Below are 122,017 nucleotides of genomic sequence, written 5' to 3'. Positions count from 1 at the left end.
ATGGATAACAAATCTCATGTTCCTGACTTGGTACAGACATCTTCTTATGTAGAAAATGGCGGATTAGACATGGTTTTAAAGCTAGATAAACCTTTCACTTGTATGACAGTCTCATCAAATTCCATTATGTTGAAAACGATATGTGAACAAAAAAAAAAACAGACATAAAAGGTAAAAATGTGGATGTTGATTCATCCGGCTTGTTTGACATTTGGTTAAAAAGGATCATGATTCATGTAATTAAACTGTGTTAAAAACTGAATTATAACAATAAATGAACTGAACCCTAACCTCGACAATTACGGATATATGAATATATACATGTAGGAATCTTTCAATAGACTTTCATTTACGAAGAGAAACAAGCCTTACTCAAATATTAAGGTACGATAGATTAGGGCGATGTACCAAATGCTGTTTATAAGCATTTTTTAAAAAGGATTATGCAAACAATTGTCCTTTATTATATCCAAAAATACAATTTATTGAGTGTGTTATACAAACAAAACAAGGTCCTTAATAACAAAAAATCCAGTACATTAAAAGGCTTTACTGTTTGATCATGGTATGTACCACGTAGTAGTGGTCACATCAACTTTAAACTTAGAACATTTGTTCATTATCCATTTATTATTTTTATCAATTTTTTTCCTTAAATCAGAAAGTCTTAGAACATTTTTCGTGTATATAATGTATATAATATAATTAAACCGTATACTGTATACACATTTGACTTTTTTGGGTGGCGCCAGGAAGATTAATTTTGATGATACTTCATTGATTTGTTGTGTTAATGGTCTTTTCACGTTTACTTGGGGGTTCGTTTTTACTGGTGGAGAAACCTTCGGCACTATTTTAATTATAGTCAATTAAGATTGGAATCGAACGCACCTACCACAGTGATGACAGGCATGTAATAGGGTAGTTCGACTACTTATGCTTATTGTCCAAATAGAGTAATATTTTAATGATTTTATGATTTTAGCTTTGACAAAAGAAGCTAATACCTTAATATATACAGATTATTAATTGATACAACGTTTTCCCTTATTTCACAGAATAGAGACATGTGATATGGTCTCAAGAGGATATGGTGTTTTAAATTTATATTATAGAATAAAGTATTACTCATACAACCTTGATTAAATTCATCTGTTCCATGGCTAGTGATTATAACCTCCTTCCCAAATTAAATGTCGAAACGTTGACACTGACAACCAAATGTAGCATACATTCCTTTGAATACAAAATATATAAATATATCTTTTGATTTAAATAATATCTGAATCTATAAACACTAAACAAACATATAATTGATACAGCACATTACGCGTGAATGCACAACAATGAATTCCTTGATTTGTATTATATAATATTCAATATAAAACACACCAGGGATTTATAAAATTACATCATAATCGTTACATTTATTCATAAATTATTGATTTTAGTAAATAAAAAATCAGAGGAAGATACAATACACTACTTGCTTCAACAGGTGTCAGGAAAAACTATTATATTGCACATTTTAATGATATTTCATTTATAGTTGGTTTTTCATGAAGGTAAATGGGATGACTATCAAATCTCGAATAAAAGACAGAAAAGACGATGAAAAGAGGTGGTATTTGTTGCAAAAGTTTTCGTCAACTTTGTGATTGATTGATTGCGGCTGGCTTAACATATTAACGTGGAAGATGTGTGGCAAATATACTATAACATTGAGAATGGAAATGGGGAATGTGTCAACGAGACAACAACCCGACCATAGAAAAAACAACAGCAGAAGGTCACCAACAGGTCTTCAATGTAGCGAGAAATTCCCGCACCCGGAGGAGTCCTTATGCATATTAATAATGAATTAAGCCCATTGTCAGGTTCATAGCACAAATTAAATCTTTCCACAGTGTGCGAAATAGGGTTTACTTTTTATAGTGAAAGAAAATTACACGTTCTTGCTTAGATTATCGTACGATAAACAATTTAACGTTGACATGTGTACACCCTTTACCTCGCATCGAAGCTGCATTTAAACAACTGTCCGAAAAGAAAATAATTCTCGAACCTTTTTCGAGGTACAGACATATCTAAGTTACCGACGAAGATCATCCGAAAACAGTTATTGTCACCGACGAGGACTTTTTCAATGCCAACTGTTACCATTTGTTCAAGCATTTTACACACAAGTAGAGTATATCCTTAGTTTATCTGGATGATGTAGTTGAAGTTAAAAATATTCTCATTTTAGAATTTCTGTTCGCTATTTGCTCGACTGAAGAGGGCTGCCGAAAGGTGGAAGTTTTTACAGTGCATACTTTTTGCAAAAAACAATTAAATTCCTTGAAGGCATGGTCACTTTAAAATGCACACTACATTGAATTTTGAAAGATTGTTGACTTGTATGAGTGTTTTTTCACTGTGGAATAGATAGCACCGATCCAGAACAGATTAAGAGAATACACGAATGGCCAATTCCAGCAATAAAATTAACGGTACCAATTTTCTTGCACCAGATGCGCATTTCGATAGTACATGTCTCTTCAGTGATGATCGTGGCCAACATTTTTGAAATCCAAAGCTTATATAAAAGATGAAGAGCTATAATCCAAAAGGTCAAAAAAGTATAGCCAAATCCGTGAAAGGAATCAGAGCTTTGCATGAGGGAGATACATTCCTTAATTTATAATAATTTCCAATATTTTGTAACAGCAAACTTTAATAACACAAAATCCGTATTTTCCGTATTTGGCTAGTGATACCCTCGGAAACTTTTAGTCCACGTAGAGGCATCGACCCAGTGGTAGTAATAAAATTAACTGTACCAATTTTCTTGCACCAGATGCGCATTTCGACAATACATGTCTCTTCAGTGATACTCGTGGCAAAAATTTTTGAATTCAAAGCTTATATAATGGATGAAGGTCCAAAAAGTATAGCCAAATCCGTGAAAGGAATCAGAGCTTTGCATGAGGGAGATACATTCCTTAATTTATAATAATTTCCTATATTTTGTAACAGCAAACTTTAATAACACAAAAAATCCGTATTTTCGTACTGGCTACTGGGCTGGTGATACCCTAGGCGACTATTAGTCCACCAGCAGAGGCATCGACCCAGTGGTGGTAATAAAATTAACGGTACCAATTTCCCAGCACCAGATGCGCATTTCGACAATACATGTATCTTCAGTGCTGCTCGTGGCCAATTTCTTTGAAATCCAAAGCTTATATAAAAGATGAAGAGCTATAATCCAAAAGGTCCAAAAAGTATAGCCATTCCGTGAAAGGAATCAGAGCTTTTACATGAGAGAGATACATTCCTTCATTTATAATAATTTCCTATATTTTGTAACAGCAAACTTCAATATCACAAAAAAATCCCTATTTTTAAGTCATTGCCGAAGTACTGGCTTCTGGGCTGGTGATACCCTCGGGGACTAATAGTCCACCAGCAGAGGCATGTGTATGTCTTGGTCTTAGCGTACCATAATATGTTGCGAATTATCTATAACAGGGTTTTGCTTTCAATCTTTTAACTTGCAATCGTGATTTTATATTTGTACTCTGGCTAATGTCTTAAAAATTTGGTTGATGAACGTTCTCTTTTAATTTGTGTTCTACATGTATATCAAAAGAACATCTACGTGTGAATTTCGCAATTGGATCATCCATACGAGTACATTGTTTTATCGTTGTAATGTATGTTTATTCATTTATTGTTGGTTTGAACGAACTTTCTACTAGTTGAGTTTGTAAGTTGGCAATTGATTCTATAAGTAGGTTCCAGTAGAAATATCTTTAATAAAGCCGTAAATCTAGTTATTCTCAGAGTAAAACAACTATATTTGTTTGCTTTTTATTGTTGGTGTAATTTAAGCATCTTTTAGCTCATCAGCTAGATTGAACAAAATGAGGGGATGCATTTCTTGGAAGTTTAGGTTATGTATTCCTATATTGTCTCTAATTTGATTATTCCTTCAAACGAAAGTGGATAGTGGGGAGGGGATGGCTTAAGTCAAACTAATTAAGTTTCAGATTTTAAAAAGTTCGCAAAGGAGAAACATCAAATAATAAAAGAAAATGCTTTCAAAATTCAATACTTTAAATTTTACCTTATTATAAATGCAACGCACAACAGCCTAGTGTGTGTACGCCTATATTTCTACAATATCATAAACGCCTAAAAATAGCCGATAAATGCAGTTTAGCAATTTGTTGTAGCATATTTTCAGTAATTATCAATAAAATGTGTTTCAAATTATTATCCACAATTATGTTGATTGCAAACCTATGTATTGTCTTTTGGATACAAAAGATTCCATTTGATTTAGGAATGTATTACAAATGTCGATACAAATAAAAATAAAATTCCTTAGCAATTTTGTATCAGAACTGCTATACAACAATCGCGTTACAATATTGGTAAAAATATACAAAATTAAAAAGCAAAAGTATATGCATTTGATATACACTCGTTTATATTCGATATCCAGTAGGATTTGACAATATTTAGATGCTGTTCCTGTGAGTACAACACCTGAAGAAAACTTATTTCAAACGGGATTGCACATCCTAATTTGTACGGAGATGTTGGTAACCGAGGCTTGGAATTTCGATACGACCCGGGCAAGCTTATCGATCATTTAGATATGTTTTTACTGAAAGATAACCAACTTAACACTTTATTTATTTCTTTGCATCTTGTTTTTATTGATATTAATAACGATTCTAGCTATTATCAGTAAATTAAAATCAACACTATATCGCGTTTAGCCCTTTTTATCCCACGAAAATGAATCCCTCGCAAAAATTAGTTGGTTTACAGTATGCAAATGTATTGCTCAATATTATATTGATACCTGCATCTTGGAATTGCCCAAGGTCGTGTTTTCTCTGACTTATTTTGGTGTCTTCACACTAAAATTTATTACTAAGTACCTGATATGTACTGATTGCTGTTTTAATCTTATACATGCAACATTTTTATTAGCTGTTATAGGCGTTGAACTACCTGTCAGTAACTGCGAGTACTCTCAGATCTACAACGTTGTTGGGATGTACAAGTACCCGTCCACGTCCACTTTATGTTTTTGCTAGATGTATTTCTATTATTATTCATCTAATTATGGAGTTAAATCTTTTCAATTTTTTATAGTTTTTTTTTCTTATGTTGTACTGTGATACAACTATCCACGTAGGGGGAGAATGAACGCCCACAATTAGTTTTAGCCCTACAACATTCAGAAATTCGAAGTTTGTTGTTGGTTCATGTCATTCATATTTGTTTTTCGTAATTTGTTTTAAATGTACAAGGCCGATAGATTGCCTAAAATTGCTTACATCCACTTCATTAAAAATTTTGTGGATAGTTGTCTCATTGGCAATGATATTACATCTCCGTATTCTCATATTAATATTTTTATTATGTTAACATATGCTCGTCCTTAATATGCATTTAATTTGCCGCTATGTGCCTTTTTTTCTGTGGAATTTATAAGTACCCTGCAACGTCCATGGACTCTATGTTTAGTAAGATATATTTCTGCCGTGTGCCTATCTGATGAGTAAAGTCCTTATCAACTAATTTGTATAGTCTGTTTTTTTTGTACCGTTACACCACTGTCTGAAATAAAAAAATAAATAAGAAGTAAGGTCTAAGAAAATCTAAGCTGGCTCCAATGAAATTTAGAACTATTAACCTCGGGCAGTAGCTCGAGTCTACAATGTCCTTACCAATGGTAGGAGAAATATGAAAATATCGTCAAACAGGTTTTTTAGTTTTAATAGAGGGCCGAATATAAGTAAAACATGACCGCATCATCATATAGGTTTAGTTGTATTTTATTTTCGTATTATTAAATTATATCCTTGTTTTTTTATTTTTTTTGTTAGACGTGTTCTTTTCCTTTTAATTATTTATCTTCTTCTTTTGTGCCACTTATTGGTTTGGGCTCTCTAATATACCGTATAGCGGGTTATTTTCGCGGGGTGTACATTTTCGCTTATTTTCGCGGATAGAACAAAATCGCCAAAATAAATTCCGCCAATTTAAAAGTGGACATGCAAAGGTATTGATGAAAGTTTTAAATCCGCCAAAAAAAATAACCGCCAAAATATTTCGTATACCTTATTCAATGTAAATCGCGAAATTTTACACCCGCGAAAATAACCCGCTATACGGTATTGTATTGTTAAATATGTTAAATTGAGAAGTCTTCATAAGTCCGTTTGACTTGTGTCTCATCCAATTTGTGTTATATAATGCAAAATAATATGCCTTAACTAAACCACTATCCCAGGTTAGAAGAGGGTTGGTGCTTTAAAACTAGTTTTACACCGGCACGTTTTGTATGTACCTGTTCCAAGGTAGGATCCTGTAACTGAATGGTTCCTTATGTTTGATGTTACTCATATTTGTTTTTCGCTTATTGTTTTGCATAGTTTGTTATTATATTGTGCCGTCAAACAGTGTCACATGTTCGATAGAGGTTTGGCGCCAACAACCAGCCACATTTTGTATTATAATTACCTGTCCCAAGTCAGGAACCTTTAATTCATTGGATGCAGTTTGTTTAGTGTTACATAATTGTTTTTTGATTATTTGGAATATAAATCATGCCGTTATAGTTTATCATTGGAGTTGTGTTACATTTCTCATTTCGGTGCAATTTATATATGACTATGTTGTATGAGTTTTGCTCATTGTTGAAGGCTGAACTGTAACGTGTAGCTGTAAATATCTGAGTCATATAATCTCTCGTGGAAAATTGTTACCACATCTTCTTTATTTAAATAAATACTGTGCACATATGCGGATTAAATGGGGAGGGGACGACCGCCCCTCCCCCTTTTGTGGGAAAAATTAAGTTGATTATAATTACTGAATCATGACTGAAGCAGTCCCTCTCTTAGGCTGTCAGTGGGTCCAATCTTATAAAAATTCTGAATCCGCCATGGTGGAAATTAGCCTGTGTCCTAGCTTCTCAAGTGTTTGCTTGAACAGGCCAGTGCTCGAAACTAAAAACTAGCAAAATTTAACATTTATACCGAGTTCGCTACAAATAAACCACTGAGGAAGTTGATTGAAACAATTTTGTCTGCATTTCACATTTTTGTTTTGGCAAGATTATAATATTTCTAATATAAACTGGTGTTTACTGATGAAAGGGGAGTAATACTTTGTAATAATTTGTTATGTGTCATAATTTTGTTATTGTTATTATTTATAGCAGATGTTAAACGCATTCACATTTTCTCAAAAGGTGCATGACCAATTGATTGTTTAATGTTTAGTGGCAAATAGTTCAGATATGGAGGTCTTACAGAAGTATGAATAATATTCCTCTTTTGTATATGCTTACATGCCTTAGAATAATTAATAAGGAAATTGATATAGTAGTTTGGAAGACATTAAATATATATATATATATATAAATTTTAGGCTTAAATTGGATACTCACACCATTAATTCTTGACTGTGTTTGTGAGCTTGGCCGATTAAAATGTACGTTAATTATACGAGTTTAGAGACTTCTTTCATTTGCGTTGGTATTTTCATAAAGATTAACCTAAAATTTCATTCAACTTTTTTTTAAGTCACGTGTCAAAGATATTGCTTGTATGGCTAAAATTAGAAACAAAAGTACTGGGAATTCCCATTTTGTATTCACAAAGTTGAAATGTATTTACACAGTCAACACACAACATAACAGGTACTTAATAATCGTTTTATTAATGTTTTAGTTACATATGGATGTGAGTTGGGCTTTGTTTTGATATATTTTGTATTAAAAAATGTGTCTTATCATATGTAAAGTCATACAAGTTAACCAGAACAGTCATCATCAATTTTTAAAGAGAAAAACGGATTAAATCGTGATCAGTTCCACTTTCGTTTTCATGTCCGGGATTCCCTGAAAAGCGTTTTTCTATTTATTCTTTTGTTGTGTATATTGTGTAGGCAAGTCATTGAAAAAATATTTCTACGTCATTTTGTAACAGAAAATAATTTCCCCTAAGTAATGTTCAGGACAATATTTCATTATTGTAGTCAGTATTCATTTGCAACCTATGAAGTTCAAACACTAATTGTAAGTTAAACTTTGTAACAGTAGATTTATTTTCATGATCCAGCTAAGCGTTCTAAAATATATTTATTATCGTGCTGAATTATAATATTGTTCAAAATATTAACTTTTCTTTTCAAATGGTCTGTACTATTATAAAAATAAGGGGATGTATTATAATTGCCAATGAGCGAAGTATCAACAGTTATTCAAAATAAGTGGATGTATTAGCAATAATAGGCAATCGTGCAACCTTTGACAATGAGAAAAAAAAACCGTAAGGTAAGTTAGCTCAAGATGGGAGACAACTCTGGACCTAAGTTTTTCTTTTACAATTTTCGTGCAGTTTAATATGGCACAGTAGTATGTCATGGCCCTTAGGGGATAATGATAGCCTTTTTAGAATTTTCACCCATTTCTAACACTGCGAAAAATTCTACATTCACAGTTAACTGAAGTACTTTCATTTTACTATTCAGAAATGAATTTGAATGTGTATCATAACCGATTACTTTTTTTGCTATTTTTAGAAACCTAAGGCCACTAGTGCTTGTAGGTCTTTTATCGTGCAGTAAATACAAAATACAAAAAAAAATCCCAAAAATTCATTTTCATCTGTTTGTAAAACTATTTCATATTTTTCTACACCTAATTCATCCCTCAGTTTGGGAAAGTATTTCAGTTGATACTGTAGTTTTGTCCAATCACAGTGTTCAGATACATTGACTTAGGCATGTAGGTACACAAAAGAGCAATATAAATTCTGGAATGCAAATACTACCGTGCCACCATAAGGTTTACTTCCTCCTAAACGTTTATATCAATAATACGTTGATATTGATGTTAAATGATACATATCTTAATTCAACCATTTTATAATCTGCTTTCGTGAGAACTTAAACAATTTATTTGAAAGAAGGTTTCTGTTAACAACATGTTTCTAGATATTCTAAAAATTATGTTTTTTTTTTGCAGAGTGATTTAGTTGGTAGCATTGGAACAAGTAAAACACGACTGCAAAACTGTTATATTTCTTTTTGTGACGTACATATCAACATTATAAATGGCTTTAACCAAAGATGTATTAGTGGATATATGTTCTGACTTAGACAGTGATGATATGGACAATCTAAAGTTCCTAATGAAAGATGTTGCGGGTCTACATAAGTTAATGTCAGCAACCATTGCATTAGACTTGTTTAGTGCTATTGAAAACAATAAAAATGTAGCCTTACATAATGGACGATTTCTAGCAGAATGTTTTGAGTTAATGGGACGAACAGATCTCGTAAGACGAATTGGATTGAACCCAACTCAAGTTGAACAACAAATGGGCCAAACTAGCTATAGTGTCAGACCTTTCAGGTAATCAACCCAGGTCTCATCTTAACTGATATATATATATACATGTGATTTATCGTTCCAAATATTTCAGCAGAATATATGGTAATTCCTCCAATTTCCGAGGCTCTCGTGTCAGCAATAAGGAGGCAATTTCTAGCTCCGCCATTTTGTTCATTTTCCTTTGCTTGCGTGCACGAACCATTTTACTCGGAATCCTTCTTGGTTTTACTAAAATGTAAGAATGCTTTTTACTTATGAAAGGAGACATAAAAGTGAACCCCCTTATGTCCTGGGTTTGTAACATCCTGATAAGAAATGGCTGCCCAGGATCCGCCCCTGTGTATTTATTAAGACAGTAAAAATATCGGCAAATGTTAGTTTTTTTGGATTTTTTTTTACGACAAAACCATACGGAATTTTATATTCTATATTAATAAGAGTTTCATGTATCGCCATATGGACAAGTATTGCAAGACTAAATGAACTCACTAACGAAATTCTAAATCTGAAATTGAAATTAATTGATACGAATCAGTGTTTCGCTTAAGTGCAGAGCAACGGTGGTCAGTAGAAAGAAATTTCGAAACTACATCTTACATTCAGATTTACAATTTTTTCCAGCTTTATTATTGAGTTCTATTATAAGGATTGGGAAGGGAAAACCTAACAATTAAAAGTTTCTAAATTCTTATCCATATGTGTATATGATCTTTGCTCGGAGTTGATGTCAGTTTGGTGACCTTTACACTATAGTGTAACTTGGCAATCATAACACATCTTTTCTTCATATTTATAAAGCCAACCAGTATTTTTAAATAATCAGAGATAAATTTATACTGTTCAGTAGTTCAGCGTAAACTCGTCATTTATCCGCGACGCAGTACTACTGCCAGACAAGGAAAAAGTAAAATAAAAAAAAATACTGAACTCCGAGGAAAATTCAATCGTAAAGTCCATAATCAAGTCCCTAATCAAATGGCAAAATCAAATGACAAAACACATCAAACGAATGGACAACTGTCATATTCCTGCGTTGGTACAGCCGTTTTAAAAGTATAAATTGGTGGATTGAACATGGTTTTATAGCGCTAAACATATGACAGTCGCATCACATCCGTTATATTTACAACCGTGAACAAAACAGACATAATAAATAAAAGTCAAAATATGGGTACAGCAGTCATCACTATGTTACAATCTCAAAACAAATAATATTTACAAAAAAAAGCCTGCTCCAAATCTCAAATTCAAGATTTCGGAATGACGCGTCAAACTTGATATGATTCAGACTGAAGTTTTTTAAAGTTTTAATTTTTTTTACAGGATTTTACTTTACAAAATATCTGAAGATTTGGCGTCTGATGACGTAGAACTTTTAGCCTCATTTTGTCTTCGTGTTTTTGATTTAACTCGAAATGATAAAGAATCTATCAAGTCAGCATTCGACCTATTTGTACTTCTAGAAAAGAGAGGGATAATAGAAGTAGTTCATACAAATCCATTGAAGGAAATGGTGAAATCTCTCGAGAACAGAGGAGATTTGGTAGATCTCATTGATGAATACCAAGGTAAGTTCAACTGAGTTAAGGGAAATGGTGAAATCTCACGAGAACAGAGCAGATTTGGTAGATCTCGTTGATGAGTACCAAGGTAAGTTCAACTGAGTTAAGGGCAATGGTGAAATCTCACGAGAACAGAGCAGATTTGGTAGATCTCGTTGATGAGTACCAAGGTAAGTTCAACTGAGTTAAGGGAAATGGTGAAATCTCACGAGAACATACTAGACTTGATAGATCTCGTTGATGAGTATCATGGTATGTAAAACTGAGTTAAGTGAAATGGTGAAATCTCTCGAAAACAGTGGAGACTTGGTAGATCTCGTTGAATAGTATCAAGGTAAGAAGAACTGATTTAAGGGAAATTGTGAAATCTGTCGAGAACATAGGAGATCTTGATAGATCTCGTTGATGAGTATCAAGGTAAGTTCAACTGAGTTAAGGGAAATTGTGAAATCTCGCGAGTACAAAGGATATTTGGTAGATCACGTTGATGAGTACCAAAGTATGTAGAACTAAGTTAAGGAAATGATGAAATCCCACGAAAACAGAGGAGAACTTATTTAAGTTGAATGGTGAAATTACTCGAGAATAGAGGAGATTTGATAGATCTCGTTGATGAGTACCAAGGTAAGTACAACTGAGTTCAGGGAAATGATGAAAACTTTCGAGAACAGAGGAGACTTGGTGGATGTTGTTGATGGTAATCAAGTTAGGGGGAACGGTAAACATAATATAGTACTAGTACTTATCAAACCTCACAGTAGTAAACAAAGTAGGAGATGTGATATATTTGCCAATTAGACAACCATCCAACACATTCAAATGAAGTGGATATTAAGCAATTATAGGTCTTTTATAAAGAATTGGTTATGATTATGTTTACGTCCATTTGAAATTTTACAAGCAATCTATGTCACCATAACAAAGATAAGTGTCATACAATTCAATTGTGAATAAGACATAAGTGTAGTTCGATATTTATAACATAAAGAATAGAGAAAATGAACAATAAAGTTAAAGACTAGAACATATTAATTAGTTGCCAATATATACATATAGCATAGTGGGGTAATAAAAGAAGGAAAAGAGAAAAATGTCAACTTAATTTTATAATGCAGAAATTAAGAAACCCTCTTTCAGACCCCCTACACGTGTTCTTTGTGTATTGTTACTTTGTATAGACTAGTGTTGAGAATGAGGAAGACATTGTGCTGATAGATGCAGTACAAGATAATGTATAATATAAACTCATCATAGATACCAGGATTGAAATTTAGTATTTGTGCCATTAGCCAAAGTACTTTATTACAATTTCTTGATAGTTGGAAGAACAGATATTAATACATATTTTTGGGGTCGCAGTTAGATGTTTGTGTGGTTGTTAAGCAAACATTATTCAATTTAATATATAAAAAAAGTTTGCTGTACAGGATTTATTTTTAATTTTGAAGTTGTTTCATCCGAAAAAGAAAAAAAAATCACATACAAGGGACAGAAAGGAACAACAATAGCAAATACTTTAAGATATTATGAATGCAAGGCCAACATTATAAATAAAATGTACCATGTAAATATGTGGGAAGAAAATCACACGTTAAAATATTTCCTGGTGTAAAGTTGTTTTCTAAGAATGTTTATCGCTTACACAGTATTTTTGTTTATACTAAATTACATTTATATATATCATTTTATATAAAACAGATTGAAGAAAAAAATATTATGATAATTTTTAGCATTCTTGAAGCACAGTAGTAAGGAAGTAAAAAAATGTTTATGAATAAATGATTTTCATAAACTTTAAAAAGAAACCTTCTGAAAATGTATGTCTTTTAAACAAAATGCCCAAGTCATGCAATATTTCCTGCAACAGGTATGTATTGAACATAAATGTGTTATTGATAGGATGTAAATTGCCGCGTATGTCGGGTTTCAGAAATATTAAAAATTTTGTTTTGGCTTTTTTTTTCAATCAACACAGACAATATTTTCCCGAGTCCATGTGATCTTTCAATAGTCCACTGCACTTGTTTTAGATACTATTTCTTATTTTTAATTTATTTCAGTTATAGTCCCAGACATATCAGGTCATACATGTAGCAGAACAATACCAGATTATCCAGGTAAAATCACATCGCTACATGGAGCTGTGTTTTTCTTATAAGATATATGATGTAAAGGAAATGATAAGAATGATATATTATATGCGGGGTTTTGTGTTCAGGGTCGTCATTTTTTTCATGAAACATTTGGCATGAACACTATATAAAAATCAACGAGAAAAAATTAGTCCAATAGACCAAAGGAAATTGTCGCCAAATAAGCACATTGCGTAAGTCATGACGGCACTGGCGATTTGTTATGTAATCTATCGAAGTCTCCAATGATACTGCATATAGAAAAAATAAGAACGTGTGGTATGATTACAACCGAGGTAACTATCCAGTTCAAATGAAGAAGGTATAAACAAGAATAGATCACCGTGAGATCTTCAATAATAAGACAAAACTTTATTGTTTAGTCCACTATAATAGGTCCTAATATGAGAAACGTGAAACAATCAACATTACAAAATTAACGGCACAATTTTTGAGAATGCTATTTACGTTTTATTGAGTACAAATGAAACATCTCTTTATCCATCCAAGTCATAACTAATAAAATGTAAACATAATAGGACAAAGTATTGCCTTATTTGTTTGTTTTAATGCATTATGTATATTAGTAGTTCTTCTAAAGTCATTATCCTGGCAATGAAAATCAATCTAACACATAAATGATCATCATAGCTGTGTGATATCAAGACAATTTTTATTTAGATTCGTATGAACTTTGGAGTTATCGTCCGTCGCCAGACAACATGTATATTTTATAGTATTTTATTTCAGGTTGCTACCCGAGTGTACTGTCGACCAGCCATCTGCCACAACCACGCCCTTATATTGGTCCGTCTGTTCCATTTTATGAAATGACGTCAACACCTAGAGGTATAATATAGATATAAGTTATTAACATGCAGAGGCGGATCAAGAAAATTTTCATAAGTGGGGGCCCACTTAATGCCTTAGAAGGGGCCCGCTCCGGCCATGCTTCAGTTATTCCCAATATAATCAACCAAATTTTTCCAAGGAAAGGGGGGGGGGGGGCTCTCTCTAAATCCGCCTCTGACATATATGGTACAGTTTTTACATACTTTCAAACTTAAAAAAAAACCACATACACTTATTTACCACAATATAAAATAAAATGTGTAAAAACGTGTAGATAATTAAATCTGCCATATGTGTATCTGACTTACATGTATGAAATAATTCGATACAAGCCATATTTTATTGCAGTTTTACATGGGTAGGCATTATATTCGTGATTATTTTTTTGATTCTGATTAAGACAATTAAGGTTATTTCTATGTCCGAATGTATAAGTGTAGGCTTATTCTCCTGTGAACCTCCCTAATTTTTTTGATAAACAAGCAGACGACTGGCAATGTGTTTTTTTTCCAGAGGGAGAGGTTTTGAACAGCCAAGATAAACGTTGTCGTCTAGGTAAACAATGTCATTTGCGAATTGCCTTGTAAGACATTGTAGTCATATAATATATGTATTAGTAACAACGCTTTTATCATTTAAGAGTGCGAAAGTGTTTAAGGTTAATAAAATAAATTAACTGCATGCCAATTAAATGAAATTCATTTTTTCTGCAATAGTCAATATAAGCATGTGAAAACAAATTTTATTGGATTTCGAGCCCTCGAAAACAAAGGCCCGATCCCGATGTCTTGTAAGTGGTCTTTCTGCTCTTCTTGCATTTACCAAAAACATATTTTTGTTTTCATAGACATCCGGAAAATAGAGAGGCAAAAGGTATACAAAAAGGGAAATTCAAATTTATACATCTGACAACGCCATGGCTAAAGAAACACAACGTAAAAACAACAGTAGTCAAAACACAACACAAACACAACAGTTGTCAAAATACAACATGAACCCAACAGTAGTCAAAACACAACATAAACACAACTGTAGTCAAAATACAACATAAACACAACTGTAGTCAAAACACAACAGTAGTCAAAACACAACATAAAAACAACAATAGTCAAAACACAACATTAGTCAAAACACAACAGTAGTCAAAACACAACAGTAGACAAAACACAACATAAAATCCTTAAGATACACGAAACCAACCTAAAACTGGGGTTGATATCATGTTCTGCGGAAGGGCAAGCAGATCTTGCTCCAAATACATGTGGCACCCGTCGTGTTGCAAATGATAAATAAAGCTTCAAATTGATAATTACTAATGTGAAACCATAGATTCATACAACATGCTAATTAGAGTAGCCAAATGCTCTTGTCTTTCAAAAAATAAATAATACTTTGATTTCCAGTGTTATAAAGTATTTCGTATCTGTTGTTTTTTTCAGGAATATGTGTAATAATAAATAATAACAAGTTTATCAAAATGAAGTCCAGAGAAGGGACAGACGTCGATCAAGGTATATATAAATATACATTTATTACAAATACAGCTTATTTCCTTATGCATGTAGAACAAAACTTTGGTTCGCTTGCTTGTTTTGTTTGTATATTGTACAATCATTAGGATAACACCAAATTAAATTCAAAAATGATATATACAGGTTAAACTATGCCTATATAAATTCTTTAAAGATGTCAATCGTATTTACATTTGCTTGTATAAACAATTATAAAAGCAAGCCAACCAAAGTTTTACTTAGCAAGCATTAGGAAATCAGCTGTAATTCAGTTTCTTAAATAACCAATATGATTGCATTATATTCTTAGAAATGTAGTATGATATTGTTTCCATTGTGAACAAAGTTTTACATTTATAAGTAAGATTGCAGTAAATATCTACATAAAATGTATACAAACAAGGACGACATAAGAATTCCGGTTTTATCTTGAGAGTCCGACAACTGTTTTTACAAACAACATATATACACAGAAAAATCTTTGATTTATTTGTATTTAAATACATGTATTAAAAAGATGTCAGAGACCAAAATCAATGCAAACTTAACGATATATAACAAAGATGTGGTATGATTGCCAATGAGACAACTATTCACAAAAGACCAAAATGACACAGACATTAACAACTATAGGTCACCGTACGGCCTTCAACAATGAGCAATGCACATACCGCATAGTCAGCTAATAAAGGCCCCGATAAGACAATGTAAAACAATAACGAGAAAACTAACGGCCTTATTTATGTAAAAAAAATTAGCATTTGCAACCAAATCGGACCAAAATATTAGCCAAACACTGGACAAGTAATCAGCGCTACATGTATGCACGGTTGATATATACTAATTTTTTAAGATATCTTTTGTTTTGTGGTACATTTCAGTTATATTATTTGATGATTGTTCTTATATTGAACATTCATTAGTAATACTAATTTTATTTATGCATTTTTATTCAAATGTTTATAGCCAGACTAGAAGCAACTTTTAAAAAACTTGGATTTATGATTAAAATTTACCGAGATTTGACAGTTAAAGATATGGCAGGCGTTATGAAAGACATTTCTATAATGGACCATTCAAAATTCAATGCACTTGTTGTGTGTGTACTGTCACATGGTGGAGAAAACTTTATATATAGAATGGACGATAAAGGAGGGAAAAGGGCTAACGGCCGGAGTCGACTGGTTCACGGAGATGGTGATCGCCCTATACAAGGAAATTTTGTGTACGGCGTAGATGATAAACCTATTCCGATAAGATATCTAACAATGTATTTCCAATCATCAAAATGTAAAACGTTAGCAAATAAACCAAAATTATTCTTCATTCAGGCCTGCCAAGGAGAAGACATGGAAACGGGTAAGACTTGTGTACTTTAATACTGTTATGAACCATTAGCGGAGCCAGCCATTTTGAAAAGGACTCCAATCCAAGATAAAGGGGGGGGGGGGGTTCCAACCATGTGCCAAAAGTATTGACCATGAAAATAGTGGTTCAAATCCAAAGACCCCCCCTTTTATCTTGGATTGGAGTCCTTTTTAAAATGGCTGGCTCCGCTAATGGTTCATAACAGTATTAAAGTACACAAGTATCCCCCCCTCCCCCCCATGGACCCGTCACTGTTAACCATAACTGTAAATTGTCTGAGCCAACCCTGCGAGACTTTCATATTTGGTCAAGGTCGTTATTTTATTTTAAATTGAAATATTTTATGAAAAAAGTCTCTACCAGGTAAGTGGAGAATGATTATGAAAATGTTCTATAACTATTTGTATGGTTTTCCCACTTGTCAGTCTCTCTGTCGTGCCACTGAATATTGTTTACTTTGTTCTCTAACAAAACTGTGATTAAAAAAAGATAATAAAACAACATTTGCCTATTTTATCCTTCCAAATTGACCTCAACAGTATTTTTTTTATCATACTATTCATTGAAATGATAAATCTGTGTTATCCCTTAATTCAGAAAAAACTATATCGAATTCAAATTCTGTAATTATATTTTAGGAGTGCTTTTGTCATCAGATCTTCAAATGGATGGTCCATCCGTTGATGAGTCCATTGACATGGTTGTTGCCCCCGTGTTCGAAAATGCTGAAGAGACGGATGCAGCTCCGCATGCGTCAGATAACCAGAAAGTTATTCCTGATGAATCAGACTTTCTTCTTGGTTACGCTACAGTATTTGGTTATGTATCCTACAGAAGTAGGTCACTGGGATCATTTTATGTAACAAGTCTTACAGAAAATCTGGATAAACATGCTGACACGTAAGTGTAACATACGAACCTCGTCCGATAGAAATCGAACTTATGCCAGTGTACGTATATTTGTAGTCTAAATAATAATGATGTCTGTTTAGGCTTTTTTTTTTCTTTCTGGGACGCCTTCCTACGAAGAAAAAATAAAATAGCCTTGCCAGACATCATAATTATTTGGAATAGTATATTAATACATGTTTAAGACTTAGATTGGATTTGGTAATTTCAAAAACAAAATGAAAAGGCTTTTCTCGTTTTATTTTCCTCTTTTTCTTCTTTCAATACTTAAGAGTCGGCCGGACTCTTCTTGAGTGTATAATGACTCTTACTCGTATAATCATGAGGCCTTTCATCCTCCATTATCAAAACCAGCAGTAACTATTTACAGTTAATTTAATTTACAAATTAAAACTATATACGTTATAAATCTAATAAGTTCTATTTATGAGAAGCTCCTGTCAAGGCCTCGTGCAGGATTGTAAAGCTGACCCTGAACTCTTCTAGTATTACTGATGTTGTGGTTTTTTCCAGTTGTTTGCTCCATTCCCCAGTTGATATTGGGAAGAATGAGTACATGTAATGGTCTTTTAGACTGAAGGACGTACCCGGGTGTGGATTGTTTTCGCTGCATCGACATATTGATGACCTTTTGCGGTTGACTGTTCTATGGTCGGCTTGTTGTCTCTTTGACACATTCCCCAATTCTATTCTCAATTTATTTTAGAGAACGTTGTTGGTGTATAAGGTGACCTCCTCTGGTCCGTGAATCTCCAGGTTTGTAATAGTTTGATGGGTCAATATCTATCAATCTATTGTGTAACTTGTAGGCCATGGTGAGGCGGTCTTTGCAACAGCGATATTTAAGAGGATCCCATCTTAGTCTCACTATTAAAGACTTAACAAAACCTGGGGATACGTCTCGGTATTCATTGAACACGAACCCAGCTGCCCTCCTCTGCACTGGTTCTACATCTTTTTCAAGCCCGTTTTTGTTGGAAGAGGTCCAATACAGAGGACGCATATTCACTAGTTGGTCTTACCATGGTGTTTACTTTGACTTCTGGTTTACACTGTTCTGGGTTCCCTCTCAGGAAGCCTAGTATCCTTGATGCTTTGTCTACCGGCTGGGGAATATGTGTCTTCCATTGTGGTGACTCAAAAATATATTCTCTATTATGTAATACAAAAATAAAAGGAAAGTGTGGTGATATCTCTCCACTGGTCTCGGCAATGACATAAAAATTAACAACTAAAGGTTACCGTACGGCCTTCAACAATGACAAAAACACACCGCATAGTAAATTTTGAAAATGTTAATCCATTCAAACGGCCTGATTTATGTGCAAAATAATCCATGAATAAAAATAAAAGCGTGATATACATTATCAAACGAAAACCACATAATTACAGGCTCATGTTTCTCTTTCATGCATTGATATTTGAAAATGTAATTTTTTTTTACTGAAAATTGTATTTTATTTCAACTCCAACATGCCAAAATCGTAATTATTACCATTTAAGTATCATTTAACTTATGAATATACACTACCGAAAGCTAACTATAAAATATAAAAAAAAAGAAGATGTGGTATGATTGCCAACGAGACAACAGTCTACAAAAGACCAAAATGACACAGACATTAACAAAGGTCACCGTACGACCTTCAACAACGAGCAAAGCCCATATCGCATAGTCAGCTATAAAAGGTCCCGATATGACAACGTAAAAGAATTCAAACAAGAAAACTAACGGCCTTATTTATTTAAAAATATGAACGAAAAACAAATATGTAACGAAAACAAACTACCACCACTTAATAACAGGCTCCTGACTTGGGACAGGCACATACATAAAAAATGTGCCGGGTTTAACATTTTAGCGGGATCCCAATCCTCCCTCTAACCTGGAACAGTGGTATGACAGTACAACATAAGAACGAACTATATTAAAAATCAGTTGAAAAAGGCTTAACTCATCAGATGGACAAAAATAAAGACTGTATTTGTGTAAATATATCTTTTTTTTTTGGCAGGTTAGATTTACAAGCGTTAATGGTTAAAGTTAATCACGATGTCTCCGAGGAAAATATAAATATAAGGAAAGGAGAACAAGCGAGGAAACAAGTTCCAATGACACAAATTACACTGAGAAAATTACTCTTTTTCTCGCCAGATAACTTGAAATAATCATCATTGTGACAACTGTATCTTATCTTGCTGAACTGTGATAATTTATGAACATTACGGAGCTGCAGCTGACATTATTACTGTGGATTCATTGTTATTCGTTGGATACTAATTTTCGTGGTTTTCGTGGATACAGATAAACCACGAATTCAAATGTTCAACGAATAACATATTTTCAATAGGCTTTGTATACATAGATTGGCAAAACCACGAAATCAAATATCCACGAATATGAAAGTTTTCAGCAATCCACGAAAATTGATACCCACGGAAATAAATCCACAGTATAACATATAGTGTGCTGGAATCGTTACATAATGCGCTAATGACTTATTACGGTATACATGGGGTCAGTAAATTCCATTCGGGATGAGAACGATTTTTTCTGACCCCATATATATCTTATAAAACGACTAGCACACTATGTAGCACATTTATCTTACCGACTCTTTTAAAATGTGATATTTAGACTAGCGACTTACATGTATCAAAGTGAGCAATTCTTCAATACTGTAAGCATTAAGATTAAAAAAAAGAGAATGGAAATGGGGAATGTACTTTCATTGGTCTAAACAAGAACAAATGTTTAACACCAACAACTTGTTAGTTTTAAACTTGTTTTATGAAATCATTTCAATCTTTCATCATCGATTTCTTTGTTTTTTTTTAAATCTTTCAGATCTTTTCAAAGTATCGTTTTGTTTTATTACAGAAACGTAACACCACGTCTAACCGTGTATTGAAATATACACGGTCTCCATGCGGTTGCTTTTAGTCAATCGCATTCCAAGAAATGTATAGGACGTAAGATAAATTAATTCACCCCTTTAATGACGAACCGTGTATAAATAAAGCTTGTCATATGGTACGATTTTTTTGTATTTTTCCCGCTTCTAACTTTTTCTGCATACATCCCAAATCCCGTATTTTGATCAATGTTATCCCACATTTAAAAGTGTATCATCCCTTTACAAAGACACTGGGATGGATTATTTACTTCATCTTATCTGATTTGTTTCATACCTCATATGTACCGATTTAGATTCATTTTGTAAACATTTTAAAATAATACATGTTTGTATCTTCAAATGTTATTTAAACAAATTATTGCATTAAATTTTTGTTCAAAATCAAATATTTATCCAAATTATTTGAATGCCTTTGTGTGCACGTCTGTGTGTGTTTTATAAAAAAACACATATTCGAATTAAAAATAATAGGGTTTTCTGCACATAGATACAAAAATTTTCCTTGGATTTTGTTTATTCCTTTGTTGTTCTGTTACACCATTGTCCAAGGTTAGATAGAGGAGTTAAGGTCAGCACAATTTCATACTCTCTTTTGCATGAACAACACAGCTTCGATTGCTCCTAGAGACGCCACTGGATTTTGATTTAGTAAATGTAGCTTAATATACATTGTAGATTATCGTTAGTTGTTTCGTATTGTCGTCGACTGATGGGTTTTAATGTCTCTCTGGTTTCTAAGTCCTGGCCTCACGGTCATAAAACTTTCGAGCATGATTTTTGTACTCAGACTCGAAAATCAACCAATCGAACTGCTGGATTTCATGTTTCGAGCATGATTTTTGTGCTCCGAGCACTGAGCAAAGTTTTATGCCTTCAACCCCTGGTCTCACACCCACATGAGTCAAAGATTGTAAGAAATTTGATCTAAACTCTGGAAGAAGGGTCGTGGAAAAAGTCGAAAAAACGAGTCAACAATGCGTTTCCTCGCTAGTGAGTTCTCTTTCTTATGTCCTGTGTTTAGCTTAAGATAATTTAACAAGAAGATGCCAGTTACATATAACACCAGAGACAGACTTAGGAGGACTATATGTGTCTGCAGAGAAGTGATATTAATTTAAGAATTCATCTCTTAATTCCCGAATAACCGGCATGTCAGTCTCACTATTGCAAAAAGAGAAACAGAATTTACCAAAGGCACATTCAAACTTAAAAGACCAAACGACGAACTACAGTACACAGGTTACAACATGGTAAATTTAAAAAAAACTATGCAACCAAAACGCCACCAAAAACAGTATACAAGGTGCCTTGGGAGTGTCAGAATATCATACTCATTCTTGTTACTCATATAAATACGATCCCGATGATAAGTTTTTTTCGGCATGTTATGTTCGGGGAAAAGGAGTGTGTGATTGTGGTTACGACGGTTGGAACATAGCCATCATCATCTGTGATTCAGAAATCCATAACGTTCAACCAACCAGTAATATTCTAAGGGATCTCAACTTCACTACTTTGTTAGATGCTATTATCTTATGGTACACACCAATCCAGTATTCTGGTTCAATAACATTCTATTTCTATCTAAAGATAATAATTTGGTTTCAAACATTGTTAGTATATAATTTTAATACATAGTATATAATATAGGTAGGCATAGTCAATAGTACCCGATGGGCATGTAAACACTTGTTAAATGTTGATACACTAAGATATCACGTTATCTTAAAACAACATAAAATTTGTGTATTTGTTCGGATTTTTTATCTGTTCAGAAATAATACAAAAAAAATAAAAAGTAAAATCCAATAAGAACTGAACTCCAAGGAAAATGCAATCGGAAAGTCCCGAATCAAATGACAAAATCAAATGACAAAACAATGTTTTGTTTCAATATTATAAAGATACGAACTTGTAATATGTGTCAATGTAACTATTTTCCAGTGATCGAATGACATAAAAATTACCAACTGTAGGTCACCATACAGTCTTTAACAATGATCAAAACTTACCGCATAGCAAACTATAAAAGGGCCAGAAAGTTGTACACAAAACAAACGAGATAACTGATTACATTATTTATGCACGAAACAATCAACGAAAAACAAATACAATATACAGCAACAAGCACACATTTTTTGTTGAAGTTATTTTTTTGTACATGGATCAATGTTATAGTCTTGTTTCATATCGATCCAACGTGTTCGTATTGTTCATTAATCTTCAAGTCACATCATATAAAAATATGTTTCCATCAACGTTGCCTACCATTAGAATGTTTCTGTTTTTATCAATATGAATACATGTAGGATCATTTACCCCATTACCTTTACCAAGTAAGCGTCTTGCATGTTTTCCGTCCCGCGATATCACGATTACACTGTTATTTCCGTTTGAAACGACGTATACATTTAAATTGCTGTCAACTGTGATACCATATGGAGTTTTGACAATCGAGTCATCCTTGTATTCCCATAATGGCTCGCCAGATGCAGTCCTGCATGTAACGACATTAGCTTCAGGATTGGTTTCGTATATGCGATTTTCATATGCTGTTACATAGTTAAAAGTGTGAACTTCATCTTCTTTCTGAATTAGTTTACCATGAGTGCCGTCATCGAGTTCAACTACTTGAATACCTTTTCCAAGTTCAGAGTATAGTAATCGCCCTTCGGAGAAGGATATACCATAACTTCCGCCAGTGGTTTTGATAACTTTTAGTCTTAGCTTTGATGATATATTTATAACTTCTATCTGGGTTGCATATGCATTGGAAACAGCAATCGTGTTTTCATCAATGCATGTGACATCGAACGGTCGACCGGAGGATAGGGGAATTTCACATTCTAAAGACCCAGATTCGTCTAAAATAACAAGACGTCCATTATTGTGATCTGCAAATACCAATTTCCCTTTCGGTGTAAATGTGCAACCTTTGATATCATTCTTCCTGCTACTACCTGGAATGTGGATCTTTTTGTACCGTATAAGACTCATGTCGGTAATACATCGTAATGGTTCTTCCTTTGGAAGAACCAGCTGGGCATGCCGTGCGTTCACTGTTATTAATTCGACGCGTGACGGAGTTTTCGAGTATGAAATCTCTCCGTATACTTCTATCGAACATACGTCTAATATTTTCTCATGCGGTTTACATTCTAGATTTAACCATTGTAAATTACTATCTTCTAGCAATGATTGAACATATTTATCTTCGATTCGTATATCAGCATTAATCTGTCTATATCCTAAAAACGACTGAACATTTAGCGAATATTTTTTGAGTGCAGAAACATGCACCTCTAATTCCTCTGCCGATTGTCTGTGTTTTGAAAGTTCTGACAATATATTATTGATCTGTAATGTTATTTTTTTTTCAGCTTCTTGTAAGTCTCTCAATATTTTATTTTCAAGAGTATCCAAATGTTGGACAATTTTCGTACGTTTCTCATTAAATTCAGCTTGAATAATTTGCTTTTGTTCTAGGAAATTCGTAAGATTTTGCTTTCTGTCATTACAAACTCTTTCTATATTTTCTTTTATTCTTTTAATATTTTGATCCATATTCTCAAAGACACCGGATGTATCAAATGTTTTAATGACGTCATCGATTGCAATCAAATCACATGACTTGTGCTCAGTTGTAACACACCTAGGACAGCAGAGGCTTTCATGTGTGGAACAGTAGTGTTGATATTTGCCTTCATGTTCAGTGCAATATGCCTTTATATCTACTAGTACAGATGGAAATTGGTTCAATTCATTTATTGAGATGACATCATGACTTCGCGTACTTTTGGATGCCGCGTGAAATTTAAGGCAGGATGCGCATAGTCCCTCGTCACACTCAGGGCACCAATGAGCGGCATCTGACGTCAAGTGCTGCGTATCACAAACGCCACAAATTCTATCGGTCATATCAATCTGAAAATACAATTCTCATATTTCAATTATTTATTAAGGATGCTTCCTCTTGAATTGCAGTTTTCATAAAATATTCGGAATTCTCTAGTTTTATCCATGTAATGCCAAAACATATCAAGTATGCCCGTATACTTCTACTTTTTTTATATATACTAGTTATATCTATGTAATGCCAAAACATATCAATTATGCCCGTATACTTCTACTTTTTTTATATATACTAGTTATATCCATGTAATGCCAAAACATATCAATTATGCCCGTATACTTCTACTTTTTTATATATATACTAGTTATATCCATGTAATGCCAAAACACATCAATTATACCCGTATACTTCTACTTTTTTATATATATACTAGTTATATCGATGTAATGCCAAAACATATCAATTATGCATGTATACTTCTACTTTTTTATAATAATTTGTTACATATAGTAAAAAAAACATAATTGAAAATCTCAGTTTTAAAAGGAAAAAAAGGTGACAATGTTTAATGTATGAAATAGCTGGAGAGAATCACTGCCCGCAAAAATTTAAATGGCTTATATTTCGAAACAAGGACATATCCCTTTATATTTTTCCACCTTTAAAAATCATTAATTCGTTTACTTTCAATTTATAATAGTATTTAAAAGTGGTCGTTACATAAAGCAGATTAACAAACATCTTTGAGTTTGTTTTCCTTACTATTAAATATTGGCATGTATATGACTATTTTTGGTCCATATTGTGAAATGTCTTTTAAAACGCATGGCAAACAAACTTTGTTTTACAAATCATAATATGCATTAAAATGGATAATTCACCACCAAAAATGATTATGTTAAGCTAAAGATAGTAAAAATACATAAATAAATATACATAGTATGGCGAACTTCGTTCTTTTGAGTGTCTTTTATCTTATCAGATACAAAACAAGTTAATGTAGTTTAACAAGGAAAGATACAGGTTCTAAATTTTCTCGACGATTGATATTTGCGTTAATTAGTTGGAATACAGTATCACATTACATACAACAAAGTATACACTGAGTTTGTGGGTTTCATGTTATGTGTCTCTTACTGGTTGCTATAATTGATAGTTTATAATCATGACTTCAATAAAATTAACAGTTTGAAATCTAACATATAACCCTGATCTAAATAACATTATATCTTTACAGAAAAATAAAGATCATACCAGCATGCACAAAGATATGTGAATAAATATTTGTAAGTGCTTATACCTAGTGTGGTAGGACTTCCGAACAAAGATTCTTATAGATTAAAAATCCTATCATTTATTAATAAAAATGACATGTTTATATGATTGACTTTTTAAATCCGTCATCGGCTTATAGTTTTGTCAAAATCTTAAATGGATGTCGTGTCACGCATTATCAACAGCGATACAAGATGCCAAAGGAACATTCAAACAATCATTTAAAAAAAATGAATACCAACACCGTGGAAAACAACGAAAAAGTCAAAACGACAAACAACAGTAAACTATACACAACAATAAATATGAAGATTGCGCATCATGAACCCAATCAAAATCTTAAGGTGATCGCAGATGTAACAGAATGGCAAGATGATCCTGTACTGTATCTGGATCCTGTCATGTTACTCATATAAGTACAAATTCTAAACTTAATATAAACCATCCATATCTATTTTGTCTTCTTTAAACTAGTTCAAAGCATGTCCGTCATAAGAACAGATTACCGTGTCCTGGTTTAGTTTGTAATTTGTACATTTTATAAAATATCTGCCCACTTTTTGGTGGGGTCCGTGTTGCTTATTCTTTAGTTTTCTATGTTGTGTCATATGTACTATTGTTTGTTTGTTTGTATTTTTCATTTTTAGCCATGGCACTATCATATTATTTTCGATTTATAAGTTTGATTGTCCCTCTGGTATTTTTCGCCTCTCTTTTATTATCTTTTCAAACATGTCGCCCTCGAATATTACTGACTCGACATTTGTTGTCAACCCACGCATATGATCCAGTAGACGTGTATTATTAATAAATCGATTTGGCTATACTTGTTGTGTCTTATGAATATTATGACATTAATGATCGAAATGTGTTGCTAATGTAATACAGTAAAATGCATATAATGTTATACTTGATTAAAAAAAATATTGAAAACAACACGTTATTAATTTCTTGCGTCCGAAGCGCTTTTCTGGATTTACCTTCATCAGGAACGCTCAAAGCCAAACATTTGAAATCCAAAGATGTATAAGTACCGAAACCGTTGAAGAGCTGTATGTCAAAAATACCTAAAATAAATAGCCAAATTCATCTAAAGCCAACTTTGCCTGAGGGAGTTGAAACTTTAGTTTCTTAATAATTTATAAATTTATAAACGGACAATTTTAGAAAAGTTTGTTAAATCATGTCAGTACCGAAATACTGACTACTGAGCTGATGATACCCTCGGGGACTGATAGTCCACCAGCAGAGGTATCGACCCAGTGATGTAAAAAAATATTGAAAACAACACGTTATTAATTTCTTGCGTCCGAAGCGCTTTTCTGGATTTACCTTCATCAGGAACGCTCAAAGCCAAACATTTGAAATCCAAAGATGTATAAGTACCGAAACCGTTGAAGAGCTGTATGTCAAAAATACCTAAAATAAATAGCCAAATTCATCTAAAGCCAACTTTGCCTGAGGGAGTTGAAACTTTAGTTTCTTAATAATTTATAAATTTATAAACGGACAATTTTAGAAAAGTTTGTTAAATCATGTCAGTACCGAAATACTGACTACTGAGCTGATGATACCCTCGGGGACTGATAGTCCACCAGCAGAGGTATCGACCCAGTGATGTAAAAAAATATTGAAAACAACACGTTATTAATTTCTTGCGTCCGAAGCGCTTTTCTGGATTTACCTTCATCAGGAACGCTCAAAGCCAAACATTTGAAATCCAAAGATGTAGAATTAGTAACATCAATAATATCACAGATAGGTGTGCATGTGGTACAATGAACATGCGAAATAATACTGAACGATTAACTTTACCATTCATAAACTAAAAGGCATTATAAAAACCCTATAATGAAGATGTTCAAATGTGGAAAACTATAATCAAACTACTAATGGATGAATTTATTTCCAAAGTATAATAAAATCAGTTATCATGATGTTAAAACTTACCTTATATCTGAGACATGTTATGATACAAATACTGATCAAATTAGTGATTAAAGTGTTACTTTGATACTTTGTATGACGATGATATCTTATCGTATGGTTGGTTGTTTATTATCTTTAGGTAATAAAACTATCTTCTTATATGTATCAAATTAGCTGATGTGCATTATTTGTCATGTTGGCACATAATTTGTTGGGAGGAAAGGAAGGTGGTTTGGTGTAATGTGTCGTAATATTTTATGCTTCAAATAATAAATGGTATATACGAGCAACAACAGATCACACACTTTGTGAAATTCTAGATTTTTAGATTTCAACTGTGTTCGGGTCATATAAATTTTCGATTTTCAAATACTCGGCTTTCAGCATTCCTAATGAATAGAAATTCAGAAAAGCACAATGAACGTTTGTAATCTTTTGCATCTCAAATACTAATCATGTGTGAATTTAATAATGCTTTGCTACAGTTTAACAAAAGTTACGACGAAACAAAAGCAAAAAGAAAATTGCGGCGAAATCAACTAAACGATATTCAAACTTTTAAATCGAAACAGACCTTTTTTAGGTCAATCATTTTCTAACTTTTTAAAAGTATTTATAAGTTTTTTAATGATAGTCGATACTTGAAGAACAAGGAGTTTTCACGTATTTGTGATAACAAGAGGGATATGATTAAAGATATGTTGTTTGGTAAACTTTATATTTCTATATGTCACCACTTGTTTTCTCTCGTTTAAATCAGCACATAGAACGAAATAAATTCTTAAATAAAATAAAAACAAAATATAACCAAAAAAAACCCAGTAGGCTTATGTTTAACAAGTAGCTTAACTTTGTAAAGATGAATACTTTTATTGAAAGCAAGTTCATAAGTTATCAAAGGAGCGATTTTATTGTTACATTGACTATTTGTACTTGATTATTTGACCAGTTGTTGGGCTTGTAGTATTACAAATATTGAAAGTAGAAACATATCACATTCATGTTTAAGTTGCAATTCATGAAATTAGACTGACAACAATATGTCCTCATGCAATATCAACCTTGCATTTATTATCAAAGCAAAGATGGAAACATGTCATTTATTTGAAATGAAAATCTGCTGTATAGTTTTTACATAAATTGTGTTAAATTACCGGAAATAAAATATAATTTTGGTAATTATTTAATCAGACTCGACACGTTTTGCTTTCATATACATATTAAAGATTGCTCGTCCATGCACACACCCACTCGAAATAAACATGATAAATATAAAGTAAAACAAACATATTGTTTTAATTTTTTTTTAATTTAGAAATTATGCAAAATTAAAGCAATTTTACACATTGATGCACATAACAAATATAACATTGTGTTGAAATACCATATGACTTACTCTTTCAAAAATTAGAAAAAAAATGTCACAACTAATGTAATGTTTTCATAAAAAAAGGCTCACAGAAGCTATACGTAGCTAGCTTTTGTTTTTTTTACGGAATACATCATAATCTAAAAAAAACCAAATATAATTTACCAGTAAATAAAAAATTGTATCGAGGGTTACATCCTCATAATCAGATATACACATTGAAAAAAAAAGAAGAAAAAACATCATTACAAAAGACAAACATTCATTTGAAACTTCATTTATAATTTGAAAAAAAAACCCTGAAGAAGTCAAATGCTTTGACATTGAAGCGAGGGGGTCATATTTGTCTTGCTAAATATTATTAACTACATGGTCTTGATGAAAATGTTCAAAGAATAGTTCTAATACTGATTTTTTTCTAAAATGCTTGGTAAATTAAAGACTAACACATTTTGAAATTAAGTACTATAAATAATACACCAATCTGCATTTTAACGTTACATCATTGTATATGATCAAAACATCTTCTATTTGAAAAAAAACTGGCAGTTCGTAGCCTATTACCATGTTTAAATCATATAGCGCAAATGTCTTGGAATATATCGTATATGTTGATAAGATATGTGAACGATATCAAAGCGATATTTCAAATCATTGGTCAAAAACCATGATTAAACAAGTTCACAAAACAATCACATATAAAAGTAAAGACTGAAAAAAGCGGTGTTGATCTGAAGTGTTCGAAAAGGTAAAGCAGATCTTGCTGCGTATGTTGTTCATCTGGCACTCATCTTGTGATACGTCTGATTTGGTACATCTAATGAGATGAATAAACGGCAATTTTGTTACAACAGTTATAACCCATATCTGTCGACACCTATTACACAGAAAGTTTATAACGGTCATTTAGAAAGCAGCAGTGTTGAGTTGTCAATGACCTTTTATCGACCTTTATTAATCAAACTTAATTCGAGACATATTTAAGTATATTTATGTAAATGGCCGCTTATATGAAATTATCTCAAATTGTTGTGATTAAAATATTTAGAAGGGCAATCTATGTATCTGAATTTTAAACACTTAAGAGTTCATATTCGCATTATATATCTCTGATAGTTGAACAGTTAACAGCCAATATGAACAACAAACACATGTTTTCATTGTTTGTGGTCATCGTGAATTGTTGGGTAAGACACTTTTGGAATACATTTATATTTCTATTTTTTTTTTTAATTTTTGATTTTACCCTTAATGAAATTGTGAGGACAATTAATTATGTTGACGTTAAATCTTTTTGTTTCTAAACATGCACATTTATTCGAATTTTTTGTACAGGTTCTTGTATTGGTACAAGGAAACAATGAGCCTCGCAATGACCAATATGATCGATCAGCTGATTCCAGTAAGTTTATGATAATTGAAATCGAGCTATAAATGCTGGATTTTGTTAGTTTAATGGATGACAATTTGTAGTAATGTAAATAACAGACATACGTCTTTGGTTAACAACACTTTGAGCTAGCCCACCTAGCACACAAAAAACATGCAAATAAACGCGCTTTGAAAGTAATAACCACAACGCTAGTCTTTGTTGAAAGGACATTACAAACTAGGTGTCGAGATTAAAATCTAAAACTGCTGAATATACATAGAGAAGTACTCAAAATCCATATTTCTGTTATTATAGGATTAGTTTACATGCCACCCTAAATTTAATAATAGAAAAACAAAAGCTGAGAATGGCGATACGTATGTTAATCATGATAATTAAACGTATTTGAATACCCTTGTAGGTATAACATATGCGAAAGGTTTACATTAATAATCATTCAATTTTAATGGTTTATCATGAGTACCGCAAACATAAAAACTAAAATTATAACATCTAATATATATATATGTAATCGTTGACTTATTTTCCGTAGGTAACACTCGCAGTTATGAAGCAGGCTATCAACTGATTAATTCTTTTATTTCATATTAAAGCTTCATCAAACGTATATGGATTGGCTATTGATAAAGAGCATGATTATGTTCATGTCGGTGATAAACCTGTTTGCAGCTGTACAGTGGAAATGACCATACAAGATCTGATAAGACATTCATTGAGGTGGGAGAAGGTTGGTCGTGATGGATCACGCATAGAAATCTCAAATTTGGTTAATGTTAAAGAAAATCTACAATCAGAATATGCCATTGAGATGGATTCCTCTTCAACTAGTTTGACAATCAAATTGCGCTTTCTTGAAGGTATGAATGTACATTAATGACGTTTAAACAAATAAGAATCGTGTAAAAATATATTTGTACATTACAAAATTACAAAACAATGATTCATATATTGTATTATAAAAACTAATTCTTCACAATTACCACAAAATGCTTTTTCTGATTAACCTGTGTGATACATGTAGATGCTTAAAAATATGTCAATGTACTATTACTAGCCTCACACTGATTCTAACTTATTATTGTTTGTAAGAAAGCTTATGAAAACAATGGTTATAATCATTGGCAAGTCATTGACCGTTTATTGCGAATGGTTTCGTTTGCTTGCTGCTTTGATAACTGTTTGTTATCTATAAGGAGTTATCTAATGCTATATTTTTAATTTATCTGTACTTTCCAAATATGTTTCTGTTAAATAATTTAACTTCATTTCCTCAATTTGTAGTGCAGGATTCTTTCCTTTTCTTACGATAATTTTTTAGTTCGAAAGGGTTAACTAATTACAGGTATAACTCAAAACAATGATGGATTCTTGTACTGTTCTCTATACAACAGAGCTGAACAATTACTAGCAGAAAGAAAGATTGAAGTTGCTGTTACACGTAAGTCCAATGTAACAGAAACATACGTAGACTAGCATCATGTTTTGCTGTATTTGGTTTAAATTTCTGAAAGGGTCAGTCTTGCACACAGAGAACATGCATGACTTTTAAGAATTGTAAATTAAGACTTAAATACAAGTATAATTTTTGCGACAATGAGAAAAATCATGTGGAATTTATATAATAAAATGGACAATGCCAGTTTGAATTATTGCAATTATAACCCTGTCGCGCAAAGATAAAACAATCGCTTATTGCTGCAATCAAATTACTAATTCTTTATTTAATTATTTAAGCGTCTTCAAACGAATACGGATTAGCTATTGATAAAGAACAGGATTATGTTCATGTTGGTGACAAACCTGTTTACAGCTGTACAGTGGAAATGACCGTACAGGATCTGATAAGACATTCATTGAAGTGGGAGAAGGTTGGTCGAGACGGTGCCCGTGTTGTTATTTCAAATTTGGTGAATGTTAAAGAAAGTCTACAATCAGAATATACCATTGAACTCGATTCCTCTTCTACTAGTATTACAATCAAATTGCGCTTTCTCCAAGGTACACATGGCTTTATTGGACTTTACTTACGTTTTAACAAATGGGAATCGTAAAAAGAAATTTTGGTACTGGAAACTAAATGATTGAATCATACATTGTATTTTGAAAAAACTATGTATTTACAGTAATCCCAATTGCATTTTCTAAAAAACACCTGTGTCATAGAAACTAAAGCATGTGCTTAACATTTACATTCAATGTAAATTCTTCTTCAGGTGCGCTCGACCCAACTTTTAATTGACTAGCTGTATAACTGTCAATTCTTCCTATGTGGTTATCTCCTGACATTCCATTTTCCCCAACCGAAACAATGTAACAAATTACCTCCACAATATCGATTACAAGTGCGAAGTGGTATTTGATTGCTCCTTTGATAAAATTTTGATTATTGCAGTATTTTTTATTTATCTTTTTTAATATGTTTGTGTAAATTAATTTGAATGCATTTCTTCAATTTCTTTTCTGATCTAACGATGTTTGTTCATATAAAAATAGATAAAGGAAAATGTGGTATGAATGTCAACGAGATAACTCTCAATCCAAATAACAATTTATAAAAGTAAACCATTATAGGGGAATGTACGGCCTGCAACACTGAGCATTGGCTCACACCGAAAAAAAGCTATAAAGGGCCCAAAAATAACTAGTTTAAAACCATTTGTACGGGAAAACCAACGCTCTTATTTATATAAAAAACGAGAAGCATAAATTTAATTACAGGTATAACTGAAAACGATGATGGATTCTTGTACTGTTCTCTATACAACAGAACTGAACAATTACTAGCGGAACGAAAAATTGAAGTTGATGTGACACGTAAGTCAACTGTAACATAAATATCCATAGATAAACGTACTATTTGGCTACATTGGATTACATTTCTGATGTTCGCAGTAAATCTAAAATGTCAAGTGATTTGTCAGTAAAGATAACGAAGACAACTACATAATTTCCAGATCACTCCTAAGGGGAATATCGGTCAGGGGTTGATACGGTGTGTAGTTTTAGTGAAGAAAATCACATATAATTTACCTTTGAAAATGCATGTACCAAGTCAGGAATATGACAGTTCTTGTCCATTCGATTTTGATGTGTTTTTTTTGTATGATTTTGCAATGTGATTAGGGACATTACGATTCCATTTTCCTCTGAGTTCAGTATTTTTGTGATTTTATTTTTACGTAAATCTAACTTAGAACTTATTACAAGACAATATATAATAGATTTTAGGGTTTTAAGTAGTAACTTTTTTTTAAATGTGATGATCACGGAGATACATGTATACTATTATTACAAATGAGCCAATTATCAAGCAGAGTAATAAGTAATTATAAACCAGAGTACGGTCTTCTACAACACAACACCCATTGGCTATATACTTATATATAATAACACAAGGCCTATATCATATATATAACATTTTTTGTTTGAATGCACGCAATCATTCTACTGCTAACAAGAATATTTGACAACAAAATTTAACTTGAGTTTTTTTTATTCTTAACTCTTTTTTTTTGGAGAGGTTAAACTCGATCTATCCAAACCAACACATCTGCTTATGTTTGTAAATTATTTATGATCAGGTAACACATTAAAAATATACAGTTATCTAATTCAAAAACACTTCTGTCTTTAAAATGATCATTTGTGCAATTTTCAGTTTGAATAGAAAAATCGAACCATTTAGGTAAAATCACCTTTTTCATACTTTCAGCATAACGGAAGATTGTTCTATTTAAAGATTACCCATCTCGCGTGCATAGTGTATGTGTAACGAAATGCATTAATAATTTAAAACATTGTTTATCATTGTACTTTCAGAATACAAAAAAAGGAATGTCATGACAACTTTAAGCAACAGCAATAGGTATATGGTGATACGTAAAGAACCTTCTCTGATGTAGACGTATACTATGTTCACATAGTGACATTAACGAATATCCTTTTTTTTCAAACATGAAACGTGTTTACTGATACTGATACATAATACTGTATTCGCTTCTTCCGACAACGTAGTAACAAACTCATTTGCTTTAAAGAATTATCATGTTCTTTCTGTTTATAAGATACTTAGCGTTATGCAATAAAACTCCTCACGTAAAAACGATTTTTTGGTTATCTTCTTAATTCATCCTTACCAAATTCTGCAACATGCAGGAATATATACTACAACATGTACAACTCGCGTCTTTCGTATTAAATTATAATCCTGGTACCTTCATAACGATTTTCACCAGTGGATCGATGCCACTGATAGTGGTCGTATCGTCACCGAGGGTATCATCAGCCCAGTAGTCAGCACCTCAGTGTCAAAATGAATATCAATTATAATTATGGTCATTTTTATAAATTTCCTGTTAACAAACTTTGAATATTTCGAAAACTAAGGATTTTCTTATCCCAGTAGTAGATTACCTTAGCCGTATTTGGTACATTTTTTATTTGATTTTAGGTTCTCAATGCTCTTCAGATTTGTACTTGTTTGGCTTTTAACTATTTCGATTTGAGCGTAACTGATGAGTCTTATTGTGGACGAAACGCGCGTCTGGCGTATTAGGTACAGCTCTTTGTAAGAACCAGGCAGAGTGCGATACATGAAGGTTTCAGATTTTTTCTATAATTGGTCTAGTAGAAGCAATAAATGAAAAATGCTCAAAAAAAGATTTTGAGTGGGAAAATGTGAGTGCTTGCCATGGTAACGGACACTCTATTTTTTGGTTGTTAAGCATGGTAAAATCTTTCAAAAATCAGCTAAATCACCACAATTCAGAGCCTGATTATGAATCAAATCGTGCATTTTTCATTAATTTTCATATGTAACATTGATAGAACTTGGTTTAAGCTTCATTTTAGTGAAGATTGCATGTCAACCAAATTTGTAAATTTTTTTGTAAAATTTTGTGAAAAAATGCATATTTTCAACTTTTCTGAAAATGAGATTTTTGCTAAATAACCATATTTTCTCTGGTGTTTTTCAGAAAAGTGCAAATGTGTACAGAATAGTTAGCACTGCAGTTATGAAGTTTGGATATTTCTTTACCAAATTTAATAGAAAAATGTGTGGGATTTTTTTTTGTTTTATCACCATAGCAACCGATTTTCCTTGGAAACGGAGTTTTCATTTGCAGAATATTGCAGTTTAAGAGCTTAAATGTCCTGAATATTTCATAACCGATAGGAAAAATACATAAAAGCTAACGCAAACTTTAAATTACAATCGTCAAGTGTTGTTGTCTTCAATTATAACCACTGACACACATATTATCCTTAGCAACATCCACTCTAAAATTGCATAAATAGAAACTTATGTAAAACAATACATAGATAGATTTTCAAATTGGATTATGACTGCTTTGCTTCACTTACAGTCTATTCGGTGTATTTCATAAGGTTCAACAAATGTAATATATAATGTAATATTATGGTTGGAAGGTTAGAAAAGGGGGGGGGGGGGGGGTGTTAGGTTTATTTTTTAAAGATATCATTCATGTAGATTCTTGAAAAGATTATGTTTGGTCCGAGAGCCTGATTATAAATAGAACAATTTCTTTTTCAGAAATTTTATATATATAAGATCGATAATCTATAACTTGGGTTTGGCTTCAAGGGTTAGTTAATGTACATTGCAGTTCTCTTGCCATGTTTTTGATATTTTGTCAGATTTTCGGAAACCTCAGTTTTTATGCATTTGTATGCCTTAAAAAAAGGCATTGACCCCCATTTTTCTTTTTATAAATCTTTTACATGTATAATGATAAGCAATCTGTAAAAGTTTTATAAAATTCAAAATTATTTTTTGATAGTTTTGAGAATGTAAACTTGTCAATGAAATAGCTATGAAAAGTCAAGAGAGACTATTTTTTCGCCAAAATTACAATGGCTAATATCTCGGAATCAAGCACATTGATCTGTATATTTTTTTACTCTTTTGATTCCTTTATTAATCCCCAATCGATATCCACTTATATTTAAATTGAAAGATCCACAATAATGTCATACAATTGTGAAACTTCAAGTCAAATGGACAAATTTATCTTTCTGCTTTAAAATGAATTTTTAATAAGGAAACATTTTTTTTAAATCTCAGAATATGATCAAGATTCTTTGATAGAAAGTCATTGAATTTTCATTTCGATATAATGAAGTATTTTTAAGATGCTTGGATAGCAATTAAAATAGAGAGAACATAATTTTATTAATAAAACATCTTCTTTCTATATAGATTTCTTGCCAACCTACTTTACACAAACGAGAGCTTACTTTGGTAGTATATTTATATTCGGTTATAGCTATATAAGCATGGTTGATTTTTGTTTTTCTGTATAACCGCAATTTACTCAATTTTCTTTGTAATATATATACTAGCAGTAACAAGGATATTGTTTCTGGGGGGCCTTTATAATTTGTTGTTCATGCAGTGTAAGCTAATGCTCCGTGTTGAAAACCGTACTTTGGCCTATGATGGTTTACTTTTAGGAATAGTGACTTAGATCTAGAGTTTTCTTATTGGCATTCATACCACATTTTCTTCTAATATTCTAATCATTATTGCAGTCAGTGATATGATCTAATTATTCAAGGATTTTACTTTGCAATGACTACAATAGTATTACATTTTAATATATACAGCCTCCTCTATTAATAACAACTGTTTCCTTTGAATCTTAAATAAGAAATAAGATAAATCAAAATGAAATGACACCGTTTGAAAACCTTTGCATCCGAAGCGCTTTAAATAGTCTGGTTTACATGATCAGCTCTTATATTGGATAAAAAGTTACCTTTCAGAAGGTAGTTTCAGAAGGCTTTTTGTCAACTCTAAGGAGTAAACATGCAGGTGTTCACCAGGGATCAGTTTTGGGACCCTTTCTTTTGCCTATCTATATCAATGATATAGTAAATGGCATTGCTAATGATATTATACGTTTTGAAGATGAAACCTCTTTATTTGTTATAGTAGATGATGATCTGCGGCTGAAGCAGCTGCTTCTTTGACTGATGACTTGGGTGTTATCTCAAACTGGGCAAAATCATGGGAAGTTCAATTTAACCCTAAGAAAACTAAAAATATTGTATTTACTAGAAGGGAAAGGGAGCACCAACCTATATTGTACTATTATAATAATATGTGTATAGACTCAGTAATATTCAGAGGTATATTTATATGGTAAACTGTCTTATATTGAAACTGCAAAACTTAACAGTAACTAAACATGAAACTATGGGCTAAGTTTTAATGTTGTTGTGTTGCGGTTTTAATACTGCACACCACTAATTTCTATCACATTTCAGATATCTACCCATAATTAACATTCAACAAGTCATTAACATGTAGATATTCACATTCATATATTCGTTCTGATTCTGTTAAAGTTTAAATATGTAATTCGTTTCAAATTATTTTTGACGATCATTTTAACTTAGTTTAATTATATTCAGAACATGACAAAAATCATCCGTTGTTTTTCTGCTGTTTTTTTTATTATTTTTAATGCTAAGATAATTACAATCATATAATTGACAAGAACACAAAAAGTGCTTATTATAAATTATTTTAGATCGATAAATATTATATTAAATAGAGAAACGTGTCTGCCATGGTTGTCCGGATGCTTATAACCAATCCAATCATGGGTTTATCTCAACTAAGTTTAAAATGTACAAAAAGTTGGTAAATTTTAGAATTCATAAACAAACCCTGGCAATTTGGAGCTTATAACATTTAAAGTAAGATAATGTGCTGTATACGTACATTTGGTGTAAAAAAAAATGTCTCTAAGTTGAAAAAAAACATTTAGTCAACAGATCTTTTTTAGAGTCAAATCAAAATTCCCAATATAAAAATTTGCAGAAATTACATCTATTTCTTTCTAATAATTGGAAATTCAGTCATGTATCTTTCAAGTTTAAAGTATTGGTTTTTGTCAGCATGGGTTGTTTGTATAAGGCTTGAATGTCATGTTTAAGTATTATTTTTGACTATACATCACAGAAGAAACATTTATGTCGAAATGTACATCTTTGTAAGTTTAAAAGGTATTGTTTGTATTCCCAATTTTAGTAAGTTTAGATTAAAATGGGGAATATGTCGAAGAGACAACAACCCGCGAGTTGTTTTTCATTCGTTTGATAGGTTCGAGCTTTTGATTTTGCCATATGATAGGAGACAAAGTTTTGTACAATATTGTCTTTACAGGTCTTTACGAACTTAATACCTTTAAAAAGTTTCAAAAATAAACTATTTTACAGTTTTAACTATATATGTCGCCTGTTTTTGGGTGCATATTTGTTATTTTCTGCGGACAAAAATATGGTTTATACGTTTCGTAGATCAAACGGTCTCCATGTACATATATAAGAATATGGGTCTTTATCTATTAACTTGATTTCGACCTGCTATTTAACTAGGACGGTGGTTTACACGTACAACATAAAAAAAAACTATTAAAACTAATTGAAAATGCTGAGCTCATTAGATAGATACAAATAGAACTACATCTAACAAAAACACAAAGTGGGCATGGCTAGATACTTGTAGATCTCAATAACAAAAGGACACTTAGTACATATCTCAGAATACTTGCAGCCAGTAACAGCTAGTTCAAAATCAATAACAACTAATACACAATATGGTGCATCTAAGACTAAGTATCAATCAGTACACATTCAACATGAAATTGTTTTTAGTGTAAAGACATAAAAAATGTACGCTCATCAAAATATCTCGCTGACGAGTCGTGTGACCAATTGCGTTAGAAAAGCTAAATATGTACTGAGCTTAAATTTTAGCTATCTTATTTTTTTTATGAGGAAATACATAATATTTCATACATGAATAAGACATAAAAAGTGTGCTTTTCTGTAAGAACTTGTTGCTTTTATGCTTTACACATTTATTAATAAAATCTTCTGGTTTATTGAAATAAGGAACAGTTGTGACCCGAAGACATGCTCGTGCGTTTACTCATTAATATTTGGTCTTTAATAACAGTAGTAACTCTCTGCTAATCTATGTTAAATGACGTATTAACCATACGATTGTTTCTTACTCTGATTTCGCAAAGCTAGTGACAAACAGTATAAAAGTTGAATTGATATGTGTTTTACCTCTGATTAGATAAAAAAAAATGAAATTCATTGACAACCTTCGACGCGATATAGAGATTTTGGATTTTTACGCAACAATCAATTAATCATTACAAAATATTTGGCTGTGTGGGACTCAGAAGATAAATATAGAAAAGTGTTTCGGACGCAAAACATTTACACCTGAGATCACCCCTAGTTTTTGGTGGGGTTCGTGTTGTTTATTCTTTAGTTTTCTATCTTGTGTTATGTGTAATATTGTTTTTCTGTTTGTCTTTTTTCATTTTTAGCCATGGCGTTGTCAGTTTTTGTTAGATTTATGAGTTTGACTGTCCTTCTGGTATATTTCGTGCCTCTTTTACAACGTGCTGGTTTTTTTTTCTTTTTATTACAAGCTCACTTTTGATCTATTGTACGTGTTTGAACGTACAGTATAATTTGACCTTTTTACTTCCGCTATTGTAATTTGGGAATTAGTTATAATTCGAGACACTTAAATATATTAGTATAAATTGTTTCAAAAAATTAGAAGTGAATGAGTGATAAAATATCTGTCATCTGATTATTGGAAGAGTTAGACAAGCTATGTTCATACAATATACAGCTTTGTTGTTTTCTGTATTTTTGCACATTGTGGTAAGAAACTTTCTTACATTTTGAATTTTCTTATTATAACTTGTAATTATTTTTCAAACTCGATTATAAACATCGAAATCAGCGATAGGGATATTAATTGTTCAATTTTTTTAATTACCATTCGTTTTATTAATTGAAACAAGTTTTGTATAATGATACAAACACTGAAATTTCAATAAAACAGACAACACCAAATATTACTCAATTTATTTCACTTGACTGGGCGGAGTTTAACCGTTTCGCTCATAATAAATCATTCCATCTATAGCTAGGTGTTTTAGGATAAACTCATCAATGATGTATCCAGTTATTCTTTTGTTAATTCCTTAGATGGCATTGATAGGTGATTAGAAATCAGTAATAATTATAACGGCAATCATCCTAATCACACACATCTTCAAATAGACTGTCCTTATGCAAATTAAAACGTAAGCTCCGCCCGATCAGTTGAAATGACATTGGTAATACATTACAAATATTTCAATTTTTTTTTTCTAGAAACTTTTGGCAACCAGAAATACTTTTTTGCTTTAACCTTTAAAAGACATTCGTGGGATGATCTCATTTCTGAAGAACGCTTGAACGTATATATTTTAAAGTCAGGGGTTAATATATACATGATACATTAGAATGACATGTGTTTAACGCCACCTTCAAAACTATTATGTATTTGGATTGGAATCTAGTGTTTCTGCTATAAACGCCTACTGAGTAAGTATTTTTACGTACATGTTATTGGTTTATATTTCATTTATATTTCAAAGATGTTTTCACTTATAATACGTATTTCAATATGACCTCATTTACAGCTGCTCGTGTTCGGACAAGAAAGCAATAACCTGCCCGAGAGTGCAGCAAGCTCAAGTAAGTATTGTCGCACTTTTTGAAACCGCAAATCTTTTATACTTTCTGGACACTATTTGAGCAAATTCCCAAAAGTGTGTCTTAAGTAGAATAAGTTATTTTGTACAAAGAACGTCAACTGTTTTTTTTTATTATCAAAGAAAGTCAAATAGGTTTGATCAAACTAGATTTTGTTTACATTCACTAATAAATAAATTTGGTGTTTTTATTGTCTTCTGATTGGTTAAAATTATTAGTTTTATTTTCAATGTTGTCAATTTTGATGGCGACACGCCCACTCTGATGTTGAGTATTCATACGCCAACATGTGTGTACGCTTGTTATTGTTAATATAAATAATATAAAAAGTTCTTTGAGCCTCACAAATGTATTTTTGATAGAAATTTATTTATAATGAATGGCAATGATATATTTTGATTTTATTGAACCATAAAACTAATTTTTGACTCTTCACATTTTACATAATCCGCTTCGCGGATCATTCAATGTGAAGAGTCAAAAATTAGTTTTATGGTTCAATAAAATCAAAATAAATAATAGCCATTCATTAAATGATATGATTGTCAATAACATAAAATGCACATCTCTACAACAGAAACTACATGATTTTGAAGATAAGCAACGTTAGGTCACCATACAACCATCAACAATGAGTAAAATATATATCGCATATTAAGCCTAACAGTCATTATATCGTAAATATTATTTCATAATGAGTGCAACATTTTACTTGAAACAACATTATTGTTATGCATTGTGATCAATAACTATAAAGATTTTATAACTCATTCCGTAAGCGAATTATTTTCGTAACATACGCTAATAGAAAAATAACATCGTTTACGTATGCTTAACCAATTAAACTTTGCAACAAGTGAAACAAAACTTCAAAAACGAATCTGAGTGTAAATCTGTATTTACTAGGGATGTCAAAATGTCTGAAATCTAATACTCGGATACTCGGTCAAGATACTCGAGTACTCGCGAGTACTCGGATGAATCTTAAATGTCTACTGAAAAGTATAAATTTTAGGTGTGATGCAGAATTTTGTTTGTTTGTTATTACCTTCCATAAACATATTAACGAAAGACAACAAAAATAGCTTGATCCTCTGTTTTTGTGTCAATTAAACAATGAATTACCGACCGTCGTTTCTTCAAATAATAGTAACCTATCACTGTGACAATAGCAATTTTTTTTATGTACGTGTTCATGAACCAAAGTCCAATAAAATCATGAATATTTGCATATCAAGTCCGCAAAAGTAGACAATATATTAACTATAGATTAAAGATTATAAAGTTTTAAATAAACATTTATTACATCAAATGTACATCTCATACCAATCATGTTTACAAATAACTATTGATTAACAATTAAAGGTGAGAAAATTCGAGGATCAAAGGTAAGTTTACGGCTTGTAGTATAAGTTATTGAACCGTGTTTTTACACCGTTAAATGTCACTAATCAGATGTGTGGGGTTCAATGCAGGTGACTTTTATCTTGTTCTTGTTTAAAAAAATTATCTGATCTACAAATTCAGCTGAAAGTCTGTTTCTGAGTTTAGTAACCACAAGTCCGGCACATGAAAATATCCTCTCAGAAGGAACGGACGTTGCTGGTACTGCTAACACACGTTTTGCAATTATAAATAAACGTGTTTTAGCCTTATATGATTAATCATATTTGGTGTACCACCACAATACTTTAATTCCGTGTCACAAAGAGTGCATTTTACAGTATTTCCATTTAACAATCGTTTAAAATAACTCCATACGGCTGACTTTGGTGGAGGCATTTTAATGTAATGAATTTAAATTAGCTAATTTAAATGATATTTTTGATCTGAGTTGTTTTTACGATGTTAATAGATTTTAAATTAAAACTACGAAGGGTATATTTCAAAAGGTACGTAAGTGGATGAAATTTGAGGGGAAAGTTTCATAATTATAAAAAAGGCTAACGAGTATCCGAGTAGTAAAATGGTACTCGAGTACTCGGCCTTCCGACCGAGTACCCGAGTACTCGAGTACTCGTTGCCATCCCTAGTATTTACATTTAACAATTAACTAATATATTCTGAACTGTTGTGTTGTCATTTGCTCCACTGACCGGCTTTTTATTTCTATTCTACATATTCTAGTTTTGATAATATATTGATAGTTATATGAGTGTAAAGGAGACAACTCTGCATCCAAGTCAAAATTTGTCAAGATAAATCATAATAGGCAAAAGTACGACAACAAGCACAAAGCATTGGCTCACACCGAACAGTAATTTCAAACAGGAAAACCAACGGTCTAAATTTATTTAAAACAAACAAGAAACGATGATCACTTTTGAACCCCACAACAAAGACAATCACTGACCATAATGTTCTGACTTACAATGTAGGACACATGAAAACAAATGCAGCATGTGTAAACGTTTTGATAAGGGCCTTTCATGAATACTTACCGGTTTTTGTTATCTTATAAGCAACACACATGACGGGTGTCATATGTGGCGCAGGATCTGCCTACCCTTCTGGAGCACGTGAAATTACCCCTAGATTTTGGTGAAGTTCGAGTTGCTTATTCCTTAGTTTTTTTATCTTGTGTCATGTGTACTATTGCTTGTCTGCTTATCATTTTTAAAGCCATTGCGTTGTCAGTTTTTTTTTTCGATTTATGAGTTTGACTGTCCCTCTGGTATATTTTGTTCCTCTTTTACCTGAAACAATAGTATACACCACAACATAATAGAAAGACATCTTAACCTGTTTTGATTCCAACATTAATATTTATGAAAAAGTCTTTAATTACTTATATCCACTCTATTTGAACTTTTGTGGTTGACAGTTGTCATTGTCAATTATATCTCATTTCCTTTTTTTTATAGTCACCCTGCTTGCCATTAGCAACACAATTGATACACATAATAAATAGCTTAAACTGCTAAACCCAATACAGTTGAGACCCCAGTCTTGCTTTTTCAGTAAAATTTTGATATAAATCAGCCTTTTTAATCAAGTTAAAACTAATGAATAAAGTTTTCTATTTCTTTTATAAGGTAATTTTTCAAAGGCTTCGGTTGTGCTTATTGTTAATCAAGGCAACAATAGTATACCACTGTTTAATAGTACTAAATTGATAAAGGGAAAATAAATCCAGGTTATATACCAAATTAATTGAAACACACCAACTAGAATGAGAACTTAACAAATTATCAGAAACACTGGACTGGCAAAAATCAAACGCCAATTTCAATTTACTCGAACTTTTTTTTATGTCATAATAACAGTACTGCAATTTTCCAGATTTGCTACAGGAAATTTTCAAAAATAAAACGGTGGGTCTATGCTGGTGTAGTGTACTATTTGTTCTATTTCTTTCAGGAGTATGTCAAGGATTAAACAGTGGTTTGGGTATGAGTGGGAGCTCTCAGGATCAGTATGACTTGTACAGACAAAGATACACTAATTGTAAATATGTAGATGGAAATCTAGAAATCACATATTTAGATGATACCGGAAATTGGGATTTGTCTTTTCTTGAATCGATCGTGGAGGTCAGTGGATATGTATTGATATCCTCTGTTTTGTCTCAAAAATTGCATTTACAGAATTTGCGTCTGATAAGAGGACGCCAACTTTTTCTAGACAAGTTTAGCTTACTTGTATACAGTAATAGTAAACCTGGGTCTAGAACACAAGGATTGATGGAACTCGAATTTAGAAGTTTGCAAGGTATAATTTAAAAATAAAAATATTTTCATTATATTTTCTCTCAAAAGCAACATAACAATAGATCTTTAAAAATAATTAGCTACATGTCTCTCTTGTCTATAATCTTTTTTTATTGTCGTTTTTGGATTTTCACTTATACATTTTTGTGTTTACAACTAAATAACATTCATGATAAAGGGACACATTTATTCGGAAGCATACAATACGATAGGACTTTTTGGCTGATTTTTTTTTATAAAATTCAAGACTCTTCTTTTATAGATCTTAACATGTTAACGTTATCTTGCTATATTTTATCTATATTATATAACTGAGGGCAGAAGTCTGAACATTTTCCACGTTTTTATAGTTAAAGCATTTTTATCTTTTTTCTACATGAACATGTTTATGTATGTTCACTGTCGAAAATATGAAAATAAAGATAGTTTATATAAAAAAAAATCGTAACCAAAATAAATGTCTACGTGTACAAGAAAGTATATTAAAAATGTAGATAATTGTATTAGAATTCCACGCCGTTCTGTAGTCAACATCAAAGCCTTCAAACACAAACCAAAAAACAACACATAAAGCCTATGGTACAATAAATGTTTACTAGTACTTTTCGAAATGTTTTACTTTTTAAACATCTGATGTAAAATGATATTCATATTATTTTTGTCTTTGTAGAAATTATGAATGGAACTGTTTTTATTTCGGAGAACAACCTTTTGTGTCATGCTTCAACAATAAGATGGGAAGACATCAATCCCACTGTGACACAACATTTTCGCACGAGCATGGACATTCCAGGTTATAAAAGATCGTGTAAGTGTGAATTGGAAAAAAATATTTTGTTATCGTTCATTGACAAAATAAAATGCAAGTTTACTAAACTCTTTTCTTAATTTTCCTTAAAAAGGAACACTCTAAACCGACCATCAAAAATTTAAAAATGAAACAATAAAATACAAAAAGACCAAAGATCACATAAAGAAGTACCGACTTCTGAGCTGAGTATACCCTCAAGGACTGATAATCTATCAGCAGAGGTGTTTAGCAAATGCTGTGAAAAATGAAAACATCGAAAACAAGCATTATATATTTAATTAAAAGGTTAATCATCAGGGCTTTACTAAATTTTATAGGAATTTTTATAAATAATAAATGACTTAAACGTTCGATATTTGTCTAAGTTTTCTACACTTATATGGTAAGAAGTGAATTGTTGTATGTTTATTTAAAGAATCAAGTTTTGTGTACACTCAAACCTGTGTTATATACCTGCATGGCGGTTGCATATGGATAGAGAAGATGGAATTACCTAACATTCAAGATAAGCTGCTAACACATTTTGTCTTACTAGGTTTTTGTTTACTTATCTTTTGTTGTTACCTTCAATTGACATAAGATACTAAAACCACCACCACTCAAAAAGCTTGATTCTATAGTATACTGGAATTGTGCTGACAAGTGTTTCTCTTTTCATTTCTTTTTGCAGAGTCTTGTGTTTCTCGTCGACTATATTTTATTGTTTCTTTTTTGTTTTTTTTAAAACGTTTTTAACTTCTTTTTATAACGACTAGAACACACCCGCGAAATCGCGGGCATATATATCTTGTGGACTGTTGTAGGATGATTTTTTTGTAAAATATAGTATGTATGAGATTTAAAAGAAATACATATTCCGAAATCATGAAATCGAAAAATATATTTCCGGATCCAGTAAGGATCATTTCCAAATCCCGAGCTTAAAAACACACTATCCCTACGCCCCGAAAAATGCTCGCCTACTTTTAATCTCTACCTTACTTTCATTTTTGCCAAATCACTATTTTCCCTTTCAACAATAAATGTTATGCCTCATTTATTGGCATTATGTTTTCACGCAAGTCTGTCGTCCGTTCGCTCGTTCGTGTTTCTGTCCGGGTCTGTCCCGCTTCAGGTTAAAGTTTTTGGTCGAGGTAGTTTTAGATGAAATTAATTCTGTTTTACTTATTTTAATATATATGCAAGTGGTAAATAATCAGACGTAAACCGTATGATCCCTTAAGTAGTAAACATTTCAAAGGAAACAGTAGAGAGAATAAGGGCCGACTTTCTATACTAACATAGAAAGTCCCTGACAGAATACAGATAGTCTGTATATATTAAAGAAGTATAATCGTAAATTACATGTAGATAAACGCGAAAAATAACTGTCTTCTCTCAGGAGGTATACTAGTTTTGATTCTTGCGATCTAAACACCATGATATGGAGAACGCTCTGGATGGCTTATTTTTTTTCTCCATTTTTGTTATCCATCATATACGATTGGTTCTACTTGTGTCAAATATTTTACTTATTTTAATATATATATATATATATATATTCAACTGGTATGACCCCTTAAATAGTAAACATTTCAAAGAAAACAGTAGACAGAATACAGGGAGTCTGTATATATTAAAGTATCATAATCGTAGTTTACATATAAATAAACGCGAAAAATAATTAGTGTATCTCTATAAGGAGGTATAATAGTTCATGTGATCTCAACCCAATGCTATTGAGAACGCTCTGATTGGCTTATTCATTTTTCATATTTAGTTATCTATCATACGATTGGTTGTATTTGTGCATCTTTCAAACCGGAAATCTAATATATGACTAAAAGTTAGTCCGATGAGGGAATCATATCCGGACTCCTTTTTTGTCGTTTTTCTCCCAAAATAACTCAATCTGAATAATCATAAGAATGGATGACAAATGCGACTATGCATGTTACCTGTAAGACACAGAGGCATGATGATTGATTTATTGTGGAAGGAAGAGAAGCGACACCAAAAATGAGGTCTTCTCGTTTAATAGTATAGATTAAAGTAAGGTTCACACCACTGTCATAAAACAAGTCAAATAACACAAAACACGTCATGGAACTCTCAATAAATGCCACAAAAGTGTTCTAAACAAATTTAAAAAAGTACCATTTTAAAAAACAATAACGGATGATCTATTTATTTCCGTGTAGACCAATATTTGTTGATTGAGATAAATTCACATTTTTGTGGATATTTGATTTCATGATTTTGGCAGAGTCTGCATAATTTTTTACTGAAAAGTTTAGTAAAAATTTATAACTCGTTCAACATTTAAATTTTTGGACCACAGTTAAACACAAAATCCACTGAAATTGATATCCAACTTACCAGATTATACCATGTTTTACAGGTGGCGAGTGTGATGCAGCATGTTATAATGAGAATACAGGTTCTAGACATTGCTGGGGAGAAGGACCAGATATGTGTCAAATAAGTAAGTTATTCATAATTCATGCATAAGCATATTCCTATTTCCCAAAAAAATAATTCAGGAAATAAGACATACAGTTACGATACAGTTATAAATTAAGGCAGGTTGACGTGATGAACACACATTGTTATACACCCCGTTTTAGTAAAAAAAAAAAAAAGTATATAGGTTTCCTTCCATGACCAAAATCAGAACACGCACAACTACAAAACAACACAAATCAAAAGCACAGCGCTTTAATTGCTGTTCTTTATGTCAAAGTTACAGTGAGGCCTGCAACATGAAACAAAACAACTGTTTTCAAAACTTTCTTCATATGTACTTTTAATAGATTTTCTTGAGTTCCCGTGTTTTTATATACAAGTTGCCATCCCTCTTCTTCCCTTTCGTAGTCGTTTGTTATGAAATTATTTGTATACACGAAGTCGGTCACTGGAATGTAAGCGTTGCATATTGGAAATGAATTCCTTAAATATAATTTTCTGTATTTCGTAAAGAAAATATAGCATAAATTTATTGAAACAAATTGCGTTTCATTTTTTAAACCAAAGTTTTAATTTATTTGATATTTTTAGTCAACCATGGGCCTGCTTGCAGCCCAACGTGTACAGATAGGTGTTTTGGTGAAGATCCAAGTCAGTGTTGTCATTCTGAATGCGCTGCTGGATGTAGTGGACCAAAGGCAACAGATTGTTATGTAAATAAATTCTCATTATCAAATGCCCTACAGAAATCATAAAAGAAAACAATTTTATGACATTTGTACACTGTATATGGTATGAGTGCCAATTAGACAACTCTCACATCCAAGTCACAATTTAGTCTGTATGTTGTTTTTGGTCTCACTCAATTGATCAACTTGTCTAGGAGTCTAGGTCTAATGTCTTCCTCATATAGATAAGAACACAATTAAATTAAAACGTTTGAATCGTTAGCTTAAACATAACGCATGTAGGGTTTGGTTTATGATAGCTTTATTCCAAACTTTATAAAAAAAATCATTTATTTTATTGCATTTTGAATTGATTTCAATTCAATATTTGGATGTCTTTATCAGACATGTACTTCACCCAAATAGTTTGGCAATACTTTAACAATATTTTGCCTGTACTTGGCAAACATTCGCTTACATTGAATGCAATGTTTAATTGGTGTACGAACGAATTTCAAGTATCATAACTGTTAATCATGCATCACTCATGTTGTGAAAAATGAATTAGTATTTAGTATTAACAACACCAAATACATTACAAATATTTCAATTTTTTTTTCTAAAAACTTTTGGCAAGCAGAAATACTTTTTTGCTTTTACCTTTAAAAGACATTCGTGGGATGATCTCATTTCTGAAGAACGCTTGAAGGTACATATTTTAAAGTCAGGGGTAAATATATACATGAAACATTAGAATGACATGTTCTAACGCCACCTTGAATACTATTATGTATTTGGATTGGAATCTAGTGTTTCTGCTATAAACGCCTACTGAGTAAGTATTTTTACGTACATGTTATTGTATTATAGTTCATTTATATTTCAAAGATGTTTTCACTTATAATACGTATTTCAATATGACCTCATTTACAGCTGCTCGTGTTCGGACAAGAAAGCAATAACCTGCCCGAGAGTGCAGCTAGCTCAAGTTAGTATTGTCGCACTTTTTGAAACCGCAAATCTTTTATACTTTCTGGACACTATGTGAGCAAATTCCCAAAAGTGTGTCTGAAATAGAATAAGTTATTTTGTACAAAGAACGTCAACTGTTTTTTTTTTATTATCAAAGAAAGTCAAATAGGTTTGATCAAACTAGATTTTGTTTACATTCACTAATGATATGAATGTCAATACATAAAATGCACATCTCTACAACAGAAACTACATGATTTTGAAGATAAGCAACGTTAGGTCACCATACAACCATCAACAATGAGTAAAATATATATCGCATATAAAGCTTAACAGTCATTATATCGTAAATATTATTTCATAATGAGTGCAACATTTTACTTGAAACAACATTATTGTTATGCATTTTGATGGCTGTTTTTGTCAATAACTATAAAGATTTTATAACTCATTCCGTAAGCGAATTATTTTCGTAACATACGCTCATATATAAATAACATCGTTTACATATGCTTAACCAATTAAACTTTGCAACAAGTGAAACAAAACTTCAAAAAAGAATCTGAGTGTAAATCTGTATTTACATTTAACAATTAACTAATATATTCTGAACTGTTGTGTTGTCATTTGCTCCACTGACCGGCTTGTTATTTCTATTCTACATATTCTAGTTCTGATAATATATTGATAGTTATATGAGTGTAAAGGAGACAACTCTGCATCCAAGTCAAAATTTGTCAAGATAAATCATAATAGGCAAAAGTACGACAACAAGCACAAAGCATTGGCTCACACCGAACAGTAATTTTAAACAGGAAAACCAACGGTCTAAATTTATTTAAAACAAACAAGAAACGATGATCACTTTTGAATCCCGCAACAAACGACAATCACTGACCATAATGTTCTGACTTACAATGCTCTTCAACTTTGTATTTATTTGGCTTTTTAACTATTTCGATCTGAGCGTCACTGATGAGTCTTATGTAGACGAAACGCGCGTCTGGCGTATAAAATTATAATCCTGGTACTTTTGATAACTATTTACACCACTGGGTCGATGCCACTGCTGGTGGACGTTTCGTCCCCGAGGGTATCACCAGCCCAGTAGTCACCACTTCGGTGTTGTCATGAATATCAATTATATGGTCATTTTTATAAATTTTCTGTTTACAAAACTTTGATTTTTTCGAAAAACTAAGGATTTTCTTACCCCAGGAGTAGATTACCTTAGCCGTATTTGGCACAACTTTTTGGAATTTTGGATCCTCAATGCTCTTCAACTTTGTATTTATTTGGCTTTTTAACTATTTCGATCTGAGCGTCACTGATGAGTCTTATGTAGACGAAACGCGCGTCTGGCGTATAAAATTATAATCCTGGTACTTTTGATAACTATTTACAATGTAGGACACATGAAAACAAATTCAGCATGTGTAAACGTTTTAATAAGGGCCTTTCATGAATACTTACCGAATTTTTTTTATCTTATAAGCAACACACATGACGGGTGTCATATGTTGCGCAGGATCTGCCTACCCTTCTGGAGCACGTGACATTACCCCTAGATTTTGGTGAGGTTCGAGTTGTTATTCTTTAGTTTTTTATCTTGTGTCATATGTAGTATTGCTTGTCTGCTTGTCTTTTTTTAAGCCATTGCGTTGTCAGTTTTTTTTCGATTTATGAGTTTGACTGTCCCTCTGGTATATTTTGTTCCATTTTTACCTGAAACAATAGTATACACCACAACATCATAGACTGACATCTTAACCTGTTTTGATTCCAACATTTATATTTACGAAAAAGTCTTTAATTACTTATATCCACTCTATTTGAACTTTTGTGGTTGACAGTTGTCATTGTCAATTATATCTCATTCCTTTTTTAAAAAGTCACCCTGCTTGACATTAGCAACCCAATTGATACACATAATATATAGCTTAAACTGCTAAACCCAATACAGTTGAGACCCCAGTCTTGCTTTTTCAGTAAAATTTTGATATAAATCAGCCTTTTTAATCAAGTTAAAACTAATGAATAAAGTTTTCTATTTTCTATTTCTTTTATAATGTAATTTTTCAAAGGCTTCGGTTGTGCTTATTGTTAATCAAGGCAACAATAGTACACCGTTGTTTAGAAGTACTAAATTGATAAAGAGAAAACAAATCCGGGTTATATACCAAATTGATTGAAACACACCAACTAGAATAAGAACTTAACAAATTATCAGAAACACTGGACTGGCAAAAAATCAAACGCCAATTTCAATTTACTCGAACTTTTTTTATTGCATAATAACAGTACTGCAATTTTCCAGATTTGCTACAGGACATTTTCAAAAATAAAACGAAGGGTCTATGCTGGTGTAGTGTACTATTTGTTCTATTTCTTTCAGGAGTATGTCAAGGATTAAACAGTGGTTTGGGTATGAGTGGGAGCTCTCAGGATCAGTATGACTTGTACAGACAAAGATACACTAATTGTAAATATGTAGATGGAAATCTAGAAATCACATATTTAGATGATACCGGAAATTGGGATTTGTCTTTTCTTGAATCGATCGAGGAGGTCAGTGGATATGTATTAATATCCTCTGTTTTGTCTCAAAAATTGCATTTACAGAATTTGCGTCTGATAAGAGGACGCCAACTTTTTCTAGACAAGTTTAGCTTACTTGTAGCCAGTAATAGTAAACCTGGGTCTAGAACACAAGGATTGATGGAACTCGAATTTAGAAGTTTGCAAGGTATAATTTAAAAATAAAAATATTTTCATTATATTTTCTCTCAAAAGCAACATAACAATAGAACTGTAAAAATTAATTAGCTACATGTCTCTCTTGTCTATAATCTTTTTTTTTTTGTCGTTTTTGGATTCTCTCTTATACATTTTTGTGTTTACAACTAAATAACATGCTGAAGGGACACATTTATTCGGAAGCATACAATACGATAGGACATTTTTGGCTGATTTTTTTTATAAAATTCAAGACTCTTCTTTTATAGATCTTAACATGTTAACGTTATCTTGCTATATTTAATCTTGATACACATACTATATAGCTCAAACTGCTAAACCCAATACAGTTGAGACCCCAGTCTTGCTTTTTCAGTAAAATTTTGATATAAATCAGCCTTTTAAATCAAGTTAAAACTAATGAATAAAGTTTTCTATTTCTTTTATAGGGTAATTTTTCAAAGGCTTTGATTGTGCTTATTGTTAATCAAGGCAACTATATAACTGAGTGCAGAAGTCTGAAAATTTTCCACGTGTTCATAGTTAAAGCATTTTTTATCTTTTTTCTACATGAACATGTTTATGTATGTTTACTGTCAAAAATATGAAAATAAAGATAGTTTATATAAAAAAAAAATCGTAACCAAAATAAATGTCTACGTGTACAAGAAAGTATGTTAACGATGTAGATAATTGTATTAGAATTCAACGCCGTTCTGTAGTCAACATCAAAGCCTTCAAACACAAACCAAAAAACAACACATAAAGCCTATGGTACAAAAAATGTTTACTAGTACTTTTCGAAATGTTTTACTTTTTAAACATCTGATGTAAAATGATATTCATATTATTTTTGTCTTTGTAGAAATTATGAATGGAACTGTTTTTATTTCGATGAACAACCTTTTGTGTCATGCTTCAACAATAAGATGGGAAGACATCAATCCCACTGTGACACAACATTTTCGCACGAGCATGGACATTCCAGGTTATAAAAGATCGTGTAAGTGTGAATTGGAAAAAAATATTTTGTTATCGTTCATTGACAAAATAAAATGCAAGTTTACTAAACTCTTTTCTTAATTTTCCTTGAAAAAGGAACACTCTAAGCCGACCATCAAAAATTTAAAAATGAAACAATAAAATACAAAAAGACCAAAGATCACATAAAGAAGTACCGACTTCTGAGCTGAGTATACCCTCAAGGACTGATGATCTATCAGCAGAGGTGTTTAGCAAATGCTGTGAAAAATGAAAACATCGAAAACAAGCATTATATATTTAATTAAAAGGTTAATCATCAGGGCTTTACTAAATTTTATAGGAATTTTTATAAATAATAAATGACTTAAACGTTCGATATTTGTCTAAGTTTTCTACACTAATATGGTAAGAAGCGAATTGTTGTATGTTTATTTAAAGAATCAAGTTTTGTGTACACTCAAACCTGTGTTATATACCTGCATGGCGGTTGCATATGGATAGAGAAAATAGAATTACCTAACATTCAAGATAAGCTGCTAACACATTTTGTCTTACTAGGTTTTTGTTTACTTATCTTTTGTTGTTACCTTCAATTGACAAAAGATACTAAAACCACCACCACTCAAAAAGCTTGATTCTATAGTATACTGGAATTGTGCTGACAAGTGTTTCTCTTTTCATTTGTTTTTGCAGAGTCTTGTGTTTCTCGTCGACTATTGTTTCTTTTTTGGTTTTGTTAAAACGTTTTTAACTTCTTTTTATAACGACTAGAACACACCCGCGAAATCGCGGGCATATAGAGCTTGTGGACTGTTGTAGGATGATTTTTTGTAAAAGATAGTATGTATGAGAATTAAAAGAAATGCATATCCCGAAATCATGAAATCGAAAAATATATTTCCGGATCCAGTAAGGATCAATCCCCAAATCCCGAGCTTAAAAACACACTATCCCTACGCCCCGAAAAATGCTCGCCTACTTTTAATCTCTACCTTACTTTCATTTTTGCCAAATCACTATTTTCCCTTTCAACAATAAATGTTATGCCCCATTTATTGCCATTATGTTTTCACGCAAGTCTGTCTGTCCGTTCGCTCGTTCGTGTTTCTGTCCGGGTCTGTCCCGCTTCAGGTTAAAGTTTTTGGTCGAGGTAGTTTTAGATGAAATTAATTCTGTTTTACTTATTTTAATATATATGCAAGTGGTAAATAATCAGACGTAAACCGTATGATCCCTTAAGTAGTAACAATTTCAAAGGAAACAGTAGAGAGAATCAGGGCCGACTTTCTATACTAACATAGAAAGTCCCTGACAGAATACAGATAGTCTATATATATTAAAGAAGTATAATCGTAAATTACATGTAGATAAACGCGAAAAATAATTGTCTTCTCTAAGGAGTTATACTAGTTTTGATTCTTGCGATCTAAACACCATGATATGGAGAACGCTCTGGATGGCTTATTTTTTTTCTCCATTTTTGTTATCCATCATATACGATTGGTTCTACTTGTGTCAAATATTTTACTTATTTTAATATATATATATATTCAACTGGTATGACCCCTTAAATAGTAAAGATTTCAAAGAAAACAGTAGACAGAATACAGGGAGTCTCTATATATTAAAGTATCATAATCGTAGTTTACATATAAATAAACGCGAAAAATAATTAATGTATCTCTATAAGGAGGTATAATAGTTCATGTGATCTCAACCCCATGCTATTGAGAACGGTCTGATTGGCTTATTCATTTTTCATATTTAGTTATCTATCATACGATTGGTTGTATTTGTGCATCTTTCAAACCGGAAATCTAATATATGACTAAAAGTTAGTCCGATGAGGGAATCATATCCGGACTCCTTTTTTGTCGTTTTTCTCCCAAAATAACTCAATCTGAATAATCATAAGAATGGATGACAAATGCGACTATGCATGTTACCTGTAGGACACAGAGGCATGATGATTGATTTATTGTGGAAGGAAGAGAAGCGACACCAAAAATGAGGTCTTCTCGTTTAATAGTATAGATTAAAGTAAGGTTCACACCACTGTCATAAAATAAGTCAAAGAACACAAAACACGTCATGGAACTCTCAATAATTGCCACAAAAGTGTTCTAAACAAAAAAAGAACCATTTTAAAAAACAATAACTGATGATATATTTATTTCCGTGTAGACCAATATTTGTTGATTGAGATAAATTCACATTTTTGTGGATATTTGATTTCATGATTTTGGCAGAGTCTGCATAATTTTTTACTGAAAAGTTTAGTAAAAATTTATAACTCGTTCAAAATTTAAATTCTTGGACCACAGTTAAACACAAAATCCACTGAAATTGATATCCAACTTACCAGATTATACCATGTTTTACAGGTGGCGAGTGTGATGCAGCATGTTATAATGAGAATACAGGTTCTAGACATTGCTGGGGAGAAGGACCAGATATGTGTCAAATAAGTAAGTTATTCATAATTCATGCATAAGCATATTCCTATTTCCCAAAAAATAATTCAGGAAATAAGACATACAGTTACGATACAGTTATAAATTAAGGCAGGTTAACGCGATGAACACACATTGTTATACACCCCGTTTTAGTAAAAAAAAAAAAAAAAGATATAGGTTTCCTTCCATGACCAAAATCAGAACACGCACAACTACAAAACAACACAAAGTTACAGTGAGGCCTGCAACACGAAACAAAACAACTGTTTTCAAAACTTTCTTCATATGTACTTTAAATAGATTTTCTTGAGTTCCCGTGTTTTTATATACAAGTTGCCATCCCTCTTCTTCCCTTTCGTAGTCGTTTGTAATCCAATTATTTGTATATACGAAGTCGGTCACTGGAATGTAAGCGTTGCATATTGGAAATGAATTCCTTAAATATAATTTTCTGTATTTCGTAAAGAAAATATAGCATAAATTTATTGAAACAAATTGCGTTTCATTTTTTAAACCAAAGTTTTAATTTATTTGATATTTTTAGTCAACCATGGGCCTGCTTGCAGCCCAACGTGTACATATAGGTGTTTTGGTGAAGATCCAAGTCAGTGTTGTCATTCTGAATGTGCTGCTGGATGTAGTGGACCAAAGGCAACAGATTGTTATGTAAATAAATTCTCATTATCAAATGCCCTACAGAAATCATAAAAGAAAACAATTTTATGACAGTTGTACACTGTATATGGTATGAGTGCCAATTAGACAACTCTCACATCCAAGTCACAATTTAGTCTGTATGTTGTTTTTGGTCTCACTCAATTGATCAATTGTCTAGGAGTCTAGGTCTAATGTCTTCCTCATATAGATTAGAACACAATTAAATTAAAATGTTTGAATCGTTAGGTTAAACATAACGCATGTAGGGTTTTGTTTATGATAGCTTTATTCTGTGTTGGACTCAGAAGATAAACATAGAAAAGTGTTTCGGACGCAAAACATTTACACCTGAGATCACCCCTAGTTTTTGGTGGGGTTCGTGTTGTTTATTCTTTAGTTTTCTATCTTGTGTTATGTGTAATATTGTTTTTCTGTTTGTCTTTTTTAATTTTTAGCCATGGCGTTGTCAGTTTTTGTTAGATTTATGAGGTTGACTGTCCTTCTGGTATATTTCGTGCCTTTTTTAAAACGTGCTGTTTTTTTTTCTTTTTATTACAAGCTCACTTTTGATCTATTGTACGTGTTTGAACGTACATTATAATTTGACCTTTTTACTTCCGCTATTGTAATTTGGGAATTAGTTATAATTCGAGACACTTAAATATGTTATTATAAATTGTCATGAGCTAAATGGTTTCAAAAAATTATCAGTCGCATAAAAAGTGTTAAAATTTCTGTCATCTGATTATTGGAAGAGTTAGACAAGCTATGTTCATACAATATACAGCTTTGTTGTTTTCTGTATTTTTGCACAATGTGGTAAGAAATTATTCTTACATTTTGAATTTTCTTATTATAACTTGTAATTATTTTTCAAACTCGATTATACATTGTGTAAGCATCGACTTGTTAGAAAATCAACGAAGTGAATATTATTTGTTAAATTTTTGTAATTACCATTCGTTTTATTAATTGATACAAGTTTTGTATAATGACACAAACACTGAAATTTCAATAACACCAACTACGTTACAAACATTTCAATTCTTTTTTTTTAAAACTTTTGGCAAGCAGAAATACTTTTATGCTTTTACCTTTAAAAGACGTTGGTAGGATGATCTCATTTCTGAAGAACGCTTAAACGTACATATTTTAAAGTCATGGGTTAATATATACATGAAACATTGGAATGACATGTTTTTAAAGCCACCTTCAATACTATTATGTATTTGGATTGGAATCTAGTGTTTCTGCTATAAACGCCTACTGAGTAAGTATTTTTACGTACATGTTATTGTATTATAGTTCATTTATATTTCAAAGACGTTTTCACTTATAATATGTATTTCAATATGACCTCATTTACAGCTGCTCGTGTTCGGACAAGAAAGCAATAACCTGCCCGAGAGTGCAGCTAGCTCAAGTAAGTATTGTCGCCCTTTTTGAAACCGCTAATCTTTTATACTTTCTGGACACTATGTGAGCAAATTCCCAAAAGTGTGTCTTAAATAGAATAAGTTATTTTGTATAAAGAACGTCAACTGTTTTTTTTTTATTATCAAAGAAAGTCAAATAGGTTTGATCAAACTAGATTTTGTTTACATTCACTAATGATATGATTGTCACTAACACAACATGCACATCTCTACAACAGAAACTACATGATTTTGAAGATAATCAACGTTAGGTCACCATACAACCATCAACAATGAGTAAAATATATATCGCATATAAAGCCTAACAGTCATTATATCGTAAATATTATTTCATAATGAGTGCAACATTTTACTTGAAACAACATTATTGTTATGCATTGTGATCAATAACTATAAAGATTTTATAACTCATTCCGTAAGCGAATTATTTTCGTAACATACGCTAATAGAAAAATAACATCGTTTACGTATGCTTAACTAATTGAACTTTGCAACAAGTGAAACAAAACTTCAAAAAAGAATCTGAGTGTAAATCAGTATTTACAATTAACAATTAACTAATATATTCTGAACTGTTGTGTTGTCATCTGTTCCACTGACCGGCTTGTTATTTTTATTCTACATATTCTAGTTTTGATAATATATTGATAGTTATATGAGTGTAAAGGAGACAACTCTACATCCAAGTCAAAATTTGTCAAGATAAATCATAATAGGCAAAAGTACGACAACAAGCACAAAGCATTGGCTCACACCGAACAGTAATTTCAAACAGGAAAACCAACGTTTTAAATTTATTTAAAACAAACAAGAAACGATGATCACTTTTGAACCCCACAACGAACGACAATCACTGACCATAATGTTTTGACTTACAATGTAGGACACATGAAAACAAATGCAGCATGTGTAAACGTTTTAATAAGGGCCTTTCATGAATACTTACCGGATTTTTTATCTTACAAGCAACACACATGACGGGTGTCATATGTGGCGCAGGATCTGCCTACCCTTTCTGGAGCACCTGAAATTACCCTAGATTTTGGTGAGGTTCGAGTTGCTTATTCTCTAGTTTTTTTATCTTGTGTCGTGTGTACTATTGCTTGTCTGCTTGTCTTTTTTTAAGCCATTGCGTTGTCAGTTTATTTTCGATTTATGAGTATGACTGTCCCTCTGGTATATTTTGTTCCTCTTTTACCTTAAACAATAGTATACACCACAACATAATAGAAAGACATCTTAATCTATTGGGATTCCAATATTAATATTTACGAAAAAGTCTTTAATTTCTTATATCCACTCTATTTGAACTTTTGTTGTTGACAGTTGTCATTGTCAATTAAATCTCATTTCCTGATTTTTTTTTATAGTCACCCTGCTTGCCATTAGCAACACAATTGATACACATACTATATAGCTCAAACTGCTAAACCCAATACAGTTGAGACCCCAGTCTTGCTTTTTCAGTAAAATTTTGATATAAATCAGCCTTTTAAATCAAGTTAAAACTAATGAATAAAGTTTTCTATTTCTTTTATAGGGTAATTTTTCAAAGGCTTTGATTGTGCTTATTGTTAATCAAGGCAACAGTAGTATACCGTTGTTTAAAAGAAATAAATTGATCAAGAGAAAACAAATCCTGGTTATATACCAAACTGAGTAAAACACACCAATTAGAATGAGAACTTAACAAATTATCAGAAACACTGGACTGGCAAAAATCAAAAGCCAATTTCAATTTACTCGAACTTTTTTTTATGTCATAATAACAGTACTGCAATTTTCCAGATTTGCTACAGGACATTTTCAATAATAAAACGGTGGGTCTATGCTGGTGTAGTGTACTATTTGTTCTATTTCTTTCAGGAGTATGTCAAGGATTAAACAGTGGTTTGGGTATGAGTGGGAGCTCTCAGGATCAGTATGACTTGTACAGACAAAGATACACTAATTGTAAATATGTAGATGGAAATCTAGAAATCACATATTTAGATGATACCGGAAATTGGGATTTGTCTTTTCTTGAATCGATCGAGGAGGTCAGTGGATATGTATTAATATCCTCTGTTTTGTCTCAAAAATTGCATTTACAGAATTTGCGTCTGATAAGAGGACGCCAACTTTTTCTAGACAAGTTTAGCTTACTTGTATACAGTAATAGTAAACCTGGGTCTAGAACACAAGGATTGATGGAACTCGAATTTAGAAGTTTGCAAGGTATAATTTAAAAATAAAAATATTTTCATTATATTTTCTCTCAAAAGCAACATAACAATAGAACTGTAAAAATTAATTAGCTACATGTCTCTCTTGTCTATAATCTTTTTTTTTGTCGTTTTTGGATTCTCTCTTATACATTTTTGTGTTTACAACTAAATAACATGCTGAAGGGACACATTTATTCGGAAGCATACAATACGATAGGACATTTTTGGCTGAATTTTTTTATAAAATTCAAGACTCTTCTTTTATAGATCTTAACATGTTAACGTTATCTTGCTATATTTAATCTATATTATATAACTGAGTGCAGAAGTCTGAAAATTTTCCACGTGTTCATAGCTAAGGTGGTATGGGAGTCTAAAATAAAAATGATAGAATTTGTTCATACTTTGCCAAAATGTAGTATCTATTGATACATGTTAAAAAATATTATAAAAATGATAGGTCACCGTGCATTTTTTCAAACTACGGGTCGTGACAAAATGACACATTTTGTATGGATTATACAGGAAAAAACACCATTTTGTGAATAGAAACTAAACGAAATGATAGAATTGTAAAATAAATTAGGAAAATATAGCTTTCAAACAATGCTTTGATAATATCAAAAGAAAAGATAGGGTCACCGTGCGTTTTTTCCGGCTAAAATACAAAGTAAGAAAATTCCATGAACAATCCAACAGAAAATGCACTGTTTTAGAGTTACCTCCCCTTAAAATGACAAGTTCAAAATATTCAAAAATAACCAAAAACAATCTACACTTGTACATATATTTATATTTATAAGTTATATTCTTATAAATTGGATCTTTTAAATGTAAAAACGCATGAAATATCTGCATTCTTGCATCAAATTTTGCTAATTTGATAGAAAATATGGACCTTAGATTCTCTGTTTTTTACAATCCAATATGGCGAAAGACACCCATACCACCTTAAAGCATTTTTATCTTTTTTCTACATGAACATGTTTATGTATGTTTACTGTCGAAAATATGAAAATAAAAATAGTTTATATAAAAAAAAAATCGTAACCAAAATAAATGTCTACGTGTACAAGAAAGTATGTTAAAGATGTAGATAATTGTATTAGAATTCAACGCCGTTCTGTAGTCAACATCAAAGCCTTCAAACACAAACCAAAAAACAACACATAAAGCCTATGGTACAAAAAATGTTTACTAGTACTTTTCGAAATGTTTTACTTTTTAAACATCTGATGTAAAATGATATTCATATTATTTTTGTCTTTGTAGAAATTATGAATGGAACTGTTTTTATTTCGATGAACAACCTTTTGTGTCATGCTTCAACAATAAGATGGGAAGACATCAATCCCACTGTGACACAACATTATCGCACGAGCATGGACATTCCAGGTTATAAAAGATCGTGTAAGTGTGAATTGGAAAAAAATATTTTGTTATCGTTCATTGACAAAATAAAATGCAAGTTTACTAAACTCTTTTCTTAATTTTCCTTAAAAAGGAACACTCTAAGCCGACCATCAAAAATTTAAAAATGAAACAATAAAATACAAAAAGACCAAAGATCACATAAAGAAGTACCGACTTCTGAGCTGAGTATACCCTCAAGGACTGATAATCTATCAGCAGAGGTGTTTAGCAAATGCTGTGAAAAATGAAAACATCGAAAACAAGCATTATATATTTAATTAAAAGGTTAATCATCAGGGCTTTACTAAATTTTATAGGAATTTTTATAAATAATAAATGACTTAAACGTTCGATATTTGTCTAAGTTTTCTACACTTATATGGTAAGCAGTGAATTGTTGTATGTTTATTTAAAGAATCAAGTTTTGTGTACACTCAAACCTGTGTTATATACCTGCATGGCGGTTGCATATGGATAGAGAAGATGGAATTACCTAACATTCAAGATAAGCTGCTAACACATTTTGTCTTACTAGGTTTTTGTTTACTTATCTTTTGTTGTTACCTTCAATTGACAAAAGATACTAAAACCACCACCACTCAAAAAGCTTCATTCTATAGTATACTGGAATTGTGCTGACAAGTGTTTCTCTTTTCATTTCTTTTTGCAGAGTCTTGTGTTTTTTTTATTGTTTCTTTTTTTGGTTTTGTTAAAACGTTTTTAACTTCTTTTTATAACGACTAGAACACACCCGCGAAATCGCGGGCATATATAGCTTGTGGACTGTTGTAGGATGATTTTTTGTAAAATATAGTATGTATGAGAATTAAAAGAAATGCATATTCCGAAATCATGAAATCGAAAAATATATTTCCGGATCCAGTAAGGATCATTTCCAAATCCCGAGCTTAAAAACACACTATCCCTACGCCCCGAAAAATGCTCGCCTACTTTTAATCTCTACCTTACTTTCATTTTTGCCAAATCACTATTTTCCCTTTCAACAATAAATGTTATGCCTCATTTATTGGCATGATGTTTTCACGCAAGTCTGTCCGTCCGTTCGCTCGTTTTTGTTTCTGTCCGGGTCTGTCCCGTTTCAGGTTAAAGTTTTTGGTCGAGGTAGTTTTAGATGAAATTAATTCTGCTTTACTTATTTTAATATATATGCAAGTGGTAAATAATCAGACGTAAACCGTATGATCCCTTAAGTAGTAAACATTTCAAAGGAAACAGTAGAGAGAATCAGGACCGACTTTCTATACTAACATAGAAAGTCCCTGACAGAATACAGATAGTCTCTATATATTAAAGAAGTATAATCGTAAATTACATGTAGATAAACGCGAAAAATAATTGTCTTCTCTAAGGAGGTATACTAGTTTTGATTCTTGCGATCTAAACACCATGATATGGAGAACGCTCTGAATGGCTTATTTTTTTTCTCTATTTTTGTTATCCATCATATACGATTGGTTCTACTTGTGTCAAATATTTTACTTATTTTAATATATATATATATATTCAACTGGTATGACCCCTTAAATAGTAAACATTTCAAAGAAAACAAAGAAAACAGTAGACAGAATACAGGGAGTCTGTATATATTAAAGTATCATAATCGTAGTTTACATATGAATAAACGCGAAAAATAATTAGTGTATCTCTATAAGGAGGTATAATAGTTCATGTGATCTCAACCCCATGCTATTGAGAACGCTCTGATTGGCTTATTCATTTTTCATATTTAGTTATCTATCATACGATTGGTTGTATTTGTGCATCTTTCAAACCGGAAATCTAATATATGACTAAAAGTTAGTCCGATGACGGAATCATATCCGGATTCCTTTTTTGTCGTTTTTCTCCCAAAATAACTCAATCTGAATAGTCATAAGAATGGATGACAAATGCGACTATGCATGTTACCTGTAGGACACATAGGCATGATGATTGATTTATTGTGGAAGGAAGAGAAGCGACACCAAAAATGAGGTCTTCTCGTTTAATAGTATAGATTAAAGTAAGGTTCACACCACTGTCATAAAACAAGTCAAAGAACACAAAACACGTCATGGAACTCTCAATAAATGCCACAAAAGTGTTCTAAACAAATTTAAAAAAAGTACCATTTTAAAAAACAATAACGGATGATATATTTATTTCCGTGTAGACCAATATTTGTTGATTGAGATAAATTCACATTTTTGTGGATATTTGATTTCATGATTTTGGCAGAGTCTGCATAATTTTTTACTGAAAAGTTTAGTAAAAATTTATTACTCGTTCAAAATTTAAATTCTTGGACCACAGTTAAACACAAAATCCACTGAAATTGATATCCAACTTACCAGATTATTCCATGTTTTACAGGTGGCGAGTGTGATGCAGCATGTTATAATGAGAATACAGGTTCTAGACATTGCTGGGGAGAAGGACCAGATATGTGTCAAATAAGTAAGTTATTCAGAATTCATGCATAAGCATATTCCTATTTCTCAAAAAAATAATTCAGGAAATAAGACATACAGTAACGATACAGTTATAAATTAAGGCAGGTTGACGTGATGAACACACATTGTTATACACCCCGTTTTAGTAAAAAAAAAAAAAAAGTATATAGGTTTCCTTCCATGACCAAAATCAGAACACGCACAACTACAAAACAACACAAATCAAAAGCACAGCGCTTTAATTGCTGTTCTTTATGTCAAAGTTACAGTGAGGCCTGCAACACGAAACAAAACAACTGTTTTCAAAACTTTCTTCATATGTACTTTTAATAGATTTTCTTGAGTTCCCGTGTTTTTGTATACAAGTTGCCATCCCTCTTCTTCCCTTTCGTAGTCGTTTGTTATGAAATTATTTTTATACACGAAGTCGGTCACTGGAATGTAAGCGTTGCATATTGGAAATGAATTCCTTAAATATAATTTTCTGTATTTCGTAAAGAAAATATAGCATAAATTTATTGAAACAAATTGCGTTTCATTTTTTAAACCAAAGTTTTAATTTATTTGATATTTTTAGTCAACCATGGGCCTGCTTGCAGCCCAACGTGTACAGATAGGTGTTTTGGTGAAGATCCAAGTCAGTGTTGTCATTCTGAATGCGCTGCTGGATGTAGTGGACCAAAGGCAACAGATTGTCATGTAAATACATTCTCATTATCAAATGCCCTCCAGAAATCATAAAAGAAAACAATTTTATGACAGTTGTACACTGTATATGGTATGAGTGCCAATTAGACAACTCTCACATCCAAGTTACAATTTAGTCTGTATGTTGTTTTTGGTCTCACTCAATTGATCAACTTGTCTAGGAGTCTAGGTCTAATGTCTTCCTCATATAAATAAGAACACAATTAAATTAAAACGTTTGAATCGTTAGCTTAAACATAACGCATGTAGGGTTTGGTTTATGATAGCTTTATTCCAAACTTTATAAAAAAAAATCATTTATTTTATTGCATTTTGAATTGATTTCAATTCAATATTTGGATGTCGTTATCAGACATGTACTTCACCCAAATAGTTTGGCAATACTTTAACAATATTTTGCCTGTACTTGGCAAACATTCGCTTACATTGAATGCAATGTCTAATTGGTGTACGAACGAATTTCAAGTATCATAACTGTTAATCATGCATCACTCATGTTGTGAAAAATGAATTAGTATTTAGTATTAACAACACCAAATACATAACAAATATTTCAATTTTTTTTTCTAAAAACTTTTGGCAAGCAGAAATACTTGTTTGCTTTAACCTTTAAAAGACATTCGTGGGATGATCTCATTTCTGAAGAACGCTTGAACGTACACATTTTAAATTCAGGGGTTAATATATACATGAAACATTAGAATGACATGTTTTTAACGCCACCTTCAATACTATTATGTATTTGGATTGGAATCTAGTGTTTCTGCTATAAACGCCTACTGAGTAAGTATTTTTACGTACATGTTATTGTATTATAGTTCATTTATATTTCAAAGACGTTTTCACTTATAATACGTATTTCAATATGACCTCATTTACAGCTGCTCGTGTTCGGACAAGAAAGCAATAACCTGCCCGAGAGTGCATCTAGCTCAAGTAAGTATTGTCGCACTTTTTGAAACCGCAAATCTTTTATACTTTCTGGACACTATGTGAGCAAATTCCCAAAAGTGTGTCTTAAATAGAATAAGTTATTTTGTACAAAGAACGTCAACTGCTTTTTTTTTTATTATCAAAGAAAGTCAAATAGGTTTGATCAAACAAGATTTTGTTTACATTCACTAATGATATGATTGTCAATAACATAAAATGCACATCTCTACAACAGAAACTACATGATTTTGAAGATAAGCAACGTAAGGTCACCATACAACCATCAACAATGAGTAAAATATATAACGCATATAAAGCCTAACAGTCATTATATCGTAAATATTATTTCATAATGAGTGCAACATTTTACTTGAAACAACATTATTGTTATGCATTTTGATCAATAACTATAAAGATTTTATAACTCATTCCGTAAGCGAATTATTTTCGTAACAAATGCTAATAGAAAAATAACATCGTTTACGTACAAAAATGTATGCTTAACCAATTAAACTTTGCACGAGGACACATAGTGAAACAAAACTTCAAAGAAGAGTTTTAGTGTAAATCGGTCTTTTACATTTAGTAATTAACTAATATATTCTGAACTGTTGTGTTGTCATTTGCTCCACTGACCGGCTTGTTATTTCTATTCTACATATTCTAGTTTTGATAATATATTGATAGTTATATGAGTGTAAAGGAGACAACTCTGCATCCAAGTCAAAATTTGTCAAGATAAATCATAATAGGCAAAAGTACGACAACAAGCACAAAGCATTGGCTCACACCGAACAGTAATTTCAAACAGGAAAACCAACGGTCTAAATTTATTTAAAACAAACAAGAAACGATGATCACTTTTGAACCCCACAACAAAGACAATCACTGACCATAATGTTCTGACTTACAATGTAGGACACATAAAAACAAATGCAGCATGTGTAAACGTTTTAATAAGGGCCTTTCATGAATACTTACCGGTTTTTGTTATCTTATAAGCAACACACATGACGGGTGTCATATGTGGCGCAGGATCTGCCTACCCTTCTGGAGCACGTGAAATAACCCCTAGATTTTGGTGAAGTTCGAGTTGCTTATTCCTTAGTTTTTTATCTTGTGTCATGTGTACTATTGTTTGTCTGCTTATCATTTTTAAAGCTATTGCGTTGTCAGTTTTTTTTTCGATTTATGAGTTTGACTGTCCCTCTGGTATATTTTGTTCCTCTTTTACCTGAAACAATAGTATACACCACAACATAATAGAAAGACATCTTAACCTGTTTTGATTCCAACATTAATATTTATTAAAAAGTCTTTAATTACTTATATCCACTCTATTTGAACTTTTGTGGTTGACAGTTGTCATTGTCAATTATATCTCATTTCCTTTTTTATAGTCACCCTGCTTGCCATTAGCAACACAATTGATACACATAATAAATAGCTTAAACTGCTAAACCCAATACAGTTGATACCCCAGTCTTGCTTTTTCAGTAAAATTTTGATATAAATCAGCCTTTTTAATCAAGTTAAAACTAATGAATAAAGTTTTCTATTTCTTTTATAAGGTAATTTTTCAAAGGCTTCGGTTGTGCTTATTGTTAATCAAGGCAACAATAGTATACCACTGTTTAATAGTACTAAATTGATAAAGGGAAAATAAATCCGGGTTATATACCAAATTAATTGAAACACACCAATTAGAATGAGAACTTAACAAATTATCAGAAACACTGGACTGGCAAAAATCAAACGCCAATTTCAATTTACTCGAACTTTTTTTTATGTCATAATAACAGTACTGCAATTTTCCAGATTTGCTACAGGAAATTTTCAAAAATAAAACGGTGGGTCTATGCTGGTGTAGTGTACTATTTGTTCTATTTCTTTCAGGAGTATGTCAAGGATTAAACAGTGGTTTGGGTATGAGTGGGAGCTCTCAGGATCAGTATGACTTGTACAGACAAAGATACACTAATTGTAAATATGTAGATGGAAATCTAGAAATCACATATTTAGATGATACCGGAAATTGGGATTTGTCTTTTCTTGAATCGATCGAGGAGGTCAGTGGATATGTATTAATATCCTCTGTTTTGTCTCAAAAATTGCATTTACAGAATTTGCGTCTGATAAGAGGACGCCAACTTTTTCTAGACAAGTTTAGCTTACTTGTAGCCAGTAATAGTAAACCTGGGTCTAGAACACAAGGATTGATGGAACTCGAATTTAGAAGTTTGCAAGGTATAATTTAAAAATAAAAATATTTTCATTATATTTTCTCTCAAAAGCAACATAACAATAGAACTTTAAAAATTAATTAGCTACATGTCTCTCTTGTCTTAAATCTTTTTTTTTGTCGTTTTTGGATTCTCTCTTATACATTTTTGTGTTTACAACTAAATAACATGCTAAAGGGACACATTTATTCGGAAGCATACAATACGATAGGACATTTTTGGCTGATTTTTTTTATAAAATTCAAGACTCTTCTTTTATAGATCTTAACATGTTAACGTTATCTTGCTATATTTTATCTATATTATATAACTGAGGGCAGAAGTCTGAAAATTTTCCACGTGTTCATAGTTAAAGCATTTTTATCTTTTTTCTACATGAACATGTTTATGTATGTTTACTGTCGAAAATATGAAAATAAAGATAGTTTATATAAAAAAAAAATCGTAACCAAAATAAATGTCTACGTGTACAAGAAAGTATGTTAAAGATGTAGATAATTGTATTAGAATTCAACGCCGTTCTGTAGTCAACATCAAAGCCTTCAAACACAAACCAAAAAACAACACATAAAGCCTATGGTACAATAAATGTTTACTAGTACTTTTCGAAATGTATTACTTTTTAAACATCTGATGTAAAATGATATTCATATTATTTTTGTCTTTGTAGAAATTATGAATGGAACTGTTTATATTTCGATGAACAATCGTTTGTGTCATGCTTCAACAATAAGATGGGAAGACATCAATCCCACTGTGACACAACATTTTCGCACGAGCATGGACATTCCAGGTTATAAAAGATCGTGTAAGTGTGAAATGAAAAAAATAATTTGTTATCGTCCATTGACAAAATGAAATGAAAGTTTAATAAACTCTTTTCTTAATTTTCCTTAAAAAGGAACACTCTAAGCCGACCATCAAAAATTTAAAAATGAAACAATAAAATACAGAAAGACCAAAGATCACATAAAGAAGTACCAACTTCTGAGCTGAGTATACCTTCAAGGACTGATAATCTATCAGCAGAGGTGTCTAGCAAATGCTGTGAAAAACATCGAAAACAAGCATTATATATTTAATTAAAAGGTTAATCATCAGGGCTTTACTACATTTTATAGGGATTTTTATAAATAATGAATGACTTAAACGTTCGATATTTGTCTAAGTTTTTTATACTTATATGGTAAGAAGCGAATTGTTGTATGTTTATTTAAAGAATCATGTTTTGTGTACACTCAAACCTGTGTTATATACCTGCATGGCGGTTGCATATGGATAGAGAAGATGGAATTACCTATCATTCAAGATAAGCTGCTAACACATTTTGTCTTAATAGGTTTTTGTTTACTTATCTTTTGTTGTTACCTTCAATTGACAAGATACTAAATCCACCACCACTCAAAAAGGTTGATTCTATAGTATACTGGAATTGTGCTGACAAGTGTTCTCTTTTCATTTCTTTTTGCAGAGTCTTGTGTTTCTCGTCGACTATTGGTTCTTTTTTTGGTTTTGTTAAAACGTTTTTAACTTCTTTTTAAAACGACTAGAACACACCCGCGAAATCGCGGGCATATAAAGCTTGTGGACTGTTGTAGGTTGATTTTTTGTAAAAGATAGTATGTATGGGAAATTTTATAAAAGGTATCAAAAGCTTTCTCCTTTGTTCAAAAGTCCGATATTTGTTTCTTTTCTGTTAAATTCAAATATTTTCGTGAGCCTGGCCTCAGACCACAATTATTCTTCTCCTTTGCTACAATTCTGCTCTTGGTAAAAGTCAAATAAAACTAACAATTTGCACCATTTCAAACATGAAATAAATCTAACTGCTTATATATAGACCATTATTAGTCTAATAAAATATGCTTCTAGGACAATCCGTCAGTGTTTTTTTTTGAGAGCCTCATTAAGATGTCAATGGTAGGATATGAATCATGTATAAATTACTAAGGATAATTTGAGAGGTGGTTGGAGAGGTCCTGCTCCCGAAATACCGTGCTTAAGACCATGAAATCCAGAGATGCAGAATTAAAAGAAATACATATCCCGAAATCATGAAATCGAAAAATATATTCCCGGATCCAGTAAGGATCAATCCCCAAATCCCGAGCTTAAAAACACGATCCCTACGCCCTGAAAAATGCTCGCCTACTTTAATCTCTACCTTACTTTCATTTTTGCCAAATCACTATTTTCCCTTTCAACAATAAATTTTATGCCCCATTTATGGGCATTATGTTTTCAGGCAAGTCTGTCCGTCCGTTCGCTCGCTCGTCTTTCCGTCATTGTCTGTCCCGCTTTAGGTTAAAGTTTTTGGTCGAGGTAGTTTTAGATGAAATTAATTCTGTTTTATATATTTTAATATATATGCAAGTGGTAAATAATCAGACGTAAACCGTATGATCCCTTAAGTAGTAAACATTTCAAAGAAAACAGTAGAGAGAATCAGGGCCGACTTTCTATACTAACATAGAAAGTCCCTGACAGATTACAGAGTGTATCTATTTATTAAAGAATTATAATCGTAAATTACATGTAGATAAACTCGAAAAATAATTTTCTTCTCTAAGGAGGTATAATAGTTGTGGTTCCTGCGATCTAAACACCATGATATGGAGAACGCTCTGAATGGCTTATTTTTTTCCTCCATTTTTGTTATCCATCATATACGATTGGTTCTACTTGTGTCAAATATTTTACTTATTTTAATACATATATATATTCAACTGGTATGACCCCTTAAATAGTAAACATTTCAAAGAAAACAGTAGACAGAATACAGGGAGTCTCTATATATTAAAGTATCATAATCGTAGTTTACATATAGATAAACGCGAAAAATAATTATTGTATCTCTATAAGGAGGTATACTAATTTGTGGTTCATAAGATCTCAACCCCATGCTATTGAAAACGCTCTGATTGGCTTAATTATTTTTCATATTTAGTTATCTATCATACAATTGGTTGTATTTGTGCATCTTTCAAACCTGAAATCTAATATATGACTAAAAGTTAGTCCGATGACGGAATCATAACCAGACTCCTTTTTTGTCGTTTTTATCCCAAAATAACTCAGTCTGAATAATCATAAGAATGGATGATAAATGCGACTATGCATGTTACCTGTAGGACACAGAGGCATGATGATTGATTTATTGTGGAAGGAAGAGATGCGACACCAAAAATGAGGTCTTCTCGTTTAATAGTATAGATTAAAGTAAGGTTCACACCACTGTCATAAAATAAGTCAAAGAACATAAAACGCGTCATGGAACTCTCGATAAATGCCACAGAAGTGTTCTAAACAAATTTAAAAACAAGTACCATTTTAAAAAAACAATAACTGATGGTATATTTATTTCCGTGTAGACCAATATTTGTTGATTGAGATAAGTTCACATTTTTGTGGATATTTGATTTCATGATTTTGTCAAAGTCTGCATAATTTTTTAATGAAAAGTTTAGTAAAGATTTATAACTCGTTTAAAATTTAAATTCTTGGACCACAGTTAAACACAAAATCCACTGAAATTGATATCCAACTTCCCAGATAATACCATGTTTTACAGGTGGCGAGTGTGATGCAGCATGTTATAATGAGAATACAGGTTCCAGACATTGCTGGGGAGAAGGACCAGATATGTGTCAAATAAGTAAGTTATTCATAATTCATGCATAAGCATATTCCTATTTCCCAAAAAAAAGTTCAGGAAATAAGACATACAGTTACGATACAGTTATAAATTAAGGCAGGTTAACGTGATGAACACACATTGTTATACACCCCCGTTTTAGTAAAAAAAAACAAAGGATATAGGTTTCCTTCCATGACCAAAATTAGAACACGCACAACTACAAAACAACACAAATCAAAAGCACAGCGCTTTAATTGCTGTTCTTTATGTCAAAGTTACAGCGAGGCCTGCAACACGAAACAAAACAACTGTTTTCAAAACTTTCTTCATTGTACTTATAATAGATTTTCGTGAGTTCCCGTGTTTTTATATACAAGTTGCCATCCCTCTTCTTCCCTTTCGTAGTCGTTTGTTATGCAATTATATGTATACACGAAGTCGGTCACTGGAATGTAAGCGTTGCATATTGGAAATGAATTCCTGAAATATAATTTTCTGTATTTCGTAATGAAAATATAGCATAAATTTATTGAATCAAATTGCGTTTCATTTTTTAAACCAAAGTTTTAATTTATTTGATATTTTAGTCAATCATGGGCCTGCTTGCAGCCCAACTTGTACAGATAGGTGTTTTGGTGAAGATCCAAGTCAGTGTTGTCATTCTGAATGCGCTGCTGGATGTAGTGGACCAAAGGCAACAGATTGTTATGTAAATAAATTCTCATTATCAAATGCCCTACAGAAATCATAAAAGAAAACCATTTTATGACAGTTGTACACTGTATATGGTATGAGTGCCAATTAGACAACTCTCACATCCAAGTCACAATTTAGTCTGTATGTTGTTTTTGGTCTCACTCAATTGATCAACTTGTCTAGGAGTCAAGGTCTAATGTTTTCCTCATATAGATAAGAACACAATTAAATTATGTTTGAATCGTTAGCTTAAACATAACGCATGTAGGGTTGGTTTATGATAGCTTTATTCCAAACTTAAAACTATAAAAAAAATCATTTATTGTATTGCATTTTAAATTGATTTCAATTCAATGTTTGGATGTCTTTATAAGACATGTACTTCACCCCAATAGTTTGGCAATACTTTAACAATATTTTGCCTGTACTTGGAAAACATTCGCTTACATTGAATGCATGTTTAATTGGTGTACGAACGAATGTCAAGTATCATAACTGTTAATCATGCATCACTCATGTTGTGAAAAATGAACTGGCATTTAGTATATTTGGTTGATCACATCATTTTCAGGCATGCAAAAGTTTTGTTAATGATGGAGAATGTGTCAGTAGCTGTCCATCAGGTAAGGTGTATAATCAACAGCACGACCTAGATCTGCAAGAAAACGTAGGAGGAAAATTAACATATGGTATTCTTTGTATGAAAAACTGTCCGCGTGAGTATTTAAATATGTCATATTCACACACTTAAAATAAAGTTTCGTTCATGATCATTGCTTAGACATCTATGTGTTTCAAAGAAAGTATAGCGTTAGTGCATGTGTATATACATGATATACGAAGGAAAACATATGAATACAAAATATGTTTCAAACATTAAAAGTAAACTTGTTTGTTATTAAGTCTTGATGATACGTTATGTAGAACAACCCGCGTATTGGTACAACGGTAATCCGTTCTTATACTTACAGCTTTGAAAGACTACATAAATGATACTTACACCATAAAGTTATGTTAATCTCCAAATAACATGGTTCAATGGCATTATAGTCGTGCATGCATGCATGTCGTCAATTAATGTTCCCTTGCCTTTACAATAGGCCCCATTAGGTAGTTTTTAATGATTTGCGCTTACGTAGTACAACTGCAATTCTACAAATATCATGTTTAGAGAAAATTGAATTATCTCCCATTTAACATGTTATTTTAAACACATCTTTTGACAAAGCTCTGTTAATTTAATATCGTTATCAAGCATGCAGCTGTTCAGTAGGAGTTCTACCAACAACAGACTTGAACACAGATACAAACATCAATACAACATAATCAAAGTTCTTATTTACATCAATACTATAATAAAAGAGTATGTATGCAAAAAAAAAGGAATACTGAATTCTTCATTTTAAAAAGCTATGCAAAACAAATACCAAGAACAAACTGATATATAATTGATGACATTGATTCTGTGTGCATGTGCTCTGTTACTGACTAACACATTCCATTGAATATGTTATACCATGATAGATATTTACTAATTTGCATATTTTTAAAGCACAATTGTTAAAAGATGTCGAACAAAACATGTGTGTGAAGAACTGTCGACCAAACATGCATGGCGTGGATGGTATGTGTGTGGAATGTGATGGCCCTTGTCCAAAAAGTATGTTTGCTTAGTAAAATGGTATTTCACTTACTACAATGTATTTTAATAAGTCAATAATTAAATGTCACTTGATGAAATGTGATCAAATCTGGTCTTAAAGTAATTGTTGGTCAATACTTAAAAAGGAGGTAAAGATAACAGAGATATATTCAAACTCATTAGTAAAATTTAAAAAATGGCTAAAAAGGAAAAAATGGAAATCCGAACGGCCAAGTAGATTTAAATCCACATCTGACAATAGTCTATTTAGTTGCTTATTTTTTTTCAATTTTTTTTTTGAATTAATTAACATCAATCTTACCTGGAAGGTACATTTGTCTACACGATCAGCTAGATCTTATTATTAATGTTTGAAATTGGTAATATTGTTTGTTGTATCTTCGTATTATTCACATTATTTTAGCCTTTTTGAACAAGGGATTTTAAATATTTTTTTTTTTTTATCTTTAAATTAATTTCACATGGTTATTGATTACTAATTTTAATGTATTACAAGATGAAACTTATTTCTACTTCACAGCATGTGTGGGTCTCTCTGGTACGGATTATATCACCGCCGACAACATCAACCAGTTTGAGCAGTGCACAGTAATTACTGGTAATCTAAGAATTTTAGAAGCTTCATTTCAAGGGTAAGATCATGTCACATTCATTCTCTTTTAAAAGAAGAGGCTGCGGTATGATTACTTAGGTGACAACTATCCACAAGAGATCACGTTATGGCCTTTGACAATTCGCAAAGACCATATCGCAAAGTCAGCTATGGTTCAGAATTTTGAATATATACTATAATCCCAAAATTATCACGTGATGGAAACAGGGATGTGGCCCCATTTAGAAAAAAGTTTCAACACTAAATTTGTTTTAATACTAACACTATTATATCTGAGGCATAGACAACCATAAATGAATTTTGCGATCTTCAACGATTTAAGGCTGTGTGTAATTTAAATGTTAAGTTGTTTTTTTATCTGGTCAGATTATCGAAATCCTACTGTTTTATTAATGTAGTGCCCAGACAATATTATGTCTGCTAACCCCTAGTATTCCTCATCAAATTTTCTATTAGTAGTATCTAAAAAATCAAGAATATGAGAATTTTCTTTTAATCTCTTCTTGATGCCGTTATTTATAGACTACGATAGAAAGATGTATGCTTATGAATTCATTATTATATTGTCTTTAAATAAATAATGGTACATATTTATTTTTCAGAGATGTTCACAACAATATACCGGGTATTACAGTTGGCGATTTACAAGTTTTCAAGAATCTGAAGGAAGTAACAGGATTCGTCCAGATTCAGTCAAATGACCCAGAGATGAAAACAGTATCTTTTTTGTCAAACCTAGAGGTTATCCATGGAATGGACGTTGATGTGTAAGCTTTTGTCGTCTAACATGTATAACTTGATAAAAAGTAAAATCACAAAATAGATTTATATGTTCGTAAAATCACCTCGATCACTTCATGAAAAATATTATGCTTGATATTGATATAGTTTGTTTATTTGGGGAAAAAAATAATACCACTACTGAACTGTTATACAAGCAAGTGAGAGATTAAGCGCCATGAAACAGGTTTAATCAACGATTTCTACAAGTCAGGAAGATGACATTTGTTATCCATTCGTTCGATGTGTTCATCATTTTATTTTGCAGTTTGATCAGAGACTTTCCGTTTGAATTTTACTCGGAGTTTTTTTGGGATCTTACTTTTTCACATAACATCACTGTCTCTTTTTTTTCAGAACGCAAAGCTCTCTAAGCATCATGTTTACCCAAATCAGAACTCTTGGTCTGACGTCACTAAGGCAGATAAAGGATGGACATGTGACCATAGCTTATAATTCCCTTTACTGTACCGAATTAAACATCGATTTTCAATCAATGTTGGTTCAGAAATCAGTACAGAGAGTACGAATTCTGCGCAATGAGAGCCCAGAAATTTGCAGTGAGTAAAAATACATTGTGACCTTTAGTTGTTTAGTCTTTGTCATTTTGTCCAATCTTGTAAGGATGTTTTTCATTGGCAATTACATCACAGCCTCTTTTCGATAATGAGACAGATATCTATGTAAAAAATGAGAAAGATCAAAACGCAGACATGAGAATTGTGTAGTCAATTACAATTATATTCAGTAAGAAATAAATGCAGACAGACATAATTGTTTAGTAGGTAAAATTATTTTGCGGAAGAAATGTTTTGAAAGACGGGCGAAATATACCAGAGGGACAGTTAACACTGAGGGACACTTATAGATTAGAATTAAATTGACAACGTCATGGTAACAAAATTAAACGACAAACAGACAGATAATAGTAAACGAGACAACCTGGACAATTATCAGCAACCAGACACCGCAATAGTGTAGTAAATACACATACATTATGATATGAATCTGTGTTGGTAGTAAAACATTAAAGAATATCAGTCATTAAAGAACAGAAGTTTACATCTAAACTGTCATGAACCTGTGTTCAAATTATAAGAAACAGAAGATGATTATGGTGTTGTATGAACTAAACCATTGTGAGAAAAATGGGGGAGAGATTGGTTACATCTTATAAATGTCAGACCATCCAACAATACACAGTTAATCAAAACTTAAGATCTGTCTTGCAATAAGCATTATCTTGTCTACTTTTGAACCTTGTAATCGTCATTAATAAATTAATTATAAATAGGCGGGCCGGAAGAAAAGAAAGACACTATCTTTAGAAAACAATGGTCAATGTGATCGCTTTTTACGATGAAAACTATTCCTATCCAAGTGGTTCTATAGGACGCCATATTAGCATAGAAAAATGATACTTAAAGGACATGAAAACATACAACATGGTTTACTCTGCATTCTAGTTGGTATCGTAAAAACCTTGCAAAGAGTTTCATTTTGTAAGTATGATGTTATTTTTGTGTTAGGTATTAAGAGTAGGCAGGATAAACTTACCCTGTCCATTGAAGAATATAAGTATACTTCTGTATTCTATATATCTATTTCATTGGTCCTTGATTGTTTTGCATTTCTTAATATTAAAGCATTTTTTGTTTTACAGATAATAAGACAGCTCTCAAATGACCATCGCTGTACAGAGTATTAACTGTATCATTTGCAGTCAAATAAATAGAAAATGATTTTTATCAAGAGATACATGTTATTATTATTTTTTGTGTTTTTTAACGTATGTTATAATCAAATAAACACATTATGAATACAGAACAAATACCAAGGGCTCAATCAAAAACCGGAAGCTTACATACAAATGTACAAAGAGACAACACCATTGTAAAAATCAACGCCGAAAAAAAAAAATGAAAAAAAGAGTTATAAATGAGATACATGAACCCTGTATTAACCCTAGGATCACCCCGTATAACCCCGATACAGATGAAACCGGACGTTGACGCGTTCGAATCGAACACACCGTGTAACACTGAGTTCAGACAGTAAGGAATTCATACTTTTAAAGACAATTCAATATCTAATCTTGGGATATGTTGCTCCAATATATTCTTTGCCATAATGCTCATTAGTTACTAAAAGGTTTTTAAAAAATGTGACATTTTTATATACAAACATCAAAAAACGCACGACGATATCAGTGATAAAACGTGCTTGGTATTTTTAAACATTCAAAACTTAATGTTTCTCGTTCCTCATAGTTTTTAAAACATACATTTTTGAAAACTTCATAGTATAAATTAACAAACGTGTAAAGGTCGTTTTTTTATGTTGTATCTAGAAACAAAAAAATTACACGTTTTAAAGTGTCTTTATTTTCATGTTGTGTACGCTTCGTTGTCATTACACCTTTTTATACTGTACGCTTCGTTGACACAATATTGCGTTTTTCAATGAATTTTGCATGTATTATATTATGCTTTGATATGATTATAACCAATATGCATGTTTGAAAATAACAATTTAACACCATAACACGCAGACAGCAACCGTTGTATTGTCGAAAAACTCTTTGAGGAAATTTTTACATGTAAAAATATCCTGCGGATACGAAAGTGTGAATTGGTAGGAAAATACAATAATTCGACAGATGCAACTATGGCTAAGCATACAGATACACACGTCCGATTTCTAATTTGATAGCATTTTTGAAAGTGTTTACCATACGACATTCAATGTACGGTTAGATGGTGGGTTGGGTGCCCGCTAACATGTTTAATCCTGCCATATTCTGTATGTGCCTGTCCAAAGCCAGGAGCGTGTAATTCAGTAGTTATATATATTTTTTGTTCAATATTTTGTGCATAGATTGGGTCGTTAGTTTTCTCGTATAAATTTTACTACATTTGTCATTACGGTGTGTTTTATAGCGGTATAGGCTTTGTTCATTGTTAAAGGCCGTACGGTGACCTATAGTTGTTCATTTTTGTTTCGCGACATATCAGAAAACGGGAGCGATGAGAGATCGGTTTTTAATTAGATTGAATGAACATGTAACTGATAGCCATCAAAGATATAAAGACGAAGAGACAATTCTTAATTTTAACTGGTTTGATTTCTTCAATTATGTTTTTGTGTTTGTTTAATTTTTAAGGTATAAAGATTATGCTTGAATTCCTCGAACATTACAGTTTTTCTACTTTGGTGCAAAAGTCTAAATGATTGGTCAGGTCATTCCGGTTATCAAAAGCACCTTAAAGTCTATACCCACCCATATGCATTTCATTCAAATTTTGATGTATTTCGCAGAAGACCACAGGGACCATATTTATATTCCCCAGTTACCCTTGGCGTCATTGGTAAATTGTCTGTTGAGGAAAGTATCAATCATCAACATAACCTTAGACATTTTCTTCTTTCGTGTTGGTACTGAACAATTTATGGACCCTTTTATTTGTTTATGACACGCGTACGTAATGGCTGATTGTTGGTTGCTAAACGCTCACTTGTTAATCTGTCATGCATGTTCAGGATAAGCACAGAGTAGCAACATATAATAAGGACACAAATGTTGCATTTCAACCGGCTATTTATGGACCTCTCTTAAAGTTTTTGCAGGGGTTCGTACAGTGTAGTTAGCGTGGTACTCTCTTTACACGAGACATTTGATTTTATATTCCAATTCGGACTGGACTGTGTACTTTTACATACCACACAACTAAACGGGTGGCCAACTTCTGTCAGTTTTTACTGCCGGTCGGAAAAAGACCATTTAGTGATCATATCTAATAGTATATATCCCAGTCACCCTTCGCCAAATTCTTTCATAAATAAAAAAAAAATGGCCACAATAAAGAGAGTTTTGCTGTACCTGTTAAATCAAAACTTCACTAAGTCTTAGCATTATTACAATGTATGCACACTTATGAGAACTCATAATACCATACATCCTTTCGATACTGTTTATATTTGGCATTGCACAAGTTCATGCGTTTTATTAAGCCACTTTACCCAAAAGCGTAGGATATACTGATTTAAAACACTTTAGATACATGATTTACTTCTTAGTTGTAATACGCTTTAAAATAACTATCAGTTACTACAATACTCCTTTGTCGATAGTTGATGTATATGGTTTACGTGCCTTTTACCGACATTTTGAGTTTAGTCAATTGCAACTGCTCTTTTTTTTATCATGTTGTGCTGTTACACCAGTGTTCTAGGTTCATGTTTAATCCCGCCCCACTTTTTTGTCGGTCCAACGTCAGGATCCTGTAGTAGATATAGATCTGTCATTTTTTTTCTTCTTTAATACATAATTTATAAGTGATAAATAAATAACCGTTAGTTTTATCGTTTTAATTTTTCCTTCTTTTTTTTTTTTTAAAGCGAGGCCTTTTTTTAGCCGACTGTATGGTATAGGTTTTCCTCATTGTTTAATGTTTTACATTGGACTATAATAATTTGCTTTATACACCCACTTCATTTAAACTTTGGTGGAAAGTTGTTTCACTGGCCATCATACCACATCTGCAAAGCTTTATATGTAAAACAAAATATTTTAAAAATAGCAGTTGGAATGCCATCCATGGCATTCGTCAAATTACGTTCAACGAGCTCTTACATATATGTCTGCCTTCGTCTAGGGGAATTTGGACTAACATCGGCGTTTGGAAGAGCCTCAAATTGTGAAAAGGAAGTCATTAAAGTTTTAATGACTGTACTATACTTTTTGAAACTTTATTTCCTTTGGAATATATTTGTTTACTGTTTATTTCATCTGGAATAACATTGAAAGTCTCAATTTCCAATTAAAACATTCCCAGCAGATGTACGCTGGTTAAATATTACAATTTTAGCTTTGTATGATAGACATTTTAAGTTCAACTATTTTGACTAAGTTAACAGATAAATATTTACAATAAAATACAGAAAAAGGGTCGCCGATACCATCTCGAAAACCTTGACAAGAAAGTGATTTGTGACGGTTTTTGTCAACGAACTGTACAGTGATTATTTCAAAACGCACAACGAACGCGACACATTTGTTGGAACGAACAATACAGTAAGATTTTTTTTATTTTGTATGATATCGCGTTTATTCCAAATTCTAGTGCACATTTGAAGGCACGTAGTAATTCAATGTATAGTTATTTAGTATTGCTTAAGATATTATTACGCAAAGGTGTATGCACGAAAAGATATTCAGCATTGTTTATATCACAAACCGTATGAAACTGCACCATGTATGTGCGTTTTGCATTTAGCAGTTTTATCAAACGTGTTATACAATATTTAAAACTTACAACAACTGTATAATTGAATAAATAAACTAACATGCATATTGGCATACTTATATATTCTCAAATAAGTTCCAGAGGGGCATTCGAAATTGTTGTCATCCCAAATGTTGTCCTGATTATCGCTTCGAACGCGTCAACTTCCGGATTCATTTGTATCGGGGTTATACGGGGTGAGGATGATGGATAGAAAGTTTCTGCTCTTTAATTGTCTTGTGTTTCTCATTGCCAATAGCATTTTTCTATTAACAATATTCCATATTTCCACAAGCCAGCAAATATGGGCGGGATTATGGTGACGATGAGAGGAACATATCGGTTAATATCTAGAATACATATATTTCACTACGGTCAACCAATATAAACATAAATTTTGAGAGAAATTAATATATGATTATGCAGTGTCTTAATTTTATTCTGTCTTATGAGTCGGTTTTATAAATACAATTTATGGCTATATTTTGGAATTTTTCTTAGTCATCGCTCAGCCAAATACCCATGGTGTCCAACAAACTTTCGAAAAAAAAACTTAACAAATTGCATGGGTTTTCTGGGTTTAACTTCATCAGGAACGCTCAGTCCAAAGCATTTAAAAGCTATTGATGGAGGAGAACTGAAACAGTTGAAGAGCGATGTCTCCCAAACCAAAAAAAAACCCCAAAACAAGGTAAAATCAATTTCAGGTCACTTTTGCCTGTTCGATATGAACCAGTTATGCAATTTTACGCCGTACTTTTATGGAAGTGATGAAGTATGAATTTAGTGATATCTATTCAACGTGGCTCTGTACTTAATCATCCCTTCATGGTGTTGTTTTATAATGGTTATTTATTTTGTATTCCTCTTTTTCATTTTTGCTAATGTGCTTAGTCTATATGCCTAACTGTGTTTCTGTGTTACATATGACTTGGCTCTGTACTTGTATATCCCGTCATTGTGTTGTGCTTTGGTGATTTTTTGTATTCCTGTCTTTCAAATATCACTAATGAGGCAATTTGCACTGCAGATATAACTAGGAAACGAATATTAAGCATGTTAAGCATACATCATTGAAATTTTGTCCGTTTCTGTAAATAAAGGCAACAATAGTATACCGCTGATCGAATTTCATCAATCGATAAAGAAAAAACAAGTCCGATTTACAAACTAAAACACAGGGAAACGCATCAAAACTAAGAGAACTACGACACAACATAAACACAACATTAAAACGTAACACAAACAGAAACGAGGACCCTCATGGGGGGGGGGGGGTCCTAGTAATCACATAATCACCATTTTTTTGCCAATATAATCACATAATCATTAAATATTTGCTTATCTTTAGTAATCAAATAATCATAAACTAAAAATACAGTCCTAGGTAATCAAATAATCATGAAATATTTGGCTTAATAATCAAATAATCATTAAAAAAAAAGTAATCACATAATCAAAAACCCAATGAGGGCCCTCAGAAACGAACTATAATATAACAATAACTATTTCACTGAAATGGTACAGACCATTTTAAGATAAAAATTGTGGGTTGAATCTGGTTTTGTTGCATGTCAATTCTCCCGCTTTAATGGCAATCATGTTAATTAGTAAAACATTAAAATGACAGCATTACCTGATATGACTAGAATACAAATAAATATATGTATAATACTAACAATTATAAAATATTTTATTATATATTCTCCCTGGATGTATAATAACTGATGTACAGGGATACTTAGCCTAATGCTGTAAGCTAGGTAAATTGTTAAACAGCATTTAGTGCAATAAAGATGATTTAATTGTTTCAAAAAAAAAAAATAGAATACAAATAAATGGGAGAAAAATATAGGACAGAGAAACAAACGATTAATAGCCAACAAAGGGTACTTTGTTACAAAAATAAATACGCCAGACGTACGCCAGGTCGACACAAGACTAAGCAGCGACACCAAGATATAATGAGATATACTTTTAAAAAAAAAACCATGTTTTCAGTTATGTGTTCATAGAACTATGATTTCTTACATTTCATATTTGATGAATTTGTGATGAATTTGAGACATTTTTACCCTTTTATGTCTGATTGTTTTGTTCACTTATCGTTGTCAGTATAAAGGAGTTTGGCGTACATGTAGGAATTTAAGCTAACTAAAACAAACATCATTTTCCACATACGAAAATGTCTGTACATTGTGCAACACGTAAGGAACATGACAGCTGTTATCAATTCGTTTGATGTGTCTAAACCTTTTGTTATTAACATGTTGAATTTTAGTATTTTGTTTTGTAATTCAAAACAATGATGAAAACTATTCCTATCGAAGTGGTTCTATAGGACGCCATATTAGCCTAGAAAAAAAATACTTAAAGGACATGGTTTACTCTGTATTCCAGTTGGTATCGTAAAAACCTTGCAAAGAGTTTCATTTTGTAAGTATCAAGTTATTTTTTAGTTTGGTATTAAGATTAGGCAGGATAAACTTACCTTGTCTATTGAAGAATATAAGTATACTTCTGTAGTCTATTTATCCTATTTCATTGGTCCTTGATTTTTTGCATTTCTTTATATTAAGGTCAAGGAACAGTAAATGGGCTATGTCACAGATTTCAGTAGAATTTGGCATATAACTCTGGCTCGATGAACTTCAACTGAAAATCGAAAAAATAATGCATTTATCTCAATTATCATTCTTACAAAATGGGTGAATATTTGTACTTGTACTTGTACACCCCGTCATTGTGTTGTGCTGTGGTGATTGTTTTATTCCTGTCTTTCTAAAATCGCTTATATGATAATGATCTATTGATTTGAGTCCATATGTGTAGAATCATTCTAGTTTGCGAGTCAAAAGTCGCTTATATGAATTGATTCATTTAAATACATTCAATGAAATAAAACATAAACACAATTGATTTTGACAACCGTATTAGAGATTTGTGAATTGTTAATTGGACATGAATTATTTGCGAAATTCTAATAATCATTGGTATACCTCACAACTCTCAGTCCCGTTCGGTACACTAGCAAAAAACTAGAAAAATAAATTACTATTTAAAACTGTTTGACTAAGGATTTTTTTTTATCCCAGTCATAGATTATCTTAGCCGTATTTTTCGAAACATTTTCGAAATTTAGGACCCGCTTTGCTCTTGAACTTTGAAATTGTTTGGCTTTATAAATATTTTGATATGAGTTCAGTGAAAATGAAAGGCATACTAAACTCCAAATACATGTGATTGTTTGATGTTCATACTCAAAATGTTAGCTTACAAGAATACATGTTTCGTTTTTATCTTTTTCGAATAGCAAGTATGTTTAGAATTACAACAAACAGTAATAAAAAATAATGTTACATATGTTTATATTTAGTCACATGATATAAATAAAGGCAACAGTAGTTCGAAAGTCATAAAGCGATATAGAAAATCCGGGTTACAAACTAACAACGAGAGAATCGCATTCAATATAAGAGAACAACGACACAACATAAAATTGTAACACATACAGACACGAACTACATGTAAGCATTAGATAAATCCAATGAGAATACTAAATATACCATCAAAACTAAAACATAAATTTAAGATAGAAAAGTACCATGACACATTTTATAGTAATGTGAATTCACACTCAAATCAGAAACAGAATGCTGTTACAGGTAACAAAAGAACGATAATTAACAAACAGATGCAAATAGCTTGACAAATCAGATCATCCCTTCTAACAAATACAATACAAAATCGATTGAATAAATGATTGATTGTGTTTAACGCCACTTTAGGCACTTTTGTGCTTTTTCATGGCGTCAGTTTTTATTATATTGGTGGCGGAAGCCGAAAAGAATCATCGAATTTTGAAAGAAAACTGAAAATCCTGGTCAGTTAAATTTAGAAATGAGCGCTTGGGGGATCTGAACTTTCAACGTAGTACAACAACCAAACCATTTACTTCCGAAGCCCAACAACAAGTCGTGTATGAGAGTTCAATTACATTCACTGAAATTTACATAAACTTCAATGACATTTTTAACTAATAGATGTATCACGATTCTGTTCCTAACGACCTTTCAAAAATGTTCAATAACCATGTTTTAAATATCGTAAATTTATTTTAATTTCAGAAATTAAAGCAATTCTATGCAAATTGCAACACACAGGAAATCCTCTAAAATTGTCTAGTTTTATACGGAAATAAATGTATTGTTGTTTCTGAATTTTGAACAGTTTGAATCTAATATGGACATCATAAACACGGCTTGGTTGTTTCCGGTTTTGCTCAACAGTATGGTAAGACGTTGTTTGAATATAAAGTATCAGTAAAACTTTGACTGTATTTTATGAATAGTAATTTCGATGTTTATGAAGCCAAACCTGGTTGACTTCAATATTTAAGTCTTTTGAATTCTTAATCAACTGTTTTTCTTGTTTAAGATACATGCCAATATTGCAACTAATCTACGATAAAAATAAGGTACACACGATATGTCTGTTGAGAATAATCTTATTTACATACCAGTAGACAACATAAAAGCTATATTGTGAATGTGTTCACCAGTATATGTTTTATATAAGAAATTAATTAAATATGACCTTATGAATAAGAGATGATGTGTTTGAACGTTTTCAATATTGAAACTTGTAATAAAATTTCCGATGATTATAATTAGGAGAAACTTATTGATGAAAAATTTTGTACTACTAACGTGTGTTAACGCGAGGAAGGGGTGTACTATAATGGATCAGGATGTCAATTTATTGTAATAGACATACACTAATATGTAATAATACGTACATTGCAAATTAATCTGAATAGTTATCAACCGTTATTTTTATAAAGACGCTACATTTTTTTTGACGTTACATAAGATTTATCATCACTTTTTTAGGTTGTTCTTGGTCGACAAGAGAACAATGTACTGACAGAACGTTCAGCTGATAAAAGTAAGTTAGTGTTACATACAAATGCAAATTTAATAGTATATATTAAAATGTTGTATGTGTTGAGAATGACAATTGCTGAAAAAACACGAACAACAATACCTTATACATTCTTTATTCTTTATTTTTTATTCTTATTTAACAAACAATTTGCCTCAGGACTTCAAGGTGAAAATAAAATTGTATATACCTTTCTTTCAGTATCGTATAAATAGGCATAACGCAATTTACTAAAGTTACACTTGGATTGAATGAATCACATAAAAGATCAAATAAACTCCTTTAAAACAGACGCACTCATATATTACCTGATTACTTCTTTACTTTTTACAACATATATACCGCATACAGCATTATCCAGTTACATCGCCATCTATATTTCAAATTCACATATATATATTTGAAATATTTGCAGAAATTGCGACTGATTTCTTCTTGATTAATTTATTTAAGTACCATATGATAGTAATCGGCTGTTTATTGATAAAGAAAACGATTACGTACATGTCGGGGATAAACCAACGTACAGCTGTTCTGTCAGAGCCACAGCTAATTTCCTGATAGGCAATCCTGTAGTATGGGAGAAAACCAGTAGTGATGGTTCCCGCGTGAAAATATCCGTGCTGGCCAATACTGAGTATGAACAAGCACATAACTATAATGTCCAATTACACACGAATAACTCGTATATGGCTTTCGAATTGAGTTTTCCTAAAGGTATGTATTTTTATATTATAAACACTAGCCTATATTGATATGTGGTGTTGAAGGCCGTACTTTAACCCATAATGGTTTAATTTTTGAATTGTTGTTTGGATGGAGAGTTGTCTCATTGGCACTCACACCACATCTTCCTATATCTAATTCATAAATGGATCAAAAGAGCAACACCAATATATAGGTCACCGTGTTTGTTTTCGAGATATTTGCCATTGAAATTAAGCGGCAAAATGTTCTCCCTTGACTTTCATAGCTTTATTCTTGACAAGTGTATGTCCTCAAAACCTATTAAAAAAATCTAAATTTTATAAGACTATAACAGACAGCTTATCATTATACATGTAAAAGAATTATAAAAAGAAAAATACGGGTTACCGGGGAAAATTTGTTAAGGCATTCATATGGATTAAACCAAAGGATTCTGAAAATCTAACCAAAATTCCAAAACATGACAAGCGAGCTTCTTTAAAGAGGCGTTGCAATGTGTACATCAGTTCATAGGAGAAAAACATCGTTTTTTATCGGCTTAAATAATTGTACTATAAGAGGAACATCACTGTTTTGTGAATTACATTTTAAATACACTTTATATCATGATTTAGTTTTACCAAACCATCCCTTTTTAATACCTCAATGATACAATGTTTACATAATTTGTTCAACATCTTATTACAAAATTCTTCCATATTTTTTAACGTTTGGATAATATAAATATACACTACATTTATTTTCAATTTTAACAGTTTGAACTAAGTTTAATTATATACAATGTAGCTCTAACAATTTATTTCATTTTACTTTATTGGCATATAAATCTCACGTAATAAAGATATTTGCATAACACAATTTTGATTGACATAGAGATCTGATTGCATCTTTATTATGAAATAGTATACATATGTTGACCCAAGTGTTTTCCAAACTCTAAGATTGATAAAACTCTAAATTTAGTATTCTTAAGTTTCATATACATTAATTGAGCGTTGACTGATATTTGTTACCATACCTGGTAATATGCATGCATTGAGCGTTGTTTAATATTTGTTACTGTGTCGGTTAGTTTGCATGAACGGAGTTTTGTCAGACACTTGATAACGTATCAGGTATAAACATGAACTTGGCATTGCCAGATACTTTATACCGTACCTGGTTATAAACATGAACAAGGCGTTGTCTACCTTTGAAAGCATGAGGAGTATCGTAACTAGATAGGTAACGTGATTTGAGGAAGCCTGACTAGTAGCAATGCAACTTTTTAATGATAGCAAAACAGTTGATACGGCTCTTGTGTCCTTAAAAAAACATTACTTTCTTGTCTGAATATATTTTTTTAATATTTAAAAAAGAAAATAGAAAGAAAAAAAATAGTGCATTTTTATTAAAGGTTAAGCAAAAAAATCAAAAAAGGAAAGTAATCTGTAATATATCATTTTTTAAGGGATTTGCATTATTTTTTTTTAATACTTTTCGAGATATAAATATCGTTATCTGCCGACTTTTTGAGTTTGAACGTTTGTGATGAAGGTACATACAGACAAAACACTGAAAATAACACCATGGGTGATTTATGTGAAGCGAGATCTGCAATGGAGTATCATTAAGTTATAACTCATCAAATTGTTAATATATTCAGAGGTGAAAACCGAAGAAATAATAACCTTCCCTGTATCACATTATTTCCCTTGGAATCATTAGAGATTTACCCTTCCGATTACCCTTCCGGAGCACCTGAGATTACCCCTAGTTTTTGGTGGGGTTCGTGTTGTTTATTCTTTAGTTATATATGTTGTGACATGTGTTTTATTGTTTGTCTGTTCGTCTTCTTTCATTTTCAGCCAGGCGTTGTCAGTTTATTTCGATTTATGAGTCTGACTGTCCCTCTGGTATCTTTTGTCCCTATTTTACATAACGTGTTATCATAATTAAATCATTACAGGAATCACTGAAGCCGATGATGGATTCCTCTACTGCGTCCAGTACAATAGATATCTGGGAGTCCTTGCCGAAAAAAAGGTGAAAATTTATGTGATCGGTAAGTCAATGGAGACAAAGAGTATTTTCCGAAAAAAAGCGGAAAGTTATTGTTTAATGTGAGTCCGTCCACTGTGTTCAGAAAGACACAACAGATAAGATATTACTTGACGAGAGACAGTTGGAAATTAATGCAATAGGTAGGCAAATAGATAGCTAACTTGTTACATTGATTTCTCTTAGAAAAACATTGTCTTCAGATAAAAATGTTAATTTGGTGAATTTGATTCCCGTGAGTGACTTAATAATGATACTTTTCACAATCTACAGCTGGGGAATGAACTAATTAAGTCAAAGATTTACAAAACACAAAACACAAAGAACCAACAATTATTTCTAAAAACGCCAATTGGAACACCATCCTCAATTACAAAGGCTGACATTTTTTACAATAAATATAAGATCGGGATTAAAATGTATGCAAAGGTATGCCAACCAGTTTTGGTATGTGTAGAAAGTAAAAACGGTTAATGTGAAGCAGGAATACAAAGTTCAGTTATGTTTATTTTCAGAGTACGTTTTCACCAACTCGCTACTCAAATATAGAGAAACAAGCAAATGAAAACTAAACTGCGTAACCAGAGTCATAAGACTAGAGTATACTGTTTCGTTGAGAAAAAACAGCAAAAAAACATACGGATATGTATACATGTATGTTAACAATGATTGATGATGAATCAATATGGCAGCTTGTCTACAATTTGTTTTCCTTAATAGTATTTGATTGTCTATGATGAGTTGATGTCCATATGTTATAGCCTACAGTTTCACAGTATGCACAATTTCGTTTCTGTCACCAGTACGTCATTGTTTCTTTTTTTTTTCATTAGCAAAGACAACAACAGCAGCACCAACAACCACACCAACACAAACAACTACAAGTCCATCTAAGAACATTTGCATTGATGGACATGAAATGTGTACACACTTGTTTCCTGGTGAATGTATAGCTGCGTTACATTTAATGGTTTTGTGTCCAGCGAGTTGTGGCATTTGCAGTAAGTAAATATGTAGTTTGCGCATAATGTGTATCAGCAATACAACATGGTTCACTTTTTCAGTAAATTTTCATACTTATTCATTTTATTCAATACTGTTCAGTAACTACATACCGTTCAAAACGAGGTCGAGGTTGATTTTTTACCAATCTCCGTGATACTTTATCTTGCACGGTCGGTTCAGAACGCTGTTGGTGTGTACAATTTTGTAAGAGATGTTTTGATCAAAGAGAATTTTTCTTATCGATCTTTCTGGTTCATATTCGAATTGATGCGCTAGCGGTTCAATTGAAACATTGAAACATTGTTGATAAATAAGTTATTATGCTTATTGCAAATACATATCGAATAAGAGTATGGTCTTAATAAAAAAAAAATAGTCCTTCGGAAGGGGACGATAAATGGTTGACCATGTGTTAATAGAAAGCCCTATCTATTGCATATCAAAAAATTCTTTACGATTTAAAAACAAAAGGTTTATACCGTTACAAGGCAGCACTGGCATCCGCATACTGAAAAGCGATTAATGTAAGTTGCAATAACCTTTTCCTATGCTGTATGTCTAAATTAACGGCACCGAAAAAACCCTCAAAAAGTACCCAAATGGAAACCTCAAAATCAATGACAGGAAAACTAACCAGAAGTTATAAAAGATAACTTACTTAAGAAAACATAAATACGGTCATTATGAATATTTTACATCTTTTGTATAAGCATATTTTTATGTGTTTTCAGCTCGACCAGACAGATACTGTGCCGATCGTTTCGATGATTGTTCTAAGGTTAAAGAGCAATGTAATGACCTCATAATCAAACAGATTTGTCAATCAACTTGTAATGTATGCGGTCAGTATATATAATCGTTAGATTTAAGCACGTTTTACACCTTTATTACGATAGTGCAAGTGATGTTAGTAAACTTGTATAGAAGACAGAAGATTAAAAAGCACATCCAAAAGTCGTCTACAAGCCTACAATGTAATTAAAAAAATACACAAAGACATACATCACTTTTCAAAATTACAAATGTAAAATCTGAACAACATGAACCACGCTTATAACAGCGGTCATCATATGTGCACTGGAGAATCGTTTGAAGACATTTTGCGAACATTATCGTAAGTTGATTGCCTGCTATTGAATATATATGTACACAGAGGAAAAACCTATAATTGTAGTTACATGTTCCACAACATGTCCTATTTTTCCTCAATTTAACAAACCAACAATCTGAAAATTGTGTTGTTCACGGAACGTATTCCTTTAATTTTGTATAATAAATTAGTGGTTGTCGTTTGTTTTTGTTCATTTTTTGTGCGTTAATTGGGCCGTTAGTTTTCTCGTTTGAAATGTTTTAACATTGTCGGGATCTTTTTTTGCTTACTATGTCGTACGGTGACCTATAAATGTAAATTGCTGTGTCATTGTAGAGAATTGTCTCATTGGTAATTATACCAAATCTTCTTTTTTGTATTTGCATCGTTCACATATTCTGAGTTGTTTTATCTTAATGGGTGGTAATACTTTTTTTACATGGGCTTTTCTTTTTAGATGCGAATATATGTGATAGTACATTAGTATCCTCCGCTCTCTCCCAAAAGCTCAAGCTATCTCATTCTGCTGGAGGTTATTGTTCTGATGGTACACAAACAAATACAGACTCAGTCATCCTTAAACTCTGTTATGCAAAAACTGATATAATGTGGCAAAAGGGTTTACAGGTAGCATTTTTAATTTTTAATTCTACTTGTTGTTAGTGTACATTCAAAATTGGTTACCAAAAAAAAGAAACATAGCCATACATAAAACCTTCAGCTTCATAATTAAGATTGAAAAATCTACGGATAATGTGTATGAATAATAAATTGTTAATCTTTTTACTAAATTAGATTCTTTTAATTGTTTTTTCTCGTCTTTTGGAGTGTTTTGTGTAATTGAAAACGGTATTTTGGAAATATTATTCATCTTATTTAAATCTATTGCCACTTTCTTTGCAGGTTGTTTCAAACTGTAAACAAATATCGTTATATGCTCCTGTTTCGACGTTTGGATATTTTCCATATCAGCTTGGAATATTTCTTGGTTGTACTGACACGGGATTTAAGGTAGTTTATTCAATAAATCATGTTTGTTAAGGAAGAGGGGTGAATGATACCATGGGGGACAGTAAACGCATAAATAGAATAGCATGCTTATTTGATGTCGCAATTGCTAATATGTTTGGCTCTTTTAATCGATTTTCAATACAATTAAATAAATCTGGATTTTTTATGGTGTTATTGTTTTGAATTTTGCACAAACAATAGAGTATCCAATAGTACGACGATAGTAAGCAGATCAGAAAACATGGGAATATATTGCAAGTTCTTAGCATAGTAGACCAGTTTTAAGCGAAATTCAACTTCTTCATGTATGTGTTAAAATTGTTTCTATTTACTGAATGTTTATTTGTTTAAACTTCTTTCATATAAAACCAGTTTCAATCCTTCATCTTCTACATCAGGAAAAGTATGTACCAAGTCGGGAAGATAACAGTTGTTAATCATTCTTTTGATGTGTTAAAACTGTTTATTTTTACATTTGAAATAGAACTATCCGGTTTGAAATGTTCTAAAATGTCAATATTTTTGTGATTGTACTTTTGAAAGATGCTTTTTATTTTAGATTGGAATACAGAAATGCAATGACCACTTCAAAGAACAAACGTTGGTATCTGGTGATATGTCATCAATCTTCTCTGACGCTGATGATTACTATGTACTCATTGTATAATGAATAAAATGTATGAACTTAACTTTATTTCACAAATTCCTTGAAATTTTATTGAAAAAATAAAACATCTCTGAGTTTGCTGGTCCATGTACAAAATTAAATTCAAGGAAACAGTACATGTAATGCAAAAATTATGTTTTTGGTTTCCATATGTTTATCTAGCAATAACACAGAGTTAACTTATAATTTTCTACAAAGTCAGGAATATGACAGATGCCCCAATTCCTTTTGTTGTAAGATATGAAAGAACGCATGGTTATTTCAAGTTTTATGAAGACCCAACTTTTCGAACTTACATTCGATAATATTGAGAATGTCAAAGAGAATGTGTCAAGGAGACAGCAACTCGAACAAAGAGGAAAAATCATTCAATGCCACCAATGGGTATTCAACTCAGCAATAAAATACCGTACTTGAAAGCATGCTTCAAATTGCCCCTAGAAAATGTGTACAAGTTCACTAGTGGAAATGGACGTCACACTGAACCTTGAAATGTAAAAATGAACTTAAATATAATAATAAAAAAAAATTACAAAACCTACAGGGCAGGGGACTCCTGGCTACACAGCTACTTTTGCATAGGTACTATTTCTGTACCAAAAATGTATAGTACTGGAAATCGACTTTTAATATTCCGTAATTTTTTGTTATTTTAAAATTATCATGATTATTGTTATATTAAGGTACCTGTATTTTACAGTACTTGTTTTGTACTTGAAATTTGAGTACTACAGATTTGTTGTTGCATGGTTACATTTTAAGCATTTTGAAAGTTTGTCCTCTTCAAATCTCATACAGTTATGATGTTCAAACATTGAATACATTGTATTACAATAATTATTAAGTAAAGAAATAGTACTAAATATTAGAAGTAAATGTCCAGTACTACAGATTTTAAGTACAGAAATAGTACAAAAAATAGCACATATGCAACAGAAGCTGTGTAGAAACAAAGCATACAACAGGATTAAATGGTCTACGAGATCTTAGCCCTCCCACTATCCCTCTATCCGACATAGAAAAAAAAATTACACACCAATACGCACAGTAAAATTAAGTTTAAAAGAAGTCCGTTTTTGTTGTCATAATAGGTTACATGATAAAACTAAGCTAAATGTCAATGTCAATGTCAATGAAATATATATTTTTCATTTCCTTTGCAAAGCACAAAAATATCAATCACCTCAAAGCTAACCCCTCCTTTTAAACGGGACATAACTACAATATTGTTGTTAGGCCATTAAATATGGCATCTTCCTACAGTCTTTGAATCGGAAACAAAACAAGTTATATCCCGTTTAAAATGAGTGGTTAGCTTTGAGTTGATTGATATTTTTGTGCTTTGCAAAGGAAATGAAAAATATTACCCTACAAAAGTGAAAATGACATATTTGAACGCATGGGAAAAAAACCATCAGTATTATACTGCTGTTTGAAATTCGTAAATAGATTGAGAGAAAAAAACCAAATCCCGGATTTTGTTCAAAGACCCATCAGCAACGCTCAATTCCAAAAAAAGGCAAGACGACTGCATGTTCCTTTAAATTTACGAATGATATACTTGTTCAAATTATAAGTGTGTGTAAATGTTTTGACTAGTTTGTGATTAAGAGAACCCTGCTGTCATATTTGTTTCTGTAATACAGGGATTTTTTTCTGTAAATTCAAAAACTTTGTTTCATACACAAGCGAATCGAGCTAGTTTGACCTATATTTGTTAATGTTTAGGTCATGTTGGTCACATGTGGAGAGTTGTCTCATTGAAAAAAATCTGCATTTCTTGTAGTTTACAAAGAAATGTCACCTTTTAAAAATGGATAATTGGAAGTGAACAAATCATCACTTTCGTCGTACATTTTAGTATAAAGCTTCCCGTTATAAATATTCAAGATATACATAGATATCAATATTTCAGAATATCCATTGTTAGTATACTCCTCATTTAAGATGTAAAAAAGATAACTCGCAATAGTGTACATAAATAAAGAAGTCGTCATTATTTAAAACCAATATATTATGCAAAGTGTTATTAAATATCTATATCAGATATGTTGTTTCGATGGGTGTTTTCTGATGTTTGACATCAATTGTATATCATAATGATACAACAAGAGCCAATAATAAGTTGTGCGTTCTTTATTTTGTTCACAAATATTCAAATTTAAAAAAAAGAAACTTTATAATGGATGATCTTTGCAAATGCCAACAAAAGATTGATTAAAAAACGGTCAAATAATTTGGTATTTATATACATGTTTTTTTAAATAGTGATTGAATTTACAACTTACTCTTAATTGATAAATATAATCTCCGTACGGTGGAACCTATCACTACATGGGGATAACTTAATATACTCAGCTGAACGTTTTAATTATGTTGTGTTGTTATAAAAGTGAAAAATAAGCTTCATAATGAACAAAATTAATGCTGGTCAAACTGCTTTATAACCAGTGTAACTTTTCTGATAAGATGGTTGCTTCAATTTTTTTGAAATTCTTATCTTTTTGTCAAAGGGTCAGGGTAAATACTTTGTCCAATTTAATTTTCAAATTTTGAGATCAATATATTTATGCAGATGTAGCTTAACCTCCATATGAAAATGATTAATATGATAATGATATCACCGAGATAGTACTCCCCTCATAAAAAATGACAACGGAAGTTTTAACAACTTGAAAACAAAATGGCCACATTTGAAAATCTCATTCATGATGACATCAAAATCTGTTGTTTTCTAATTCTTTAGCGTTTTTATTGATTTGCAAATTTACTTTTTAGAAATAATAATATCTTATTTTGTCCCTTAATTTATGTAAAAAAGTATGTTACTTTGTTTAATTTTCTATTATTACAATACAAAATATACTTTTGCCAACAGTAGTTTCCTGTTAAATCTGTTAATCATTCATCAAGTATTTTCAGCTGTAAATATCCCAACGAAATTGACGAGACTTTTACTTGTTTGACTTAATAATTATTTTGATATGAGCGTCACTGATGAGTCTTATGTAGACGAAACGTGCGTCTGGCGTACTAAATTATAATCCTGGTACCTTTGATAGCTATTTAGTAATTGTTTGATGTTTAAATATAACATGAACAGTTATAAGAATATTTTATTATCTTTTTGCTTTGTTTTTGTATAGCAACTATGATTAGAAATACAATCAAATAAAATGTAAGTTACAGGTTATGTTTACATTTAAACACAGCATATAACTGTGGGTCTCTTATAACACTATTGAACGATTTTTTGTCAGAAACATGCCTCGAGATCTCAATATTGTTTAAAATAGAGAGCTAAAGATATCAATTGTACGTTCAAACTCGTTGTGCTTCTTAAAGAAATTTGATCCATAAGTTATTTCCTATGTTCTGTCTCAACGTTAAATATTGAGCGTATTTAATGCCATACATTTATTACGATAGAAAAAAATATTCTTGCACTCATGTCAGTGTAAGAAAAAATATTAATGTCTTATCAAGCATACAAATACCCGAAGGTCCTGGGATTTACCAGTTAGTGTCTACCGTATAATTATTTTTATTTTTATTGTTGATAAGGCATTCCAACCAAATTGTATAACAAAATAAAGCATGCAAAACAAAAAACTCAACCTAGGGTGGTCTGTTAGTAGTGATCCAGCTCAGTTAACCCCTGGGTGAACAAAGGTGATGGTATATGAGGATAATATATAACGTGTACTTTTGCCTCCTGATTAATCATGTTAATTATCCTTATTTATTAAGAGAAATATTCATCCTTGAATTTGACCACGTCTCTTAATTCAACTATCTATTACGAGTATACAAAGCATTTCTTTCATACGGTATTTTTATCTACTGTTTAAAACTTATCTTTTGATTTAAGCAACTAATTTCATAACAAAATTGATGTAAGTAAAATAATGTGATCATTTGATGTTCAAAATAAATATTTATACTTACAAGAATAAATGCTCCGATTTTATCATTTTGGTAAAACAAATATTAGAAATACAACAAACAGTGATAAAAATTAATGTTACATATGTATAGCTTTAATCACAAGATATAAATAAAGGCAACAGTAGTATACTGCTGTTCGAAACTCATAAATCGATAGAAAAAAAAACGAATCCGGATTACTAACTAAAAACGAGGGAAACGACCTAAATATAAGAGACAAACGACACAACATTAAAATGTTACACACACAGAAACAAACGAAGCATTAGAGAAGATCTGATGAGAATAACAAAAATAACATCAAAACTAAAACTTGAATTAGGGATATGAAAATACCATAACACGTCTTATTGTAATGTAAATTCACACTCAAATATAAGAATAAATAAACGACACATCAGAAACACAACATTAAAATGTAACACACACAGAAACGAACTATATATTATATATAATAGTTATGTTCTCAAAACACTAATGAATGATTTTACTCTGATATAGTTCTTGTGATCTTAATATTGTTTGAAATGGAGAGACTGTATATATCAAATGGACATTCAAAGTTATTAGAAGAAAATCAAAATAAAACCCCATTGATACAGAAGACAACAGACAAACAATATAATGCATATTACAACATAAAAATTCTTTAAAAATAGCAAACTGTGGCATTGTTAAACCTCTATTCATACCCCAAAACTCTTCCTATAAACTAAGAGAGCGTTTTAACATCATAACAAAACAACTAGCATTAACAAAACAGATGCAAATAGTTCGACAAATCAGATCTTGCCCCATCCCCCCAAAAAAAATACAATACAAAATCGATTGATTAAATTATTGATTGGTGTTTAACGCCACTTTCGACACTATAAGGATTTTCATAACGTCCGTTTTTATTTGGTCATTTTTATAAATTTCCTGAATATAAAACTTTGAATTTTCGAAAAGACTAACGATTTTCTTATCCCAGGAATAGATTACCCTAGCCTTATTTGGCACAACTTTTTGGAATTTTGGATCCTCAATGCTCTTCAACTTCGTATTTGTTTGGCTTTATGAATATTTTGATATGAGCGTCACTGATGAGTCTTATGTAGACGGAACGCTCGTATTACGTACTAAACTATAATCATGGTACCTTTGATAACTATTTTATTTATTGGTGAAGGAAGTTGGAGAAAATTACAAAATTTTGGTAGAAAACTGATAATTCTGGTCAATTAGGATTAAAGTTGAGCGCTTGCGGGATTTGAACTTACAGCATACCACAACAACAAAACCATTAACTACTGAGGCCCAACAACAAGTCTTGTCTAAGAGTTCATTCACACCCTCTGAAATTTATATAAACTTTAATGACATTTTCTACTAATAGATGTATCACGATTGTGTTCCTAATAACATTTATTGTAAATATAAGATTGTGCTTGTGACATGTTGAGACATTCAATACCTTTAGACTATTATGTCAGCAGTAAGGTTAAATCTGATGTTTGGTGTGATAGTTATGTAATTTTTGCTTTATTATTACCTTCTAACATTGATGATACATGTTATGAATCAACATTATTTGAGAATTTGAATATAACAATTTCAAATAGGAAGTCTAAAAAAGAGCTTTTGTCCATTCACCAATGGACAAATGCTTTTGACATATCTATATATCTTGAAAAGAATTTGAGGTCTGCTAGAGCATTGATTAAATATGGTTTTAATGTACGGTCATTATGCATGTCCTTGGGATCCAAGCCGCTAAAGTATATGATGAGAAATTTAGAAAGATAAAAAAAATTTTAGGGTTACAATGGGATCAAATCAATGATGAACTTTGGCTTTATATGAAAGACAATCTGATTTTTCAGGTCAAAATAAGAAGTCGTATGCTAAAACCTCAAACTCAGGCCCAAATTCTTTTCAAAGGAGGGCCCAGCATCAGTATCAATTCCCAAATGGCTATTGCTGGGCCTTCTGTAAATCAGGGGAATGCACAGCAAAGTTTTGTAAACCCAAACACCAATGTGTACACTGCAGCAAGAAACACTGTACCCTTACATGTCCAGAGCAAAAAAGAAAACAGGCAAACTTTGTCAAAACTTCCAACACCAATAAAGGTTGAAAATTTAGAACTTTTTTTAGTAGGTTATGAAACCCAGTTGAAAGATAAATTGATTCATGGTTTTTCTTTAGGATTTTCAATTAATTCTTGTTTTTCTACATCCCTTAATAAGAAGATTTTTCCTCCAAATCATAAAAGTGCAAGGGAAAATTATCATGTTGTGCAATCGAAACTGAATAAAGAGATTGAAGCAGGAAGAGTTAAGGGTCCATTTACAAAGCCCCCTTTCCCTCTCTTTGTATGCTCCCCTTTGGGTTAAGTTCCAAAAAAGGAACCCAATTCTTATCGATTAATACATGATTTGTCGTATCCTAAGGGTGACTCTGTAAACTCTGGTATTTCCCCAGAATTTTCGGCTGTACAATACCAAAATATTGAAACAGTCATAGATTTAGTCCAATCTTATGAATCAAACTGTCTAATGTCCAAAACCGATATTGAGCATGCATTTCGCTTAATTCCAATAGCTAAAAAAGATCATCATTTGTAAGGTTTTCATTGGGACAAACAGTTTTATTATGATGTATCCCTCCCCATGGGGGCTTCGTCCTCATGTCAGCTATTTGAGGTTTTTTCTACAGCCCTCCACTGGATTTTAAATGCTAAATTTCAAATATATGGGGTATCACACCTGCTAGATGATTTTTTCTTTGTCGGAAAAGCTGGCTCAAATGAATGATATAGTGCATTACAAACTTTTATTTGTCTTGCTGATAAATTGGGGCTACCCATCAAATCAGAAAAAACACAACTCCCTACTACTTGCATTAATATCTACGGTATTGAAATTGATTCTACTCAGATGGTAGCTCGATTACCTATGGAGAAAATAGAAAAAAATTTGCAATTATTAAGTAAATATAAATGTAAACGCAGTATCTCACTCAGAGAATTGCAATCCTTATTGGGTCTTTTAAATTTTGCATGTGGAGTTATCATACCTGGGAGAGCTTTTTTACGTAGGCTTTTTGATCTGACTATAGGTCATACATCTCCTCATTATAGAATCAATCTGAATTCTGATGCAAAATTAGATCTTAAGTTATGGTACAGTTTTATTGAAAAATACAATGGTAAATCTTGTTTTTTATTCAAAGAATGGGTTTCATCAGATTTTTAAAAACTGTTTTCTGATGCTGCAGGTACTTATGGTGGTTTTGCTGCAGTTTTTGGCAGCAAATGGTTTTCAGGGAAATAGCCACCGGAGTTAATGGATTTACACATTACAGTGAAAGAACTTTTCCCGATTGTGTTAGCTATTGATATATGGGGCCCTTTATTAGCCAACCATAAAATACTGTTTTTAACAGATAATTCAGCTGTTGCTGAAATTATAGATAAGACATCATCTCGGAAAAAGAATATTATGAGACTGATCCGAAGATTAGTGTTAGCTGCATTAAAGTACAATATCTATTTTAGAGCCAAACATATTCCTGGGAAAACAAACGTTATTTGTGACTTGTTGTCTCGTTTTTCATTTCAGGAAGCTCATCAGATTGCTCCTTGGTTAAGTCCAACTCCTGTGGCCATTCCACCTCAATTTTTGCATCTATGACTGATAAGCTTGTTAGTGCATCATTATCTGCTGCTACTCAGTCATCATATAATAGAATGCTAAGTGTGTATTCAAATTTTTGTCAGAAATATTTTCCAGGAGTTAATGTACTTCCATCTACTCATGTCATTTTATTTCACATTTATTTATTCAAAATTATCAACCATCTACAATTGCGTCTTACATATCAGCCATCAGTTTTATGCATAAAATTAAGTTTTTACAGGATCCAACAGACACATTTTTTATTAAAAAAAATGTTAAAAGGTACAAAACAGTTGAGACATTCTGTTGATACACGGCTGCCAATAACTTATGACATTCTTGTAAAATTGGTTAAGGCTTTACCAAAAGTAATAGTAGGCATTTATAATCAAGTTTTGTTAAAAGCTATGATGTCTACAGCTTATTTTTGTTTCTTAAGGATTGGAGAAATTGCAGTTAAAACTGAGTCTGAAATCTATAGAGTAATTCAAAGGGAAAATATAAAGTTTGAAAGAGTAAATGGTCATGTGAGCAATATGACAATTACTATGAAGTTCTAGAAACATAGTAATCTACAGAGTAAGACATTATCAATAGCTAGACGTCCTGAAAATTATCTATGTCCTGTTAAAGCTATTGAGGAATATCTAAGGTTACAAAATTGTCCACATGGTCCTTTATTTCGATTTAAATGTGAAAAACCTGTTTCGGTTTTTTTTTTCAATTCTTCACTAAAAAGTTTGCTTAATTTCGTAGGATTAGGCACTAATTTTTATAAAGGTCACAGTTTCCGAATCGGAGCGGCGACGTCTGCAGCTGCCAGAGGTGTGTCGTTAGCTTTGATCCACAGCATGGGTAGATGGAAGTCGAACGCTTTTCAACATTATATTCGACTTGATAATTTTCACACTTAGATTTAATTTAATCTCAGTCGTTTATTAAGTATTTTGGTAGAGGTCAACATGGCTTGCTTTACCTTATTGTGATTTTTGGTATTTATTTTTAGAGAGGTCAACATGGTTTGCTCTGCAAATTTAAGTTTTTTTATTTCCGTCATTCACTATAGGTAATGGTATTTATTTGGTTGGTAGAGGTCAAAATGGTTTGCTTTACTCTTCCTTACAAGTTTAATTATCAATGATTATTTGTATACTTATATATTATTTCTTTTTTGTTTTGTTTTGTTTATAATATGTGTTATTAATTTTGTAGAGGTCAACATGGCTTGCTCTACACTTTTACTGAAATGCTAATGTCAAAAAGTGTATATTTTATTCAATTTTGGGTGTTTTTTTGTTGAGGTCAACATGGCTTGCTCAATTTTCTAATTCTGGAGTTCCTAAGTTGAATACAGAGTCCTGGGGATCCCTCTTGGGATTTGTGGCACTTTTTCAACCCCACCTTTGCTTATTAAAGTCATTGTCATTTATGTAGTACTATTATAATTGTTAAGATGTAAGTTGCATTTTAAATTAATTTCTCAATAAATGACATTTTACTCAACTTGTATTTTATTAACAGCAAACATAGCTCAGACTCTTTGATCTAGGTCATTTATACAAGGTTTTCTCGTTGTTATCTGTGTCGAGGAACATTAGCTGACAAAATAACATTTATTGTAAATAAAAGATTTTTTGGCTGGAATTTCCGATAATATTGATTTTATTAATGCCATGTGTGTAGAAGGCATTTCTTTGTTAAAGTATATCAACATGAGGTCAAGGACTACATCATGTTCAATGCATGATCATCTTATTACATTATCTGATTGGTCAGTTCTTGAGATCGGTAATTAATATCAAATTTCTACATGTGCTTGGACATGAGGTCATTCGCCTTTGTCTTGGGAGAAAGAAAAGATCGTTTTGAATTTATCTGAAAACCCTCCCATTTCCCTCCCTTTTAAGTGTTATTACATAGGACACCTTTTTTATTTAAACATGAATTAATTACAATATTCATGTAGACTTGTTTATATAATTTGTATATACATATGATAGTGAGTTAATTTTTCAACTCACTTTTATTTTTGTCATTTTTATGATGTTTATTTTGTTACGGTGTGGCACTTTTTCAACCCCACCTTTGCTTATTAAAGTCATTGTCATTTATGCAGTACTATTATAATTGTTTAGACCATTCACACCCTCTGAAATTTATATAAACTTTAATGACATTTTCTACTAATAGATGTATCACGATTGTGTTTCTAAAGACCTTTTAAAAATGTCCAATAACCATGTTTTAAATATCGTAAATTGATCCTTATTTGAGATATTAAAGCAATTTTTTGCAAATTGAAACACATAGGAAGTCATCTAAGATTGTCTAGTTTTATACGGAAATGAATATATATAGTTGTTTCTGAATTTTGAACAGTTTGAATCTACTATGGACATCGTATACATGATTTGGTTGTTTCCGGGTTTGTTCAATAGTATGGTAAGACGTTATTTTTATAAAGTGTCAGTTAAACTTTGATTTAGACTTTTCCAAAGACAGTCTTGTGATTTATACATTCAATTGATTCAATACGACTTTCAACTTCTTTTTTTTTTGTGAAATACAAATGTAATTTTACCGATATTTTCACTATCTACGATAAAAATTATGTATTTTGAGAACAATCTTATTTACACGCGGGCAGACAAAAGATGAATTATATTGTAGTTAGGTTCATAAGTATATGTATTAGGTATTAAATATGATAATATGAATAAGAGATAATGTTTTGCACGTTTTCAATATTGAAACTTTTAATAAAATTTCTGATGATTATGATCAGGAGCAACTTATTGATGAAAACCTTTGTACTAAACGTGTGTTTACGTGAGGAAGGGGTGTACTATAATGGATCAGGATGTCAATTTATTGTAATAGACATATAATAATATGTAATAATACGTGCTTTGAAAATTGATCTAAATAGTTTTCAATCGTAATTTTGATAGAGACGTTTGACGTTAAATCAGATTTATCATCACTTTTTTAGGTTGTTCTTGGTCGACAAGAGAACAATGGAATGACAAACGGTCAGCTGATAAAAGTAAGTTAGTGCTACATACAAATGTAAATTTAATATTTTAAAATGTTGTATGTGTTGAGAATGACAGTTGCTGAACAAACATGAACAAAATTACCTCAGACATTATTTATATTCTTTATTCTTATTTAACAAATAATTTGCCCCAGGACCTCAAGGTAAAACAAAATTGTATATATATTTCTGTCAGTATCGTACAAATAGTCATAACGCAATTTACAAAAATAAAATAAAACATAGAATGAATGAATCACATTAGAGATCAAATGAACTACTATGAAACAGACACACTTATAAATTGTCTGATTACTTCTTTACTTCTTACAATAAATACATCACATGCAGGATTATCTAGTTACATCGCCATCTATATTACAAATTCACATATTCATATTGAAAATATTTGGAAAAATTGCTGATTTCTTCTTGATTGAGGGAGTTCGCTTCTCAGTTTCAAAGTAATTAATATTGATAGGGGACAAATAAAAAAAATCCAAAGAGCATAAAAAATATATAGGTCACCGTGCTTGTTTTCGAGATATTAGCCATTGAAATTTTGGCGGGAAACATTCTCTCTTGACTTTCATAGCTTTATGATTGACACATTTAAGTTCTCAAAAACTGTAAAAAAGTAATTAAAATTTTATAAGACTTTTACAGATGGCTTATCATTATACATGTAAAAGATTTACAAAAAAATGGGGGTCACCGGGCAAATTTTTTCATGGCCTACAAATGGATAAAACCAGAGGATTCCTAAAATCTGTCAAAAAATCTAAAATGATAAGCCACCTTCCTTAATTTATTTCAGTACCATATGATAGTAATAGACTGTTCGTTGATAAAAAAAAACCACGATAACGCACATGTCGGGGATAAACCAACGTACACCTGTTCTTTGAGAGCCAAACCTAACTTCCTGATAGCTAATCCTGTTGCATGGGAGAAACCCGGTGGGGACGGTTCCCGCGTGAAAATATCCGTACTGGCAAATACTGAGTATGAACAAGCACATAACTATAATGTCCAATTACACACGAATAACTCGTACATTGCTTTCGAATTGAGTTTTTCTAAAGGTATGTATTTGTATATTATAACCAGACAGCTTATATTGATAGGTGGTTAATAAATGGACCAAAAAAGCAACACAAATATATAGGTCACCGTGTTTGTTTTCGAAATATTTGCCATTAAAATTAAACAGCAAAATGTTCTCCCTTGATTTTCATAGCTTTATCATTGACAAGTGTATGTCCTCAAAACCTATAAAAAAATCGAAATTTTATAAGCTTCATTAAAGAGGCGTTGTAATGTGTAAATCAGCTTATAGGAAAAACAACATTTTAAAGGATTGAATAATTGTACAATTAGGATAACTGACTGTTTTGTGAATTGCATTTAAAATACATTTTATATCATTTTATATCATGATGCAGTTTTACCAAACCATCCCTTGTTTAATGCCCAAATGATACTATATGTTTAGATAATTATTCTGTATCTTTTCTACGTAAGTCTTTAACTGATAATATAGATACATGTATACATAATATAGATACATGTATTCACTATTTTCATTTCTAATCTTAACAGTTGGAATTAAGTATAATTATATACAATGTAGCTCATTCAATTTATTTCATTTTTCTTTACAGTATTGATCGTTTATATAAATATAGAGTGTTAATTTCCATTGTTTAAGCCAATTTTACATTTTTAGATAAATTAATTAAATGAAAACTACGGTTCCTAGTTTGTGCATTGAGATTAAAAATTCGAAATGTATCATTACTTTCTTTTATTTACAACTCTGTCTTGTACTGTTTTGGTCGTACTATTTCAAAAATTCAATTTCATGACTGTATCATGTGTTTCCATCAGTTTACCAAAGTACTTTCATATGGTTGAGTTAAAAAATAATGATAAACCCTTGTTTTTAGTGTTTTAATGTCTAATCCTACCGTTTTAATTTATTGACATAACTGCACGACTCGATTCTCCATTATATGACTGTGGTAAGATAGACATTGCAAAGAATCCTGCTCAAACTTTAGTGAAAGACGGGTTTAACTTTGCATTGTTGCAAAGGTTTTATATTTTTTGTTAAAGGCAATTGTAGTGACCTGCAATACAAGTACCATTCCGTTGAGATTAGTTATATGTCTTGTGTTTCTGTATCTGCCATAGGTTTTCTATATTAGCATGTGTAGTGCATCATGACATAAGACATTGTAACGTGTACTATGATGAGCTTTCGTGCAAGACTGCTGTGTGTATTCTTTACATGGAACATTTGATCAGACCATGACTTTTTGACTCATGACCTACATGTATGCACGTTGGGTGTGTCATCATGTTGCAGTGTGTTTCTCGGTATATTTTTTTTTTCAATTGACCTAGCTTCTGAATACGTGGCATATAGATGTATTGTCATAAGATGATGGGTCTATTGGCACGAGAAACTGCATGTGAGCTTGACCTTTGCCCTCAATGTAAAACTTGGCTTTTTTTTTTTTTTTTTAATAAAATGGAGAATTAACTGTATGATTCGCACTCTTCTTAGATATATTAGATATATTGTTAGTTTTGTGTACCACGATGACCCTTTTCTCAAAATCCACTTTCTGTTTTTTTTTTACTAGGATCGCATGAATAGACTATGACTTTTGACTCTTGACCTTTGCATAATGGATGTGTCTTTTCATTTTATTACCTTGACGTCAAGTCAGGAGTCTCTGGATTTTGTTAGTCTTGTATGTTTTTAATTGTAAGTTTATTTTATGATTTTGAGTTTGAACTGGTACACGATTTGTTGACGGCCATCTGAAGCCCTCCGCTGGGCGAGGGATTTTCTCGCTTTGTTGAAGATATAAAAAAGAAGATGTGGTATGATTGCCAATGAGACAACTATCCACAAAAAACCAAAATGACACAAACATTAACACATATAGGTCACCGTATGGCCTTCAACAATGAGCAAAGCCCATACCGCATAGTCAGATGTGAGGACCCATTAGAGGCCTTTGACTGTTTTCTGCTCTTTTGACATGGTTACTAGCTCTTTTACACATTCCACATTTCCATTCTCAATTTGTAAGAATGTTAGGTTCAGATGAAACTAAATCCTTTAATTTCCTTGAATATCAAGTAAGAAAAGTAACTGCTTCAGTTGCATCGTGTGCTACCAGTTGTGATAGATAATGCAAAGTGTTTCAATCATTTTACCTTAGATTTCATTTCATGAACATGTAGGTATGGATAGTCTGCATTAACATCATAAAAATTCACACAGAAGGTATATGCATATCAATAAACTGAACTCAATACTATGAGTTTAACTGTCTCTCTGGTATATTTCGTCCTTCTTTTGCATAACGTGTTGTCATAATTAAATCATTACAGGAATCACTGAAGCCGATGATGGATTTCTCTACTGTGTCCAGTACAACAGATATATGACAGTCCTTACCGAAAAATATGTAAACATTAATGTTATAGGTAAGTAAAACGGAGACAACAAATATAGTACTTTCCGAGAAAAAAAGCGGGAAGTTATTGTTTAAGGTGAGTCCGTCTACTGTGTCCAGGACGACACAACACATGATATTGTACTTGCCGATAGTTATCAAAGGTACCAGGATTATATTTTAGTAAGACAGACGCGCGTTTCGACTACATAAGACTCATCACTGACTCTAATTTCAAAATATTTATAAAGCAAAACAAGTACAAAGTTACAGACCATTGAGGATTCAAAATTCGAAACAAGTTATGCCAAATATGGCTAAGGTAATATATGCATGGGAAAAGAAAATACTTAGTTTTTCGAAAAATTCAACAGCTTTGTAAACAGGAAATGTATTCGAAAGAAAAACAGGTGGAAATTAATGATATAGGTAAGTCAATGTATAGGCAACTTGATTTCTCATAGAAGAAAATTGTTTTAAGATACACACTTGTCCTGAATTTGATTCACATATGTGAAATTATCATGATTATGTTCACCATCTATTAAGTTACAAATTGAGTAAGTCAAAGATGTACAAACACAAAACACCAAATTTATTCCAAAACAGTCATTGACAAAACTATCCTCAATGACAAGGACTGACATCTTGACAAAAGGATCTCTGTTACTAAACCGTAGACTGGGATAAAATCTCTGCAAAAGTTTGCAAAAAAGCTATGGTATTGGTAGCAAGTAAAAATCACTCATGTTAAGTAGTAATACAAAAAAATCAGTGATGTTTATGTAACAATCAATTTTTACCAACTCGCTACCCAAACGTGCCAAATATAGACGTGCAATCATGTGAGAAAATCTGTGTAAGCAGAGAAACGAGAATTTGGTACACTATTTCATTGACGGATATTTATATCCTTGTTTTCACAATTTCAATAGGGAACATAATTTATATAACTGTATCAATAAACCAATTTTAAAGACGTTTCTAAGATAGTTATATGTAAAAACAATGATTGATAATAAATCAGAATGACAGCTGATCTACTAATTGTCTTCTTTTAATATTATTTGATTATCTATGGCGAGGTTATGTCAATATTGTATAGCATACAAGTGTACAATAGAAGTACTGCTAGTTATCAAAAGTACCAAGATTATAATTTTATACGCCAGACGCGCGTTTCGTCTACATAAGACTCATCAGTGACGCTCAGATCAAAACAGTTAAGAAACCAAACAAATACAAAATTGAAGAGCATTGAGGACCAAAAATTCCAAAAAGTTGTGCCAAATACGGCTAAGGTGATCTACTCCTGGGGTAAGAAAATTCTTAGTTTTTCGAAAATTCAAAGTTTTTTAAACAAAAAAAATATAAAAATGACCATATAATTGATATTCATGTCAACACCGAAGTGCTGACTACTGGGCTGGAGATACCCTCGGGGACGAAACGTCCACCAGAAGTCCACCAGCACCTGACTTCGCTTAGTTAAAGAGTTAAATGTTCCGGAATAAGACACGACTGAAAGTTGTTTTAATTGATATTAAAATGTCTATATTTTAATTTTCGTCAGTTCGTCTATGGTCATATTTTTGTGTTTGTTTGGCCCTTAAATAGGTACCTCTCAATTTATGGTTTTGGGTAATCACTTTAAATCCCAAAACTAAATGTTTTTGTTAATTTTTCGCTATTTTCGTAAACATGATTTCGATACACCTATCATCGATACTGCATGCAAATGTTTTTGGGGAAATTCCGAACAATTTTGAGAAAAACTCAAGTATAAAATCTTCATTTGTACCTTTTTAAATTGCGGGAAATTCTTATCCGTCAATAAGCTCCACCATGTGTGTTGTACATTTTCTGAGTATATAAAGTGCGAATCCTGCTAGTCCATTTTCACTGTCGTATGCGAGTATGTCTATTGTAGAAAAAAGGATCATGGCAAAACTGTATTTGTTTACGTTTCAAAAACACACAAATAATTGATTTTAAGCTAACTTTATTTGGTGATGATTCAAAGTTTGTGTTTTTGAATTTTTTGTAAAAAAAAACATTTTTTTAAATGTCATGCTTTATCTCAGAAACTTTTTTTGATTTCTTGCATAAAATTCTCACACAAGACGAAAGGTGTAAGAAGTATTTAATAACATATATTAGAAAAGTAGTGTTTTTTATTCCCTTTTGTCCTATCCTATCTGAGCCATATATGTACGTTTTGAGTGATGAAGTATCAATGAACACATTTAGATGCCCAAGAATTATAAGAAATATAATGGAATACATTTGAAAAACATATAAATTCTAATGAACTACAATTGAAATAAATATCATTTTTAATGAATTTATTGCAGTTTTAAATCTAATTTTCCTGCACAAAGTAAGCATTATCAAACCCTTAGATTACTTTAACTATTATTTGAGTAATTCGGTTAAATTAAGACTTTAGTAGATAAAAATGAATAAAATGCGTACAATGAAAATGCACCGCATATACAATACTAATGAATCTATTTTTTATTTCTAATTTTTTGTTCACACATCTTTGTCAATATAAAAGCATTTGATGCGACTGCTATACAATGGTATAGCTGTGTACTCTTGTTTTTAATTTTTGCTCATATCCTTAATAATATGCCAATTTATGCTTCTTTGTTATATATTTATTTGTATACCCTCACATTTGAACATACAGTCTATTAAGGCATGAACATGTATAAATGAGTGTTTTTCAGTTTGTATTAAGGCACAATTTATACTGACACTGCACTGTTTGGGGAAAAAAGTTGACTTTTTGGAAACACCGACACAGTTTTAAAATCGGATGGGAAAAAAAGGAGTAGGTCAGTAAGACCCCTTTTTGGCCCCAAAAACAGCAGTTTTACACAATTGTTGAAATGTATATTTTTAGCTATTTTTTAGTCAGAAGAATGCTTCTGCTACATGAATATGGGCTTTGTTTGACAATACGATGTTCATATTTCTAGTATTAGCACCATTAAGTCATGCTAAATTACTAAAATCTTCACAATTCTAGCATTTTAGTTAAAATTTAGACGGTTTCCGTGAAAAACGAAAGTGGCGGCATTTGTGTTCATTCAAAATATTTAAATGTAAGTTGTATTTGATGATAATACATAACATATATAAAGGTTGAGGATGAACACGGATGCGGCCACTTTCATTTTTGACAAAAACCGCCTTAAAAGTGACACTTTTCGGCATATTTGGTAGATTTTTCATATTTGAGCTTGAATCGGAGCGTTTTAATGACTAAATTAGTTAAAATCTTTCACATAAATTAATTTAATCAACTAAAATAGACACTTAAGTGTTTGAAAAGTGGTCAACATCTTTCGTCAGATGAACCTGAAATTTGAGGCCAAAATCGGTCCCTACCGGACCTAACTGCTATTCCACTTGACTTCAAAAGAAAAACAAAAGTGAATGCATCTTTCGATAAGGAGGGTACACAAATTGTTAACACATTCTACAAAAATCACACTTGAATTGAATGAATCTCATCAGAGATTAAATACACTCCTATAAAACAAACACACTCATATATTAACCATGTTAACTGATTACTTCATTATTAATTTTATTAAGGGCGGTCAGATGATTTAAATTGGTTTGACATTAGTCAAGAGCAAGATTACGTACATGTCGGGGATAAGCCTGCATACAGCTGTTATACGAAATACGACATGTCTTTTATAATATATAACCCAATAAGATGGGAGAAAATGGGTCGTGATGGTTCCCGCACTAGAATATCCTTACTGAACATGGTTGAGATTGGACTACAAGGGAGATATGAAGTTCAACAATCATACAATGACAAGTATTATATTTACACATTAAGTTTTCCTCAAGGTATGTATTGTTACATTATTAAACGGTTAAATGCTCCTCATGGAATATAGGTCGCAATGAAAGAGAAACTTTTCATTAATACGTGTTATGCATCACTAAAGTGACACGACGTAACTTATCTATTTAAAATACTTGCATGCTTCCAAAGGTTCGTCACGTACCGTGCATGGATACTTGTATAGTTTTAAGTACCTGTATACTACCCGGTACGTTAACAAGTGTCTGCCAACTTCTTGTTTATGTATACCAATACAATAGCAAGTAACTGGCAAAGCTTTGTTCATGTATACTACTTGGTTCGTTAACAAATATCAATTAAAAAGCAACATTGTTTGTAACGTTCATTTTGCTTGGATAACGTTACCGATTATAATGGCACGAACTAGCAACCGATGCTAAGAAAACGTACGCATAGGCTCAGACAACGTATGGTCGTTTTCTGTAAGTTTTATTTAAATGAGATATAATTATTTATTTTATGTTCCAACGCGTCGCAAGTAAACTTATCTTGCGATCATCAATAAATGATGCCGTCGGAGCTTTAAATACAAAACACGTAAAAAGCTCCAGTTCTGTTTACTACTAGATACGGAATATATCTGACACTGTTCCGTTAATTTTTACTACCCGGTACGGTAATAAATATTTAACTACGTTGCGTTCATTTTTACTACCTGGTACGGTAACAAATAATTTACTACGTTGCGTTCATTTATACTACCCGGTACGGTAACAAATATTTTACTACGTTGCGTTCATTTATCCTACCCGGTACGGTAACAAATATTTTACTACGTTGCATTCATTTATATTACCCAGTACGGTAACAAATAATTTACTACGTTGCGTTCATTTATACTTCCCGGAACGGTAACAAATATTTTACTACGTTGCGTTCATTTATACTACCCGGTACGGTAAAATATTTTACTACGTTGCATTCATTTATATTACCCGGTACGATAACAAGTATTTTACTACGTTGCGTTCATTTATACTACCCGGTACGTTTACAAATACTAGACAAATATATGACAACATTAGAGCAACGCTTCTTGTATGTTTTGACCACATCACGATAAGAATTATCAGACAACGCTCACGTTTAGTACAGGTAAAAGTAACAAATATCAAACGATTTTTCGTTCATAATTTCTTTACAGTAAAGTTACAAGTATTTAACAACGCTCCGTTCATATATACCACCCTTAACTGTAAACAAATATCCAAATTACCTTGTATTTCGTTATCACGTTAACCATTGTTATTGACTAATATTTATAAAACTTAGAACTTGCATTTATATTCCTGACCGAAGACATCAATCAATGTCACGCATAGATATAACTTGCAGGTTACACAACAGGTTTGATTCCCTTTATAACATACATTTTCTATTTGAATTGTTTTTTTTCGACATTTTTAGAAATTTCAAAAGTGCATTTGTAGTTAGGAGGTTAAACTATGTTAAGGGAAATAACTCTTAATATTATCAGTCATTTGTGTGAACCATTTTCATAAATACTTTCTATGTTTCTTGGTTACATATATTCTTTTTAATCTGTTTCAGGTAAATGCTTAAAACACATTGGTGACACTTAAGTTTTATAAACACATAACTGATTTTAAAGCGTTATCTAACTGAACCAAGGTTTGACATCTTTTAAGTAGCAGTCCATGTAAAAACCAGACAAAAGGTGATATACCAAGGTAGTGGGAATTTTATAAATTTTTCAGAGAATGTTCCTTAGATAACCAAAAAGAAAAAAATATCAAACAAAAAAGCTGGAAAGCAACGGTTGCTAGGGAATTCCGCTTATTGATATTTGCCTAACAACAGTAACAAATTGCTCAAAATTTCTTCTGAAAATGCTCCAATTTAAAGAAAAGAATTATAAATCTTGCAGAAGATGCAATTATTAGATATATATTTTTTTACAGACGGTATACTTCCCTTAATTAAATTTGAACATCAAATATGGATTTGTGTAAACATAATCATATATATCTAGGTCGTTTGAGGTAACACTTTAAAGGAATTTTGATAAAAGGTAACAATACCTAAATTTTTCATTTTTTAGATTAAAATTTGAAAAAAAGCCAGACCTGTACATCTGAAACACCTATATATCACGAATAATCAACCTTATCACAGAAATTTTTCATTAATTTTTTTTTGGGATTTTAAAAGGTCAAAGGTCAAAGGTTAAAATAAAAAATGTCCAAAAAACATAAAAATCACACTGAAAGCAGGTTTTTTTTTCCTAAAATTGTTTCAATTTATGGTAGATAAATGCATACATGGTTGCATAATATCAGGACCCTAATGTTCTTACTTTTCTTAATATCATGACCTTGACCTTTTACCTGAAGGTCATTTTTTTGTGACTTTTTAGAGTTTTGAAAGCCTTTTTGACAGATTTGTTTACAACTTTTCAACTATTCTCAATATCATGTGTGTTATAATAAATTATTTTTGTGAACACGGCTTGCAGCTATATATCACCTTCACCTTTGACTTAAAGGTCAAATTATTTTGTTTTTTTAATATGACACTCTTCCAGCAGAAATATCTTGATTTTGTGCAGGTTTTTGATATTTGCAATCTAACGACTTTCTTATAACTTGTTTTGCACCTCTGCCAACATGACCTTACACAAAAGACTGCACACAAAAGAACATAAATGGAGAATCCCCCCATATAACGTTATAAACTGGCATAACTGATGACCAATTAAGCTGGCACAACCAAAAGTCAAACATCATCTGTGATTTATGGTAATATTATAAATCAATGTGTATAAGTTTCATAACAATTGGTTGAGGAAAACTAAGAAGATAACAGTTACCAACTTTTTGATGTACAGACTTATGTTAATATAGATCAACATGGTTAAATTTAATGCCTTGTCACCTAGCAGTACCTATATGGTTGATTTATATGTCTGTGGGAGTTTGTCCCAGCCATCAAACAATATATTCTAAAAGTATTTTTTTCTGTCACCTTTGAGAAACCTTGTTTCTACTGTTATATCTACACAACACACAGCAGATTAATTCCAATATAACCTTTATTTGGAACACCTTATATTCAGCAAAACAGGTATTGATGACTGTGAATTTTAATTAAAAAGTAAAACATAATAGCAGTCATCCAGTTTCAAAACATTTATTTGTGATAAAATAACTACAAATAGATTTTCCACACAGGGCCTATGTACGACTCATTTGGATTAGTTACATATATAAACACAATTTATATACTGCTTATTTAACCGTAATAATTTACCTTTGTTTTATTAAAACAGAATGCAATTTACATCGTGAGTAAGACGACCATTTTCCCTTCCTGAAACCAGCTTTTTTTTATTCTAGTCACTTGATATATGCCTATTGGCATACTTTTTAGGTTTTTTAATTCAAATTTAAAACTTACTTGCTTTAAATAACACAGATAATAAGAAAAAATACACACTATACTTGGATTTGGATTGTGGTTTGACACAGATGAATGTGTAACTTCTATTAATAATAAAAGGAATACACATACATTTACATATTGCTATATTAAACTGAAATTACAGTTAAAATAAAAAATGATTAGAGTTATCTCCCCTTGCATATTTTAAGGAAGTATATGGAAACAAAATAAAGTAACTACATCTATATCAAGTAAGTTAATTATCTCCCTTTAAATATTTCAGATCACAAATATCTTCCTTTATGCACATTCTATGGTCATGTACTTCAACTGTGTAAAGTTTCATTAATATTGCTACAGTCATTTAGGAGGAGTTGTGCTTACAAGACCTAATGCCACATATTGTGATATTTAAACTTAATAATTTCAATTATCTCCCTTGAAAAAAACATCTGATAAGAAATATCCTCCTTCCTCATGTCTAAAGATGTATACAACATCTGTGTAAAGCTTCATCAACATTGATTAATCCATTTAGAAGAAGGTGTGCTTACAAGACTTGTTGCCATTTATTGCTATATTTAACAAAGTCAATTCAATTATCTCCCTTGAAATAATTTCGACAAGAAATATTTTCCTTCATGAACATCCTCAGGTTGTGTACTACAATCGTATCAAGTTTGATCAATATTGGTCCATCCATTAGGAAGATGTTGTGCATGTATACGAGACTTATCAGATGTATACACCCCCCCCCCCCCCAAAAAAAAAAACCCCACAAATTATGAACAAGAGTGGACACACTGAAATGTCTCGCCTGTTCTAGTGTTCATAATATAATTTATGTTGAAATATAAAAAAGCATTGTATACCACAAGCATTAATTAACTGTACTTGAGATGAAGGCGACACAAAAATCACATCATGAGGAAGATGTGTACTAAGTTTCAAATTGATGTGCCTCTAACTTCATCAAAAACCACCTTGACCAAAAACTTAAACTTGATGTGGGATGGAAAATCAAACAAATACACTATTGTAGATAAAAAAATGTTTCATTATAGACTTGTTTTACTTAAAAGCAGGTGTATTTTTTTAAATAAACAAGTTACTATTTTTAAAAGGCAGAGTGCCCATATTCATTGTATTTGGCTTGTCTTTTATTCATGAATTTCTTCTGTGAATTAGGTTAGAGTTTTTTTAAATATAAAAAAAGAAGGTAAATAGTTTTGCTCCATGGATCAGTATTTCAGAAAAAAAACATTAAACTTTGATTTATCATAGCATGTTATCTAACCAAAAGTGATTAACAGCAAAAATATGGCACAAGCAAATTAGGGGCCTAAACTACATGATTAAAAAAGTTTTTCACAATAATTGTTCAACAGCATCAGCCTTGTTTAAAGCAAGAATAACAGCATCAAGATCTTGGTCAATATCTGCAATTGGTGTTTTACATCTCTGCATAACAGCCAATCTGGAGAAAAAGGATGCAATCTGTCCAAGTTCTAAATATTCTTTAGGGGTGAACCTTTTGTTTCCATTTTCATCCCTTGCCACTCTCATGTTCCTGACAACAGTTAAAGGATTAGCTTTAATTCCACTTCTTTCACCTTCTTCAAAAAGTGCTCAAGTAAGATTTTACATTGTCTGAAAATCTTACAACCTTTCTTTCCTTCTTTAAGGCCCATCCCATTATTTGTTCATTGGAGCCTTGCTTTAACCCAGTCTCACATCTGAATTTGATTGTGTCTTCAGTTAGGTTAAAGCACGACTCCTTCCATCTCAATTTAATATCATTAAAGGTGCTTCCTTTATGATCTTGGTGTTCATGGTTGCCTAGCAGACAATGGTTGTTCATGTCACTGTACGATTCAAAATACAGTATACAGCCAATTTCTGGACAACTGATGTTAAATGACTCTGAATCTGTCTGTTTTGGCATAGTTGGTTTTTTTATAATACCATCAGGTTGTGTAGGAATTGTAAAGTTTGCATGGACATCAACATTCAATTCTACATCATTTAAAGTACTATTTATAGAAATCTTCTTCCCATTTCCAATTTCAAATGCCTTCCAGGCTGTTATTGTGTCATCGTTGTTGAATCTGACATTTGAAATCTTTGTAATTGCCTTTATAGGACAGGTGATCTTCTTAACGAGAGAAATAGGTTCTACAGCTACATATGCTGCTTGGCAGGATGTTACTCCACCATGTTTGTCAATGGCCATTTTCATATCTGAGGCAGTTAAAACATCACTACCAGATGCAGCTGATCTTCTGATTTTCCCTCTCATATGGGCAATCTTTGCGTCACAATATGATTTACCATTTTGTGGCTCACTATAGTCATACCGTGCAATTGTTATGCCTAAAAAAATAAAAATATACATGTACATTAATTCAACTTAATGACTCCAGAGTTGAATTGTGTTGACAAGCCTTCAACATAACAGAGAACTTCCACACAAATTTTCAAAGCATAAATATCTCCATATTATGTGTTTATAGTATAGTATGCAGTAGATGATAGTTCAAATTTTGAGACACTTGTATGTAAACAAATAACACTTTTAAAGTCATCAATGAACTAGCTATATATATATATTATGGTTATTTCTGGCAATTTGTATATTTCCCTTTGATCCAACTGGCTTATATTTTCAAATATCAATGTACTGACTGTATCACTAAAAATATAGGCAATGCATTGTGTGACATAATAATTTCTGTCCCAAAAAGCAAGACTTATGGATATAGTGATCTGGCAGCATATTAGTAATAGGTTAACTTTATTTTGTATGTGCGTACCTTGCAAGGTTCTCATACATGCACAGATAGACAATGGTTATTCGTATAGTGTATAATAGACTACCAATGAAATTATAAATGGTATTTATACCCTGGGATTTTAAAGTAAATTATATACTTTAAAACCCAGCTTTTTAAAGTAGATGATTATAGTGTTGTGGAGTTTGTCTATCTGAATTAAAGTGCAAAATGACATTATTTCTCTTACCAGTTGTTTCAGTGATCTTAGGTATAGCCAGCCAAAGACTGCCACAATGGTAGCATCCTGCATTATCACTTCTCAAGTATACTGTGTTGATTCTGGGAAGCTGAATTTTTATTGTTCTTAAAGTGTGCTCTAACACGGAAGCTACTGCAACCCAATCTTGTTTAACTGCATCCATTGTATGTGTATATGTTCTTTGCTGCAAGTAAAATAAAAGGAATCTAAAAAAATATTTTACTAAAAAGATAATTCTATAAAGAGGCTCCTAAGAGCTTGTAATCTTTCACCGATAGTATTGAATAAAAACTGCCAGTTTATAGCAATATTTTTAAATTTTACTAGGCAACACACATACATATTTTGTGTGAGACAAACAAAGGTGCTTTAATATATCATTTATCTGATATTTTTGACAAATTTAAGCAATAGTTATTGGTGGTGACCATTTTTAATAGGTACTGGGGTCATCAACCTTAAATGTGGTAGTTTATTACATGCATATATTCATAGGTTTCTCAAAATTTTGTTGAAATTGGCCCCTTCAATAATCTTGATTTTTTTTTTAAACACACAGTTTGTTTATCTCCTCTGAATTGTTTTACATTGGCCATATTGGGGGCCTTTTCAGCTTACTTTGCTGAGGTGGCTAAGACTCTGTTAAAGGCTATAGTAGCCTATAATTGCTTACATTAACAACAATTGGTCTTGGATGGAGAATTGTCTATAATTGGCAATCACACCACAAAGGAAAAAAAAATGAAATAAAACCAACTGACTATATGCATTTTGAATAAGGAAATTACCATTAAATTCTGATTTTCATCTTTAAAAATACACACTGAAACATGCCAGTTAACTCCTTTTTGGCCAAACCAATCACTCTGTTTCTCACGAAATGCTAAAGGAAGGAATTTCATAGCCCAGTCCATGATTATGAGACATTCTCCATATTTCAATTCCTCTAATAGTAGGATCCTTGCTAGATCTTGGTTGACACCTCTTACAATATGACTCTTCCATTCAAGAATCTTAGCCTCAGCTACATCTATACTGGCCAGCAGATCATTTCTAACTTCATCTGGTATGTCTGCAAAATAAATAATGTCAACTACTGAACTAGATATAGTATGCCTTTAGTAAAATAGATATGGGCCTGATTAAGACCTCCTCTGGGTGCAGGATTTCTTGCATGTTGAAGAACCATTGGTTGCCTTGAGTTGTTTTGTATGTTTTGGTTGGGTTGTTGTCTCTTTGAAAAAAAATTAAAAAATTCAATTCCTTGCTTTTTATTAACTTTTTCTTTGTTTTCAAGAAAGTGTATTTTCTAAATCAAAGAAAAATAAAAAATCATGATTATAATCGTACTATGTTTTATTATTTGATGACACTAGCAATAATGAAAAATACTAGTATTATTGTTCTCTTTTTATATTGAACAGTAATGTGCACCTAATGCATAAACTGAGAAAAGTTTATCTATTCAAATCAAGTTACAAAATAAACAGTGATTTAAATTTGTTAAGGTTGCAATAAATACCTAATTCAGAAAGACGTCTTTTGATGGTAGAGACTGCTTGTGGAAGTAAATTACATCTCTCACATACTATGTCATGCTGATGGTCGACACAGTGCTGTTGTAGATGTTGGTCTGTTGGATCACTCAAAGAATAATTGATACAGTGATCTGGACATTTATCACATTTCCTGAGGTGTGCTTTAAAGTCTGTCTTCAAGTAAATTTTACTGGCATTTAAACTGTCCTTGCAGTCACGCAACTCTACTTGCACTTCCTCATCAACAACATAGTTACCCATTTCCTTGACTGTTGTTAACAATGTCTCATATGATGCACCACCATCAGCGGCACAATTGTCGAGGCCTTTCAGGTTTGTTCGTCTTATAGATGGACATGCATTTAGAATTTTGAATAAAGTGGATCTTGATAAAGGCAGGAATTCAGTTTCTGTACAAAATTTTGTATACACATTTATAAGAGTGGCATGACATGCAGTTCTCACTACTTCAGGTATTGTTACTGTATTTCCATTGTCCAACTTCATTTCCTTTACACCAAAGGATGAGACCTAGAAATCAAAAAAGGTTTAAGCTATTATTAGATAATTCAAGAACCTTAAAGAGAAAACTCGCATTACCATGCCCAAAAAATTGTCACTAGTCAAACAAATCTTATCAGATTCAATAGTTGAAAGACTCATAACTCATACAAAAAGTTAGTTGATCAAAATCTGTGTGTGTATACAAATCTTAACAAAAAGTCCTAATCATCTATAAAGTGTCATGATATTCTGTTTTATGGTTTCAGAGAAGTTTCACTGACCAACAGTTGCAGTTGCAGCTTAATATTATGAGCCCATTTTCTCATAGAAAAAAAAACATTTAAATATCTAAAGTATCTTAATCAAAGTTTGATTAACAAAATCATAGTGTAAGAGCACTATTTTCACAAAATTATACCCCTGCATCTTGCAAAGTTCATGTTATTGTATTGGAAACCCCAAAAATCAATTTAAACAAAAACAAAAAAGGAGGTGCACAATGGCATTATATCATAAAGAATCTGAGAAAGTTTCATTTCTTTCAGATAAGTGGTTAATAAGGAGTTGCAGATACAAAGTATCTGGGACGAATGGACAGACGAATGAACGGACGAACAAACAGATTGATGGACTTCCCTATCACTATATACCCCGCTTTTTAGGGTATATTTAAACACAAATGGACACATACCTGTGTGGATAATATCTGGCATTCTAAGAGTTGCATAGAACTCACTTAAATGATATCCCAACTACCCATAAACTTCAATAAACTAAATTAGTTTCAATTATCTCTCTTGAAATATTTTTGACCAGGTTTTTTTCCCTTTATGCACATTCTCGGATTATGTACTGCAAGTGTGTAAAGTTTCATCAATATTGATCAAGCTGTTAATAAGAAGTTGCACTTACGAGACCTGTTACTACATATTGCAATATTAAACTCAATAGTTCAATTATCTCCCTTGAAATAATTGGACCAAGACTAATTTCCCTCATGCATATTCTCAGGTTGTGTACGGTAAGAATATTCAGTTTCATCAATATCAATATTTTTTTACCTGGTGAAATGATGGACTGAAGAAAAAATCTAAGGCATGGTCTAACTTGTCTTTATCCATCCTATGTCGAAAGACTGGGAGCTGTTTAGGTATTATAGCACCTGAATAAAAGCAAATATTTTTATAAATCACTAGTGGAAAGACTTAAGACATTTTATTTTCATAACATTTTAGTTTGCATATTACTGTTTCCTTACATTCCATAAGGCAAAGAAACAAATCTGGTAGTTAACACATTCAAAACAATTTATTCTGCTAAAAGGTATTCATATGCTTACTTAGCACATTTTGCAATTTCTTTTTTTTTTATGATAATAACATTTGTATCAATGAATCAATAAACAAAGAATGATGATAATAATCAAAAGGAGTAAGTACTTGGACTAAATATGATTAAAATCATTCTCTGAATGTGACTTTGACCTAAATGATATGACCTTTGGGGGTCAAATTCTGGAATAAAACAATGCAGTAATGCCTAGAAACAATTGTTATTATAGTTTTCTTACTGGGACCTTAACTCTCAACATCAGACCTTTGGTCAAGATCAAGATACAGTTTTTGAGTTATGGGAAAAAGCTGTGTCTGACTGAAATTAACTTAGCTGTTGTTGTTTTTAACTGTGACCATAATCTTTAAGAAATGCTCTATAATAGAGTAAGTAAATCTTTTTGTGCAAAAAATATTATTCTATTTTTTATTAATGAATTGAAAATCTCAATAATTTTCCAACTTCAAGTTATGGTAAATATATAATATGTGGATATTAAAATTACCATGGCCATTAGTTTAAGCATGTTTCCTGGCTTCATTTATTGCATACACTGTCAGCCCAGGTATAAGCTGTTGAAGATCTTTCTTAGTATGTGACAAGGCAATCAATGACAAAAGTTGCTGTTTTGTGTTTCTGTCTGTACTCTCCTGATGAATCTTTACAATGATCTCTTGAAGTTCAGATGAGTTGGCAGATTCTGGGTCTTTATCTTGAATCATCTTAAAAAGTGCCTGACTTTGACCTGGAGCTATACCTGAAGAGAAACCAATTCAGTTAGTGATTTTTATGTTATGAATATTATTATACAATTATGACCCTCAGCATGCTCAGGCAAAGTAAATATTCCAAATGTTTAACCCTTCAAAGTTTTTTTACTGAGGGCACAGTAAAAATGAAATGACTGTATAACGACCTATAGTTTTTAATTTCTGTGTCATATTGTCTCTTGTGAAGAGTCGTGTCATTGGCAATTACACCACATCTTCTTTTTTATATTTTAAGGTTACAATTTTGGATATTCACCACTTATTAGGGGCACAATTATACAGAACAACAGTCTCCTTATTAATTTTTTATGTACATCTGGCAATTGGATTGTATCTTTTGAATTATTTTACACTGGTCATTCTGGGTCCTTTTATATTTTACCTTGCAATGTGAGTCAAGGCTCCAGGTTGAAGGCCAATACTGTGATCTATAATTGATCATATATGACATTTGGTATTGGATGGCAATATATCTCATTGGTAATTTTACCACATATTCTTATTTTTAAATTTATAGATTAATTTAATAGTCTATAGTTTTCAAACCATAGTACTGTTAATGGCTTGCCATCTTTGCTAAAATGGTCATTTACTAAGGGAGATAACTCATTCTCAAAAGTTTTTTGAACAGTGAATGACTGTAAATTGTTATTGTCCTTCCTTGCAATTGCATTTAAAAGAAAATTTAATAAGTTATATCATGTCATGTGTTTATGTATAATTTGTTTATAATATATAAGTAAAATATAATATATGAGAATGGCTGTCATATCAAGTTAAAAAGGGACATAACTCTATATTTTTTTAATCAGTGAGAGTCAGCTTCATAATAATTTATTTAATAAAAATAAATGAGCTTACCATTAAGGACAGTGTCAATGGCTGAAACTGCTTTACGTTTCACAGTTCTTTTTCGTGGAAGGTTTTAGGCTACTTATATCACTTCTCACTTGAAATTTGACAGGACTTGAATGGCCTCTACTTATGATGTCAATTCCTTTATTTAGGTCAGATAAAGATGTTTCCATATTTTCCTGACTCCAAGAAGAAATTTGTGACAAACTTTGTGACTGTGAGTCTAGGAACTGAAAGTTAATAAAAGAATGTTCAAGTTTTAATCTATACACATTTAGAAATTATTAATCAATTCATATATTGTCATCACCATCTGTTCATTTTAAGGAGTAGCAGAACTGGTGCCACTAGTGGAGCAGTAACTGCTTACTCTTCATGAGCATTCTAGCCCACTACAGTTTTTGGGTGGGTTTGTTTTGCTCATTTTCAGCTTTTATTGTTTGTTCCTGTTTTGAATTATTTTAAAGTATTTTTCCATTCTATATTAAAATTCTTAACATAACTAAACAGAA

At 31.8% G+C, this 122,017-nt stretch overlaps 6 protein-coding genes and 1 pseudogene across 6 annotated transcripts; 4 read left to right on the top strand and 3 right to left on the bottom strand.

The window, feature by feature from the left end:
• The first annotated feature begins 8,023 nt into the window (after positions 1-8,023).
• Positions 8,024-20,922, top strand: LOC134694853 (caspase-8-like). The gene is made up of 9 exons (XM_063555932.1): positions 8,024-8,089; positions 9,041-9,430; positions 10,733-10,977; positions 13,032-13,088; positions 13,854-13,952; positions 15,395-15,466; positions 16,433-16,825; positions 17,473-17,734; positions 19,759-20,922. The coding sequence occupies exons 2-9, from the start codon at positions 9,129-9,131 to the stop codon at positions 19,910-19,912; spliced, it is 1,584 nt and encodes a 527-aa protein (XP_063412002.1). The 5' UTR covers positions 8,024-8,089; positions 9,041-9,128; the 3' UTR covers positions 19,913-20,922.
• Positions 20,923-22,884: 1,962 nt separating this feature from the next.
• Positions 22,885-24,225, bottom strand: LOC134694417 (uncharacterized). The gene has a single exon (XM_063555426.1). It carries the CDS (start codon positions 24,223-24,225, stop codon positions 22,885-22,887), a length of 1,341 nt encoding a protein of 446 aa, XP_063411496.1.
• A 5,978-nt stretch (positions 24,226-30,203) lies between these two features.
• Positions 30,204-56,572, top strand: LOC134694416 (epidermal growth factor receptor-like). The gene is made up of 15 exons (XM_063555425.1): positions 30,204-30,274; positions 30,423-30,489; positions 31,074-31,337; positions 31,823-31,918; positions 32,215-32,478; positions 33,199-33,294; positions 44,443-44,793; positions 45,463-45,600; positions 47,984-48,067; positions 48,640-48,761; positions 49,650-49,704; positions 52,084-52,434; positions 53,290-53,427; positions 55,793-55,876; positions 56,409-56,572. The coding sequence occupies exons 1-15, from the start codon at positions 30,224-30,226 to the stop codon at positions 56,570-56,572; spliced, it is 2,325 nt and encodes a 774-aa protein (XP_063411495.1). The 5' UTR covers positions 30,204-30,223.
• A 706-nt stretch (positions 56,573-57,278) lies between these two features.
• On the top strand, positions 57,279-77,041 carry LOC134694415 (epidermal growth factor receptor-like). Its single transcript, XM_063555424.1, has 17 exons — positions 57,279-57,340; positions 57,890-57,944; positions 59,824-60,174; positions 61,437-61,574; positions 63,951-64,034; positions 64,608-64,729; positions 65,620-65,674; positions 67,568-67,918; positions 68,585-68,722; positions 71,486-71,569; positions 72,139-72,260; positions 72,819-72,963; positions 73,800-73,907; positions 74,431-74,542; positions 75,126-75,290; positions 75,661-75,863; positions 76,967-77,041. The coding sequence occupies exons 1-17, from the start codon at positions 57,290-57,292 to the stop codon at positions 76,987-76,989; spliced, it is 2,307 nt and encodes a 768-aa protein (XP_063411494.1). The 5' UTR covers positions 57,279-57,289; the 3' UTR covers positions 76,990-77,041.
• A 7,778-nt stretch (positions 77,042-84,819) lies between these two features.
• On the top strand, positions 84,820-92,053 carry LOC134694414 (uncharacterized). Its single transcript, XM_063555423.1, has 9 exons — positions 84,820-84,881; positions 85,481-85,535; positions 85,986-86,249; positions 88,189-88,305; positions 89,114-89,281; positions 90,017-90,127; positions 90,833-91,002; positions 91,279-91,386; positions 91,946-92,053. Exons 1-9 carry the CDS (start codon positions 84,831-84,833, stop codon positions 92,051-92,053), a joined length of 1,152 nt encoding a protein of 383 aa, XP_063411493.1. The 5' UTR covers positions 84,820-84,830.
• Positions 92,054-115,091: 23,038 nt separating this feature from the next.
• On the bottom strand, positions 115,092-118,376 carry LOC134694413 (uncharacterized). The gene is made up of 4 exons (XM_063555422.1): positions 118,029-118,376; positions 117,295-117,578; positions 116,495-116,690; positions 115,092-115,846 (listed from the first exon to the last, which is right to left on the bottom strand). The coding sequence occupies exons 1-4, from the start codon at positions 118,303-118,305 to the stop codon at positions 115,092-115,094; spliced, it is 1,512 nt and encodes a 503-aa protein (XP_063411492.1). The 5' UTR covers positions 118,306-118,376.
• A 71-nt stretch (positions 118,377-118,447) lies between these two features.
• Positions 118,448-122,017, bottom strand: part of LOC134694412 (uncharacterized) — a 7,223-nt pseudogene continuing 3,653 nt past the window's right edge.

The sequence above is a fragment of the Mytilus trossulus genome, chromosome 13, assembly GCF_036588685.1.
Source record: "Mytilus trossulus isolate FHL-02 chromosome 13, PNRI_Mtr1.1.1.hap1, whole genome shotgun sequence".
In the NCBI taxonomy this organism is placed as follows: domain Eukaryota; kingdom Metazoa; phylum Mollusca; class Bivalvia; order Mytilida; family Mytilidae; genus Mytilus; species Mytilus trossulus.
Note: the sequence above shows the minus strand (reverse complement) of the source record. Positions and strands in the feature narration are given on the sequence as shown.

Bases quoted from the DNA above. Each gene is read 5' to 3' on its own strand.
- LOC134694413 (XM_063555422.1), bottom strand. From the start codon at position 118,305: ATGGGTAACTATGTTGTTGATGAGGAAGTGCAAGTAGAGTTGCGTGAC. The intron at 116,691-117,294 runs GTAATTTCCTTA...TTTTACTTGCAG, and splicing joins ATGAAAATCAGAATTTAATG to CAAAGAACATATACACATAC. The intron at 115,847-116,494 runs GTAAGAGAAATA...TTATTTTTTTAG, and splicing joins TAAGATCACTGAAACAACTG to GCATAACAATTGCACGGTAT.
- LOC134694415 (XM_063555424.1), top strand. From the start codon at position 57,290: ATGTTCATACAATATACAGCTTTGTTGTTTTCTGTATTTTTGCACAAT. The intron at 61,575-63,950 runs GTAAGTGTGAAT...CATGTTTTACAG, and splicing joins TCCAGGTTATAAAAGATCGT to GTGGCGAGTGTGATGCAGCA. The intron at 71,570-72,138 runs GTAAGTTATTCA...TTGATATTTTAG, and splicing joins ACCAGATATGTGTCAAATAA to TCAATCATGGGCCTGCTTGC.
- LOC134694416 (XM_063555425.1), top strand. From the start codon at position 30,224: ATGAACAACAAACACATGTTTTCATTGTTTGTGGTCATCGTGAATTGT. The intron at 31,919-32,214 runs GTAAGTCCAATG...TAATTATTTAAG, and splicing joins GATTGAAGTTGCTGTTACAC to CGTCTTCAAACGAATACGGA. The intron at 48,762-49,649 runs GTAAATAAATTC...CCTCATTTACAG, and splicing joins CAAAGGCAACAGATTGTTAT to CTGCTCGTGTTCGGACAAGA.
- LOC134694414 (XM_063555423.1), top strand. From the start codon at position 84,831: ATGGACATCATAAACACGGCTTGGTTGTTTCCGGTTTTGCTCAACAGT. The intron at 88,306-89,113 runs GTATTTTCCGAA...TTTTTTCATTAG, and splicing joins TAAGTCAATGGAGACAAAGA to CAAAGACAACAACAGCAGCA. The intron at 91,387-91,945 runs GTAGTTTATTCA...TTTTTATTTTAG, and splicing joins GTACTGACACGGGATTTAAG to ATTGGAATACAGAAATGCAA.
- LOC134694853 (XM_063555932.1), top strand. From the start codon at position 9,129: ATGGCTTTAACCAAAGATGTATTAGTGGATATATGTTCTGACTTAGAC. The intron at 9,431-10,732 runs GTAATCAACCCA...TTTTTTTTACAG, and splicing joins TATAGTGTCAGACCTTTCAG to GATTTTACTTTACAAAATAT. The intron at 10,978-13,031 runs GTAAGTTCAACT...AATTTATTTCAG, and splicing joins TCTCATTGATGAATACCAAG to TTATAGTCCCAGACATATCA.
- LOC134694417 (XM_063555426.1), bottom strand. From the start codon at position 24,225: ATGGATCAAAATATTAAAAGAATAAAAGAAAATATAGAAAGAGTTTGT.